The sequence below is a fragment of the Lucilia cuprina genome, chromosome 5, assembly GCF_022045245.1.
Source record: "Lucilia cuprina isolate Lc7/37 chromosome 5, ASM2204524v1, whole genome shotgun sequence".
NCBI classification, from domain to species: Eukaryota; Metazoa; Arthropoda; class Insecta; order Diptera; family Calliphoridae; genus Lucilia; species Lucilia cuprina.
In genome coordinates, this window is record NC_060953.1 from 36,987,690 (window position 1) to 37,114,792 (window position 127,103).

Genomic DNA, 127,103 nt, shown 5'->3' on the forward strand with positions numbered 1-127,103 from the left:
ATCTTTGATAGAAACAAATTGTACTTCGCATGTGATTGATATATTTTTTTGGTTGAAAATAACCACTTGTCTTATTAAGTAGTCACTGTCCATATCGCATGTTTCTTTTTCAATTCATTTTTATTTTTTTATTCCACAACTTAATTAACATTTTAACACTTAAGCATTAAATATTAGAGTTTGTTTCTATTATTTAGTTATTTTTGTTTATATACAAATGTATTGTTGTCTTATTTGAATAAAACATTTGTATGATTTCTTTGTAGTTGTTTAGAAGAAAAAAGAATTGATTCTTTACGGGAGGGAATAATTAACATTTGTGTATAGAAGCAAAGTTAGCTATCCCTACTTTTTATTTAATGGATATTTTTGAATTCGATTTTTAATGGATATATTGTTATTATTAAATATTCTCCCATTTAGTGATGATTGTTATTTTCATTTAAAACTTTTCGTTGCAGAAATTTAAAAAGAATTCTGTTTAATTTGAAATCTTCAAAACACTTTAAATACTTTACCTAAATAGTTTATTGTTTAATTGACTAGTTTTATGAATATTATATATAATAATGAGTTATTGTTTTATATTATTAAGTACATTCATAATTATCATTAGCCGAATAATAAATATATGCACATGTTCTTACGTTTTATATTTTAATCATAATTATTATTTTATATCAATTTTGTTAAAGTTATCTGATCTTATCATTAAGTGTTGCTAATTTATATTTTTTCTGGCTTTCAAGAATATTTGAAAAATTAATGCGGAAACGGTGCATTGAAAATTACATGCTGATATATTCGCTGGTAATTTATAAATATTATAAAAAATTAATAATTAGTAGAGGTGTATGAACGAAAATTGTTTTCAATAAAAATATTCAATAGAGCATTAATTAACAAGAAAGAATGTATATACAATCGGGCAGTGTAGTGGTGCTTAGTACCCTTTCTCATAAAATTCGATCTAATAGTTGCACATGGCCCCATTCGTTTTATCAATAAAGTTATATGTGCAGAATTTCATCCTGCTACTAATGTTTAAAATTAACAAGTAAGGCTGTGTCGAATCTTTGAATCCTTTTGAAAAAGGAAAAAGTACCTAAACGTTTCTTTTTATGGGTTTTTACCTAATTCAGACTGTACATACCTAATTTCATATTTCTAGGTCCAATATTATAGAAAAGTAAAAAAGTATCTTTTAAGAAAACAAAAGAGTACAAAAAAGTTCCGGTTCTCACCAAATTCCAACTCTACATACTTAATTCCATGTTTCGAGGTTCAATATTATAAAAAAATCAAAAAAGTACCCAAAAGTCCCTTTTGATTTGTTCTCCTCTAATCCGTGCTCTTTATTTCATGTTTCTGGGTTCATTATTATAGAAAACTCAAAAAGTACCTTTTAAAAAACGAATAAGTTCTCACCTAATTCCGAATCTACATACTTAACTTCACGTTGCTAGGTTTAATATTATATAATATTCAAAAAGTACCTTTTGAAAAACGACAAAGTACCAAAAAGTTCCCTCTTATTGGTTCTCACCTAATTCAGACTCTACATACTTAATTTCATATTTCGAGGTTCAATATTAGAGAAAATTCAAAAAGTACCTTGTAAATACAAAAAAAGTACCAAAAAGTTCACTTTTTCCGGTTCTCTCTTAATTTCGACTCTACATACTTAATTTCATTTCTAGGTTTAATATTATTGAAAATATAAAAAATACATTTTAAAGAACGAAAAAGTACCAAAAAATCACTTTTAATGTGTTTTTGTCTAATCCGGGCTATACATACTTAATTTAATGTTTCTTAGTTCATTATTATAGAAAACTCAAAAAGTTCCTTTTGTAGAACGAAAAAGTACCAAAAATTTCCCTTTTATGGGTTCCAATTTAAGCAGGCTTCACATACTCGTGCTGCTCTTGATCTGCCTTTTTATAAAAAAGAGCACAATAACAAAATGAATAAAAAATCTAAATTTTTGATGAAATTTTCAGAGATTGTCTCGGATTTTTGCTCATATCTCCGGTATTTATGAATCGATTTAATCGATATCTAAGATCTTCTAAAAACTGATTTCAACAAACACCAGATAGACAGGCAGACAATATATACTTAATGGGGTCGGAAAGTTATACTATAGAAATTAAAAACGGAATGACAGTCTTATATATACCCTTCTCACGAAGGCTATATATAAGTCTGTCATTTTCATTTCACTTAATATCTAAAGAAGACTTTGTATGGAACCTAGAGTAAATGAGGACCGATCATTTAAAAAAATTGTATGATTTAGTTACAAAACTATGTTTTACCGATTTTTTGCAGATACAACTGTCAGCTAAAGTGATTTTGAGCCGAGTAGTATTGTTTAAGATGTAGGATCAATATTTTTTGGTTTAACAAATATCAGCATATACGCATAGTACCCTCCAGACTAAAGTGGTGTAGGGTATAAACAAGTATTTTTCCGAAATCCAGCTAATTCAAATTGGCCAATCGTCCACAAATGAATGTGTTCTTGATTAGAGTCATGTGCTGCGTAAAAATATTCGGATATCGAGAACGAGTTCTATAATTTCAGAGAAACACATTCCATGATAGTATCAATAGAACAGTAAACTATACGCACGTTGCGACGGTGCTGCAGAAAATCAAAAGAGTTGGAAACCCTGTTACCACCGATATATAAATTCGTCCTCTTTTGTACGCGGTCGAGCTCAAAAGTAAACTTCGATCCTACATGAGAATTGTATTCCATTTTTGGTCGGATATAAGTGGTGTAAACAGAAAGAAGATCAGATGGAGTAAAGTATGTCCTGAATTCTTCTTTCGACTTGAAAAATATGTTTAGTCCAAGGGACTTTGCACTTTATTTTAATGCTCTGTTAACACGACTCCATTTAGAGAATTTTATCAAATAATGGTTGAGAGATTTATTCCGCTTCTTTACCCTAATCTCTAGAGGACTTGGCCTATAATAGAATGAATAGAAATTGCAGATATTGCTGTCATCGTCAAAAGAGTAGATAAAGTTGGAAGTTTGACATAGAAGGTCATTTATGAAAATAAATCGATTGAATTTATTACCGACACCTTTTTCGACTATTCCAGACTTGTTCGATTTTAGTTTACTCTTATTTGTTCAGGCGATTGTAAGAAAACCTTACAATTTCATTGCCAGATAATAAACTGACATAGCTTTAGCCTTTTCCGACAAAAAAAGTAGATCTACATTGTACATTTTCAGCGTTAGAGTTATATGTATATCAAGGCTGATCGAATTGACTTAATTTTATACAAATAATATTTGTTTATTTCGTTATTATTTTTTTGATATTTATATTAAAAATCATAAATTATTTTAAAAAAAATCTCCTTGTCAAACACCCACAAATATTTGATGATACAAGTACATACTTTTTATATTAATGATATATTTGACATTATAATTCTGCTCCAATTTAGCACAAAATGTAAATCATTATTTAATTAGCTTATTTAATTAAATTTAAAAATATGAACTTTAATATTGCAAATATTTTAATATTTTAATGGAAATTTTCAAAACAACAAGTACATCAAATTAAAATTTAAAACAATAAATTACTTTGTTAAGTATACAAATTTTAAATTATTTATTATAAAAAAAGTTTAAATGTTTTGAAAATTTATTTCTTAATATAGTGAAAGCATATTTTCTAAAACACCTTTTATTTATTGTTTTCTAATTACTCTAGAATTATATCTATAAAAAACTAAAGTTTTTGTTTAGTTTTAAACTTAATTTTAAAATTAGTTAAATTAAGTGATTAATGATGAATTGAAATATATTAGAAATTAATTATAGTATATTACTATTAATTAGTAATATTTAGCAGTCAAATTGATGATAAATAACCAAAACATTTTGCATTAAAGACAGATTTAAATTACTTTATTGTTTGCGATAAAGTATTAATCAAAATTTAGTTATGGATGGATTCTTTAAGAAATCACAAAAAAATCTTACTTTTTTTGCTATTTTGTCGGACCATATAAAGTAAGCCATTTTTATTTAAAAACAGAGTCCCTAATCTGAGAAATATCTGTGGCAAAAATGAGAAGATACAGACTTTAACTTATATATATATGTATTATGTATTAACTATATATATATATATATATATATATATATATTATATATTATATATATATATATATATATATATATATATATATATATATATATATATATATATATATATATATATAAAATATATATATATATATATATATATATATATATATATATATATATATATATAATATATATATATATATATATATATATATATATATATTATATATATATATTATATATATTATATATATATATATATATATATATATATATATATATATATATATTATATATATATATATATATATATATATATATATATATATATATATATATAAGTGTTAGTTAATTACTTAGTTAGTTAGTTAATTAGTTAGTCCCACTGTACGCGGCGCATTTTATTTCCTCCATATTTAGTTCAGTTTAAAAGGGTTGTATATCAATGTATAATCCACTCGGAGACCCAATACTCCATTGTGAATCCCTTTAATAAAAGACAAGGAGAAAACAGAAAAAAAGGAGAGATGAGAAGAGTGAGATGTTGCTAAAAATGTAACAAAAAAATCCTTAATTGTCTATTAACTGAAAATCCAAAAAGTTCCCCTAATGAAGCCCATAATGTCGCCTAGGTTACACCCTGCTACATCTCCTAGTTCATCGTGCAATCTTTTACCTAGCCATTTCAGTCTCAGACTCTGTAATCTGGGACAGTGGCATAAAATATGCTCTACTGTCTCCAGTTCCTCTTCGTCCTCACACAACCTGCAAAAATCCTGTGTGTTACCGACCCCATTTCCCCTAAAGGCTCCAATTGAGCAGTGTCCAGTTATTACCGCTACTAAAATCCTTGTACTCTTCCTGTCCAATCCTAATAGCATTCTGGTTGCTTTTGGATTTAACTTCGGCCATAGTGTCCTAGAAACCCTACAATCCAGTCTACTGTACCAGGATTGGTTGGTGGTTTTTTTGAAATATTCGGAAATTAGTCTATAGTAATGACAAATGGGGGGTTTTACCGAGTTGACCCTTCTATCGAGCTCCAGATCCGAGACCTGTCGGGCCAATTCATCTGCAATCTCATTGCCCTGTATGTCACAGTGTCCCGGTACCCAACACAGCCTGAGTGTGTATAACCTGACTAAACCTTCCAGGTCCTTTTTGCAGCTATTTACCAAGCTAGAATGCAACGTTTTACACTGCAAAGCTTTAAGAGCTGCCTGACTATCAACGTAAATCTTCCGACCCCTAGTAATGTGTGTCTTAATAATTTCCACGGATTTCCATATAGCCAGGATTTCCGCTTGAAAAACGCTACATTCATCCGGAAGTCTGTAGGACACTCTTATATTGTTGTCTACCAAATAAACCCCGGCACCTGTGCCAGAGTCCATCTTGGATCCGTCAGTGAAAACTGCACACCCCTCAAACAGTACTTCGGATCCTTCCCACTCATTCCTACTAGGAATCACTATTGAAGGTGTTACTCCGAAGTCCAGGGTCGTAACCAAATGATCTGAAATACCCTCCGTACTTCCCTCAATTCCTGTTAGACCTGCCTCGTATAGTATTCTAGTGTGGCCTACCCCGCTTTGGTCTTACTAGAGCTGATTCAAACAGTCTGAATAAGTTCCTAGCTGATACACTCTTAACATATTTCTCAATTGGGAGCAGATTCAGAATAATATCCAATGCCGCTTATTAGTTACTTAGTTAGTTAGTTAGTTAGTTAGTTAGTTAGTTAGTTAGTTAGTTAGTTAGTTAGTTAGTTAGTTAGTTAGTTAGTTAATTAGTTAGTTAGTTAGTTACTTACTTAGTTAGTTAATTAGTTAGTCCCACTGTACGCGGCGCATTTTATTTCCTGCATATTTAATAATATATTTATATGAATCGTAATAAATGTTTTACAGTTCAAAGCATCAAGTACTTCCAAATTGTTTTGATATTTTGATTTTGATAAATATATATTTTTTGCAAATTAATATTTTTGAAAAATTGTAATTAATACTTAAGCAATTAAATTTCATTTTTAAACAGTTTAATGAACTAAACAAAAAATTTTATTTTTTTTTTTATTTGCAGATGCCCCGGTAATTCTGACTTTGCCCCACATGTTGGGAGCATCAAATGAATATACGAAAACTATAAGAGGATTAAATCCGGATGCCAAAAAACATCAGACATTTGTAGATGTACAACATGTAGGTAGAAAATAAGACCACACATACTTATAACGAATCTGCCACAAACACTTGTTCGCATTAATATCAATTAATTTTGAAATTTGAAATTAATAAATGACATTAATTAAATAACAATTTATTTTTTGTTTTTGTTTATTTTGTTGCAGCTTACTGGCGTGCCACTTCAGGGTGGCAAACGTGTTCAGTTTAATATGTTTCTGAAGAGTATTAATCGCATAACGATTACGGAAAATCTAACAACAGTTCTAATGCCCGCCATTTGGGTGGAGGAGGTGAGTAGTGAGTGGGTTGTTTTGTTTTGTTTTGTTTTGTTTAAGCTTTTTTTTTGACAGATGGGATTATTCTACAATAACAAATCGCCTGTTGTTTTTGTATTGTTGTATTTGTTGTAGCGACGAGGCTACCTTATTAAGTGTACACTGCAAATAACATGCAAAAAAATATAACTGCCATATTTCCCTATTTTTATTACTGCAACCATCTGGCAACACATCTTTTGACACTTGCTTTAACCGCACATTCTTACACTTCATCCAAGAAAATGTAGAAGGCCAAATTACAAACAAAAACAACAACGGTGAAAACGAAGAGGACGACGAACAAAATTAGGTACAGAAACGTAACAAAATAACTAGACAAAAAGCTATAAACGAACAAACAAATTGGAATGACAAAAAGTAGAAAATTACAAAAAAGTGGATGGAAGAAAGGTAATACAAAGTGGGGGAATTAAGGAAAACGAGACTGGTTGAACGGGCAGACGTAGAAGATGATAATAGAGCTTCACATACATTGCTGATGATTCGGCTGAAACAGACACAGAACAAATACAATTGATTTTGCGGACAGCGAGCGAATGAAGCCGAAAAAAAACATGATGGAAAAAATGAAAAAACGACCGACCGACGGCAAAAAGAAACCAAACGATGGTCTCGTAAGAGCCGCATTTCAATTGACTCAATGAACACCACCACACATTTTTTTCCCAACTTTTTCTTCACCAGACTTCCTGCCATATCAATCAAACATCAATTCGTCCATTCATTCATGTAATTATAGCAATCATACCATTCCCACTTAATTACAAAAACGTTAATACTTTTTCATAATAAATTTTCCATATGCATTCATATTCTATTCACCTTGTATGTGTATTTATTTTATTCCTTTCTTTTTTTTTGTGCTGAGAATTTCGTTATATATTTTTTTATTATTGAAATAATCGCCGCTGTTGCTTGAAACCTTAATGAGACGACTTCAAAGCGGGATAATGAAGAATTTAATGAATAAATTTCACTTTACACACTCGTTCACTCACTTTGTGGCACTGTATAAACTTTTTTCTTTCTTTTTTTATTTTATTATTTCTTCTTCATACACACAAAATATTAATACTTCTCTCATCCGTATAATTTTTTTCTTTTTTCACGTATTTCGCAAACACACCGTCGTCCGTGGAGGTGTAATTTTCAATTCAATTTTTCACACTTTTTATCATTATTTTGCGTACAAATTCTATAAGATATTGAAAATATAATGCTTTTAGAATATTTTTCATATAATTTTCTTTAGATATTTCGTAAATTTACGTGTTTTTTATTAAAAAAAAGATTGCCTACGATTTCTATGCGACCCGCACTTTTTCATTGCAATCACACAAACCATAAACTAACACACAAACAACGAAATTTTACACTTCAGAGTTGATTGTTTTTTAAGTTAACGACGTTAAAATTGTAATAGATTAATGATTATGGGGAATTTTCAAATTTTGTCATAGTTGTATAGTGTAACGGCGTTGGCATACAAATAATATTAAAAATATATATTATTTCATTTAAATTCCAAAAGCCTTAATTTAATGAAGCTAAGTAGAGAAAAATTGGCCATAAAAAATTCCACTGTTTTAATTTTAATAAAATTAATCATTGGAAAATGTATTTTTGATATTATATGTCTGTTAATTAACAAAAAATTCTTACAAGTTATCACAAATTTTTTTGTATTTCAATACAAACTTGAAATATTTTTTGAAAATTAGTAATAACTTTTAGTTATTGAACCGACATTATTTAATTAGTTGTTACACTCAAAAAAACTATTTAAACAACTAATATATCAATTTATGCATTTGCTTTACTTCATTCACAGTTATTAAAAATTTTCCGCTATAAATTAATGAAAATAGTTGGCAAAAGAATAAACTCATAGTCAGGATTAGTATAGGTAGGTAAAAAAGAGGATAACTAGAAGAGGTACATAGGAATAATTATTTTTATACCCGTCAATTGTTAAAAATAAAACGGCGATTTATTTTACTAAGAAATTTGTTTAGAATACAATCCGAATACTTTGTTTTTGCAAAATTTTGTTTCTAACTTGAAGTCGCGATTTAAGTCGTGGATATATGAGCAGTTTTTATGTCATCAAACAGCTGCATCTTGGGAGAAACCCTCAATAAGAGTTTTATTTTCCTTTGCTAAAAAGTACCTCTATAACTATGTATCCATTGATAAAATTAAAAAAAAATATAAGATTTTTTTAAATTTTTTGAAAAATTTACTTCTTTAAATTTTGAAGACCTTTTAGGGCAGTGTCACACGTTCAATATATATCGTGATATTTGCTGTATGTATTAAAGATGTAGCATGTAATATTGACGGATCGTGTTCCATATCACAGAAAACCCCAATTTTCTGAAATCCAAAATCCGGCAATCCGTTAAAAATTACGGATTTTTTGACACCCATTTTGAAAAGATTGCAGTAATTTTTTCTAATATCTTGTACTGAGATCAAGATATTAATACGAATTTTGGATTTCAGAAAATTCGGGTTTTCTGTGATATGGAACACGATCCGTCAATATTACATGCTACACGTTCAATACATATCATAATACAGCAAATATCACGATATATATTGAACGTGTGACACTGCCCATCCATTTAAATGCGTCGTGATCCAAATAGATCAATATATATTGAACGTGTGCCAGTACCCTTAAAGGGACACAGGATCACGAAATTAAAAACTATCACAACAAGTTTCTCTTCATTAAATTTATAGTTTCTGATGTATATCATCCGTTTCGTTTTTCTTCATTACTTTTATAGTTTCAGGCGTATATCATCCGGTTCATGTCTAATTTTGAGTGTCGGACGGTGTTCGAGATCTAATAGTTTTGTTGATATAAGAATTTTTACATTTACCCCCTTATTTTGTACAATATTTTAGCTTGCGTGGAAAATAATAATTAGCCCCTTAATTTATATAGGATGTACCGCGTCCTTTTTGCCAATATTGTTAGTTCGTCTATTTTTCCTCCAAATGTTCACATGGATTTTAAAGTGCTTAGTGCAAAATTTGAATATTTTACCTTCAATATTTTCCCCAAAAAAAATATTTTTATGTTTAATAATATGGGAGTGACACACTTCTTATTGCTAATCCGCTCATTATTTGTCCTAAAAATTCATGTTGGTACTCTAGGACCTGGTTCACACTGTGAAACTTTTGTTGAAAAACTTTTGATTTTGTGTGTGAGAGAAAGAGATGGTTGATATTTCTTTCTCTTTCTCTCACACACAAAAATCAAAAGTTTCCCAAAAAAATTTTTCTAGTGTGAACCAGGTCTAGCAAGATGTATTATAATTTACAGGTGAAATCAATAAATCAGCTGATTTTTTTGTTCCATTTATTTTCAGTTTTCTAACCGTCAAAGTTTGTTGACTTATATTTAAAATATTTTAAGTTTCCAAACTGTCGAAGTTTTTTTATTTAAATTGAAAATTGTTTTCGTTTAAAGCGAACATTTATAAAAAACAAAATGCATTGTTGCACTCTTTGCAAAAAAACAGTTTGAAAAAGATTATGGCACATTGTTTGGGATGTCAAAGGATTCAGAAAAACGAATATTGTGGAGCCAAATTTGTGGCAAAAACATTTTGGCATTGAAAATGCATTTCCAATAGTCTTCTACATTGTTCTTTAAAAGCAATCAAATTATCCCGAAAATTGCAACTTGTAGATCGCGTATAAGGTTTACTGGACAGACGTTCGTCCTTGAACCAAAAAAAGAGTATGTGCCAAATTTCATCAAATTATCTTTAAAATTGCAACCTGTAGCGTGCGCACAAGGTTTACATGGACACACAGACACACGGACGGACGGACATAGCTAAATCGACTCAGAAAGTGGTAAATATTTTTGGGTGTTACAAACTTCAGCACAAACGCATAATACCCTCCCCACTATAGTGGTGTAGGGTATAATTATTGCCGAGGCTAATACGTTAAAAATATTTGTTTTTCATTTAAATATTGTGATTCTGGCAATGCTGTATGATTACTGCACTATCGTAAAAAATAAGTATTATTTATCGTCACACTGCTATACCGTAACTTTTTTATCTTTAGACACTGTCATATCATTAAGACTCAAACAAATTCTGCAGATAATAGTGTTCATTTTAAATATTGCCTTTATTGGTCGCTAGATGGCGTATAACGGAAATGGAAAAACTTATTGTTTTCTATGAAATTAATTAAAAACACAATTTTGTATCTTTTTTGTTACTTTTTTTTTTAATGAAAATACACTAAATCACATAAAATATTTAATTTTAATTAAAATTAACAATTATAATATAAAAAATATAATATCATTAACAATTTTCTGTTTAAATTATGTTAAATTTTAAACAATATACATATAGATAATAAAATAATAATAATTAATAACATTATAACAAATAATTAATTAATTAAACAATAACAACGAAATGTTTAGTTTATAATAAAATGTCACTGATGAAGCAGTTACAGCCAGTCAGCTTTTTAAGAGGCTGGCATATGCAAAAACAAATAAATGATTATGATTATTTTTAAATGATTCTTTAATTTATTTTAAAGGTGCCTCCACCACAGCAACAGCTTTTCGACGTTGCACCACAAAATAAATTAAACAAATAGCAGCCACACCGATGCCACCAAACAACGCAGCCCACTGCACAACATTCAATGTTTTCAAAGTGTTGATGAGACGTTTCTTGAAAAATGTCACCATTTCCCCATTCAATTCGATGCCCTGCTCGTTGCGGGAAGAGAAATGACAACAAAAATAGAAAACAAGACAATAAATTTAATAATTTTATAGAAAATTTGTTGAATACAAATATTTCAGTTGTAATATTGTTTCGCCAACTAAACTAAACAAAACAAAACAAAACAAAACAACCCACTCACTACTCACCTCCTCCACCCAAATGGCGGGCATTAGAACTGTTGTTAGATTTTCCGTAATCGTTATGCGATTAATACTCTTCAGAAACATATTAAACTGAACACGTTTGCCACCCTGAAGTGGCACGCCAGTAAGCTGCAACAAAATAAACAAAAACAAAAAATAAATTGTTATTTAATTAATGTCATTTATTAATTTCAAATTTCAAAATTAATTGATATTAATGCGAACAAGTGTTTGTGGCAGATTCGTTATAAGTATGTGTGGTCTTATTTTCTACCTACATGTTGTACATCTACAAATGTCTGATGTTTTTTGGCATCCGGATTTAATCCTCTTATAGTTTTCGTATATTCATTTGATGCTCCCAACATGTGGGGCAAAGTCAGAATTACCGGGGCATCTGCAAATAAAAAAAAAAATAAAATTTTTTGTTTAGTTCATTAAACTGTTTAAAAATGAAATTTAATTGCTTAAGTATTAATTACAATTTTTCAAAAATATTAATTTGCAAAAAATATATATTTATCAAAATCAAAATATCAAAACAATTTGGAAGTACTTGATGCTTTGAACTGTAAAACATTTATTACGATTCATATAAATATATTATTAAATATGCAGGAAATAAAATGCGCCGCGTACAGTGGGACTAACTAATTAACTAACTAAGTAAGTAACTAACTAACTAACTAATTAACTAACTAACTAACTAACTAACTAACTAACTAACTAACTAACTAACTAACTAACTAACTAACTAACTAACTAACTAACTAAGTAACTAATAAGCGGCATTGGATATTATTCTGAATCTGCTCCCAATTGAGAAATATGTTAAGAGTGTATCAGCTAGGAACTTATTCAGACTGTTTGAATCAGCTCTAGTAAGACCAAAGCGGGTAGGCCACACTAGAATACTATACGAGGCAGGTCTAACAGGAATTGAGGGAAGTACGGAGGGTATTTCAGATCATTTGGTTACGACCCTGGACTTCGGAGTAACACCTTCAATAGTGATTCCTAGTAGGAATGAGTGGGAAGGATCCGAAGTACTGTTTGAGGGGTGTGCAGTTTTCACTGACGGATCCAAGATGGACTCTGGCACAGGTGCCGGGGTTTATTTGGTAGACAACAATATAAGAGTGTCCTACAGACTTCCGGATGAATGTAGCGTTTTTCAAGCGGAAATCCTGGCTATATGGAAATCCGTGGAAATTATTAAGACACACATTACTAGGGGGTCGGAAGATTTACGTTGATAGTCAGGCAGCTCTTAAAGCTTTGCAGTGTAAAACGTTGCATTCTAGCTTGGTAAATAGCTGCAAAAAGGACCTGGAAGGTTTAGTCAGGTTATACACACTCAGGCTGTGTTGGGTACCGGGACACTGTGACATACAGGGCAATGAGATTGCAGATGAATTGGCCCGACAGGTCTCGGATCTGGAGCTCGATAGAAGGGTCAACTCGGTAAAACCCCCCATTTGTCATTACTATAGACTAATTTCCGAATATTTCAAAAAAACCACCAACCAATCCTGGTACAGTAGACTGGATTGTAGGGTTTCTAGGACACTATGGCCGAAGTTAAATCCAAAAGCAACCAGAATGCTATTAGGATTGGACAGGAAGAGTACAAGGATTTTAGTAGCGGTAATAACTGGACACTGCTCAATTGGAGCCTTTAGGGGAAATGGGGTCGGTAACACACAGGATTTTTGCAGGTTGTGTGAGGACGAAGAGGAACTGGAGACAGTAGAGCATATTTTATGCCACTGTCCCAGATTACAGAGTCTGAGACTGAAATGGCTAGGTAAAAGATTGCACGATGAACTAGAGATGTAGCAGGGTGTAACCTAGGCGACATTATGGGCTTCATTAGGGGAACTTTTTGATTTTCAGTTAATAGACAATTAAGGATTTTTTTGTTACATTTTTAGCAACATCTCACTCTTCTCATCTCTCCTTTTTTTTCTGTTTTCTCCTTGTCTTTTATTAAAGGGATTCACAATGGAGTATTGGGTCTCCGAGTGGATTATACATTGATATACAACCCTTTTAAACTGAACTAAATATGGAGGAAATAAATGCCCGCGTACAGTGGGACTAACTAATTAACTAACTAACTAAGTAATTAACTAACACTATATATATATATATATATATATATATATATATATATATATAATATATATATATATATATATATATATCTATATATATATATATATAATATAATATATATATATATATAATATATATATATATTATATATATATATATATATATATAATATATATATATATAATATATATAATATCATATATATATATATATATATATATTAATATATATATATATATATATATATAATATAATATATATATTAATATATATATATATATATATATATATATATATATATATATAATATTATATATATATATATATATAGTTAATACATATACATATATATATAAGTTAAAGTCTGTATCTTCTCATTTTTGCCACAGATATTTCTCAGATTAGGGACTCTGTTTTTAAATAAAAATGGCTTACTTTATATGGTCCGACAAAATAGCAAAAAAAGTAAGATTTTTTTGTGATTTCTTAAAAGAATCCATCCATAACTAAATTTTGATTAATACTTTATCGCAAACAAAAAAGTAATTTAAATCTGTCTTTAATGCAAAATGTTTTGGTTATTTATCATCAATTTGACTGCTAAATATTACTAATTAATAGTAATATACTATAATTAATTTCTAATATATTTCAATTCATCATTAATCACTTAATTTAACTAATTTTAAAATTAAGTTTAAAACTAAACAAAAACTTTAGTTTTTTATAGATATAATTCTAGAGTAATTAGAAAACAATAAATAAAAGGTGTTTTAGAAAATATGCTTTCACTATATAAGAAATAAATTTCAAACATTTAAACTTTTTTTATAATAAATAATTTAAAATTTGTATACTTAACAAAGTAATTTATTGTTTTAAATTTTAATTTGATGTACATGTTGTTTTGAAAATTTCCATTAAAATATTAAAATATTTGCAATATTAAAGTTCATATTTTAAATTTAATTAAATAAGCTAATTAAATAATGATTTACATTTGTGCTAAATTGGAGCAGAATTATAATGTCAAATATATCATTAATATAAAAAGTATGTACTTGTATCATCAAATATTTGTGGTGTTTGACAAGGAGATTTTTTTTAAAATAATTTATGATTTTTAATATAAATATCAAAAAAAAAATAACGAAATAAACAAATATTATTTGTATAAAATTAAGTCAATTCGATCAGCCTTGATATACATATAACTCTAACGCTGAAAATGTACAATGTAGATCTACTTTTTTGTCGGAAAGGCTAAAGCTATGTCAGTTTATTATCTGCAATGAAATTGTAAGGTTTTCTTACAATCGCCTGAACAAATAAGAGTAAACTAAAATCGAACAAGTCTGGAATAGTCGAAAAAGTGTCGGTAATAAATTCAATCGATTTATTTTCATAAATGACCTTCTATGTCAAACTTCCAACTTTATCTACTCTTTTGACGATGACAGCAATATCTGCAATTTCTATTCATTCTATTATAGGCCAAGTCCTCTAGAGATTAGGGTAAAGAGCGGAATAAATCTCTCAACCATTATTTGATAAAATTCTCTAAATGGAGTCGTGTTAACAGAGCATTAAAATAAAGTGCAAAGTCCCTTGGACAAACATATTTTTCAAGTCGAAAGAAGAATTCAGACATACTTTACTCCATCGATCTTCTTTCTGTTTACACCACTTAATCCGACCAAAATGGAATACAATTCTCATGTAGGATCGAAGTTTACTTTTGAGCTCGACCGCGTACAAAAGAGACGAATTTATATATCGGTGGTAACAGGGTTCCAACTCTTTTGATTTTCTGCAGCACCGTCGCAACGTGCGTATAGTTTACTGTTCTATTGATACTATCATGGAATGTGTTTTCTCTGAAATTATAGAACTCGTTCTCGATATCCGAATATTTTTACGCAGCACATGACTCTAATCAAGAACACATTCATTTGTGGACGATTGGCCAATTGAATTAGCTGGATTTCGGAAAAATACTTGTTTATACCCTACACCACTTTATCTGGAGGGTACTATGCGTATATGCTGATATTGTTAAACCAAAAAATATTGATCCTACATCTTAAACAATACTACTCGGTCAAAATCACTTTAGCTGACAGTTGTATCTGCAAAAAATCGGTAAAACATAGTTTTGTAACTAAATCATACAATTTTTTTAAATGATCGGTCCTCATTTACTCTAGGTTCCATACAAAGTCTTCTTTAGATATTAAGTGAAATGAAAATGACAGACTTATATATAGCCTTCGTGAGAAGGTATATATATAGACTGTCATTCCGTTTTTAATTTCTATAGTATAACTTTCCGACCCCATTAAGTATATATTGTCTGCCTGTCTATCTGGTGTTTGTTGAAATCAGTTTTTAGAAATCTTAGATATCGATTAATCGATTCATAATACCGAGATATGAGCAAAAATCCGAGACAATCTCTGAAAATTTCATCAAAAATTAGATTTTTTATTCATTTTGTTATTGTGCTCTTTTTTATAAAAAGCAGATCAAGAGCAGCACGAGTATGTGAAGCCTGCTTAAATTGGAACCATAAAAGGAAATTTTTGGTACTTTTTCGTTCTACAAAAGGAACTTTTTGAGTTTTCTATAATAATGAACTAAGAAACATTAAATTAAGTATGTATAGCCCGGATTAGACAAAAACACATTAAAAGTGATTTTTTGGTACTTTTTCGTTCTTTAAAATGTATTTTTTATATTTTCAATAATATTAAACCTAGAAATGAAATTAAGTATGTAGAGTCGAAATAAGAGAGAACCGGAAAAAGTGAACTTTGGTACTTTTTTTGTATTTACAAGGTACTTTTTGAATTTTCTCTAATATTGAACCTCGAAATATGAAATTAAGTATGTAGAGTCTGAATTAGGTGAGAACCAATAAGAGGGAACTTTTTGGTACTTTGTCGTTTTTCAAAAGGTACTTTTTGAATATTATATAATATTAAACCTAGCAACGTGAAGTAAGTATGTAGATTCGGAATTAGGTGAGAACTTATTCGTTTTTTAAAAGGTACTTTTTGAGTTTTCTATAATAATGAACCCAGAAACATGAAATAAAGAGCACGGATTAGAGGAGAACAAATCAAAAGGGACTTTTGGGTACTTTTTTGATTTTTTTATAATATTGAACCTCGAACATGGAATTAAGTATGTAGAGTTGGAATTTGGGAGAACCGGAACTTTTTGTACTCTTTTGTTTTCTTAAAAGATACTTTTTTACTTTTCTATAATATTGGACCTAGAAATATGAAATTAGGTATGTACAGTCTGAATTAGGTAAAAACCCATAAAAGAAACGTTTAGGTACTTTTTCCTTTTTCAAAAGATTCAAAGATTCGACACAGCCTTACTTGTTAATTTTAAACATTAGTAGCAGGATGAAATTCTGCACATATAACTTTATTGATAAAACGAATGGGCCATGTGCAACTATTAGATCGAATTTTATGAAAGGGTACTAAGCACCACTACACTGCCCGATTGTATATACATTCTTTCTTGTTAATTAATGCTCTATTGAATATTTTTATTGAAAACAATTTTCGTTCATACACCTCTACTAATTATTAATTTTTTATAATATTTATAAATTACCAGCGAATATATCAGCATGTAATTTTCAATGCACCGTTTCCGCATTAATTTTTCAAATATTCTTGAAAGCCAGAAAAAATATAAATTAGCAACACTTAATGATAAGATCAGATAACTTAACAAAATTGATATAAAATAATAATTATGATTAAAATATAAAACGTAAGAACATGTGCATATATTTATTATTCGGCTAATGATAATTTATGAATGTACTTAATAATATAAAACAATAACTCATTATTATATATAATATTCATAAAACTAGTCAATTAAACAATAAACTATTTAGGTAAAGTATTTAAAGTGTTTTGAAGATTTCAAATTAACAGAATTCTTTTAAATTTCTGCAACAAAAGTTTTAAATGAAAATAACAATCATCACTAATGGGAGAATATTTAATAATAACAATATATCCATTAAAAATCGAATTCAAAAATATCCATTAAAAAAAGTAGGGATAGCTAACTTTGCTTCTATACACAAATGTTAATTATTCCCTCCCGTAAAGAATCAATTCTTTTTTCTTCTAAACAACTACAAAGAAATCATACAAATGTTTTATTCAAATAAGACAACAATACATTTGTATATAAAACAAAATAACTAAATAATAAAAACAAACTCTAATATTTAATGCTTAAGTGTTAAAATGTTAATTAAGTTGTGGAATAAAAAAATAAAAATGAATTGAAAAAGAAACATGCGATATGGACAGTGACTACTTAATAAGACAAGTGGTTATTTTCAACCAAAAAAATATATCAATCACATGCAAGTACAATTTGTTTCTATCAAAGATTCTTCTTTAAATAGTTATAAAACTAATTTCAAATACAAAAAACACATAAATATAATCGTTGATTTATTAGCAACACGTTCCAAATCTTAAAGAATACCAACCACAAGATTTTATACAAATTGGAAATAAAAGAAGAAGAGTGTTGGTTATTTAATTTGAAACATTTAATAAAAACGTAAATAATGAATTCAGACTAAATAATTTAATAATATTGTGATTTTTGAAATACGTTTTTTGAAAGCATATATGTGTATATTACAATTATGTAAAGCCTAGTCTATAGTCAAGTATATAGTCTAGTCCATAGTGTAGTCTATTGTTTAGTAAATAGTATATAGACTAGCCTTTTGTCTAGTTTATAATAGACGGGACTATGGACTTGACTAAATATTAGACTAGTCTATAGACTAGTCTATAGTCGAGTCTATAGTCGAGTCTATAGTCGAGTCTATAGTCGAGTCTATAGTCTAGTCTATAGTCTAGTCTATAGTCTAGTCTATAGTCTAGTCTATAGTCTAGTCTATAGTCTAGTCTATAGTCTAGTCTATAGTCTAGTCTATAGTCTAGTCTATAGTCTAGTCTATAGTCTAGTCTATAGTCTAGTCTATAGTCTAGTCTATAGTCTAGTCTATAGTCTAGTCTATAGTCTAGTCTATAGTCTAGTCTATAGTCTAGTCTATAGTCTAGTCTATAGTCTAGTCTATAGTCTAGTCTATAGTCTAGTCAATAGTCTAGTCTATAGTCTAGTCTATAGTCTAGTCTATAGTCTAGTCTATAGTCTAGTCTAGAGTCTAGTCTATAGTCTAGTCTATAGTCTAGTCTATAGTCTAGTCTATAGTCTAGTCTATAGTCTAGTCTATAGTCTAGTCTAGTCTATAGTCTAGTCTATAGTCTAGTCTATAGTCTAGTCTATAGTCTAGTCTATAGTCTAGTCTATAGTCTAGTCTATAGTCTAATCTATAGTCTAGTCTATAGTCTAGTCTATAGTCTAGTCTATAGTCTAGTCTATAGTCTAGTCTATAGTCTAGTCTATAGTCTAGTCTATAGTCTAATCTATAGTCTAGTCTATAGTCTAGTCTATAGTCTAGTCTATAGTCTAGTCTATAGTCTAGTCTATAGTCTAGTCTATAGTCTAGTCTATAGTCTAGTCTATAGTCTAGTCTATAGTCTAGTCTATAGTCTAGTCTATAGTCTAGTCTATAGTCTAGTCTATAGTCTAGTCTATAGTCTAGTCTATAGTCTAGTCTATAGTCTAGTCTATAGTCTAGTCTATAGTCTAGTCTATAGTCTAGTCTATAGTCTAGTCTATAGTCTAGTCTATAGTCTAGTCTATAGTCTAGTCTATAGTCTACTCTATAGTCTAGTCTAGTCTATAGTCTATATTCTAGTCTATAGTCTAGTCTATATTCTAGTCTATAGTCTAGTCTATATTCTAGTCTATAGTCTAGTCTATAGTCTAGTCTATATTCTAGTCTATAGTCTAGTCTATAGTCAAGTCCATAGTCTAGTCTATACTCTAATCTATAGTCTAGTCTATAGTCTAATCTATAGTCTAGTCTATAGTCTAGTCTATAGTCTAGTCTATAGTCTAGTCTATAGTCTAGTCTATAGTCTAGTCTATAGTCTAGTCTATAGTCTAGTCTATAGTCTAGTCTATAGTCTAATCTATAGTCTAGTCTATAGTCTAATCTATAGTCTAGTCTATAGTCTAGTCTATAGTCTAGTCTATAGTCTAGTCTATAGTCTAGTCTATAGTCTAGTCTATAGTCTAGTCTATAGTCTAGTCTATAGTCTAGTCTATAGTCTAGTCTATAGTCTAGTCTATAGTCTAGTCTATAGTCTAGTCTATAGTCTAGTCTATAGTCTAGTCTATAGTCTAGTCTATATCTAGTCTATAGTCTAGTCTATAGTCTAGTCTATAGTCTAGTCTATAGTCTAGTCTATAGTCTAGTCTATAGTCTAGTCTATAGTCTAGTCTATAGTCTAGTCTATAGTCTAGTCTATAGTCTAGTCTATAGTCTAGTCTATAGTCTAGTCTATAGTCTAGTCTATAGTCTAGTCTATAGTCTAGTCTATAGTCTAGTCTATAGTCTAGTCTATAGTCTAGTCTATAGTCTATCTATAGTCTAGTCTATAGTCTAGTCTATAGTCTAGTCTATAGTCTAGTCTATAGTCTAGTCTATAGTCTAGTCTAAGTTCTAGTCTATAGTCTAGTCTATAGTCTAGTCTATAGTCTAGTCTATAGTCTAGTCTATAGTCTAGTCTATAGTCTAGTCTATAGTCTAGTCTATAGTCTAGTCTATAGTCTAGTCTATATCTAGTCTATAGTCTAGTCTATAGTCTAGTCTATAGTCTAGTCTATAGTCTAGTCTATAGTCTAGTCTATAGTCTAGTCTATAGTCTAGTCTATAGTCTAGTCTATAGTCTAGTCTATAGTCTAGTCTATAGTCTAGTCTATATCTAGTCTATAGTCTAGTCTATAGTCTAGTCTATAGTCTAGTCTATAGTCTAGTCTATAGTCTAGTCTATAGTCTAGTCTATAGTCTAGTCTATAGTCTAGTCTATAGTCTAGTCTATAGTCTAGTCTATAGTCTAGTCTATAGTCTAGTCTATAGTCTAGTCTATAGTCTAGTCTATAGTCTAGTCTATAGTCTAGTCTATAGTCTAGTCTATAGTCTAGTCTATAGTCTAGTCTATAGTCTAGTCTATAGTCTAGTCTATAGTCTAGTCTATAGTCTAGTCTATAGTCTAGTCTATAGTCTAGTCTATAGTCTAGTCTATATCTAGTCTATAGTCTAGTCTATAGTCTAGTCTATAGTCTAGTCTATAGTCTAGTCTATAGTCTAGTCTATAGTCTCTATAGTCTAGTCTATAGTCTAGTCTATAGTCTAGTCTATAGTCTAGTCTATAGTCTAGTCTATAGTCTAGTCTATAGTCTAGTCTATAGTCTAGTCTATAGTCTAGTCTATAGTCTAGTCTATAGTCTAGTCTATAGTCTAGTCTATAGTCTAGTCTAGTCTATAGTCTAGTCTATAGTCTAGTCTATAGTCTAGTCTATAGTCTAGTCTAGTCTATAGTCTAGTCTATAGTCTAGTCTATAGTCTAGTCTATAGTCTAGTCTATAGTCTAGACTATAGACTAGACTATAGACTAGACTATAGACTAGAACTATAGACTAGACTATAGACTAGACTATAGACTAGACTATAGTCTAGTCTATAGTCTAGTCTATAGTCTAGTCTATAGTCTAGTCTAGTCTAGTCTATAGTCTAGTCTATAGTCTAGTCTATAGTCTAGTCTAGTCTAGTCTATAGTCTAGTCTATAGTCTAGTCTATAGTCTAGTCTATAGTCTAGTCTATAGTCTAGTCTATAGTCTAGTCTATAGTCTAGTCTATAGTCTAGTCTATAGTCTAGTCTAGTCTATAGTCTAGTCTATAGTCTAGTCTATAGTCTAGTCTATAGTCTAGTCTATAGTCTAGTCTATAGTCTAGTCTATAGTCTAGTCTATAGTCTAGTCTATAGTCTAGTCTATAGTCTAGTCTATAGTCTAGTCTATAGTCTAGTCTATAGTCTAGTCTATAGTCTAGTCTATAGTCTAGTCTATAGTCTAGTCTATAGTCTAGTCTATAATCTATAGTCTAGTCTATAGTCTAGTCTATAATCTATAGTCTAGTCTATAGTCTAGTCTATAGTCTAGTCTATAGTCTAGTCTATAGTCTAGTCTATAGTCTAGTCTATAGTCTAGTCTATAGTCTAGTCTATAGTCTAGTCTATAGTCTATAGTCTAGTCTATAGTCTATAGTCTAGTCTAGTCTATAGTCTAGTCTATAGTCTAGTCTATAGTCTAGTCTATAGTCTAGTCTATAGTCTAGTCTATAGTCTAGTCTATAGTCTAGTCTATAGTCTAGTCTATAGTCTAGTCTATAGTCTAGTCTATAGTCTAGTCTATAGTCTAGTCTATAGTCTAGTCTATAGTCTAGTCTATAGTCTAGTCTATAGTCTAGTCTATAGCCTAGTCTATAGTCTAGTCTATAGTCTAGTCTATAGTCTAGTCTATAGTCTAGTCTATAGTCTAGTCTATAGTCTAGTCTATAGTCTAGTCTATAGTCTAGTCTATAGTCTAGTCTATAGTCTAGTCTATAGTCTAGTCTATAGTCTAGTCTATAGTCTAGTCTATAGTCTAGTCAATAGTCTAATCTGTAGTCTAGCCTATAGTGTAGTCTAGAACTTTTCTATAGTCTAGTCTATAATCTACAGTCTAGGCTAAATTCGATACTGGGCCATGATGCTTTTACAGAAAACCAGTTTATTGTAAGAAATCGTTTAAAAATCCAGTTAGGAACAAGGATTTCTTCTAAGAAACAAATCGACCATCTCTGACCCAAGAACCTATAAAAATCACCTTATGCTCATATTGGTAATACAAGTCAGCTTGCATGTGAAGAAAATGTAAAAATCAAAATGAGAAGATATACATTGTACACTTAAGATAAGCGTTTTAAAATTAAAATCGAGTAGTGTTAAACTATGACCATTAACTATTTAAAATTGGTTAAGATTTTTGGTTCATTTTTGCGGAACAACTTTTACTTTTTTTTTAATACAAAGACAAAATAATCTTCAGTTTATCATAAATTGAAAATTATTAAAATTCAAGTGAATGATTTGGCAAAAAACGCATGAAAGAAAGAAAAAAGCTAAAGAATATTTATTATAAATATTCATAAGATATAAACAAAACTATAAAATAAAATTTAAGTGTGAATCGTAAAAAAACCTTAACACTTTACAAATTCAAGGTCTTGAACAATTGAGGGGCAGCATCTTTACAAAGTTTTTTTTTCGCATTTTTTGTGGATAATTTAAACAATTTAAATATGTAATTAACGTTACATATTTATTGCGCTATCATTATACGATCTTAAGCCCACGATACCAAAAAATTATGATATTTTAATTAAAATCACCATCGTTAAAAATAGTTTAATTTAATGTCCGCCTTAAGTCGGTATAATTTTTCTCGATTTGAAAAACGAGTCTTTTTTACGAAAATTTATATTCTTATTTTTTAAGAACATTTCTTATTATAAATATTCATACATTATGTATAAATTTCTTAACAAGTGTGTTAAGTTCTTTTTTATTATAAATTATCAACAGTTTTTTTATGTTGAATTCTAATCGTGAAGTTAATTTCATTAGTAGAACTTAATTTATTGTCAAAACTTTAAAAATTTTATATGATCTTGTTAAATGGCAAATTACCATAATCGATAATGAGATGGTAACAACTGTAGAATGCATATCAGAAATTCATATTCAGTTCTTTTTTGATTGAACTACACTGCAAAAAAATAGTTTTTATAAATAATCAATAACTTAATGCAATTTCTTCGTTAAACGGTTACCAAAAATTCCGGGTTTAATTTTTGTTACGGTAACGAAAACAATAAATTATTCAAATTTTTTGTAAAAAATTAATTTAAATACCCAACAGCTTCTGTTGGATTAAAAAAATAATTAAGTTCTGTCCACAGTCATAGTCTAGTCATAGTCTAATCATAGTTTAATCATAGTCTAGTCTATAGTCTAGTCTATAGTCTAGTCTATAGTCTAGTCTATAGTCTAGTCTATAGTCTAGTCTATAGTCTAGTCTACAGTCTAGTCTATAGTCTAGTCTATAGTCTAGTCTATAGTCTAATCTATAGTCTAGTCTATAGTCTAGTCTATAGTCTAGTCTATAGTCTAGTCTATAGTCTAGTCTATAGTCTAGTCTATAGTCTAGTCTATAGTCTAGTCTATAGTCAAGTCTATAGTCTAGTCTATAGTCTAGTCTATAGTCTAGTCTATAGTCTAGTCTATACTCTAGTCTATAGTCTAGTCTATAGTCTAGTCTATAGTCTAGTCTATAGTCTAGTCTATAGTCTAGTCTATAGTCTAGTCTATAGTCTAGTCTATAGTCTAGTCTATAGTCTAGTCTATAGTCTAGTCTATAGTCTAGTCTATAGTCTAGTCTATAGTCTAGTCTATAGTCTAGTCTATAGTCTAGTCTATAGTCTAGTCTATAGTCTAGTCTATAGTCTAGTCTATAGTCTAGTCTATAGTCTAGTCTATAGTCTAGTCTATAGTCTAGTCTATAGTCTAGTCTATAGTCTAGTCTATAGTCTAGTCTATAGTCTAGTCTATAGTCTAGTCTATAGTCTAGTCTATAGTCTAGTCTATAGTCTAGTCTATAGTCTAGTCTATATTCTAAGTCTATAGTCTAGTCTATAGTCTAGTCTATAGTCTAGTCTATAGTCTAGTCTATAGTCTAGTCTATAGTCTAGTCTATAGTCTAGTCTATAGTCTAGTCTATACTCTAGTCTATAGTCTAGTCTATACTCTAGTCTATAGTCTAGTCTATACTCTAGTCTATAGTCTAGTCTATAGTCTAGTCTATAGTCTAGTCTATAGTCTAGTCTATAGTCTAGTCTATAGTCTAGTCTATAGTCTAGTCTATAGTCTAGTCTATAGTCTAGTCTATAGTCTAGTCTATAGTCCTAGTCTATAGTCTAGTCTATAGTCTAGTCTATAGTCTAGTCTATAGTCTAGTCTATAGTCTAGTCTATAGTCTAGTCTATAGTCTATAGTCTATAGTCTAGTCTATAGTCTAGTCTATAGTCTAGTCTATAGTCTAGTCTATAGTCTAGTCTATAGTCTAGTCTATAGTCTAGTCTATAGTCTAGTCTATAGTCTAGTCTATAGTCTAGTCTATAGTCTAGTCTATAGTCTAGTCTATAGTCTAGTCTATAGTCTAGTCTATAGTCTAGTCTATAGTCTAGTCTATAGTCTAGTCTATAGTCTAGTCTATAGTCTAGTCTATAGTCTAGTCTATAGTCTAGTCTATAGTCTAGTCTATAGTCTAGTCTATAGTCTAGTCTATATCTAGTCTATATCTAGTCTATACCTAGTCTATAGTCTAGTCTATAGTCTAGTCTATAGTCTAGTCTATAGTCTAGTCTATAGTCTAGTCTATATCTAGTCTATAGTCTAGTCTATAGTCTAGTCTATAGTCTAGTCTATAGTCTAGTCTATAGTCTAGTCTATAGTCTAGTCTATAGTCTAGTCTATAGTCTAGTCTATAGTCTAGTCTATAGTCTAGTCTATAGTCTAGTCTATAGTCTAGTCTATAGTCTAGTCTATAGTCTAGTCTATAGTCTAGTCTATAGTCTAGTCTATAGTCTAGTCTATAGTCTAGTCTATAGTCTAGTCTATAGTCTAGTCTATAGTCTAGTCTATAGTCTAGTCTATAGTCTAGTCTATAGTCTAGTCCTATAGTCTAGTCTATAGTCTAGTCTAGTCTATTAGTCTAGTCTATAGTCTAGTCTATAGTCTAGTCTATAGTCTAGTCTATAGTCTAGTCTAGTCTATAGTCTAGTCTATAGTCTAGTCTATAGTCTAGTCTATAGTCTAGTCTATAGTCTAGTCTATAGTCTAGTCTAGTCTATAGTCTAGTCTATAGTCTAGTCTAGTCTATAGTCTAGTCTATAGTCTAGTCTATAGTCTAGTCTATAGTCTAGTCTATAGTCTAGTCTATAGTCTTGTCTATAGTCTAGTCTATAGTCTAGTCTATAGTCTAGTCTATAGTCTAGTCTATAGTCTAGTCTATAGTCTAGTCTATAGTCTAGTCTATAGTCTAGTCTATAGTCTAGTCTATAGTCTAGTCTATAGTCTAGTCTATAGACTAGTCTAGTCTATAGTCTAGTCCATAGTCTAGTCTATAGTCTAGTCTATAGTCTAGTCTATAGTCTAGTCTATAGTGTAGTCTATAGTCTAGTCTATAGTCTAGTCTATAGTCTAGTCTATATTCTAGTCTATAGTCTAGTCTATAGTCTATCTAGTCTATAGTCTAGTCTATAGTCTAGTCTATAGTCTAGTCTATAGTCTAGTCTATAGTCTAGTCTATAGTCTAGTCTATATTCTAGTCTATAGTCTAGTCTATAGTCTAGTCTAGTCTATAGTCTAGTCTATAGTCTAGTCTATAGTCTGGTCTATAATCTAGTCTATAGTCTAGTCTATAGACTAGTCTATAGTCTAGTCTATAGTCTAGTCTATAGTCTAGTCTATAGTCTAGTCTATAGTCTAGTCTATAGTCTAGTCTATAGTCTAGTCTATAGTCTAGTCTATAGTCTAGTCTATAGTCTAGTCTATAGTCTAGTCTATAGTCTAGTCTATAGTCTAGTCTATAGTCTAGTCTATAGTCTAGTCTATAGTCTAGTCTATAGTCTAGTCTATAGTCTAGTCTATAGTCTAGTCTATAGTCTAGTCTATAGTCTAGTCTATAGTCTAGTCTATAGTCTAGTCTATAGTCTAGTCTATAGTTAGTCTATAGTCTAGTCTATAGTCTAGCCTATAGTCTGGTATATAGTCTAGTCTATAGTCTGGTCTATAATCTAGTCTAGTCTATAGTCTAGTCTATATTCTAGTCATAGTCTAGTCTATAGTCTAGTCTATAGTCTAGTCTATAGTCTAGTCTATAGTCTAGTCTATAGTCTAGTCTATAGTCTAGTCTATAGTCTAGTCTATAGTCTAGTCTATAGTCTAGTCTATAGTCTAGTCTATAGTCTAGTCTATAGTCTAGTCTATAGTCCTAGTCTATAGTCTAGTCTATAGTCTAGTCTATAGTCTAGTCTATAGTCTAGTCTATAGTCTAGTCTATAGTCTAGTCTATAGTCTAGTCTATAGTCTAGTCTATAGTCTAGTCTATAGTCTAGTCTATAGTCTAGTCTATAGTCTAGTCTATAGTCTAGTCTATAGTCTAGTCTATAGTCTAGTCTATAGTCTAGTCTATAGTCTAGTCTATAGTCTAGTCTATAGTCTAGTCTATAGTCTAGTCTATAGTCTAGTCTAGTCTATAGTCTAGTCTATAGTCTAGTTTATAGTCTAGTCTATATTCTAGTCTATAGTCTAGTCTATAGTCTAGTCTATAGTCTAGTCTATAGTCTAGTCTATAGTCTAGTCTATAGTCTAGTCTATAGTCTAGTCTATAGTCTAGTCTATAGTCTAGTCTATAGTCTAGTCTATAGTCTAGTCTATAGTCTAGTCTATAGTCTAGTCTATAGTCTAGTCTATAGTCTAGTCTATAGTCTAGTCTATAGTTAGTCTATAGTCTAGTCTATAGTCTAGCCTATAGTCTGGTCTATAGTCTAGTCTATAGTCTGGTCTATAATCTAGTCTATAGTCTAGTCTATAGTCTAGTCTATATTCTAGTCATAGTCTAGTCATAGTCTAGTCATAGTCTAGTAATAGTCTAGTGACTAGACTAGACTATAGTCTAGTCATAGTCTAGTCTAGTCATAGCCTAGTCGTAGTCTAGACACAGTCTAGTCATAGTCTATGGTACCAGGTGTGTATATATTTTCCCTCTGTGTAAGAAATAGATTCTGACCTGTTTGGTAAGAACTATTATTTTTGGATATAATAAAAAAAGTACACATTCATAATACCCATCCCGCTATAATGGTGAAGGTTGAGCAAAGCACATTAAACGTTTTCCGCATCTTAAAAGATTTGTTATATTTCCATTAAAAAATTATTATTTCGAAAGTAATTTTAGACGGAATATATGTATAACACCTAATGAACTATATCATACAAATGTATAAAAATTATATTAAAATGGAAATTTTTTCGATTTGAAAAAAAACTTTATGACTTTCTAAAAATTAACTCGTAGTGAACAAAACTGACCTATAAATTTAAATAAATAATATATTTAAAATACTCCTCTCGCTGGCTTATGAACAAGTTTTGATGTTAGTGAACTTTGAATTTATGGACGATTTTACAACCAAATGAATTTATTAACAAAATAACAATTAAAATACAGCAATCAATTCTTGTCAATGTCTTCAAAACCTGCTCCTTGGTTACAAAATCCGAAGAAAACAGTTATTTCTAGATATTACTTCATTAATTTAAGTTAAAATCTTTTTAGCTTAATTTATGGGTAAACGTATTCCAGTGGCTGTCTAAGAAAGCAACAAACACTGTCACAGTTCAAACTGTCAAAGTGTCCAGAGTTACATTGACCTTTTGCTAAATATACCAGAACTTATTAAAGAATCAAAATCAACTTTTCGATTAGTATAACGAGATTCTGGAGGTATAATTAAAAAGCCATAAAGTGTTAAGACATATTTATGTTCCACACGCAAGTGACAGCAAAATGTATCTAATTAAAATTAATATCAACAAAAAACTACTATAGTCTAGTCTATAGTCTAGTCTATAGTCTAGTCTATAGTCTAGTCTATAGTTAGTCTATAGTCTAGTCTATAGTCTAGCCTATAGTCTGGTCTATAGTCTAGTCTATAGTCTGGTCTATAATCTAGTCTATAGTCTAGTCTATAGTCTAGTCTATATTCTAGTCATAGTCTAGTCATAGTCTAGTCATAGTCTAGTAATAGTCTAGTGACTAGACTAGACTATAGTCTAGTCATAGTCTAGTCTAGTCATAGCCTAGTCGTAGTCTAGACACAGTCTAGTCATAGTCTATGGTACCAGGTGTGTATATATTTTCCCTCTGTGTAAGAAATAGATTCTGACCTGTTTGGTAAGAACTATTATTTTTGGATATAATAAAAAAAGTACACATTCATAATACCCATCCCGCTATAATGGTGAAGGTTGAGCAAAGCACATTAAACGTTTTCCGCATCTTAAAAGATTTGTTATATTTCCATTAAAAAATTATTATTTCGAAAGTAATTTTAGACGGAATATATGTATAACACCTAATGAACTATATCATACAAATGTATAAAAATTATATTAAAATGGAAATTTTTCGATTTGAAAAAAAACTTTATGACTTTCTAAAAATTAACTCGTAGTGAACAAAACTGACCTATAAATTTAATAAATAATATATTTAAAATACTCCTCTCGCTGGCTTATGAACAAGTTTTGATGTTAGTGAACTTTGAATTTATGGACGATTTTACAACCAAATGAATTTATTAACAAAATAACAATTAAATACAGCAATCAATTCTTGTCAATGTCTTCAAAACCTGCTCCTTGGTTACAAAATCCGAAGAAAACAGTTATTTCTAGATATTACTTCATTAATTTAAGTTAAAATCTTTTTAGCTTAATTTATGGGTAAACGTATTCCAGTGGCTGTCTAAGAAAGCAACAAACACTGTCACAGTTCAAACTGTCAAAGTGTCCAGAGTTACATTGACCTTTTGCTAAATATACCAGAACTTATTAAAGAATCAAAATCAACTTTTCGATTAGTATTAACGAGATTCTGGAGGTATATTAAAAAGCCATAAAGTGTTAAGACATATTTATGTTCCACACGCAAGTGACAGCAAAATGTATCTAATTAAAATTAATATCAACAAAAAACTACTATCTATCCATTTATCTATCTACTAAATACATTTATGCCAAATGGCAGAATATTTAAATTTTTTTAAGCAAAAAATAATGTTTCAATTTTGAATTTAATACCAGAATCATTGGTCCCAATTATACTAAACATATAGATAGTTAGTTATTCGATACATATTAAACTTGGTTGCCAGACGGGAATATTTAATAAATAGGAGATATTTGTTTTTGTTTCTATTCTCTTTTGTTAGTCGTATAAAAAGTGTAAAACCTGTTAAATTTGATCATAGAAATAAATAAAAAATAAATAAATAAAATTATTTAGATTATTAAAATTTCTTATGAATTTTAATAAAATTTAAAGAATATTTTTCGTTTTTGCTTCGTTTAAACGTTTCTTTCCGGTTTAAAACAAAAACAACACAAAATGTGAAAAAAATTAACATGTCGTCATTATAATATTTTAATTTGAATATAAATGTCTATTAATCTTTTGTTATTACTTCTAATAATATTAATTTACTTAAAAGATTTGTATAGAAAAAGTGCTATTAATTTCATCGCTATTAAAGTTATTATTTTAATTAATAACTTTAAATTTAAAATGTTGTGGAAAGTAAAAGAAAAGTTGTTCGAATTTTAAGGGAAATAGCGAACTGGAGTTGGTTTGCCTATTAGCTATTATATTCTTTTGAAATCAAGCTTTGCGGAAAACAAATATAGTTTTAGAAAGGGACTTTGTTAAAAAACGCAATTAGAGGAATTCTTAATTAAGCTTCAATTCTCCCACTTTTTTCTGTAAAAAGTGTATTATAATACCGCCAAGAGTAATTCAGTACTGTAGACTAGACTATAGACTAGACTAGACTAGACTAGACTAGACTATAGACTAGACTATAGACTAGACTATAGACTAGACTATAGACTAGACTATAGACTAGACTATAGACTAGACTATAGACTAGACTATAGACTAGACTATAGACTATAGACTAGACTATAGACTAGACTATAGACTATAGACTATACCATAGACTAGACTATACACCAGACTATAGACTGAACAGACTAGACTGTAGACTGTAGACTAGACAAGACTAGACTTCAGACAGATTTTAAATTTTCAATAATGTGCTAAAGGTTATAACGTTAGTATATAGCCGATTTTGTATACCCACAGACATAAAATATGTAAATTGGACTATAAATTATTTTTTTTGAAAAGTCCGTTTATGTGTTGTCTAGGTGAAATAAGGAACCGATTCAGTAGGCTTTTGTCCTTGAACTGTATATATTAATTAAGTATAGAAAATCTGTACCGAATCTCAAATATTTTAACTATGTGTTGGATGATATCGTAAAATTATCCTTGGAATAAAAAAATGTATAAAGTTAATTCAACCCATTAAAATCAGACAAAATTTAAATGGATTCATGTTATTGATGATTTTTTTTATGATTTTAATAAAATATATAACATCCAAACTATAGACATTCTATGACGTATAGAATTCCATTAGATAAACAGATCAAATCAATTCAATTCAAATTAACCTTGAAATCAAAACAAAAACATGAATAAATTTATATGAGTTTTTGTTAACAAATTGTTGTGATATGGTTTGATGATACGACTTTGGTCATTGTAGCAACTGGTAATAATGATATATTTCCTTTAGATAAAAGCAGCTTTTGGGTGTTAACAAGGCTATAATCGATAAAACATCAAAACAAATATTTAACTAATAATTTACTTATTTGTTTACATTGAAAAAATAAAAATAACAAATTGAGAAAAAACTTGTTATTTTAAAAATATTCTATAAACATATTAAACAATAAAAAATGCAATATTTAGTTAGTTTTTTTAAATTAAATAGTTAATTTATTTTCTATTAATATCGGCTTATAAATTTGTCTAGGCTAAAGAAAACTAAACTTAATAACTAGAAAATTAGAATTAATCACATACTTAATGGCAGTACTTTTCATAAACCAAAAAAATAAAATTTTAGAAAACAAAATTACAAAAACAAGTAAATTCAACAACAATTTTATAACAAAGAAAACAATTTTAACAAACAAAATCACAATAAGTAAATCATATAATATGTAGCTTAGAATCTGGGTCGTTTTGTGGTTGTGGTCAATTTGGACCCTTCAAAATTATAAGCTACAATAGTTTTAGTTTTATTTAAAGTATTATTTTTAAAGTCCTGATAGAGTGAGGATTGCGAAAAATTTTGCAGTTTTGTAGCTGCAAATGTAGGACGTTTTGTAGTTGTTATGTTGCCTTGTAGTTGTTTAAATTGTTCATTAACTTTAGCAAAGAATGGATGACTGAATGGATCATTTTTGAACTTGTTGTAATCGACATTATTTTGAGATTTTGTTATTAAAGGTTTTCGTGTAGTTGTTGTTGTGGTGGTTAAAGAAGTTTTTTGTAGTGTGGTGGATCGAGGTCTAAGAGTTGTGGTTTTGAGGTTATTAGTAGTGTAGTTAGGACTTGTTACTTGTGGCTTTGTAGTTGTAATTTTGAAGTTTTCTAAACGTTTTGTGGTTTTGGCTGTGGTTGGTTTTGTAGTGGTAGTTTTTGTAGTTCTGAAGGTGGTTGGATTTGTTGTAGTGACTTTCGTTGTAGTTTTTCTTGTGGTTGTGGCAGTGGCAAAAGGTTTTTTGGTGGTACTCTTATTTGTAGTTTTGTCCCATTTTCTCCAGTTTTCTGTGGTTGTTTTGGGTTTTAAGGTTGTGGATTTTTGTTCATTTCTCCAATTCCAAGTGGTTCTCTCGGGTTTAATAGTTGTAGTTCGGGTAGTTTGCTCTTTAACTATGTTCAAATTTGTAGTAGCTTGACTTAATGTATTATTATGGGTATATTTTTGATTTTGCCAGCTCCAAGTGGTGATAGTTCTAGCTGGTTTAGCAGTGGTGGAGCTTATATACTTTTGATTCTGCCAATTCCAGGTTGTTGAAATTTTCGGTACTTTTGAGGTAGATTTCTGATTTTGCCAACTCCAAGTAGTTGCAGTTTTAGGTGATTTTGTAGTCCATGATGTAGTGGTAGGCTTTTTAGCAGTTGTTGTGGTCGTCGTTCTTCTAGTGGTAGTGATAATTGCTGTCTTCTTAGTAGTTGTAGTTCTTGGGGCAGTGGCTTTTTGAGTTATAGTTTTACGTGTAGTTGTTGTACTGGGTTTTGTAGTGCTATAACTATTCCATGAAGTTGTTGGTTTGTTAGTAGTTGTAGCCTTTCTAGTAGTTGTTGTTGCAGGTTTTTTAGTAGTAGTTTTTATGGTACTGTAGCTATTCCATGATGTGGTCGGTTTCATGGTTGTGGTAGAGGGTTTTGCAGCTGTAGTTTTGGGCTTAACAGTGGTGGTAGTTCTAAAGTCATTGCTATTTAAATAGTTTTTGGTAATCTCAGGTTTGTAAGACGGTGTTGTTTGCAAAAATGGATTATTCTGCACAGAGGACTGTGTAGGTTTAACTGTGGTAGACAATATAAGACTGCCGCTAAGGAATGGATTAGTTTTGAAAGAATCCAATTCATTTATTAATTCAACAGGTTTCGTTATAAAATTATTGCTGTTAGAGCTACTAAAGGCTCCGTTGAGGAAAGGATTGTCCTTATAATTCGGTTTTGCTGTTACCTCCAACTGCTGGTTAGTGAAACTAGAAGCTACTACTGCTTTGTGTACCTCACTTCCGCTGGATACTTTAATGTTTTGTAAAAATGGATTATTAGCATAGTTTGGCTTATTATTAGTAGAGAATTTGGAATTTTGGTTGATTGCCGGTTTTCGTGTAGTTTGAACTGGTTGTGTTTTAAAAGCTCCACTCAAAAATGGATTATGGCTATAAGATGTTGCTGCCGCTGATGACTGAATTTTATTGGGTTTATTAGCAAATGTTGTCTTCTTGTCAAATTCTTCTATTTGATTGGGTGTAAAACATGAACGAATCTCTTCCATTTTACGATTGCGACAATGCGGTTTATAAACTGTCCACGCATTAAAACCATCTCCTGAGATTCGGGTGTGTTCCTCATGTATAATTTTTATACATTTAACATCATCTTTTATATCCGAATCTAATAGTTTTTCACAAGGTATATTACACGCTTTACCGCCATATTGATCATGCGAACACCAATAAAGATCGCTAATTTGAAAGAGACCATGATCCAGGGAGCCATCTGCATTAAGGCGACCAACAGCAGCCGTATTAAAAGAAGACTCATGTTGAGCTATACACACCCAAGTGGGTATTTGTTCCATGGGCATTTTATGTTTACTTAAAAGTTCCTGGGCTAATTCACATTTCTTATAAATTTTACCTTTTCCCACGTTCTTTGTTGTCTGTGTGTATGGGGTATCTATGGAGCTGGTACTAGGTATATTGGCTTCTTTGAGTTCTTTTTCGGTAAAACAATCTTTGATGTGACTCATACCCGTGTTACGACAATGTGGTTTGTATACTGTCCAAGCATTAAAGCCATCCCCTGAGATTCTTGTATGTTCCTCATGTATAATTTTAATGCAGCGTACATCATCAGTTATGTCAGAGTCCAGAAGTTTATCGCAAGGTATATTACAAGCTTTACCGCCGTACTGATCGTGAGTGCACCAATATAGATCACTTATTTGAAAGAGACCATGATCTGCCGAACCATCGGTATTAAGACGACCAACTGCAGCAGTATTGTAAGACGATTCATGTTGAGCTATACACACCCATTTGGGTATTTGTTCCATGGGCATACGATGCTTATGATATAATTCCTGAGCTAGCTCACATTTTTTATAAATTTTACCCTTTGGAGCTGGTTTTGAGCCAAATGAAGTTTGAGGAATTAAGGCATTTGTGGTCACTGAAGTCTGAACACTATTTAGTTCTTTTTCGGTAAAACATTCCTTCACATGACTTATAGCGATATTACGACAATGTGGCTTGTATACTGTCCAAGCATTGAAACCATCCCCTGAGATTCTTGTATGTTCCTCATGTATAATTTTAATGCAGCGAACATCATCAGTTATGTCAGAGTCGAGAAGTTTATCGCAGGGTATATTACAAGCTTTACCTCCGTACTGATCGTGAGTGCACCAATAAAGATCACTTATTTGGAAGAGACCATGATCTGCCGAGCCATCAGTATTAAGACGACCAACAGCAGCTGTATTATATGAGGACTCATGTTGGGCTATACACACCCATTTGGGTATTTGTTCCATGGGCATGCGATGTTTGTGATACAATTCCTGAGCTAGCTCACATTTTTTATAAATTTTACCTTTTGGAGCTGGTTTTGAGTCAAATGAAGTTTGAGGAATTAAGGCATTTGTGGTCACTGATGTCTGTACACTATTTAGTTCTTTGTCTGTAAAACATTCCTTCACATGACTTATAGCGATATTACGACAATGTGGCTTGTATACTGTCCAAGCATTGAAACCGTCCCCAGAGATCCTAGTATGCTCCTCATGTATAATTTTAATGCAGCGAACGTCATCAGTGATGTCGGAATCTAGAAGTTTATCACAAGGTATATTGCAAGCTTTACCACCGTACTGATCGTGTGTGCACCAATAAAGATCACTTATTTGGAAGAGACCATGATCAGCTGAACCATCCGTATTTAGACGACCAACTGCAGCAGTATTGTAAGACGATTCATGTTGAGCTATACACACCCATTTGGGTATTTGTTCCATGGGCATACGATGCTTGTGATATAATTCCTGAGCTAACTCACATTTCTTATAAATTTTACCTTTTGGTGCTGGTTTTGAGACAAACGAAGGTTGAGGAATTAAGGCATTTGTGGTCACTGATGTCTGTACACTATTTAGTTCCTTTTCGGTAAAACATTCCTTAACGTGACTTATAGCTATATTATGACAATGAGGTTTGTATACAGTCCAGGCATTAAAACCATCCCCAGAGATTCTTGTATGCTCCTCATGTATAATTTTAATACATCTAACATCGTCAGTTATATCTGAGTCCAACAGTTTGTCACAGGGTATATTACAAGCTTTACCTCCATATTGATCATGAGTGCACCAATATAAATCACTTATTTGGAAGAGACCGTGATCAGCCGAGCCATCCGTATTAAGACGACCTACAGCGGCAGTATTGTAAGACGATTCATGTTGAGCTATACACACCCATTTAGGTATTTGTTCCATGGGCATGCGATGCTTATGATATAATTCCTGAGCTAACTCACATTTTTTATAAATTTTACCTTTTACTGTCGGCTTAGATCCCCCAGAACTTTGAGGCACTAAAGAATTTGTATTATATGAAGGCACTTTACTGGAAACCTTTTTCAGTTCCTGTTCCGTAAAACATTGTTTTATATGATCCATACCTATATTACGACAGTGTGGTTGATATACCGTCCAGGCGTTAAAACCATCACCCGAAATTTTTGTATGTTCCTCATGTATTATCTTAATACATCTAACATCATCTGTAATATCAGAATCTAAGAGTTTATTACAGGGTATATTACAAGCTTTACCACCATATTGTTCGTGTGAACACCAATAAAGATCACTTATTTGAAAGAGACCATGATCGGCAGAACCATCTGTGTTGAGACGACCAACAGCCGCTGTGTTATATGACGATTCATGCTGAGCGATACAAACCCATTTGGGTATTTGTTCTATGGGCATTTGATGTTTTTGATATAATTCCTGAGCCAACTCACATTTAGAATAAATTTTACCTTTACCTTTGGATACCGGTGCATTATAACTTGGAGCGGATGCCATGACTTCAGCTTCGGCCAAAGTTTTGGCATCAAAACATGTTTTAATGTGTTCGACATTTTGATTTAAACAGTGAGGCTTATACACCGTCCAAGCATTGAAACCATCCCCTGATATTCTAGTATGTTCCTCATGTATGGTTTTTATACACGCCACATCATCCCTTAGATCATCGTCCAGTAATTTATCACAAGCTAAATTACAAGCTTTGCCTCCATAAGCACTGTGCTCACACCAATATTTATCACTTATCTGGAAAAGTCCATGATCAGCACTGCCATCTGTGTTTAAGCGTCCTATGGCAGCAGTATTAAATTGAGATTCGTGTTCGGCGATGCACACCCACGTAGCTATATCCTGCAGTGGAAAGTTGTGTTTAGAAAAGAGTTCTTGTGCTAATGAGCAACGTGTATAAATTTTACCCTTATGAGAAACGCCCCTGTGCGCTGATGAAGACGATTGAGGTGGAGCTTTGTATATATCGTTGTATGTTGATGTAGCGTAATGTGTTTTGGATGGTTTTTGTTGAATGACATTTTTCAGGAAAGGATTATTATTATTGAATGTATATTTAGTAGTGCTCTGCACATGATTAGTGGCTAAACCCACTGCTGTTGTGGTTTGTACTCTATGATGCGTTATTTGTGGTGGATTTTTAAAGCACTTGGCTATTTGCTCGACACGTTGATTCTGGCAATAGGGCCTGTAAACAGCCCAGGCATTGAAGCCATCTCCCGATATAGCTGTATGTTCATTGTGTATTGTTTTAATGCAACGTACATCATCAGTTATATCGTTATCCAAAAGTTTACTACAAGATAAACCGCAACCCTTGCCACCACGATCATTGGAACACCAGTAAAGATCACTGATCTGGAAAAGACCATGATCGGCAGAACCATCAGCATTTAAACGTCCTACGGCCGCTGTATTAAAACGAGATTCATGCTCAGCTATACAAACCCAAGTGGGTATTTGTTCCATAGGCATTTTATGTTTTTGATATAGTTCCTGTGCCAATTCACATCGTCCATAAACTTTACCAGTCTTCTTAGCCGAATAATCCTGTATGGCATTGCCCGAAAATTTCGAATTATAGGAGTTGTAACCTTTAGCTGAAGTGAGATATGTCGTTTGAGTACGTTCTCCGGGGAAACAATCTTGTATATATGATGCAGCATTATTTTTACAATACTGCTGATAAGCAATCCAGGCTGTAAAGCCATCACCCGATATGCGTTGATGTTCTTCATAAATGCGTTTGATACATGTAAGATCATCACTTAAATTATCATCTCTTAATTTATGGCAAGGTAGATTACAACCAGCTCCTTTGCCTGGCGGAGAACACCAATAGACATCACTGATTTGGAAAAGGCCATGAGAACCACCCGAGGGACTGGAGGCCTGAGCTGCTGTATTAAAACCACTCGAATGTTGAGCTATACACACCCATTGTGCCACTTCCGTTAGATCAAGACGATGCCGTTGCCTCAACACTTTTGCCAATTCGCAACGTTCGAATACTTTTGATTCCACAAAACGGCACGAGCTCACAATTAGCAATGCCAAAATGTAGAGCCATTGTGTCACAGTTGACATAATTTTTTTTCTTCTTTTTTATTTTATTTATATGTTTCGTTTTATTGAAATTAGTTTAACACATTAACGCTGTTGTATTAATTCTAATTAATTTATTTCTATTGATTTTAAAGGCTTAACTTTTTTTATTTTTTTGTTTGTTTTCTTACAAAGAAACTCACGCGACGCGTTTCTTTGTTTCTTAAAATTCGTTTCTTTCTACCGCTCGTTAGTTCTGTTCAGTTTAACGTCTTCTCAGCAACTGAATGTTTTAAGAAAGTTTACTCATCTCTTGATTGCGTTTCATTTCCGTTTTATACACACCTTGCGAAACCAATACTAACAAACTCAAGTGTATCTTTAATAATCAAACCAGAGTCTCTCTCACACACGCACGCATTTAATTAGTAAATCTTAATATTTTTTTTTGAGTTTCTATTGAAGTTTTGTAGGTTTAAGCTCGCACGCCTTTTGATATTGGGCAGAATGGGTTGAAATACATAAATAAATTCGATGTTGATATAAAACAAACACCTAAGGACAGTGTCAAAACAAAATGTTGATGTTTTTGTTTTTGTTGTTGTAGTTGTTTGGTTTTGTGTTGAAAACTAGTTAATCAACTGACCGCAAGTCAGTAAGTCAATCGTTCATTCATTCATTCATTCATTCATTCATTCATTCATTCGTAATTTGCATTGTGGGATGCCAGATCTTCAGTGTATGTTCTTTTTGACGGCAAATAACAGATTTCAAGTGCCAAACATTTTCTAAGTGTTTAATTATAATTAAATGTCATGAATCTCATTATCAGTTTAATGATCGGTAGGTTTGTTTTGAGAATAAAGGAGGATTGCGTTTTTACTTGTAATTAAAATTATAAATTATTTAGATGAAACGTGAATTTACCGCCTACTTTTTGAAAGGTTTAAATAGCAATAAGTTTAAAAATTTAAAAAATATTCTATTACTAATGTTTGGTGTATAATAGATCACTGATCGCAATTGAAACACCACCAACGTCTTATCCAAGAAGAAATTGGTAACATCTGCCACATTGTACAGCAGTTTAAAAATGTTATAATTAAAACTTAAAATAGTCCAACTTTGGAGCGGAAATGTTTCGGAGTTGCCCTAAAGCTTTGTTTTTGCAAGGTCACCTTACACAAGACTGTTCTGCTGTACTCACTGCCCTTAGAAAATATTACGTATTTAGTTATGATATTGTCTTGACCAAGCAAACCATTATCTGATCTCTAAACTGGGTAATCAAATGGAAATGGGTATCTACATTGAAAACGCCCTATCAGCATACAAGCTGAACTCCTTGGCTTAACGGAATGGAATGGAAATGAATATGCAGCTAATAAATACAGAGCGATACCAGAGATTTGGCTCTCTTTCGAATACTTTTTCAATACTACTCGATGAAGCAATGCAACATATTGGTACATTGATTGGCACTCGGACATAACAGGTAACAAAAGAGCTAAGAGGCCCTATATATTTAATTTCATGTTTCTATGCTCAATATTATAGAAAATTCAAAAAGTATCTTTTGAAAAACGAAAAAGTACCAAAAAATCCCCATTGATGTGTTCTCGTCTAAACCAGGCTCTACACACTTAATTTTATGTTTCTCGTTTCATAATTATAGAAAACTCAAAAACTACCCTTTGAAAAACGAAAAAGTACCAAAATGTTCCTTTTTATGTGTTTTCACTTAATTCCGTATCCACATACTTAATTTCATAATTCTAGGTTCAATATTATAGAAAAATCAAAAAGTACTTTTTAAAAAACAAAAAATGTACAAAAAAGTTCACTTTTTCCGGTTATTGCCTAATTCAGACTCTACATACTTAATTTCATATTTATAGGTTCAATATTATAGAAAATTCAAAAGATAGCTTTTGAAAAATGAAAAAGTACCAAAAAGTTCCATTTTATCGGTTCTCACCTAATTCAGACTCTACATACTTAATTACATATTCAATTTAATAGAACCTTTTGAAAGTACCTTTTAAAAAATGAAAAAGTACCAAAAAGTTTCTTTTATGGCTTTTAACTTAAGCCAGGCTCCACATACTTAATTTAATTTTTCTAGGCAATAACAACACACAACGAAAAAGTACTAAAAAGTCCCCTTTTATGTGTTCTCGCATAATCCGGACTCTACAAACTTAATTTCATGTTTCTAGGTTCAATATTATAGAAAATTCAAAAAGTACCTTTTGTAGAACGAAAAAGTACCAAAAAGTCCCCTTTTATGTGTTCCGATCCAATCCAGGCTCTACATACTTAATTTCATGTTTCTAGCAACACTGGTGCTGCTCTCGCTCTGCTGTTCTCGTCCTGCCTTGTTTTTATAAACAAGCGTACAACGTTTTTTGCAACTTCTGTCTGAGCATAAATAAAAATTCAAAATTTTTGATGAAATTTTCAGAGGTTGTCTCGAATTTTTGTTCATAACTCCATTGTTTATGGACGATCTTTCCGAAAGCATGCTAAAAAATTTTTTGAAGATTTGGATCTCACCGATATCTGAGGTCCTCTAAAGGGTGAAGGGTATAAAAATAGGATGAAAGCAAGATCGTACGTATTCTTAGTGAATGCAAAGGTTAAAAAATTGGACTTAAGAATTCAGACGTGCTTAGAGCACGTGGAGAGAACAATAAAACAGACATACTAGGCTTCCATCGAAATTAAATCAAAATATCTTGCGAACGACGTAAACTCCGAATGCAGTCTAATTGTATTCTTCGGGAACTAACTTAATATAATTTAAGTCCAATATCAATTTAATCACATATCAAACAATAATTATTAGCAAATAATTTTCAAACCATCAATCTGGCAACTCTTTAAAATGCATATTCGCTACCAACAGATGCTTAATATTTAAGTACTAGCTAATTCTAAGGCTACTTAGTACAAGACCTCTCTTTTTCAACTTAAACTACTAAATAAATAATAAATCTTCTTATTTGTTTTTTTTTTTTTCAAATGTCTACTATTTTAGTATATTTCGTCTTTAACATCGTCACCATCATCATCGTCTTTTTAACGTTTGTGTGATTATTAATCGTTTTTTAAAACCGTCATCTACTATAATTGCAAGTTTAAACTCATGCCTTAACGGTGGCTGGCTGGACAGTTCTGTATTTTTTTTTTTTCATTATTTGCTGATAAAAAAGTAATACCCGTGTTGTTTGTTTATTTTCTTTACAAGATTTTACTACTGTTTATTTATAATTTTAGGCGCAAAATTCTACAACAACTAGAAATAAATTATTATGAGTAGTTTAATGGAATGTTAAACAATTATTATTAGTTTTGTTATTGTTTAAGTTTCAGATACGTAGCTACTGTGAACCCTTAAGGGGAAATACTTAAAGAATTTATAAAAAATGCTAAATATCATAAAATACAAAAATAACGGAAATAATACTAAAACTAAAGGGAGCATATTAAATTAATCAGCAATTTTCTAACATTTGTATATTTGTGTTTCCATATAATTATTTTTTTTAAATAATATTTCATATTATACACAAAACATTCGTTAATATAACGAAAAAAGTTTTTCCTTTTTTTCATACTGAAAACTTTTCCTGGGGACGGAAATGTGATGGTGATGAACCATCTGTCCTCTCCTAGCTTTTGGTTTAGTTAAGCTGAGAGAGAGCATATTGTCCACCATCTGGTAATATTGTATTCCCGCGGTCCAAAATACAAATATGAAAATTAAATAATCCAGTAAAGACGGAAAGTGTTAATCTACTCGCGAGTTCCCCGCGGATGAATGTAACCTTGGTGAAGCCTCCACCTTGGTGTCATTGCATAGAGGGGTTATTCTAATACCTCTAATCTGGCCTGGACTAAAAAAAATTGGATACAGTCTACTGCCTGAGATCAAACCAGAGCATCGCATAATCTGGTACTACGGTTGGCCAGTTTCCCGCAGGACTATGACCTGGCTTGTCAGTTAGTTGAAGTTTCTTTGGGATCCACGTAGTGGCTGTGGTTTAAACCGAAATTCGCGGGAAGAGTAAGTTGCGGTTAAAAGACTGATGTAAGGTAAAGACAATATTTTGGAATAAGTTCGGCGCAGTTGCCGAATTAACAGAGGCAACGGAAGTTAAGCAACGGGGCAGCAATGGTCTGAGATTAGATAGCTCGAGTACTTCAGCAAAGTGCTTGTACATGGACCCGCATGTACAAGAATTGTCACCTGAGTTCATCATTGAAAGATTCTGGGGCGATGGTAGACCGTTGTTCAAGTCTACCCAGAGGATGAAAAAGAACACCGTAAGATAGGGCATCATGACAGGTACTTACGTAAAGCACTTTGACATTCTACTAGCGAGTCACGTGTGGCCGTCATCCTCAAATAGTGATCAAAAGACTACTAAGAAGGTAGGTACACATGCTGTGTGCCATTGGCTAAAATATACTTATGAAAAAGAAGAATCGGAATCGGATTATCTCAGAATATCGGAGGCAAAGAGGATCAGAGACTAAACCTAAGAAGTAAAAAGCACCCCGTTTTATATAGTCAAGCTAAGTCATACATCATTTAAGGGTTCTTCGAGTCAAATGTTGCGAAGACGAACACGTCGCGAAATTAACCTTGAAGGCTCTATCAAAAGAATATCCAAAATATGTGGAAGGAGAAGCTAGACGGTGGAAAAAGAAAAGAGACGCTATTTTATGCAAAAGTGGTTAAAAGAAGTCGCCGGGACTGTGTATAGTAAAAAATCTGGTCAACATTAAAATAGTGAACTACGCAATCGCTTTAAAGGTCTCTTCTCACTTGGATGGGATGGCGCTAAACTGGGACTTGCAGGAATTATTTTTAAGAACTTTTTTATTTCGTACTGGTGTTATTTTGCACTCGACTGTGTGTCGTAGTCGTAATAAAGTGCAACGAAGTTCATCATTTATAATTCGCTAATGAATTCCATAAAAATTATTTGTTCTATGAAACTAATCACTCTTTTAAAGAGATAACTTTTAAAATACATAATGTGACCATTAATCCATAACTAATTCCTGCTGCTATTCTTTCCGAAAAGCTCTACAAATTTCACAAGGCTGTGCTTTTAGCGATCACAGTTACAACTGCAATTACGATAAATATTAAGATCTACCTTTGACTTTGAACATCTTCAAGATGCTCATTTAATTATGTTTTTAACTTTTTAACGTAATAAAATGTTTATTAATCAATAAATACAATAAAATTTCTTGTTCCCAAATAATAAACAAATTATACATATTAATAATTTAATTTTAAGTGCAATAACATTGAAGCCATAACAGAAGAATGGCGCCTTATTAAAATTTTATTAATATAAAAGCCAAAAAAATTTCACATTCCTTTTGTAATACATAAACAATGTTGAAATAACACTAGACAACAAAAAATATATACAACCACGTTTATCTAAAAATTATGCAAATGAAAATTCTGATATCTTGTATGAAATTCTGCCGAAATTCTAATTAATGAAGCTCTATTTTGGAAATGTTTTTAAAGAATTATTATTTTGGCGGATCTAGATTTAGTAACTCTGTTACTAAAGTGTGTTTTTGTTGCTTATAAAATAAAGTCATTGATTAATAAAAGCATTTTAAGAAAATTTTTATAAAGTTTTTTTTACGTTTAAATTTTTGAAAATAATTAAAAAAATAAGAACATTAAACTTTAAATTCAAATTGTTCCATTAATTTTATATTGCGCTTAAAATAAATATTGATGTAATAAAATTTTAATACAAAATAAAGATTTGCATAATTAAACTTGGTCCAATGATTATCATTATTATTATTTGTTTTTTGTTTTATTAAGCATTTAATTAATTAAACAAATAATAAAGAAATTACTCATCGTGTATGCTACGATAAAATTGAGATTAGGGTGGCGGATATCATATGAAATCAAAAACTTGCACAAATAAAATTGCAGAGTCTTAATCAGGGATTAATTTATACATCGATCCAATTCCAGAAGAAATGGATGAAATAAGACTTTAAATGCTAGAAAAATTGTCTTTATACTGAGAGACTTTTAGAAGACCTCATTTCATTTAATTATACCCTACACCACTATAGTGGGGAGGGTATTATACGTTTGTGCTGATGTTTGTAACATACAAAAATATTGGTACAATACCCACCTTAAAGTATACCGATCGATTCAGAATCATTTTTTGAGTCGATTAAGACATGTCCGTCCGTCCGTCTGTCCGGCTGGCTGGCTGTCCATGTAAACCTTGTGCGCAAGGTACAGGCCGCAATTTTCAAGATAATTTGATGAAATTTGGACCAAGCATGTTTTTTGGCACAAGGACGAAGCCTATTGAAAATGGTTGAAATCGGTCCATTATTTCACCTAGCCCCCATATAACCGTACCTCCCGATTTGAACTTTTTATGCTATAATTACGTCAAATATTCTGCTATATCTCTAAAAATTGGCACAAATAAGTTTTATATAAGTATAAATGATACTGCAGATTTTCGTAAGGATCGGCCTATATTTGACCCTAGTCCCCATACAAACCCCCCTTCAAAAAATGACTTAAACGTCTAAAATTGACTTGTAACCATTTGTATCGCAATGAAACTCAACAAAACTAACTGTTATTTAGAAATATATCCTTTTCCCAAATTTACCGAGGATCGGCCCATATTTGACCTATATTAGAAATTTTGGTTTTTTATCAATAAATGGCTTAAATATTTTGGAATTATGGTAATATTCAACATAAAAGTTTCTTTACAAAAATAAAAATTTTATAAAAAGTAAAAATTTTAAAAATATACTCATGGTGTAGGGTATTATATGGTCGGCCATGCCCGACTATACTTTCCTACTTGTTTTATTATTGACAATCATAAAATATTTGGAGATTTGTTTAACTAATGGTATATTTGGCTGTTGAAACGCGATATGTGTGGAACCAAATCTTCTCTTTTAGTTTTAGAATCAGCAGTCCAAAATTAAACATAACAGGTTTATATTATGTTTAAGTTATTGAGGAGCAATGCAAATAAAACCTGCTTCAGTCTATAAGATGATTATTTAGGGGTATTCGACCTAAAAGCCAAATCACTTTTGACCATAAGGTGGTCGAAATATGTTTAGAGGATTTTCAACAACCCACAAGCAAATATTCAGCACGATATCAAAGTATCCCTAGGCATGAACGAACGATTCTGTCTTATCGATGTATCGTCTAGTATCGGACTGTCTGTTTTAGCCATAATATCTATAGAACACGACATTGACAAAGGAAATTCGGGGGTTTTCTTCAAAGTCTGCATTATTATTCTCATTAATATTTGAATGTTTCGATACACAGAACAGATTTATCGAGTGTCAGATCTCTCATTTTGTCAAGAGAGATCTGGCATTCGTAGAACAACTTTAAGCTTGCCTAGTCTAATTATAGCAGGGAAAAAAGCCTATCACACCCATTAAAGACTCGGAAATTTAATATATCGTTTGCTATGTGAATCTCTTGTCGTGATGTCACAAGGAAACAATAGTCAATGTTACTGGAAATATTTACCAAATAGGAATAGATTGAATGTACGAAGCCTTCAGTGTTCAGTGCAAATTATTTGATCATAATATGTAGGTTGTCAGAGCATGTTATAGTGTATAAATTTCCTTAATATTGCAATTGCGGAATGATATGTACTTTTGCTCTAGATTCTCCCTATTGCTACAATACATCTATTATTGCGATAACTACCTTAAAAGCTCTCGCTTGTATGTTAAAATTCCATGAAAGTTTATATTTTGGAATCTATTTTTCTCTATCGTGTCGTGAAGGAGACATCTCGTATAAGTTTTGTTTTACCTGATTAATACCAAGAAGACCAAGAATGTCTGCCAACATTATTGAAATAATGTTGTGTATCATGTACTCCCATAAATTTTTGTAATGGTGTAGTTTTGTTAATAGTCTATATTAATTTTTCCTCAACCCGGAACTTGCAACATTAAATGGATGGTTTTCCATATATTTGCACTATTTTTAAATCGGTCCTATTGTATGGCAGTGTTGGTTGGCTAACGTGGTAGTTACTGCACTCGAACTGTCAAAAAGAGTCGAAGCGAACCGGACCACTTCATTCGTCATATATATATGACGAAACTGTAAAAAACAGCTTCTCTTAAAGGCTAGAATATGGCATTTACAGAAAAGATGGAAGGCCGTTTGTTCCGGTTCCCTGTTTTTGTAAGTCGACTTTGTCCGTTGAACGTGAGCTCAAGCCGACTTGCATATCTGCCTATAATACAGTATCTTGTTATTACTGCTTTTAACCTTTAGCTTGGCCCCTTTACATGTGTTTAGGTTATTCCACCTTTTTATCCTTTTGAAGAAAGGAGAGACATATCAGGTATTGATTCTGGCAAGCATATCTTTCTTGCATTATCTTACAAATAGGGAAGGGGTAGTAAGAGTTTAGCGAGAGAAATGCCTCTTCCTATATTGCTGTGTTTCTGCCTGAAAGAGACTTCAGTTGTTGGGAGGTCGGCTTCTTCACCCTCTCACCCTAGCTTCTCTGCAAAAGATACTAGAACAGAGATACAAGCCGATGCAAAACGATCGGCGGCGGCGGCGTAACCATTTTAGGTCGGCGGCGGCGGCTTATTATAGAAAATATTGGCGGCGGCTAAATTGTCGGCTCAATTTAACATTTTCTTCAGATATTGACCTTATAAGAGTTTATTTTATTGAAAAATCTCTGTATAATAGACTGTTATATAGAAACCTGTCTCTATATACGTTTTTTTCTACAGAAAAATGAACATTTATAGTAGTTTTCACAATTTTAATATTAGCACAATATTGTGTGGCAACACCTTTCAATTTGCAATAATAATTTAAAATAGTGGCAACACCGTTCAAATTGGTGAATTTATTTTCCGAAATACATGTGTGATTCCAATCTTTATCAGTGGCTATGATTAAGCCGGCTTAGCTTTTGAGCCGAAAGAAGACGGCGGCGGAGCGCCTTGAAAAATATTACCGCCGGCCAGTCGTCACAGATTTAAGCCGTTTCGGCTTGTATCTCTGTACTAGAACCAACAATGAAGTTCATTTTAGAATCATCTGTAAAGATTCTGGTGGTTTATTCGCTCGGTAGGTTACCTCTACACTACTCGCTCCTAGAAAGAGCTCTGATTTTAAAAACTTTATCGAAGTCTGTTCTTTGGGTAATATAATCGGATGGTTAGTTCAAGAAAAATATAGAAAGACTTTCTATTGGATTATCCTCCATCTATCAACTGATATTTTAGATTTATCATTCATGTGTATAATGTATAGTACCTCGACCCATCTATTAAAATTATCAGCGTCGAAAGAGGAAAGATTCCGTTGAGATTGGCGATTACTAATGTTAAAGCAAAATCAACCAAATGGTAGTCAACTTTTTCTGTGACCCATTGTTATTAGCACCGTGTTTAATGTAGGGTATATAACAATTCACGTAAACCAATATTTATTACATACATTTTGCAACTCTATTCTAAAAAGACAAATATCGATCTTCACCTTTTGTCAATGTAAACAAATCGTTAAATAAAAGATTAATATAAATAGTAGTTTTATTTAACTATATATTTGTTTTAATAAAAGAATAACGCTTTAAGCATTATTCCAAGCTAATCTATCTGTTAGAGGAAATATCTATAAGAAGACATAAATATGTCAAAAAAAATAAAATATGACGTCTGACGTTTAACTGTACGTTAGACTTGATGGCTGTTGCGGCTACTAATGATTTAAGATTAAACTGTGTTAAGTAGTGGAAAACTGAAACCTGATATGTACATATGTATATGCTATATAGTATCTGTTGACTACAAATTTTGAGCGGTGGCGTAACGCTGATAATATAACTCGATATTAATATGAATAGAATTTTTACAGCGGTATTGATTGGAATTATTTGAAATTTATCTTATTCTGAAATAGTTGTGTGGCTGCTGTCATGTATGAAATGTTGTTTGATAAACAAGTTATGATTAGTACAAGTATTAAGGCAAATTTTTTTTATATAAACATATATTTGATATTAATTTTGAATGTTTTTTTAAAAACTAGTAGTAAAATGAGATTTTAATATAATTTTTTTTTGTAGGTTATTTTTTAGTTGTTGTTGTTGTTTTTTTAAAAGAATATTATGTGTTTGTTTGTGCATCTAATGTCAAATGGAAATGATTTATAGACATTTACCAATTAATTAAAAAAAATAAATGACTTCCATTAGTGAATTTTGTTGTTGTTATTTTTGTAAAATAAATTTAAATTAAATTTGTTTAAATAAAACATAAATTATGAATTCTTTTAAAGTGTATGTGTATTTATTTATGTAAATTATTTCCTTTCATTTTATTGACATTTCTTGCACAGTGTTCTGATAGAGTGAAAGTATTGGTTCTGGTGGTTATAAATGATAAACACTTTTCGTAATTATTTTTTATTTCTTAAAAACTAGAAATAAAATTAATTCCTAGCTATGAAATGAATCTAATAAATCAACTATTTTATTGTTTAATTAACAACAGCTAAAATTAAAATTATGGCCACATAAACCAAACAGCATAAATATTAATTTTTTCCTCTTCAACAATCTGTAATTAAGTTCTTTTCGAGTTATTCATACTTCTTCTTAGAAAAACCTCAAAATTCTCTTAATTTACATAATATTTGTTAGTTCTTAAGAACTTTAACATTTTCGATTAATGTATAGGTTCTTTGATTAAATATATACACACACGTTAAAAATTAATAAAATATTATTTATGCAAATAAAATTTAAGAATAAAACGTAAAACTTCTCACTATAATGTTACTCATCGTCTGAGATATCGCCCATGAGATGGCAACATCATTATTTACATATGCAAGAACTTTTAAATGATTTTTTTTTAAATTCAACAAATAAGGAGTGAGATCGAAAAATTCTTAACACACGTTTTTCATTACATTTTTCAACCAAAGTATTATTTGATTTTTTTTTTGATCAAGTTACCTTTGAAAAACATGTCAGTTATTATGTGTAATGTCAATTATATTAATTTTTTTGTTAATCTGATTAAAATGAGTGACCAGAAAAAAGTGCGTACTGAAATTATTAAATATTTTCAACTAAACCCAACTTGGTCTTACAAAAAGTTGGCCAAGCATACAAAGGTTTGCCGTCAAACTGTTTCCAATGTTATTAAACAGTACCGGGAGAACTTGTCAGTTGATAGAAAACCTGGTTCAGGTAGAAGGAATGGTCCACATGATGTTTCTAAAGCCAAAAAAATAGAACGCATTTTCAAAAGAGCTCCCAACACATCCGGTAGGAAAGCAGCTCGGTTAGCTAAGTGCTCGGACTATTTGGTACGAAAAGTTAAAGCTAATGCAGGCTTAAAAACATACAAGGCTCAAAAAGTTCCTGACAGGAACGCTGCTAAAAATTTAGAGGCCAAAAACAGAGCACGGAAATTGAAGTCAAGTTTTATAAAAAAATATTCTTGCTGCACAATGGATGACGAAACGTATGTTCTGGCAGATTTTTCGCAACTTCCAGGTCAAAAGTTTTATGTTGCTGATGCTCGAGGGAATGTTGAAGAAAAGTTTAGGACCCAAAAGCAGACAAAATTTCCCAGAAAGTTCTTGGTATGGCAAGCAATATTCAGTTGCAGCAAAAGAAGCCAATCATTTGTTACAACGGGCTCTATAAGTACCGAAATTTACATCAAGGAATGTTTACAAAAAAGGCTGCTTCCATTCATAAGACTTCATAATGTGTCCACTTATTTTTGGCCTGACTTGGCATCCCGTCACTATAGTAAACAAGCCCTTGAGTGGTACAAGAACAATAATGTGGTATTTGTACCAAGAGAGGCAAATCCTCCAAACTGCCCGGAGCTAAGGCCAGTGGAGAGATATTGGGCTCTTGTTAAAAGAGAATTGAAGAGTACAAAAAAGGTGTCCAAAAGTGTGGTAGATTTTAAACGGAGATGGACTACATGTTCGAGCAAAGTGACAGAAAGCACTACAAAAACGTTAATGGAAGGGTTTCCGAAAAGGGTTCAAAATTTCATCACTAGTGATTAAAACTATAAAAATATTTTTTTTTTGTCAATTGTAATAATAATTTGAATCAAATAAAAAAAAATAAAGCTGTAAGTTTAGTGGTTTCTTTTTTATAAACATATATGTATGTTAAGAATTTTTCGATCTCACTCCTTACTTATAAAAAGAAAAAGAGGTTCTGAAATTAATATTAATGATTAGTTTTAAGACACTTAAGTGTCTAAAATAATAAATAGTTAATCATAGTCTGTAGAATTTTTAAAACAAAGTTTACACAGGCAGACAAAATGGGTTTTTATTTAAACATACATATTAATGTATTTATATTCTACGCCACTATAATTTGAATTGTATTATAAGTTTGTGATGGTGTTTGTAACCTCTAAAATTGCAACCACTTTAAATTCTAGAATCACTTTCTGAGTCAATACGTCCGTCTATCTGTGTGTCCTTGTAAGTCTTGTGCGCACGCAACAGGTCGCAATTTTCATGGATGAAATCGGACCAATATTTTGCCCAGCCCCCATACAACTGTACTCCTCCGAATGGGGTTTTTTTGTTAAATATTCTTGTATGTCAACAAAAATGGCAAAACTTTGCTTGATAAAAGTTTTAATGATACTACCGATTTTCGTAATGATCGTTCCTCATTTGATCTCATCACCTATACCAACTTCCCTTCAGAAAATGACTTTAAGGTCACAATTGTCTTATAAATTTTAATAACACGAAGAAATTCTGCATAAATAACTTTAATGTAGATTTAAATCCCTCCACAAAGATTTATAAGGATAGGCCCACATTTACCCTTACCACCTAAAATTTTAAAAATATTTCGGAATTACTTTTTTCTGAAGCGTTTAAAGGGACCACCAGGGCCCAAATATTCATCTTTGTAGCCTAAATACCAAATTAGTTTAAAACTTTTTAACCGTATAATTCTGCATCCACTTAAAGTAAAACATTCGGCTAAAAATCGATTTAGTCATGCCCCTATATTTCACACATGTATTTTCCCCTAGACCCCATTTAAATAAACTCTCCGAATAGACCTCTGGTGACACCAGTCAGAAAATTATACTCAATTTTCAATACGGCCAATTATCGTACATATCTCTTCAGAAAGTGAATTCAATTAAATTCGCCATGATTCTATGCCCCACAATGGCCAAATTCCAGTATTTATTCGATCATGGACCCATTACAAACATTTTCAATAGACTTGATCCTTTGTTTGTTGTTTACATCTTTAACATACTTACCTAGAAACGTTAGTGAATTAACTTTTTGCGCGCTAAAGACATTTGCGTAATGCAAAATATACTTCCCACTAGATATCAGCATTATAATTAAAATCAGATATAAATGAACAATTTTAAAAAGTTATTTCATCTACTTTTTTGAGATAGCATCTAAGGGCCATTTTAATTCAACAATGCAAAGGGGTCATCAAGCCAAACAATGAGATGTTCGATCTATAGGTTTTGAACGATTTCGGTTCTCGTTTATAAGGGAACAATATATTAATCCCTATATATAATATATAAATATGTAACTGAATGAGATATGTTTATATTAGGGTTTCTAAGTGGAAAAACTTTAGCTGAAATTCTCGAGATTAGTATTATTAAAGAAATATATAAATATGAACCTGAATGCGAATATTATTCTCAATTGTTGATTAGAATTTTATATTTAAGGAATTACTGTATCAGAACCGAATGAATGTTCCAATGTTCCAATTATGGACGTCCTTAAGAAACTACTATTTTTCCAATCATGTTTTAACATCGTTATTTTCCGTCTTTAATCTATAAAATCGATTTTTCACAATAAGACAATTGTTCGTAACTTCATTTTTATAAAATGTGTACTAAATCTGAACAACAATATTGTCATATATAAATATTAATATAATGAGGAAGACTTTTGAAAATGGGCCTTTTATGAAGGCCGTTCTCTAAAGCATTGATAAAACTGGAACATTTGTCCTTTTTTGAATATTAATTTTCAAAAAAAGGAAAATTGTAAATTTATTTCCTTATATAATCGAAATTGTTAACGAGCTATTCTGTAGACTAGTCTATACTGTTATCGGATTTTTTTACTATTTAAAAGATTTTCTGCCTATAGAATAGTAGGTTTTGGTCTATGGTATAGTATAGGCTATAGATCAGAGATACAAGCCGATGCTAAATGATTAGCGGCGGCGACGTAACCATTTTTGGTCGTTGTCGGCGGCTTATTATAGAAAATATTGGCGGCCGCTAAAATGTCGGCTCAATTTAACTTTTTCTTCAGAAAATGACCTACAAGCGTTTATGATATTGAAAGTTCTCTGCATAATAGTCTGTTATATATAAACCTATCTCTATATAAGTTTTTCCTGAAGAAAACAGTCATTATTATAGTACTTTTCACTATTTTTATATTAGCTCATTGTTGTGTGGCAACTCTTTTCACTTTGCTGAAATATATGTGCGATTCTACTTTTTATCAGCGGCTACGTTTAAGTGGCGGTTAAGGTGGCGGCTCGGCTTGCAAAATATTACTGGCGGCGTCTCGGCTTGTATCTCTGATATAGACTAAACTACACAATTTCCATGACTAGTCCAAAGATATGCACTGTTAACTTTAGAAGTGGAGATGGAGTTTAGGCATAGGCCTTCTAGAGTTCTTTTAAGATAGATTTAAAATGGATTCCTCTTTCGTTTTTTTTTTACAGATTGTGAGCTTATTAATACAAAAAGTTATTGATACAATTCTGCAATCAAATCTATGTTCTGAAATGATCGGTCTTAAACCAACCGAAACTTTTTATACCCACAAAAAAAAAAAACAAAATAGGGCGTACTACTGACTACGATATAAAAATTCTTTAACAAGTTTGTTGAGGTTCGGTACATAATTGAGTCCAAATATAAGAACCTCAGTAAATGACTATAGCTCATTGCTGACAGAAAAACTCATATCTTTAAAAGTTGACATTTGTAGAAAGCTTTCTTATTTTCTGAAAACTACTAATAAACTCCGACTTAAGTTTTAAATAAAATGGATTGATTTGGATGTAGGGTTTCATATAGTCAGACATAACTTAATGTTTGCTTAATTTATAACAAAAATATGTTTTTTGTTGACTAGTGTCTTTATAAATATTCAATATCACAAAAATAGCATGTTGGTAACAACAACGTTTTTGTGAAAGGAGATGCTCTTCAGAATAAACAACTGACAACCAGCAAGCCGATATTAACTAAGACAACAAAAACAATTAGACGTTTAAGTCTGACACGTTGACAGCAACTGAATTTCAAATGAAATATAACAATATTTGTTTAACTAATCAACTTGCCCGTATTAGTTAGATTTAAACTTCAGGCTAAAAATATGCAAATTTGAAAATAGAATAATGTTGCTTCTAACTAAAACGGAAATGCGTACTTAAGTAATTTAGTTGTTAAATGACACAACCAACCAAATTAATGAATATTTGGCGGGCTTTTTGCGAATTCGGTGGTCTTTACTTAGATGTGATGCACCTTCCTCTATTGACTGATTATCATCGAATTTGCATGCTGACATCACTTTGCATTCTATTTTTTACGCACAATAAATCATTCACTCACACTTTACTTACTTACCCAGACAGGTTGTCAAGTCCAAGGCACCAGCATAGAGGCAACCATTTTTACGCTTAATAATATTCGTCAATTTATCCACACAAAAACATTCATTATCATGTTCGGGGCCAATGTCATTAACAAAATTCTCGCCAATCGAATAACGATAGCCGGGTATACCTTTGTACATTATCTCCTTTTGATAGAACAATTGAACGGAACGACAGATATCAGCACTAAAGATATACATAGAATCACCTTTCTGACGAAATGGTGGATACATGGAGGCATCAGTGCCATTGATTTGATTGCATTTTGAGGTGCCATTGTTGTCACTGGAATTCAACCAGACTTGTAGATGATGATTGTCATCGAGTTTTTGTATTTCTAAAACTCTCATAGCATCACCTTTGCCAGTGTGCACCTCATAGACATCGTGACCAGTGCCGTTTTTCTGTAAGGAAAATAATTCAATTAATAGAGGTTCTATATGAAATGATTTCTCTTTGTTTCTCTTTACTTACATGATTAAAAAATGAAAAGGCCAAACTGCCATCTTTAAGTTCACGTATAGTCTTGGAACCACCATCTTTGATTTGATTACAAATAGCCTTGGCTAGTCCATGAGGGTTAATACAAAATCTCACACCATCGAATAGATACTCCTTGACTGTGGTGTGTACAAACATAGTTTTGGGATCATTGAAAATGGCCTTTAAATTGGCATTTAAATGTACCAATAGCAGAGCCAAACTGGGATCATTTTCCCCAATTTGCAATACCGACTAAAATTTGTGGTTAGGTTTATAAAATAAAAATATTTTATTTAAAATAATATTAAAAAAAGATACAGGTTTAAAAAAATAATATGTTTTAATTACTAGTTATAAGCGTTAATTTACAAGCATTCATAAGAAACGTTTCATTTTACACAATTTGTATTTAATTTTGTGACTTTATAAGCAAAAACTTAATTAATTATTTAATTATAATGTACATGCTAAATATTTCCAATTATTTAAATACCAATTTACCTTTAATAAAATAGCTTTTAAAATAGAGATAGATATAACTAATTAAGAAAATGTTAATTTTTTTAGCATTAAGGTTTTTGTACAACTTACTTTTGCATCATTAAGTAGTGTATGGAAAATATTTTCTACCCATTTAAAGGGTTCTAAGAATATATACAGAGAAGTATTTAAATTAGTTATTAAGTTAAAGAGCAAAATTGTAATGAAACATGGGAAAATATATCGTAATTTGATAAATACAAATGGTCCTTCCAACCATATGAAATCAACGCTAATGGTTACTGCCGTACATAAAGTTTTGATATCTAACTGTCTATCTATCTATCTATCTATCTATCTATCTATCTATCTATCTATCTATCTATCTATCTATCTATCTATCTATCTATCTATCTATCTATCTATCTATCTATCTATCTATCTATCTATCTATCTATCTATCTATCTATCTATCTATCTATCTATCTATCTATCTATCTATCTATCTATCTATCTATCTATCTATCTATCTATCTATCTATCTATCTATCTATCTATCTATCTATCTATCTATCTATCTATAGGCTACTTTTTGCGCAACGTATAAGTTCCTTACCAATAATACTTGGTCTCATTACAGATTGAGGGAACAATATTATTAAATTTTTTGTTTCACTTTCAAAGTTCACGTGACACATATTCACGGAAAAAGAATGTTTGTTATTAACTCTTTCACATGTACGGGCTACCTGAGTCCCAAAATTTTGTTTTACATTTTTCTCAATTTAGAGTTTTATTTTCAGTTCACGACTACAGTAAATGCTTATTTTCAAAGGAAATTACGTTATTTTTTTAGAATTTGTTGTCACTACATGTCAAAAAGGATAATGCGATATGTATCAAAAACACTTTTTCCATATATATTAAAAATTATCCATATCCATATTATATCCAGCGGTTTACTTTTGTGCGTTAAAGTGTTAAAAGACGGATACACAATAATGTTTATTATTCGTGATAAGTTCGGTGCTGTTACCGAGGCAGAGGAATGTCTGTAGGAATTTATGCCTAGGCCTCTTTTAATACTCTAACCCCCATTATCACAATGTCTGGTTACTTTTTATCTTAAGGTTAAATTGACAGTTTTCATACAAAAAATATTTAAATCGACAGAATAACTTTCGGTTAAACGATAACCGTAGGTGCAATTAAGGGTGCTAAGAGTCGAGACCCATTTCAAAAAGAAACATTTTTGAAATTTTTATACTGAGATCTACTAAAATGAGGTCCATGAGACAACCCTATATACACATATATTGTTATATACTTTCATTCATGTTTGATTGGTTTGATATGATATAGCATGTGAAAGTATTGCTATCAAACATAAAGAAATGAATGCAGGAACCAAGATTAATTTTCCTTTAACGAAAAGAATTCTATGTCATTGGAAAAAATTCCATTAATTGAGAAATTTTGCTCACCATCGCCTAAATTTGCAATAAAAATACACAAGATTGTGATTAGCCGCTTATGTATTACAATTAAATCTGCAATGCCAAATCGAAACTTCCGGAATTTTAGACAGTCTTATGTTTGTCATGCAAAAATCCAGTAGAAACTTTAAAAAAATAACTCATGCGTGAAAATAGACAAAATCGACTACAAAATAACAACATTTATTAACAAATTAGTAATTAAACATAGCAATCAACCAGAAACTAACACTAACTTTAAATAAATATAATTCATGCGAAAATATTTTTGCAAGTTTACTTTTTTCTTTAATATTTTTATTATTATTTAATAATAGCATATTAAGTGTTATAAAATAACCGAATTCATTGTATGAAAAACAACAATAAAAATAAATGTTATAAGTAGTTTAGCAAATAATTTGTTAGCGGTTTTTAACATGCAACACATTTTGGCAATAAATATAATCAAACAGTCAACCCATCCATCTACAAAATAAAAACAATCTTAAAAAAAAATTATAAACAATAAGAAATATATGCAAAGACATGCAAAAACTTGTTGACAAACATGATGATAATTATAGTTTAGAAATATATAGAAAAAATATATATTTTTTTAGTTTAATTTACAGATCAATGGACCAAAAGACCGGTAACAATATAATATTTGTTTAGCATTGTCTGTTTTTTTTTGTGGTTGATCAATAGATATTGGGTTTAGTGTTTATAACATGTAGTAAGTTTAAATAACAGTTAATGTATGTACTTAAAATTAACAAACCCCTCATTTTATATTTGAATATGTATATTATATTCTACAGTATGGGGCAAAACAGAGAGGAGTTTTGGAAAGTGCCGTAGGGGGAAATCTTTTACAAATGTAGTATCTGTAACGATTGGATTTTCAGATGATATTACATTTTTTTAAACGCTTAAAAATACAAAAACTTAAATTAGGGCCACGATATCTCAAAGAATTAATGTGATTTAGGAAACGCATGTAATGCAGGATTTGGCTTACTTAGGTTTCGATTTCTTTTAATTTTTTTGATCTAAGTAATTGAAGAGAAAATGAATTATTGTTTTAAGAAACTTATATTACGGGTTAAACACACACGCAGAGAAAAAACATGGTTCGCCATGGTTAGGACAACTATTCTATGTTGTTTGTAACAATATTTTGTTGTCGTAACCAAACAATTGTTATTTTTATTGAACTTCATCAATAATTTAGTTACTGAAAACATTTATATGTTTATGACAATTATAAATTTGAGAATGATTCTCTGAAAAATAATTATTTTTACAACAAATAAATAATGATAATTATTTAAACATATTGTGTTATTTAGAATCATTTAAACTATCAAATAACCATAAAATTTTAGGATTTTACACGTTTATCCATATAATGTTTAAGATATAAGTAAAATACGTTTACTATTAAAAATATTTTGGTATCGCCAATTTTCTATCAGTTGTATGGTTTATCCGTACTAGATCGGATTAAATAAATCGTTAAACAAACGCAGTGTTAAAATAATTGTGAAAAATAAATAATATCTAAAAATATAATAGGAAACAATAGAAATAAATATGTTAATAAAATAGTACACAAAAAATTAAAAAAAATTATATTGTGTTTATATTGGCATGAAAGTGTGGATATATATTTCTATGGGAATATCAGTGCTTGGAAGTTTTGTATTTGTTTAAAAGAAAATTAACAAATAATTGCATTTTACGCCGAGCACATTAAATTAACCGTATTATGTTTAATATGTAACCATAATATTGTTACATGAAGACATGTGACTACTTGTAACCATAATATGGTTACTTGAAACAATAATATGATTACTGGAAGCCATTATATGACTAAATGAAACCATAATGTGGTTGCTTGAAACTACAATATGATGCTACAACAGCACATTATGATTAATAAAACTATATTATTATGAAATATTTGGACTATATTTAATCATAATAAGATAGATTATTATACTGATAGTGATCATAATATAATATTTCTTGATAGTAAAAATGATCATAATATGTTTTAACTTTAACCATAACTCTATCCATAATATGTTGCTCTTAGATTATGGTTACCACAACTATATTTTTTCTCTGCGTGCAGTAAGGCTATGTTGGGCAGTGGTACGCTGTGTTGTACAGGGTAATGAGTTAGTAGATGCATTGGCCGGACAGGGCTTGGATGTGGAGCTTGAATTTTCCATTTGTTCTTACTAAAGAACATTTTTCGAAAAATTCGAAAATACAGACCCGTGCACATTGAAAATCGGATGTTTGTCTAAATATGAGTGCCGAGCGAATGAAAAGAATGCTGGGCTGAATGGCCATGCTTGCAAGATCTTTTACGAATGAAACAATTGAATTTTCCTTACTTCTCTGGGTAGGTTTTTGAGTTTACTCTGTTCATAACAATCTTACCACAGTGAGTGACTTTAAACTGCAATTTGACTGATTTGATTCATATATCGATCTACAGATTACATCTCTAAGTGAAGTTACCGAATCAACCGAGAAAATTCCATTTGAAACTAGTGTTTTGAAAGTAATGTTTTTATATCTCTGAAGTTAATCAAGGGGGTAGCAATTACACGAGATAAGATAGCTCAAGTATTCGTGCAAAGTGCTTATGGATGGATTGACAAAACCATGTATAAAACTGCCTCCTGCCTGTCCTATGTAAGGCTTACTAAAGGGCGATGATAAGTCGTCATTAACTGCCTATCAGTGATACAAGCCGTTGCAAAATGATCGGCGGCGGCGTAACCATTTTAGGTCGGTGGCGGCGGCTTATTATAGAAAATATCGGCTGCGTCTAAATTGTCGGCTAAATTAAACCTTTCCTTCAGAAAATGGCATTTATAGTGGTTTTCACATTTTTAATAATAGCACAATATTGTGTGGCAACCCTTTGAATTTGCAATAATTTAAAAGAGTGGCAACTCCGTTTAAATTGGTGAATTTATTTTCTGAAATACATGTGTGATTCCAATCTTTATCAGCGGCTACGTTTAAGCCGACTTAGCTTTTGAGCCGAAAGAAAACGGCGTCGGCGCGGCTTGAAAAATATTAATATTTCGGCTTGTATCTCTGCTGTCTATTTCACGGCGGCACATTTTAAACCATTGTTTTTGCATCCCAGAAGTTAATCAACGGTGTAGCAATGGTACTAGATAAGATATCTCAAATATTCGATTTTATACATGGACTCATCTATGCAAGGCTCACTAAAGAGCTAAGTCGTCTTTAACTGACCCCGTAGAAAATAGAGAAAATGTGCCGTAGGGAAATAGGACATTTGGCAAATATTAAACTGTTTACTGAACTTATGATCATTGTTATCTTTGGCATTTCGGCCTTAAACTTTTTTGGTAATCTTTTTTGGACAATGCATATTTTGGATATAAAAAAACGTTATAAACTTTAAATTTTTAAGTTTTCCTATTTGAGAATAATGAACTATGGAGGGTTGCATCAAACCTTTTATAATATATCATATTTATATTGGCAAAATGTTAATTTCACACCAAAGTGTCTTAGTTTAGGTTCTTACAAAGTGTGTCCTGAAGAGTTTGTGTAGTCTATTCTTAAATTTTCAAAACGAATAAATACTCTTAATAGACAAATTCAGAAAATGTTGCTTTTTAGGTAAATGTTGGTGTACGAAATCATATGATCAGATTTAGTAATTAATTTTAGTAAAATATAGGTCCACCACTATATACATTTATTAATATTAATTAGTAAAACCTTTATATTTACGATTTAAAAGCGTTAAATATGTATGTAGTTATGTAAATAAATATATAATATATTGTGGTTATCTTATACTTTTGTTTAGTAAAATGCCAAATAATATTGAAAATTTGCTGGAGAAATATAAATTGTAAAAGATAAAAATTACTTTACGTTTCCCACGAATACGATCCATTAAACGTTTCAATACTCGCACGCCTGGTGTTCTATTCAGGCGTGAATTTATTCTATTGGCAAAACCCTGTAAAATGTCTGTGATTTCTCTTTCGAATACTTGTAAAAATGCCTAGAAAATGGTGTCGAAAAAGAGTACATGTAAAATAAAAATTAACAAAAATTTAATAAATGGTGTTGAAAATAAATATATAAGTGCAAAAAGGGGAAAATGGGCAATTGTAATTTCTATTCACCCTATTTCCCCTCCAAAACTTTTATTCATAATAATATTAAAAATTTATCAATTTCAATCGAAAATTTAATAAATTTAACATGAATTGACTGAAAACACTTATCGTGTAACTTACATTCATATGCATATTCAGAGCCACTATATGATCACTCTCCCTAAACGGAGCCGATGCCTCTGCGTCAAAAGTATACAATTGATCTTGAACAAATGTAATTTTTGAACCATCATGTGAAAAATGTTTCACTTTTTTCGCTCTATATTGTCTAAGTAAAATATATATATTAAAACAATTTCAACAAAAGAAATATATAAATTTTTTTTTAAGACTTACTTGTAAACATAGGGTCCAATTTCTTTAACAATTGGTAAGGCACCCTGTTGTACCTTGTGGGGATTTGTTACATTAAATATATAAACCTTAAAGGTTAATGGTTGTGGTGTTTGTATGAAACGTTTGTACTGTTCGGAACCATCGGCTATTATGACACTCTGTAAAGAAAAAAATTTTTGAGATAATTAATCATATTTTGGAATCAAGATATTTATTTTTATTAAAATTAAACTATTAAAGATGGTTAACAGTTCTCCTACTGATTATGCCCTCAATAATAATATTAAAGTTTCGATGCAAGGCCTAAATAAACATTACAGGCTGCAAGTTTGATGTCGCCGTCATGCAGCCGACTTCAGCGAAACCCTACTAAGGATGTGGTTTGAAATCTGGAAACTAAACATCCAAAAGACCACAGTCGTCAGTCTGTCCACAGTCGTCTAACTGTCGTAAGATATTTGTAGATCAGCTATACAAAGTTCCGAAATCGGCTTACATTAGAATAAAATATGATCTAAGAACTAGAAGTTTTGAATGCTATATTGCTTATCCTACCTATGGATCTGCATATTATCTTGCAACGTAACGAGGTTTCATTCATCAAGAACATATGAACTAATCTATACTATACACAAGGTCCTATGACAAATCTTCACTCCGGAACGACCGAAGTCATATTCGGCCAAAAATTGTCAACCAAGCGACAGCTGTACGAAAGTTTTTTCCCCCGGAAAGAACTATCGACCGCAGTCGAACTGTTACAACAATCTTACACACAGACTCTCATAGAGATTCCAAAGGCAGAGTTACTTCTAGGAGCAATTAAATAGAATCTTTACAGATATCGCTTTTCTGACTGAACTATTTGCTCTGACGCCAGTTACTAGGGTACTATACGGTCTCAATATTCGTGGAAAAATGGGAATTTTTGTCGAGAATCCACTTCTTTCACTAAACTCGTAAACTACCACTTCACTCTTAGTCAGGCAATAGATAAAAGCAATACCAAGGATTGGACCGTTTGACATTACCCTTATTTAGGTCCCTGAGAATAAAGTTTCCCTTCAATGACCACTGTTGTGGCTGTTAAGACAAGGAGAAGGAAGAAACAGTCTTCCATTTTCTCAGTAAATGCCCACACTAGCCGTTAAGAGAAACAATTTTTTTTCATATCCAAATCTTATTAAGATATATGGGTATAATCTGAAATCATGAGAAATCTCTAGATGTTATTATAACATCTAGAGATTTCTCATGACTTCAGACTAAAACACTGTAGTACATAACCGCATTCGATTTACACAGTGTAACCAATTAATTTAATTGGATTCTTATGTATGAAAACATTTCTCTTTCGGAAAAAGTTGAAACAGACATTTTAGAATTTATAATTTAAATAAAAAACACACTTTAATAAATCATAAAAAATCATTTAATTAACTAAATCGTTCGACAAGTAACAAGGTGGAAAAAAGTATGACCTAAAAACTATTCTTTACTCTTAAAATTTTAATATACATATTTACATAAATCAAAAATTTCCATTATAGTTTTATAAAAATGTGTAATATGAATTATTTAAATAAAATAAAATTTTTTTAAATTTCATGCTTGGTGAATTTTCACCAAAGGCGAATCATACAAATAAGGTCACAAAGATCGCTGAACTTTTTCATACACTTATTTGAACTTTTTGTAACCTTTTTTTATAAATGGTGTTTTCTCATTGTGACATTGTAAATTTATTACTCTTTGTATCAATTATAATAAAATATTAATGGATCTTCAGCACTAAATCAATGTTCGAACAAGTAGATTGTTATTAATGTTTGTCGTAACATTTTTTTTCGTACAATTTTACTTTTTATTTAAATCGATATCGAAAGTGTCACAATGAAATTTATTAAATGTGTTTTTAAATTTGTTATCGATTTTTTTATAATAATATATTGTAAATGTAAGATTTATGACATCAGCGGAAACATGTTTTACACATTGTATGGAAAAATTGAAAAAAAAACAATATGTTTTAAAGTATATTGATAGGATATGTATTATACTTACGAATCAATGAACTTAAATGCATTCATGTCCAACGATTATATCACCTTCTTCCATCTTCTTCTCTTTAAAATAAAGAAGTCTTAACAAAAATAATAACCGTCGAATTCTAAGTTTATTCTCCAATCACTATGACAAATAAAAACTTTTCTATATGGCGGAATTCAGAGATTTCTAAGATATATGTAAAGCCTTTAATAAAAGCTATAAGAATAAACCTTAACAGCCCTATCTCACAGAAAAGCTACTGCAAATATGCATATAGACAAGACAAAGGCTTCTCTTGACTTAATGAATCTAATCTAATCAATTATAGATGGACGAACGAGACTCTTCAACAGAATATATAGTTAATACTCATTTCCCAATAATCATCAAAATCAATTAAGGACCAATAAAACTTGTTTACATAGAATTTCTCAGCTGTACTCTCAGTTTTGAGCCAGTAATGAGAATTAAAGTAATTTTCTGAAATGGATCGTATATGCGGAGTAGGGCCAATTATGTACGAAAAGATTTAGGTTCTTATATTATATCTATCTTTTAGACAGTTATGAGGATTAAAGTAAATTTCTGAAGGGAACTTAATGTGATTGATAGACTTAATTATGGGCCTATCGTTATACATTTTTACAAAAAAGATTTAGGTTTGAATCATATTTATGTCGAATTGCACCGCTATAGATGATTATAAAAATATAATAAATATAAAGTAATTTATATATAAAAGAGTAGCGTAACTGACTGACTGATTCATCATCGTACAGTCCAGAATCATGAAATTTTGACAGTAGATGTGTTCTTGGATATATAGATCTACTAAGGAGGGATTTTTGGAAATTTGTACATTTAGGGGTAAAACAGGATTTCTTAATTATCTTACCTAATATTAGTGATACAATAAAAATTTTAAATGCACATGTATCTACTCTTAAAATAAGCAGATGTGTGTCTGGTACTTTTTTAAATTCGTACTTTTAAAGGGTGAAAATGTGTAACAAAGGTGATTTTGGCACCTTTTTTTGGCCCTTTATAACTTTTTAACTAATAAACAAAATACAATTTTTGTAAATATTTTGAATATATCTACAACAATTATTAGACACTGTTTCGTACTTATTTAAAATTTAGCCCTTTTTGTGTGTAAAAAAGGGGAAAACTGTATTTTTGGTACTTTTTTTTAGCACATTAAGAAAACTTTTTCGGTTTATTGAATTATTCCTATTAAATTACGGACTAACTCTGTAATATGTATTGTAATAAAATTTTTATACCTACCATCAAAAAAGATGGGGGGTATATTGATTTTGTCATTCCGTGTGTAACACATCGAAATATTGCTCTAAGACCCCATAAAGTATATATATTCTGGGACCTCGTAAGATTCTAAGACGATCTAGCCATGTCCGTCCGTCTGTCTGTTGTTGGCACGATAGCGTCCACAAAATAAGAGATATTGAGATGAAATTTTCCCAAAATATATTTTATTTATCAGAAATGTTTGGTATTGAAAATGGGCAAAATCGGTCAACGATTTCACATAGCCCCCATACAACTGTACCCCCCGGAATATTGTATAAATAGCTTCAAAAATTCACAAATTCGTTGTTTATGATGCAAATACCTCAAAATTTCGCACAGGTCAGTTTTTTGACGTCTGAAAAATATTTCTGAATTATGGCGGACATAGGACCATAATTGGCCGTACCCCCCATATAAGGTCCCCTTTAGAAAATCACTAAATAGCTGATTACTGGCTTAAAAATGGGAATATATCGATGAAATTCGACACACATAAGTTTCATGCAAGTCAATATCTCTCAACCAAATTTTATGTATATCGGTCCATAATTGACGCTCATTACTCGCTTAAAAATACAAGTATAGCGATGAAATTTGACATAAGTAAGTTTTTTACTAGCCAAAACCTCTCTATGAAATTTTATGTGGATCGGTCCATAATTGACCCTACCCCCCATATAAGGTCCCCTTCAGAAAATGACTTTAACGCTCATTACTGGCTTAAAAATGGGAATATAGCGATGAAATTCGACACACATAAGTTTTATGCAAGCCAATATCTCAAAACCAAATTTTATGTATATCGGTCCATAATTGACCCTACCCCCCATATAACGTCCCCTTCAGAAAATGACTTTAACACTCATTACTGGCTTAAACAAACGAATATAGCGATGAAATTTGATATAAGGAAGTATCTTACCAGCCAAAAATCTTTATGAAATTGTATGTGGATCGGTCCATAATTGACCCTACCCCTCATATAAAGACCCTCCATAAAATTACTATAACGCTCATTACTTGCTTAAAAATACGACTAAAGCGATGAAATTTAACAGAAGTTTATACTAGCCAAAATCTCTTTACCAAATTTCCCAGAAATAAGTTTTATACTAGGCAATATCTCTCTACCAAATTTAATGTGGATCGGTCCATAGTTGACCCTACCCCCCATAAGAAGTCCCCCCATAAATTTTTTTAATGCTCATTACTGGCTTAAAAATCGGACTATAGCAATGAAATTACACAGAAGTAAGATTTATACAAGTCAAAATTTACCAAATTTTATGTGGATCGGTTCACAATTGACCCTTCCCTCCATATAAGGCCCCCTTCAGAAAAGGGGGCCTTATACTAATATAGCGAAGAAATTTGACATAAGTATGTATCTTAGGAACCAAAACCTTTCCATCAAATTTTATGTGGATCGATCTATAATTGACCCTACCCCCCATATAAGGTCCCCTCCATAAAACTACTTTAACGCTCATTACTGCCTTAAAAATACGAGTATAGCGATGAAATTTCACAGAAGTTTTTCACAAGCCAAAATCTCTTTACCAAATTTTATGTGGAACAGGCCTTAATTGACCATAACCCTAACATAAGGTCCCTATCAGAAAATACTTTAAGACCCTTAACTAAGTTTCTTTCGACTTAATTCAGTTTCTTGCCAGTCAAAAACTCTTAACCTAATTTTATGTGGATCGAGCCTTAATTGAGCTATAATGTCCCCATATAATGTCCCCATAAAAAAAACGAGTAAAGCAATGGGCTAAAAAACGAGTAAAGCGATGAAATTCGATATAAAGCTGACCTGTAGGAACTAAGATCGTTCTACAAAATTTTACGGAGATCGGTCTATAATTGACGCTACCCTCATATAAGGCTCCTTCAGGAAATTACTTTAAAGCTCAGTACTGGCTCAGTAGATTTATGAAATTCAACATAAACTAGTTTCGTGTAAGCTAATATCTCTATCTCTTTTATAGGAACCGAAATCACTCTATCAATTTTTATGAGGACCAGTCCCCCATATAAATTCCGCCCCAGAAATGACGCGAAAAATACGAATACCGCAATGCAACTCGACATAAAACAATTTTGATTTAAAATCTCACTACCATATTTTATGACTTTAATGCTCCTTAGTGGCTTCAAAATACAAGTAGATCGATGAAATTTTAAACAAATAAGGAACTGAAATCTTCCTACAGACTTTAATGAGAATTGGTCCTTATATATATAAATACCCCTACTCGCTATAAAAATTAGCACTGTCAATAGTAAAACCCCCATTAATGGACCTCTTTCAAATATTACCCTGATGTTCTCATTAATATCGATATATAATAATAAAATATTCATTTATATAACAGTGATTTGATGGTGGGTATAAAAGATTCGGCATAGCCGAATATAACACTCTTACTTGTTGCATTTCACTAGGGGAAAAAAGTACCAAAAAGGGGGAAAACGGGAAATTTTATTTTATTCAAACTCATTGAGCCAATTTTTTAAAAATTTGAAAAAGTAGTTTATTTACTCACACAAAATATACTGTTGGTATATTATTTTGGAATTTGAGTAGTGCCTATAAAGGACCAAATTGTTTGGTACTTTTTGAAAGCACCATTTTTCTTTGTATTCTTTATTAGTACTTTTCACTAAGGTAAAATTTATTTATACTTATGAGAATTTATTGAGAGAGATTTTTGTATTTTTTCGTTTTTACGATGGTACTTTTTGACATTTTTACGATATTGAACACATATATTAAAAATAAAATTTAAAATGTAGGGACCTTAGTAAATGAGAATCTACTGAAAAGGACTTTTGGTACTTTTTCTTTCTTAAAAATTATATTTTTTGAATTGTATAATATTGAACACAGAAACATACAATTTTTGAATAAATGATAATCTATTAGAGGTATTTTATAATACTTTTTTCAAATAGTATTTTTGAAATTTTCTATAATGTGGAAGCTAAATAAATGAAACTAAAAATACAAACTTCTTTCTGAATGCGAATCTAATCAGGTGATATTGAATGTATAAAAGTGATTATTAAAATTTATGATTTTGTGTTTAATATTATTGTACCCAGATTCTCATTTTGTCGTTTTAAATTAAATGTTTCAAAAAAGTACCATTTTATAAACGAAAAAGTACCAACAATGTTCCCTTTATGGATTTTTATTCAATTAGGGCTGTGTAGCGGGGAGGGTATTATGGGTTTGTGATGTTGTTTGTCCTACACTTAGCTTAAAGTATACTAATCGGCCCAGAATCACTGAGTCCATGTAAACCTTATGCGCACTCTTCAGGTCGCAATTAGCAATATAAATTAATTATGCCCGGCCGTCTGTCTGTATGTAAATATTGTGCTCACGCTATTTAATGAAATTTGGCACATACATTTTGTCCCATGAAAGGGTTACATTTTGACCCACATACAAAGCATATTGAAAATAGTTAAACTCGGTACATTATTTCGCTAGCCCCCATATAACCATACCTCTCTAATAGGTTCCTTGAGCTCACAATAAATTCTTAATAATTCTACTGGTTTTCTTAATGGTCGGTCTTCAGGTCCCATCTGAAGTACTCTTCTGAAAAATTATTTCTAAATTCACTTATAAACAATAATATCTACTTTATTATATAAATTATTAATGTAGAATTTAATAGTTTATTAGTGTTTATAAGTGAATTTTGACCTGTACCCCGTATCCATTATCACGGCACTTGACAAAACGTCAGGAGCAAAATTGTCAGTATTTTGTTCATGTTAATGTATAGTGGTAACAAAATGCCGATTTTATCATGACAACTCACACATAATTTTATTGAAATATTGCTATATTGTATAAAAACAATGAAAATTAAATGCAAAATTTGTAAAAAACACAAATTTGTTTAAAATTTATGTTAAAAATCAATCTTAATTGCACAAAAACAAAATTCTAAACAAATTTTACAAAAAAAAAAATGACGTTTGTTATAAAGACAACATTAAAATTCTAATAAATGTAGTCTGTCCCTGCTAATTTTTTATCATGATAAGAATTTGAAGTTTAGCATAACAAAATATTTGTCTAATATAGACACGGGGTAAACACATTTTCTGAAGGGGAGTTTGTAAGGGAGTCATGGGAATCATGGAATGGAATAATGAACCGATTTCAACCATTTTTAAAAGCCTTTGTCCTTGGAAGAATGTGCCAAACGATGAAATAGTGAAATCTTTTTTTTTTTTTTTGTAAAAAGTTGTGGTAAAATTAGAACCGAACTTAACCCGAATTCCAAAATAGCATTCCAATTGTGAGAGTAAGTAATTCTTGCAATTTTATACAAATTTGTTCACTATGTTTCAATAAAACTAAAATTTCTGTTTTTCACAATTTGGTAAAAAAGTGCTAAACTCCCATATTCTTAAACAATTTAAAATTTTTCCTTTATCGGTCTTGTTGTAAAGAGTAACAGTTTTTCCTTTTTAACCCCTAAATATACAAATCTCAAAAAAAGTATTAATTGTAAAAATTTTATGATTTTAGGTTCAGTGCGATGATGAATCAGCAAGTAGCGCGACTTTGGCATTTAAAAAGTTTAATGTATTTAAGATCATTCGAATAAATCGGCACTTTAGCTGCCATCGAACCCATTGTGCAGTATACTTAAACATAGTCCAACTTACAAAATTCTGTGTTACTTCTTTTACTTGCGTTGGGAGCTGACATTTTTAAAGTAAAAACATTTTAATGTATATTTCTGAAAGTACAACATTAACATGAGTTCTTTGAGGGAAAAACAAAACAAAAATCATTATTTTTCAAGTACAACAAATTATAAGAAGTATTAAAATTTGCCGGTTGTTTATTTTTCTTAATTTGTTTACATTATTAAATTTTTTCTTTGATTTTAATATTCATGTTCTCCACAAAAAAAAAAAAAAAAACAAAATTTGTATTTGTACAAATTATAAATAATAGTTATAAATACAACAACAACACTATAAGTAAATAAACAAACTAAACTAAAACTTACACTTGAATATACCAAAAATAATGGAACGTATATTCAAGGTCATTGAACAATAAATGCGATTTGTGTACGAGACCAGACACAATTTTTGATTCAAACAAAAGACTTTGTAAAACAAAAATCATGCACACAAACATAAATTTATAAATTGTAATTTACAAAAAAAATATTTATAAATAAAATTAAATCAAAAAAATAAAACTATTGACACTGGCCCAAAAATTTTTGCGTTGAATACCAACAAACTAACCGAACAAAACAAACAAACCCTCCAACCATAAGTACATATTCATTCATTCAATTCCAGCGACAGAATTGATTTAAACTGCATAAATAAATTTATTCAAAATCAGTTTGTTTTGGTAAGAAACTGAATAAAAAACATAAAACAAAATTTTAAATTTATTTGTATTCAAAGCGAGCAAATTATTTGCCACTGAAAACTAAATAATAAGTTTAAAGCTACAAGATCAAATTCGATGACGAGTGCTAATGTTGTGCAATATTTTTGCCAAAGTCAATGTTTTAATTTAAATTTTAAAATAATATTTTAGGCATAGAAATGATTTTTCTGGCTTTTGGTTTTTTATAGTTGTTAGAAAAAATATATGTTAAGGCTTTGGTCTGCCACACTATCTATCTATCTATCTATCTATCTATCTATCTATCTATCTATCTATCTATCTATCTATCTATCTATCTATCTATCTATCTATCTATCTATCTATCTATCTATCTATCTATCTATCTATCTATCTATCTATCTATCTATCTATCTATCTATCTATCTATCTATCTATCTATCTATCTATCTATCTATCTATCTATCTATCTATCTATCTATCTATCTATCTATCTATCTATCTATCTATCTATCTATCTATCTAAGAAAAAATATACGTTTATGCAAAAAGAGCATCATAGCCTCTCTATCAAAAAATTTAAAATCCTACTTACAGTGAAGGACATTATAAACGATGACAAACTAGCACTTTAGTTAGAAAATTTTGTTTGGCCGGTTTTGTACGATAAATAATTTTGATTGATTAGATTTGTCATACTAGCTGTTGGTTTTCTTTAGTTGAGGTGTGTGAATGTTTAAATGACAATGCGTGCTCTTTTTGCGTGAGCGATATTTGTTTGCATTTAATAAAAATAAATGAATTTATTTTCGCCTTAATTGTTTTTAAAAATACGTGACTTAAATTTTTAAATTTATAAAAACGTTAAGACATAAATGCCTAACAATAAACATATTAAAACAATTTTTTAAATTCTGTAAAAGAAGTTAAATCGAGCAAATGTTTTAGAAAATTGACGTACCTACAGTTGAGGATTTATGGATATTTAAGCTTCTACTCTAAGACCAAGTACAATTTAGTTTTTGAAACCCTCAAATTTCAGTTTTATTTTGATATCTACTGTATGCAAATAGGATCCCTAAAAAAATCCTGAGATGGATGGATCTGAGAAGAACAATAATCAAATTTTTAATTTTAAAAATACTTTCAAAATTTTTAAATACGGGTAAAAAACAGTTGTTCGTACCTTTAAGTCGCATTTAAAATTTCTCAGCGGATTTAACAGAAGATGAGGCCTTTATAATGACATACTTATATGATTTTTAGTCAGTAACTCAAAATATATTTTAATTATTTTTCTTTTCTAATTAACGAATTTGAAAAAAATAGCATTTATTTGTTGTTGCATATTTTTTTGCTATAAATTGCATATATTTTTTGCATTTTTAACATTTTCATAGCATATTTTGCATGTTTTTACTTATTTCAGTTTTATACGTTCAATATCACGTAATTAAATTCGCATTCAGTATGATGATTGTATTTTTAGTTTCATTCATTTAGCTTTCACATTATAGAAAATTTCGAAAGTACTATTTAAAAAAAATTCCTATAAAATAACTTTAATAGATTATCATTTATTCAAAAATTGTATGTTTCTGTGTTCGATATAAAATGCAATTCAAAAAATATAATTTTAATGAATGAAAAAGTACCAAAAGTCCGTTTCAGTAGATTCTCATTCGCTAAGGCCCCTACATTTTAAATTTTATTTTCAATATCTATGTTCAATATCGTAAAAATATCAAAAAGTACCATCGGAAAAACGAAAAAATACAAAAATCTCTCTCAATAAATTCTCATTTAATAAGGGCCGTATGTTCCGATTAACCATTATAATGAATCTAAAAGATAGCATTTGAAGAATAGAAAAGTACCAAATAGTTCCCACTTAAAGAAAATTATTCACACCATTTATGAGACAAAAAGTACTAAAAAGTTCTCTCTTAAAGAATCTTATTCAATGAGGACCATGTTTGTTTAATAATCATATTTGTCCTCTTTTCGCTTTGAAATATACATTTTCGAGAATTTAGTTCACAAAATATTTCGTGTTTAAATCTATGTATCACAGGTAAAACTCAAACGATTGAAATCTGCATTCATTTGTTCCAGAAAAATAGTGCTTTTAAAATGTACCAATCAATTTACTCGAATTTGGTTTTATATACGCCTTAGTACTCGAATTCCCAAATAATATACCAACAGTTTATTTTGTGTGAGTAAATAAACTACTTTTTCAAATTATAAAAAAAAATTGGCTCAATGTGTTTGAATAAAATTAAATTTCCCGTTTTTCCCCTTTTTGGTACTTTTTTCTCCAGTGAAATGCACCTTAATTTAATAGGAATATGTGCTAAAAAAAGTACCATAAATACAGTTTTCTCTCTTTTACACTCAAAAAGAATCTTATATACCCTCACCATGATGTGTTAAAAACAGTCAGTACGAATTTTATTGCAAAAAATCAAAAAATACCAATTGCAAAACGGTAAGGTACCAAAAAGTCCCCTTTTATGGGTTCTCACTTAATCCAGACTCTACATACTTAATTTCACGTTTCTAGGTTCAATATTATAGAAATTTCAAAGAGTACCTTATGAAGAACGAAAAAGTACTTTAAAGTCCCCTTTTATGGGTTCCCACTTAATCCAGGCTCTACATAATTAATTTCATGTTTCTAGTTTCAATATTATAGAATTTTCAAAAAGTACCTTTTGTAGAATGAAAAAGTACTTAATTACATGTTTCCAGCCAATAACAACACGCTAGTGCTGCTCTCGCTCTGATACTCACGCTCTGCCTTGTTTTTATAAACAAGAGTACAATAACAAAATTTACCGTATGATTGTGTATTTTGTTTTTTGCAATTTCTGTTTGAGCATGAATAAAAAATCTCAGTTTTTCATGAAATTTTCAGAGGTTGTCTTAGATTAAATTTCTGATGAAATTTTCAGAGGTTGTCTCATATTTTTGCTTATATCTCCGTTATTTATGGACCGTTTTTGCTGATTTTAAATACCGATCTTCCCGAAAGCACGTCTAACAGAATTATTGAAGATTCGGATCTCGTTGATATCTGGGGTCCTCTAAAAACTGATTTCAACAAACATACAGACAGACAGACATGGCTTGATCGACTTCGCTATCTATAAGGATCCAGAATATATATACTTTATGGGGTCGGAAAATTTTATTATAGAAATTACAAACGGAATGACAAACTTAGTACGAAACAGGTTTGTCATAATTTTGGGAGATGTTACCGAAATATTTATAAAAATTTTATTATGTTAATTAGTTCAAAAGTTATAAAGGGCCAAAAAGGTACCAAAATCCCCTTTGTTGCACGTTTTTACCCCTTAAAAGTACGAATTTCAATCTGCTAATTTTAAGAAAAATCTCTCCTTAGTGGATCTACATAACCAAAAACACATTTACTATCAAAATTTCATGATTTTAGTTCAGCCGTTTGGGCTGTGCGATGAAGCATCCGTCAGTCAGTAACGCTACTCTTTTATATATATAGATTATGGAACATTTTCTGAAGGAGGGTTTGTTCAATAAGCGCGTATTATTTAAATAATCTGCAATGTCACTAAGGATTCTAGCAAACTCATTTATACCGATATGTTCTTATTTATTATTATATAGGGATTCCCGACCAAGCAAAATCTGAATTTTAGGTGTAGATGAGGATTACGAGATTGATAAAACTGTTTACAACTAATAAAAAATATTTTGCATTTATGCAGTTATTATTACGTATGTATTCTCGCGAACAAACGTTTTATTAAAAAAAAAAAAAACAATTATCATAATTAATTAACAATTAAACCAGTTTTACTTAATCACAAACCATTGCTTCAATTTTTTTGCCTTAAATTTTCTAACAACAACAACTGACACCTCTGCTCAGTTTCGTCAAGTGTAACATACTTAAACTAAACGCTCGTTATGTTTGAAAGTTTAAGAAAGATGACAGTTTTAAGTTGTCACTTTTATTTCACTCATTAGATGGTTTAACTGTGCGTTAAAATTTTTAAAGAAATATTAAAATTATTATTATTATTATTTTGTTGTAGTTGTACAATGTACATATTATACATTTAATGCTGCAAGTCTTTTTAAATTAAAAACACTTTTTATTGTGCGTGCGTTTTTGTTAATTATTTTATTTAATTTCTTGTTATTTTTGGGTGTTTGCTTGCACAATTGACACACGTTTGTTGTTAGTATTTGTACATTCGTTGCATATTAAATAATTTTTTTTAATAAAATTTAAATTAAGCTTACAAATTTATTGTAATTTATTAAAGAAGGTACTAGTTCAAGTAAGTATTTATAGTGATTAACAAATTATTTTCTATTGAACTAAGTATTATTTTGTTGAATTTCAAAGTCACACATAGTAGTACGCGTACTTGAGTTTTTTCTCCCTCAAGCAGTTTAGAGGTTAAAAAATTTCCATGCCGGGTTTTGTGAAAAAAAAACAAAGAAATCCATATATGGATTTGAACTAAATTTGTTGTGATTTATTTATATTCTATTATGAATGTTGGTGTATTCATCATAAATATTATGTCATGATTGCGGATTAACTTGGAACCAAATTTCTATGGTATTACATACTAACATACATTTGTATTTATATTAACCTATTTTGCATTTCAATTATTTGGGCTAGAACTTATTTAACGAGCACTTGACTTACCCCCTTATTCATAAACAGCACTTTATTTTATAAAAGGTTTATAAAACAAAATATCCATACGAAATTTAATTTATAAATCGTTTATAAAATAAAAATTTGTTTATGAATATGGGGGTTAATCTTTAAATGTGCAATTCATATATAGATAGATTATAGATAGATAGATAGATAGATAGATAGATAGATAGATAGATAGATAGATAGATAGATAGATAGATAGATAGATAGATAGATGGATATCCCCCTAAATATACACCATTCAGTATGTATGCAAAAAATGGGGATTGTTTAAAAAATAAAGCATTTGATTTGTTTTTTAACTTTATTTCGGAATATTTTTATTTTTTTTGGCAAAAAAAGAGATTGTTTACAAGTGGGCTTAAAGGGGAATAGGGCAAAATATGGTCCTGTCCTAATAAATGTTGGTTGGGGAAGTTAAGTCTACTTCAATATTATTTATGTAGAATTTATGTAGAATAGGGTATAATAAACACATCTATCAAATCAGCCCATATTTGACCATGAGTCTCATAGAAACACTCAAACAATTGTATGACGAACTAGCCCTGTCTGTCCGTCTGCCTGTTGAAAGCACTATAGAGTCCGAACGGAAAGAGATAGAGCACAAATCTCTCCACCTAGTTTACTGAGAATCGGTCCATAATTGATCCTTCTTCCCATCAGAAAACTAATCTAACTAATTTAAGTGTCCAAGATTGGACACACATTATTGCGTTTATAGGGGTGCATTCCAAAGTCGAATATAACACTTTTACTTGTTTTTTATGTGTTTACTAGAGTATTCAAACGATTAATCGTCGTTCGGTTAATCGATTAATTTTTGACGATTAATCGTTCGAATAAATGAAAATTGTCAAATTTCAAATAACAAATAAACCGAATAATTTCTATCAATTAACCGATTAAGAAAAACTCAATATTTAGCAGTAAAATTACTATGTATTTTCTACAAAATTTAATATTTTTATAATAAATTTTCTTCTTTTCTTAATAAATTTTCTATAATAAAGAAAATTTATTTGATGATTTTGAAAAGAAATCATGGAAATAATTATATCGCTTTTATTTTTTACAACCAGTTTTTTTGGAAACATTGTTGTGTTCTTAGGTATTTCTAATAAATTTTTAGCAACAGTTATAGTTCAACTAGTGTTCAATGGAACGTATGAATTCTAGAACTCGTTGAAAATATTAAAAATAGTAATGTCTTATATAGAAACGCATTTCACATAAACAGGAATAATTTATATTATTTAATAAAAAAACTAATTAAAGAATTGAAGTGAAAGAAGTCAAAATAATATTTTTGTTTATAAACCGTGCAAAAGTTATTTTAAAACATGAAAAATCTATGCGTACAGGAAACTGTGGACCATTAGTATTAACTCTGTGTACTCAGTTTTTCATAATCAGCTCTTATGCTCATGTAAAAGGACTTTAAAGTTTAAAAGACATCCAATTTCAAAAGATGGAATTCCAAATTTATATTAAAATGTTGGTATTAATATCAATTTCAAATGGAGCTGAGTTCCACTGCTTCGAAATAATATAATTTATTTAAAATCATCAAGAAGGAATTGGAAAACATAAAGAAAATTTCTTTTTCGCTTTTTCTCTAAGTGAGACAGGTAAATAATGTAGATAGAAAGTACAGATTCCCAGCTTTCATTTGATACCAATATTAGCATTATAAAATATATATAAATATTTTAAATATTTGTATGTAGACCTTTAAACTTTGAAATCCTTTTATAAGGACATAAAAATAGGAGTATGCAATTCTATAAGTGGAATCTATTTTCACATGCTTATCAACTTTTCCATGTGTGAATGCTTTCTCCAAAATTGTTGTAGGGTGTATATGAAGAAAATTATTGTTAAAAGCAATAATAACATCTAGTTTCCTTTTATTCGAATAACCGATTATTAACCGGCTAACGTAAAACCTCAAATAATCATTTGTCGAATAAACCAAATAAGACAAAAACCCAAATAATTGAATACCCTAGTGTATACATAAAAATGCATCTCTAATAAATAAACTGTAAACTGTTTTTAATAAAATTTAGTTTTTTTGTTTTTGTAAACAGCTGTTTGCTTTTGATTTCATTATTACCACTTTATCGTTTTTTATGCTAAAATCGTATGAATTTTTGCTTATATATTGAAATAAACAATTGGCAACACTAAAATTTCTTACAACATTCGAAAAACATATGAAAAATTGTCGTATGAGTTGTATAGAGATTTTGCATAGAAAATACCAACAACATTGTTATGACTATTGTAGCAGCTGCTGACATACAACGCTACAACATCGATTGTGAATTGAACAAATATTTTGACAAATCATAATAATTGTGGTATTATGTTCTGTCAAAATGAACTCATTACATTTTTAAAACAAACAGTTCAAATGTGTATTGCAAACAAAAATCTTCACTTACCTCTTCGACTTTCTTATGAATCATTGTTGGGAACAGGAACCAGCCGCAATAAAAACCCAACAGTGATACCAAAAGACCAAGGCCAGCCCCCATAAGGGACCAATGAAATACTTTAAACATGATGACTTTTTTCTTTTTTTTTATTTACTATTTCACAGATATCGTTAAAAACAATTTAAAACACTGAATATGTTGTTTGTAAAACACAATTCAATTGTAATGGCGAATATTCCATTGAATTTTAATTCTAATAATTATTCTTTTTATTACACACAAACATTTCTTTTAACACTTTTTTCCCATTATTTTAGCTAGAAAAAATAAGAATTGACACAAATTTAAAACTTTGGAGTTTTTTTATGGTTAACAAAATATATTATTTTGAAATACAACGGACTACCACAAAAATGACGTGAATTTTTCGAAAAAAAACATGAAATATATAAAAACAGCAAAAAAGCAAATATCAAAAATAGCGGCAATGAATTTTTATAAGCAGATGTAAACGAAATAACAAAATTTATTAAAGTCTTCACAAAAAAAAACTTGTTTTTACCAAAAAAAAATATTGACAAGTAACTAAACCGCATAGGGTGTAGTAAACTATTGATGGGTGGTAATAGTAATTTCATTTAAAAAGTGTGCAGAAAAAGTATACTTGGTAAATACTATCAAAAACTTATCACTAACTTTTCACTTATACTACTACAGTATCACTTACAAATAGGGGGCAAAATAAGTCGTTGCAACTCTCGCCTACAGTCTGGCGGTTGTGTAAGTTGTTTTGTTGTAACTAACTGACTAACTAACTAACTAACTAACTAACTAACTAACTAACTAACTAACTAACTAACTAACTAACTAACTAACGAACTAACTAACTAACTAACTAACTAACTAACTAACTAATTAACTAACTAACTACCTAACTAACTAACTAACTAACTAACTAACTAACTAACTAACTAACTAACTAACTAACTAACTAACTAACTAACTAACTAACTAACTAACTAACTAACTAAGTAACTAACTAACTAACTAACTAACTAACTAACTAACTAACTAACTAACCTTTCGAACAGATTTCAAAATTCAGTCCCTGGTCGGCATCTTCTACCTCGTCGATTGGGTTAATATTCCAAAAAGGTAGTTAATTTTGATCTATTCTAGATAAAACGTAAAAATATGTAAATCTTTTAATCACCTTTGTAGTGAACGAAATTACTTTTACCTTTAACCAATAGATACACAAAAATCACTAAAAATGAGAGTGAAAGTAAAATCAAAAAGGTGAGAAAATTTTGTTTACAAAATTTCGGCTTTTTATTGTTGCTGCTGTTTTTTATATATTTCGTTTTATTTGTTGATTTAACATTTTGGCAATTTTTCTGATTTTTTTTTTTGCATATATATTAATTTTTTTTCTTTTTTCTCTTGTTTTTTACGTATTTAGCGGATACAATTTTAAGTTTTAGTTTTAAACCGTTTGACACACAACACTTTAATAATATACTCGTAGTAATCGTAACGAAAGCAAGATACAAATAAATAAAAAACTGGATTGGTTTTGACATTCAATAGCAACAAAATTCAAACTCATAATGTAAAGCAAACGATGGAGGAACAAGGTTAAACTTTTGTTTTTGTGGATTTTATCTTTGATTTTAATAATTTAATAATTATAAGCAAGTTGTTATTAGGTTTATATTAACTTATTACACGAATGGAAAAAAGTTATACACAAATGGTTACATGTTAATCAATTAGAATGCCCGCACTAATGTTCTAATTCTAATATTTTAACATTACATGCACTGACTGTGATCTTTATCATCATCACGTTTGTGACATTATAGACAATAAATCGTGTAATTAATAGCACGCGAATATGAGTGACAGTGTAATTTCAATTTAACAATTTAATTAAAAAATTATTCGATTTCTCATTTAGAGCTCATCATTATTAATCCTTATAATTGCTTATTAGGGATTAAGGGTAAATTTTACCTTTATTTCACTATCACTCTTTATATGTTTGAAATTAAACTTTTGCTTGGATATTATCCTCTGTAATTATTCACGATAACTTTTTATGCCACAATAACAAATATTTTTGATTACAAATACTATTTTTTTTTTGTTTTTTGATATATTTCTATATGACCCAATTGCAGTTGACCATTAGTTTTCGTAGTTTTTAACAAAATACACACAGAGAAAAATTTCCGAGAAAAAAACCGTTTCGTTTTGTTATAACGTGCGTTTCGTTTTAAGCTTCAATTAAGACTAAGAGTTACTGCCAAAGTTCAAAACATACCTCTCGATCATTTAACTTGTTGTCATTACTACCAACACTGTGTTTTGTTGTTGTTGTTATTGTTATTACTGTCAGTTTGTTTCGTTCGCTGTTGTCTGCTTCTTTCTTTTTCTGTTTACATACCTTACCATCCGCAGTACTCTTCTTCTCTTGTTTAACCATTGTATTTCGTTGCTTCTTCTCTGTTTCTTTTCTTTCTTAGCCCCTTTTGTGTGCATTTTAATTTTGGCCCTATAAATGGCCAAAAAAAAATCAAATATCTGTAAAGCGTTTTATAGAAAAAGCTTTTTTTTAGAAATCAGTGTATCTTCTTAATTAAGATCTTTTTTTGCTTTTGATAGAAATCATTTGGTGCAGTGATTGTGAATCATTTTTTATGTAAATAATTTACAATAATATAAGTGTTGACGCTTGTTACTAATAACAATAAGTTGTTAAAAGTAAACACAAATATGGTGTGAAGTCTTTGTCCCATAGTGCAATGTGCGAGTAATGAAAAAGTTCTGTTGATTTTTATAATGATCTATAAGTACCCATGACTTATACCAGTGCATTCCTAGATCTGATATGTCGCACAAAGACACTACTGAGATGGCTCTGTTGATTCGCAATAGCATCTAGGGGACGACTGAAACACGGATTTATTTTTATTGACAAGACTTATTTCAGTCCCTACAAAGACCTTAGGTTAGGTTGATACATACTACATCAAATCCGAAGAAATACGCCTAGGTGTATTTCTTCGCTCGTTATCATTAACAAAAATAGGGAACTGAATAAATTATTATTCAGTGTTTAGAAACTCAGTTTCCTGAACGCAATTCCTAACAATGCTTCAATCAGTGTTAGTCAGGAATAACATTACTTCCAAGATACTTAGATCTAAATTCGACGAATGCCTGGCAGTGGCAAAGAAAATGCTCCAGAGTTTCACTATCCTCTCTACATGCTATTCGTACGAACGATTTTGCATATATGTGCTCGTAATCCTGTGTGTCCACTGAGATTACTTACAATCATACTAATTTCACACACTTTCTCATTTTGAGTAGATTTTTCGTCTTGCTCTCATCAGGGTTATCCCATACGATCTTCGTGGTTCTACCCACTGTTTCATTATTCCAAGAGGTCTTATGGGATTCTCTCACCCATATTTTTAGTTCAGCTTATGTTGCGTTGAATGGTTTTGCGTTTGTTAGGTTAACTGTCTCGAGCTCCCTTCCTTTTAAAGCTATTACATTCGCCCTTTGGTTACAGACTACTCCCGAGTGGGCTGGTACCTATATGCTGTGAACCTCACCTATGGGAGAAAATTCAGTTAAAGCTTTCTTATAATCCAATACGGTCTTAGATTTAGTTCTATCTCCTGATATAGGCTTAATTACCTTCTAGCTGTCGGTAAATATATTAAGATTTGTGGGCGCCATATTTATTCTAATCCAATTCCGTTTTTGCTGGTACTTCTGCTTGGAAGCTTGTGTTATGATTGGATAAACAGTGGTATATTTCTGTTTCAGGGCCTCCAGCCCCACTTTGTCTCTCAATTTAGAGCCATCCATGTAACAACGGATTCCTACTGGTATTTGCTCTAAAGTTCCGTTTGACCAACATATTCTATCTGGGATCATATTATGTGGTGTTCTGTTTAGACCCCATGTCAAATCATTCATGAAAAGTCCGAGGTGTGAAATGTCATGAAAAGTTTATAGTCCCGGCAGACTAGAGGTTTCCCCAAAAATATGTTGAATTTTAACTCCTTAATAATATAACGAAAAAGTAACAAATTGTTAATTTTAATTTTTCGATTAGAGTTTAAATATTTTTTGTACCAAGAAAGTACCAACGTACAGTTTTTTTCCCCGTATATTCGCTAAAGTGGCCACATTAATTTAAATTTTCAAAATTCCGTCTAAGTGGAGACCCATCTCATTTTTAAACCCTAAACCCTTCGTGGGAAGGTTTATGGTTTAGAGTTTAGGGTTTAAGATATGGATGCCAGATATTTTTGGCATCCAAATCTCTAATGTTTATGTCAGAAATGCTTTCGAAAATTTTCGTATTTAAAATCGGAGAAATTTGTAATAACTTTTACAGTTTTTAACCGATTTTTGTGTTTTGTATTTTATTAATGGGTTCAAAATGGGTTCATTATTGATCCAATCCCCTTATTGATCCAATCCCCATAGTAATTATACAAAATTTCGTTCCAAAAGTTTTGTTAAAATGATAAAAATATCAATCATTGAAATTCGGAAAATCTGGTTCATAGTTGAAGCAAGCTTTCATTAAAGTTCCTATTCACATTGATTTTTGGCTTTATTACTGAAACAATCCCCATAGTAATTCTTCATACAAAAGACGGTCCAAAAGTTTTATTAGAATGTTAAAAATATCAATCTCAATCAATTTCGGAAAATCTGGTCCATAGTTGAATAAAGCTTTCATTAAAGATTCTATCCACATTGGTCTTTATTACTTTATTTGTAATTTGTTGCAGAAAATTTCTCATATAATCTTAGAGTTTTGCATATACATCAAATCCGAAGAAATATATATATTGGACCTGTTGTGCGCTCCTTGACAAGTACCTCAGTCTACCAGACTAGAACACTGACCACTAACCTAATCCTAATCTACTTCACTATTAAAAACAAACAAAATCGGTTTGAGAGTTCATTTTTTACTCTCTACCTTTCGCTGTTCCATACGAACCAGTTCAATTGGATATAATAAAAATTTGACAGTGTTTTTATAACATGAATATAAATATGGGTCAGTAAAACATCTAATAAGGTCGTTAACACACTGAACATTTGCACAGTAAATTTAAATAAATTTAAATTCATGAATTATTAAAAAAAATACATTTATTTAATGTGCGGGCGTTGAAAGCGTATTGAACTATTGAGCCACTGGTCTTAATATCAAATCCAGTTAAATGAAAAACAAATTTAGACTAAAAACTGTTTTAAAATGTTAATGTATAATGGATGTTTTGTTTTTTTATTTTTTTACAACAGATTAACTTGTTGGCAGACAAAAAATTTACATTTGTGAGTAATATATGTACATGTGTATGTATACGAAAGCTTAAGGTAATCTTTTGAGTGATGTTAGGAAATGGTTACTTTTTAAGGTAACCATTGTTGATGTGAAAGAAATTATGAAACTTTTTAAGTTGTGAATCATATGAGCACGGTGTAATACTTTCGACTAATAGATTTTTGGTTGAACATTTTTCAAAAATCGAAGTCAAGTTTTTTTGTTCTAACAAAGTCGTTTTAGCTGGTTAGAAAACAGTAGACTTCTAAGTCATATAAAAGTCGACATTAGAAAATTTTACAATTTCTAAAAGTCGAAAAATTTACTTTTAATAAATTGCTAAATGTCGGAAAATCATCTTCTCGTCTCGATAATAGAACCATAATTACAAGAGTATTTATACCCTACACCACTAAAGGGGGGAGGGTATTATGCGTTTGTGCTGATGTTTGTAACACCCAAAAATATTGGTTCTCGACCCACCTTAAAGTATACCAATCGGCTCAGAATCACTTTCTGAGTCGATTTAGCTATGTTCGTCCGTCTGTCTGTCTGTCTGTCTGTCTGTGTGTCCATGTAAACCTTGTGCGCACACTACAGATCGCAATTTTCAAGATAATTTGATGAAATTTGGCATATGCTCTTTTTTTGGTTCAAGGACGAACGCTATTGAAAATGGTTGAAATCGGTCCATTATTTCGCCTAGCCCCCAGACAACCGTACCCCCCGAATAGGGCCTTTAGGCTCATAACTACGTTAAATGTTCTATTATGTCATCAAAAATCCGCAAAACTTATTTTTAAGAACGATAAACAACGTTACTAATTTTTATAGTGATCGGGCCTCATTTGACCCTAGCCCCCATACAAACTCCCCTTGTTTTTTGTCAATTATACGTAAAAATGTTCCACAATACGGTTAAAGAACAAATTAAATGCTTTATTTTTTAAAATATCCACCTATTTAACATACTGACTGGTGTAGGGTATTATATAGTCGGCAATGTCCGACTATACATTCATACTTGATTTTTTTTGGAAATTAAAAATATGAACAATGAGTATGATTCTACTACATAGTGGACAACAATTTTATTAACAACTGAGTTTGTTATTCGATTAATTTGAATCGAATTATTCATGCATCAACAGTAACTTTATGCAAACACTAATCACTAATTTTATAGAGTTTCTGTTACAGTTTATATTTATTTCAAATTTAAATATGTAACATGTGATGTTATACATTCGATTCAATTTAAATTTTATTTAAAGCGAACTAAATTAATACTTTAAATACTAAAAATAAAAAGTTCAGTTTAAGGTCAATATATAAAAACCCCCCAAAAAAAAACAACAACAAAAATTGATATTACATTAAACTGAAAATAAATAAAATTTGCATAACAAATTAATGTGTTGTGATTAATTGTAAAATACTGTTATTAAAAACTAAAGTATTTATGCATATAAAACTATACTCTAGCAGTTAAAAAGTTTTATATTAGACCAGAGTCCGGCAGCCGAAAACAACAGAGAACTCCACAAATTTGTTTACTTCAAAAAATTTTGTTCGGAATATTATCTTTGTGTAAGCCAATGCGCTTGGTAACACATTCCTTCTTATTCGTGGATATGTAGATGTGTAATGGAGTCGACATTCGTTTTCTGAATCGGTCCTGAACACAGTTCATTTATCAATGAATTTTGTTTGAATTTTTCAATATCCGAACTAGTTATAGACAAGCTTTAAAATTTTGGAATTACGGTTGCTATAAATATTATTTCTATCAAATTTCACCAATTATTGAACTACTTATGAGCGTTGAAGTAATTTTCCGAAAATGTCCTTTTATTTAGACAGTTGTCTGTCTAACATTCTTCTTGTACTGTTCAGAAACTCAGTTTCCTGGACGTAATTCCTAAAAAATTTTCAATCAGTGTTAGTGAGGAATGTTATTTCCGGAATAATTAAACTCCCATGATACTTCGGATTTACAAAATATATAAGCGTGATGGTAAGGGTCAACTATTGACGGATCTTCTAAAAATTCTAATTTTGGACAGATGATTCTAGCCTAAACTCCTGCTACTTTAGCGTTGATTCTTGTTCGTAGTTGTAACTGGTTAAGTGGATTTGTAATTGAGTCGACTTTCGTTCTTTGAATCGGTCCCGAACACAGTTTATTTATCGTAGATTTATTTTCAAATTTTTCATCCGTGGAACTAGTTTTAGAGACGCTTTAAAATTTCTGTTCCTATAAAACTTATTTCAGTCCAATTTCACCCATTATTAAACAACTTATGAGCGTTGAAGTAATTTTCAGAAAATGTCCTTTTATTGAACCGTTGTCTGTCTAACATTCTTCTTTTACTGTACAGAAACTCAGTTTCCTGGACGTAATTCCTAAAAATGTTATTTCCGGAATAATATCACTTCCAAGATACTTAGATCTATTAATGCCTGACTGTGGCAAACAAATGTTACACATGCTCTACATTCGTCTGAATCCGCAAGTCCAATGTTGTATAGCTGTGCCCGTAATCATGTGTGTACACTCAGAATACGTATTATCATAGTAATTTCAGATTTCTCGTCTCGATCTCATCTTTGTTGATCTACTGACCATTTCATTATTCCAATTCCTTGTGGGATTCTCTCAACCATATTTTCGTTGCTTCGAGCCGACTAATCCAGATAGGTCTGACACCCCTTTGATATAAGCATTACCTCTAGGAGAGTATTCAATTAAAGCTTTTTCACAATCTAATACGATCTTATATTTATATTTATCGCCTGAAAAATGTAAAGACCTGTGGGTGCCATATTTATTCTAATTCAGTTTAAAACTGTGGTGTATAAGTGTCTATAAAACTCCAGACTCACTATGTCCCCCAAATTAGAGCCATATATGAGCAACGTATTGCTACAGGTATTTGGTCTACTTAATATTCCGCTTAACTAAAACCTTTCAATTTTATTAACGATTCAATGATTCTGACAAATTCTGTATCCTGTATGTGATCAGGTACGTGCGATACATTGATGACGTGTCAGTTCGTCTATGTTAGTTTTAAAGATATTTTAGCAAAAACTTAATTAACATTTATTAAATAAGGAGTTAAGTAAATACTTGCGGCGATCTGTTTTTGAGAAAAAATACCCTGCACCATTTTAGTGGGTATATCGGATTTATGATAATGTTTGTAACATCCAAAATTTTTCGTAATATACCCACCTTTAAGAACACCAATCGGCTTAGAATCTAGTGCGTAAGGTACAAGTCGTAATTTTGAAGATAATTGGATGAAATTTTGCACACACTCTTTTTTGGTCCAAGGACGAATCCTATTGAAAATGGTTGAAATCTGTCCATTATTTCGCCTAGCCCTCATACAACCGTTTCACCCGAATAGGGCCTTTGGACTCAAAATTGAGTTAAATGTTTTGTAATGTCAACAAAAGTCGTTAAAACGTAATTTAAAAAAAAAACTTTTAATCACACTACCGATTTTTGTAATGATCGGGTTTAATTTGACGCTACATCCATACAAACTCCCCTTCAGAGAATGACTTGAAGGTCAAAATTCACTTAAAAACACTAATAACTCTTTTAAATTCTACATAAATAACATTGAACTAGACATAAATTCCACTACTAACATTTATAAGGATATGGCCATATTTTCTCCTACTCCCTTATGAATCCTCTTGTAAAAAAAATATGGTTGGCTATGCCCGACTATAAATTCATAGAGTAGAAGGGGACCATACGCCACTTTTTTTTGAGGCGGCCTAAAATTAAAACCACAATACATATTCTTAATTTTTTCTTGGTTCGGATACTTACCCAGCAAAAACTCGGTAATGGTTAGTACTTTCCTAACCACTTACTTTTCAATGACTACTACTTCCCGTCTGCATTACTTAGAAGTACTTTAGTAATGACTTTCTTCTAATCTGATATAGAAGTACTTTATTTTCGGCTTTGTAATTTTGTTGGCACATTTTATTTAATTGCGTGTTAGAAATTGTGTTTCACAAAAAAGAAAACAAAATTTGTTTTGTATGTGAATACCATTATTTGACGCGCAATAAAATAGCTAACCATTGGTGCAGTGAGTAGAACATTTGACTGACAAACCGAAGTCCCTGGTTCGTATTCTAGCTGGCTCTTTTTATTATTAAAAATAAAACAACTTACTCAACAACTGTTTTGTAAGACAAATTGCGAGTACTTCTTTAACTCCCTATTTGTAAGCGAGCGTAGAAGTACTTGCCTCCAATGACATCACCGTGTTAAAATAATGACTCAAATTGCTAATAAAGAAGTAGTGCAAAGAGGTTTTATTAGCTTTTTAACTCATTACTTTTCAATGTAAGTTTTTCCTGGGTAGATATGTTGGCTTTAGTTTTATTCCTTTCAATTTCTCTTAAGTCATCCTCATGTACATATTTTCTTAACTTTTCTGCACTGACCAAAAACGGCAATACCGCCCCATCCATGGGGTAAATGCGCCAAGGGGATGGGGCAGATTTGTCATTAGTAAAATAAATGAAAAAATTACAAAAATAAAAACTTATTAAAACAAATCAGATATTTATTGTTTATTTCACAAAACTTCCCCTACGGCATTTCTGGGGTTTAGTTTAAATTTTTTTCTGGCTTCAAATTATATTATCGAAAAATTTATTATGTCTTATCGTTCACTATTATTGACATTCTAATACTTACCAATATATATTTTCTATCACAAAAACTAAAAAAGTTAGCACAAAAAGTTCACAGAGTGAAATATTTTCACAGCCTTTTGAAAAACAATTAATCATGTCTGCCTCCCATCATATGTAAAGTTAATGTTTAAAATTTTCAGGGATGATAGATAATCGATAAACGAAAACAAAATTTAATAATGCGATAAAATCGATTACTCGGTTTTCAAGTTATTCGCATTGACAGATGTGCCCTTATGGCGATGATCCCCCTTTTACCCTACTTGATTTTAAAATTTTTTTGTTTTTGTAAGAAACAAAATGCCATAAAATAAGTACTAACGTTTATATTTATTTGTTAATTATTATTATACTCCTTCTAAGTAATGTGTCCAGTATAAAGAAGTCAAGAAAAATAAGTATTTGAGTGAGTACAAGTCATTACCAAGCTATTGCAGGGTTACGTTAAGTTCCTCTTCTAGATCTGAAATTTCCCATATAATATATACATACATTCTTATATGACTTCGTTTACATATGAATAATATATACAAAACACTGATTTATGACCTACAAAAACAAGTGAATGTATGTGAAATAATTGCTTTCGATATCATTTGCATACAAATGCAAAACTTGGCATGCAACATAATAGCAAATTGATTGTATATGACCTAAAGTCAATTCATACAATATTTAGTTCTAACTTAGATTATAAAATAATACTAGCATTTAACTGTCATTGCCCTCTTCTTAGTACTAGATTTTGTTTGTGTGTGTATGTATGTATAGAGAAAGTGGAAAATAATGTAATAATCTTTTTAATAAAATTTTATGTAAAAAATCAGACGAGCAACCTGTTTATAATAACATGCAATATATAATTACTTACTTTTAGAAAACAAAAGAGTGTGACGTTTAAAGTTGACTTATGGTGAATGCTGATTCGACAATTTGACATAACATGTTTCGAATGTGACAATTACCTAGTATTTCACAATACAAATCCTATACGGAATGATTAAGAGGACAAAGCTATTAGAAGAAAGAGCAAAGACACTACATGTTTAATTTTTTTACACCAACAGTGAATATTAAGATCACGTCAGTTGATTCAATTAAGTTGATCGTATATATTATATACATTACTCTTATAGTTCAATTGTTTGCAGGGTTTTGAAATAATAAACTATTTAGACAATTGTATTTCAAATGTAAATTGCCTTTAAATAAACAGGTGAGACTTATGCATTCTTTAAATTGTTCGTTTACTTATTCATAGCTTTACTAAATAGTTCTAAATATATAATGAACTGTCTTGAACTTTGTAAATCTATAAAAAAACAAACGATTTTATACGTGATATCAGTTAACATTTACACACCTACACACAAATGCAACTAATAGTACTTAGAAGAATTTGGTCTAAAAAGTAGTTTGTAAGAAGATGTATTCTAAAGAAAACTGAAAAACTAAGTCTCTGGTAAAATCTGCCGAAGCCAAAATACCTGGGAAATGATTTTTACGAAATTTAGTATCACTGGATTTGATTTATGACTATTTATGCTATATATTCGGGATACAGGGGGACAACTTGTACATATGTATGTTAGCTATGCGAACCCATGTACCGATATTGCCCATTTTCAATACCAAATAGGGATTTCAATGGACAAAATGTTTTTCATATTTTAGTTCTATAGCTTCTCTAGTTTAGGTCCTCTCATGTCTAAAACAAACATAGCTACTTTTTCATAGAATTTAATTAGGATTCAGAATATATTTCAAAGTGTTACAGACAGAATGACAAAACTAATCCAATACTCCATTCCTTTTTAGATGGTAACTATAAAAAATTAATAACTGTTTTCTTGTGGAAGTACAGAAGTCATTGTGAGATCATTAGAGTCGAAACTCCTGAAGCTAAAGATTTTAGATTAGGACAGAAGTTTGTTTTTCCAACATATGGATCCAATATTTTGAAAGTTAAGAAATGACAAAACATTGGTCTTAAATCCACATTTAGGTCAATAGCTTGGTATCTTTAGTAAAGTGTGAATGGTCATAGTAAAATATTTTTAAATTTTGATAATGAGTATTGCAGAAAATGTAATTTTTTCATACATTACTTGGTAATGAGGGGTAGTATTTATTGATTTATTTAATGGGATTTGTAGCCAGTATGTCTAATAAGAAATTAGTTAATGGTTCTAACCTTGGTCGATGGTTTAGAATAACATTACAACTTACTTTTCTATGACTAATATAAACCGTCTGCATTACTCTCAAGTAAATAATGACTTACATATTATTATATAAGTAAGAAGTTATTCTTATGTTTTAGAATGGAAAGTATTATTTGTATGTGAAAATCATAAGTTGACGAACGTTAAAGTAATTGAGAAATACTTAGTGTTGAGAGTATGATATCGAACAAACGAACAGTTTCGTATTTTGTGTCGTTGTTGTTTTTTTTTTTAAGAAAATAAAACAACATTAAAGCTTTCTTCTTGTAATGACTTATTTTAGTAGTTATTGTATCCCGTAGAGATACTCTTAAGTCGTAAGATTTATTGATTCCAGAAAGGTCCTCTATAACTAAGATAAGTGAAGATCTCAATTATAATTAGCTAATTTCCGAAATGTGGAACTGTTATCTTCTCGTTACGACAACATCTACAGTCCTCATATTGAAGATCCCATCTTTTGATATGGTGGTCAGTAACACAGCTCCTAACTACTGTTGTATGATAACTACCAAAGTTTAACAGTAACATTAACCAAAGGCAGGCACGGATCCACGGGAGAGAAGGTAAATTACATCCCCCAAACCGAAAAATTTTCATATCAAACATAAAAATGAGGAAAAAAGAAAATAAATAAAAAAAAAAAAAAATAAAAATGAAACCACGCCCCCTGGATCCGTGGCTGACCTATTATATACAAGTTATTGTATATTGTTAATGTGGCAATATGGTTTCTGTGTTTTACCTAGTTCCTTTATGCTAAGTCACTCTAATAGGGATATGCATTGTGAGAATGAAAATACTTATTCCTGAGTTAGCAGATATTAGAATATTTTCGAATTACCATCGTTAATAAATACATATTCAAATAGTTTCTACTATGTATGAGTTAATGTGGAAGCGTGTATATTGTCCCAGCAGTTCGACGGGACAGTCCTGAACTGACCACTTAACCTACCACTTGTGGTGGCCTCTAGCCACCTGACTACCCAAGTGACCAACCATTTTGTCAATCGTCACTCTACACCCTACCCAAAAAAAAAAAAAAAATCATAAAATGGTAATCTCCAAATGGGTTCTTAGAAGTCAGTCACATTACTAGCTATTTAACTCGTACTACTTTTCTTGCTATAAAACTAGGACATGGACGTGTTCTAGGATAGTAACGATTTACTTTTTTGTTTTTGATGTATGGCCCAAAACATGTGAATTTGAGCAAAAAGTAGTAAGATATTAATGAAATAAAGGTTAAAAATTTCAAGTGTCTACTCTCTAGAATACTATGACACATCAATGTGACGAAAGATATAAATTTGAATGAAGCAGGTGGTGGCATATTAGTAGAAAGTAATAATCATTTCCACAAAAGATGGGTTAAAATAACTACTTTCGGAAGTACAAAGAAAAAAAGACCAACCTTTAAGAGTATAATCTCTAGGTTACTTGAGGACAGTAAAGAGACGACTACTGTCTCCGCTCCCGCTTACAAAGAGGACACTAAAGTGACGACTGTCTTCATTCTCGATTACAAAGGGTACATTCGTGACGAATGACCCAAAACATACGAATTACGATCATCCAGGTGGTTAACTATTAGTGGAAATTACAATCTTTTTCGTATGCATTGACTCTTTGTCGAACTGCTGGGGTACTATCGTTTGATTGTACATATATACATATTTAGTAAACTTAGCATGTTTCAGGTATCAGACATTAGATAATTTGAATTATATGTACATTGTAAACATTAAAATGTTCGTTCTATTCTTTGTATTTTTTTTTGTTTTCGCTTTATTTTCCATTTTTGTTTAACTTTTGATATGTATACACCGACACTTACTTACAGTCACACAAACTTAATAGCATTTTACATACATTTGTATGTATGTGCATTGTTTATACAAATATAGAATATTTTGATAGGGGCAAATGTAGTACAAGGACATGCTTAAATGCATTTTGATTTTGATACAAAAAAAAAATAAAAAAAATAAAACTTAAAACTCATATATAAACACATGTGAATCCATTTATATTTTGTAAATTTTAAACAGTCATGTGCAAATAATTGCATATATTAATTTAATTAATATGCAATTAAGTCGATAGACAGTGGAACGAAAACATGAAGTGACTGACGAAGGATTTTCTATAATAAATTTTTTTTTTTAAATTATAGTTTTGAAAATACAGTTTAATGAACTGTTTAGGCTTCTTAACATCCGCAACTTTAAAGAAAATAAAGTAATTTAATACATCAGCATTAACATACATTACTATATATTAAAAAAAGGACTTTTTCCACCATTACACTCAAAACCACAAATTGCGTATTTATGTGACCCCTTGGGCTGTGCCCTTATTGTTATAACGCTGTGCTGCTGCAAAAGTTCACTTTGTAGCGGTTATAGTTCCTTTGTAAATTCCTTTGTACCGTCGAATGCACTGGATACTTTGTTATTTCCATGATAAGGTTTATAGTTGAAGACGCACACACACTATTTTGAAACTAAAAACATGTCAATGCATAATTATGTTGATACTTTTGTTGTTGTTTATGAGTTGTATTCAGTGTCGCCATTTTGTTTTTTTTTATATTCACAAAATTATTATGTTTTTTCTCACATAAATCCGGCCAATTTTGTAAATCTTTTGAGATTAGTTATCTGTAATTGAAGCAGTTCAGATATAGAGAGAGTGTTGTAAACTTTTACACATTTTAGTTTATCTTGTTGAAGAGCTAAAACTAGTGTTGCATCACTTCTCAATGAATACAACATACTGTCTGTATTACCAAAATACAGTCTTGTAATGACTTACAAATAATTATACTTACATTAACATTTTAGTTTAGTTTTATTTTTTACATGTATATTTTGTGTAGAAACTAGTTTTCGTCGAGCATAGCCGACCATATGATACCCTACACCAGTCAGTATGTCAAAAATGGGGATTATTTAAGAAATAATGCATTTGATTTGTTTTTTAACTTTATTCCAGAATATTTTTTACATGAGGGTTCAAAGGGGAGTAGGGGAAAAATGGGGCTAAGCTCAAATGAGGTCCGATCAATACAAAAATCAGTAATGTAATTAAAAGTTATATAAAACTAAGCTGTGACTTAATAGAATATTTAACTAAATTATGAACCCAAAGGTCCTTTTCGGGGGGTCCTTTTTATGGGGGCTAGGCGAAATAATGGACCGATTTTACCCATAATGGCCCGATTACCCATTAATACGCTTCCTCATTGGGCTGAAAGAAGAATGTGTGCCAAATTTCATCCAATTATTTTGAAAATGGCGACCTGTACCTTGCACATAAGGTTTACATGGACAGCCAGCTAGACTTACGGACGGACGGACATAGCTTAATCAATTCAGAAAACGATTCTAAGCCGATTGGTATACTTTTGGGTGGGTATAAGACCAATATTTTTGTATGTTACAATCATCATCACTAAAGTGGTGTAGGGTATAACTACTTACTTAACATTATGCTGGTAAGTACTTTTTTAACTCCTTATTTGTAAGCAAGTGTGATAGGTAATTGTCAAAAATGTCAGCACCGTTTTAAAATAATGTTTTAAAATTTTGATTTCTATGTAAAGTTTAACAATGTAATCCATTAAATGGTGATGAAAGTTTTTGCTGTGGAATAGGGAGTAAAATTTGCTTGAGTTTAAATTAGGCTATGAGGCTATTAGACTTTTAAGTCGATCACAGTATTAGGAACATTGCTCGACATTCTTCATATTAAAATGTAAGTACCATACTAAGCTGACTTTACACCCGAGTTATAAGCTCTTATCTTTAGGCAAATTGGGTAAAACTGGTTACATGACAAGTCATTATTTTATATTGAGCATACAAACACCAGACAAGTCCGATCGCCAAACGGAAACAGAAATTGATAAAATAAAAGAAATTGGTTTTAGAAGAAATCTCTTTTTACACAAACGGATCTAAACAGATAGACAAAACGGCTTGTGGACCGTAATTAATTTCCCGAAAACCTCATTTTCATATAAGCTTCCAGGCGGAAGTCTATGCTGCTGTAAGAGAGCCACAACTGTAGAGTAAATAAGTTGTAAGATCTATATTCATCATATGGTAGCAGATCACTTGATATAAACTAGAGAATCCCATGTGGCCACATGGAATATTTGAACTGTAATCAGGAATACAAACAGTTTTCGCAGAATGAAAAGTTTCCGAATGATTGTACGTATTCCTGATGGACACTATCACATAGGTTTACAGTAAAAAAATAAAGCAAATGTACACATCTGGAGATCTGAAGATCAACTATGAAAAACATTGACAAATATTAAAACCTTAAAAACAATGGAATATTCTAAGGAATCGCGACCAGAAGGGATCATGTATATGTTTCCTATTTGTTTTATTGACATTTCCACAGGTATATATTAACTTTAAATCATAGGTGGCAACTCTTACATAAAACACACATACTAAAATGTATAAATTATTATACATTTTTATTATCCTTTGTCTTGTATGTATTATTAGTATCCTTGTACATACAAATAGAGTAAGGAGACTGATTGTGATAAAGAAAATCAAAATGATGATAAAACCAAAACTTTATGGTCTTAATGGCTACACAACAAAAGACATTGACTAGAAGAAGAAAAAAAAGAAGACAAAACGCCAACAACAAACGAGCCTCAAGCTGATTGTGAACCGAATAAGTCAAGGCCATTCATCAGCAGCATAAATAGCAAATGCAGCAGCAGTAAAACCAAGCTACAGCAGCAGCATCAGCTAAAGTGATTGCTAAAGCAAATACTGGGTACATTGTTTAACGTTTATTGACCTTTTTTCTTAACTCGGTAAACAATTTTATTTTTTTTTTTCATTATTATTATTATTTTCATTATTTTGCTTTACAGTTTAACTAAAACCATACTCAAGGATAACAAATACTATAACTACTACAACTACAAATACTATGAAATATAAGATGAGATACTTTTTATATACATACATATTTATGTGTGTGCTCTTGGTTAAATATTAAGAGCAAAATGCAAGGGAAGAACTGAAAATATATTTACATTATAAACTTATAAATTATTTTTCATGCACTACTCATCTACTTATTTTGAAGATTAAAAATATTTTAAGCAAATAATGGAAAACAATATTCAAGTGATTTTAAGAGCTGATATAGAAAGGGTGTGGTTTTAAGTTAATTGAATGTGAGTTGATTACTGCCTCTAAATAAAAGCTCTTTGGGGAATAAGTGTACTTGTTTAAAAAAAGGGGGTTAAAATCGAAGGTCACTGGGTTGTATTTGATTGTATTTTAGTGATTTCCAATCAAAAGGAAGTACTTAACACATTTTCTTAAAAGTATATTATATATTTTCTTATATGAGAAAAAATCTTTAATTTTTACTTACTGCTAAAAGAAAACTATTAAGTAGTCTCTGTCTTATGCTGTGCTGAATCGCAAATACACTTCACTATTCCCCCGGCGGCATATTACTTTGATGAAAGATCCCATTTTGGTTTTATTGCAATCCCGGGTAAAGAGGTGCTACCAGTACCTCTAGTCTGCCGGGACTGTTGGAATATTCCTGCCAGTTGCCTGCAGGACTACGTCCTGGTTGATCAGTTAAACCTAATTATTAAAGCACGGTAAATTTTCCTTAGAATGAATAGGTCGAAGGTTAGTATGATGGTAGGTGTTCTTGGTGAATACTACACATTGCTTTACTGTCACTAAATTAGACGAATATACATCTTATGAAGGTCGTTAGATGTTCTGGAGAAAACTGTGACAATTTTTACAACTTCAAAAACATTAAATGGAAAATTCTAAGGAACCACGTCCAGAAGGGATAACGTATAATGTGGTACTACGGATGGTCACTTACTCGCAGGACTATTTCCTAGCCGGTAAGTTAGATGACTTTTGTTCGGGATACACGTAGTAGCGTAGAAGTACGTTAAAGTCTATATTTTTAGGATAAGTTCGGTGCTATTGTCGATGACATCCGAAACCAAAAAGAGGAGTGATAAGCTTTGGAAATGAATTGGTATTAAGTGTATATGATACTGGATGAATGAACGGGTATACGGTCTTCCTAGCCCGTATACATGGAATAAGTTTGTCAGATGTTATTCTCTATGACTGTGTCGAATAAATGAGAAGTGAGCTAGGTTGAAAGATGATAGCTGAAAGGTTCCTTATGCAAGTTATACAGGTAGAGAAAACTCTGTTCATAAGATCAAAGTTTTCGGTCTGTCGGTTACGTCTTTAGGTATGGTTGCCGACTCAACAGAGACCATCCCATATGCATGGTTGTAAACAGAAGTGATAATTTTGTATCACGGAAATTAAGAAACGGAGCACCATTGTCAGAGATTGAATAGCTCAAGTAGTTGAGCAAAGTTGTTGAGCTGGTATACAGGGCCGTGAATTCCATATACCTTAATTGCAACCCGCGTGTAAAAAGCCCAATGGGGCGGTGGTGAGAATGTACCAAAGTTTCTAAAGTTTCAAAAAGTACTAAAAACTCTTTCCAACAGATTTTTATTCACGTAGAACTCTGAATGTTTTATTTCAGATTTTGAAGAAAGAAGACTTCTTTTATAGCTTCTCCCTTACCTTTTGTTTTTAGCTCAAAATTATAAAAAAATCAAAACATAAAACGAATAAGTCATAAAAAGTGGCATTTTATAGATTTATAGATTTGTGACTAAATAATTAAATAATACGTATACGCCTCGTGTCCAACATTATTATGAAAAACTAAAAATCAACTTTAAAATTTGTAACAGAAATTTCCAAAATACTTTGAATAATACCAAAAATATATTTTTTTTTCAATTTCTTTTTTACGCAGGTTCTGTTTAAATATTAGAGATTTTTTTGCCCTCTTTTTTATTTCTATACTACTGTGCAGCTTGCAACAACTGTAATGAAAACCTTTAGTTTTAGTTCTCTTATGGATACGATTTTTTTTATCGTCGTCTAGTTTTGAATTAAAAATGTTTTACTTAGTAAATAATTTCTTTATTTCACATTTTTCAGTAGGAAGCTAATGTCATCATAATCTTAAATTTTTATGACTCTAATATTTTTTTTGAAATATTTTTAATATTTCAAAATAAAAAGTCCAATACAATACAGTGACTTCTAAATGTTTTAAAAATTTCAACTAAATATGTTACCTCTTTACTTGCCGTCCAATTAAAATGAAAGAAAGAACCTGACATAAAAATCTCTGTAAAATGGATATTCACACACACACAATCCTTAACTTAAATACTCATAAATATTTTAGCAATCAAAGTAACCCAATAGTTCTGTGACTCTTTGATGAACTAGGTTTGAATATATGTATAATACTGAGCTAACTATTTTTACATCATATTAGAGAACTACTAAAACTACAGGGTTTGTAAGTGTGCAAAGAAACAATGTCTTAGTATATGTAAGAGTTTAGTTTTATATTCAGAACATGAAAGTAGATAAATGTAAATTTTTACATATTTCTATACGTTCATTTACAATTGTCTAGTATTTAACTCAATGCAACACAATTCCTTGGATATTTTGACTTCTTTTTAAACTATTTTTTATTTTGTGTTCTATTAACAATTTTAGTTATTTTTCAGCAGTTTGAATGCCTGAACGGTTGGTTGGCTGGCAGCCTGTAAGTTCTTTTCTTTTGTGTTTAAATGACTAAATAAAACATAGCCCTCAAAGGGACAACCAACTTGCAGTTGTTACAAAAAAAGATAAATGAACTGAATGAATAAAAAATTTATATTTGTATGCTTTGTTGTCTGTGAAGACGCATTGTTGAATAGAAAATGTATGTCAAATATTGCTTAAAGTACAAGATTTATTTCAAATTACAAGTGTGTAGATTTAAATTCTTCTTTTAGTTTTTTGTTTACAAAATTTTGTCTTTTAGAAAAGGGAAATAAACTCAGTTGTAGATTGTTGATGAGCTTGTAAAAATAGCTTACAGTATTCCTTTTGAAGTAGTTAAAAAGGCTGTAAATGTGCCAGATTTGTTGTGGGAACACAATGACAAATTTTGTTGTATGTAGCTCATTAATGTGTCATAAAAAGTGAAGGGGCGTAGGATTGTGGAATAAGTGAAATGTTATTCATACGCAGCAGTATAAGAAGGCATAGTAGTATTGACCTAACTAACTAACTAACTAACTAACTAACTAACTAACTAACTAACTAACTAACTAACTAACTAACTAACTAACTAACTAACTAAATAACTAAATAACTAAATAACTAAATAACTAAATAACTAAATAACTAAATAACTAAATAACTAAATAACTAAATAACTAAATAACTAAATAACTAAATAACTAAATAACTAAATAACTAAATAACTAAATTACTAAATAACTAAGTAACTAACTATTCTGAGTCGACACACTGAATTACGACCACATCCAGAAAATTTGACGTGCAGATTCAGATGAATGTCGAACATGTGGAAAATAAATTTTTGCTCTATCGACAGCACTTAAAGGGGGTCAAAGTTGGACTTTTCGGCCATACATATTATAGAAAATTAAAAAACTACCTTTTGTAGAGCGAAAAAGTGCAAAAATATCCATTGTTTTGTTCTCGTCTAGTCCAGGATCTACATACTTAATTTAATGTTTCTGGGTTTATTATTATAGTAAACTCAAAAAGTACTTTTTGATAAACGATAAAAGTACCAAAGAGTTCCCTTTTATATGATCTCACCTAATTCTAAATCTACACACTTAATTTCATGTTCCTAGGTTCAATATTAGAGAAAATTCAAAAAGTACCTTTTGAAAAACGAAAAAGTACCAAAAAGTTCCCTTTTATGGGTTCTAACTTAAGCCAGGCTCCACATACTTAATTTCATATACATATCGAGCCAATAAAAACACACTAGTGCCGCTCTCGATCTGCTACTCTTGCTCTGCTGCTCTCGCTCTGCCTTGTATTTATATTATTTTTTATTTTGTTTTTTGCAATTTCTGTTTGAGCATGAATATGGACCGATTTTGCTGATTTTAAAAAGCGATTTTCTTGAAAGCATGTCTAACAGAATTATTAAAGATTCGGATCTCGCCGATATCTGGGGTCCTCTAGAAACTGGTTTCAAAAGACAGACAGACAGACGGACAAACGGACGGAAGGACAGACGGACATTGCTTAATCGACATGAAAATAATAATTTTTTATAGTTCTCTGTTTAAAGGGAAGAATTTCTCTTTACAAAAATGCCGAAATATATATTAAAACACCGATTCTAGGAAAAATAAAAATCATAATGATAAAATTCGATTCGTTTTCTATCACGGTGCGTATGAGTTTTGAGTGTTGTTTTAAAAATATACATACGTCTAGGTGTACCTCTAAATATGTATGTACAATGTACATTGCTTACTTTGTAAATGTAATTTCAAAATAAAAATAATAAATAAAAGATAAATAGCATTTTTGTGGCCACCGGTAGGTTAGTGGTTAGTGTTTTAGTCTGGTAGACCGGGGGTGGTGGGTTCGATTCCCACCCGTGGCACTGGTTAAGGAGCGCACAACAGGCCCAATAGAAGCCTGAGTGTATTTCTTCGGATATATCGGTATACATCCTCCTTTCAAACTAACTAACTAAATAACATTTTTAATATGTTCACCCACTGTGCAACGCATCCATGACGCATAGTGTTTTCTGAATAAACGGTTTCACTACAACTCTAAAGAACAAACAAATTTGTTTTCCACATTTTTTTTGTGGGTTTTCTGTAACACTTGAATAAATATTGTCATGAAATGTAATTTGTATCACAAACAGACGAACTTATAAACAAAAACACAAAAATCTCAAGGATTTTTCAGGGTTTTTCTGTTTTAATTCAATGCGCTGTGAAAGCGCTTTTATACTAAGCCAATGTTGTTATATTTTAATTAAAACTACATTAAGGATTAACAAATGCACATGAATGTACAATATATTTGCTAAAAGAAAATTTATAATTAAATAAAAATAACAAACATTGAGAATATCAATTAAAACATAATAGAAAAAGTTGTAAAAATCTAAGAAAAAATCTAAAATAAGAAATATCTGTACTTAGAATATATGTACTCTTTAAGATTTAAATATATAAACAAAAATATATTTTTTTAATTTTTGAATTGGAAAACATGATTGGGTAATAAATTTTTGAAAAAGTTAACTTAAACAGAAAAAAATGGTTATGCCCATAGTAAGAGAAAATACCCACAAGTAAAATACGTTAAATAAACAAATATGTACATACTTGTACTATGTATGCAAATATACATATATATTTACTCATTGGACTTATTGCTTCGAAATATAGTAAATATAAATCGTTTGCTGCTGCCACTGTGGCATAGTAATGCAATGATGCGAACATTGAAACAAAGTAAACAATTTCAAAACAACCAAACCATCCAGTCAACCCTACAAGCACACAATACACCACCCAGCCACCTACTAATGCCAACAAAATGCAAAACCTTTGCTTTTTTTAATTCTTGTTACTGGGGAAAGAGGTGTGTGTGTTACTTTTTTTTCTGTAATTTTGTACACGTATTTAAAATTGCAATTAATATTGTAGCGCAGGAGTGTTGATGCAGTAGTATTCACATACATACAAACATACATTTATTCCAAATGTATAAAATGTTCATCATCAATTGCTGCAGTTAACTCTAGGACAACGAAGCAAAACAAAAGTGTTGAAAAAAATCTTTGTAACACACAAAAAAACAACAGAAAAGTAATAATAAAAACAAAAAAATAAAAAAAGAGACCCACTGTAAGTGGAAAAAGAACACACACAAAATAGAAAAGGATAAATTTCAAGTTAACATCACGTGTTGTTGTGAGTAATGAAATGTAACCACAATAATCCTTATACTATATGTTTGTGTGTTTGCATATGTGTATGCGTGAGAAATGTTGATGATGAGAGAGAAAATTTATTTAGAGAGTGTGAACAGAGAGGGAGAAAATATTTGTTAAAGCAAATTTTTACCACTATATGCGATGTAGTATTTTTTTCTAAGGTTACCAGACTTTTTTATTGGGGTTCTATAAATCGACTTTCGAATAATCGAACAATCGACCTTTTGTCAAAAAAGTCGAAAAGTCAAAATCGACTATTTTGTTCCAAAAAAGTCGATAACTCTACTATCGTCTGTGAAAAAAGTCGAAAAGTCGACTTTGGAAATAAAAGTCGAAAAAAGTCAAAAAGTCGAAAACTCGGAAAAAGTAGAAAAGTCGGAAAATTTCGAAAAGTCGGAAAATAGTCGAAAAGTCGGAAAAAGTCGAAAACAGTCAAAAATAGTCAAACAGTCGAAAATTTTTGAAAATCGAAAAAAGTCAAAAATCGTCGACAAATCTGAAATGTTCGGAAAAGTCCAAAATAGTCAAAAAGTCTGTTAATGTCTAAAAGTCGAAAATAGGCGAAAAAAGTCGAAAATAGTCCAAAAAAGTCGAAAAGTCGTAAAAAGTGGAAAAGTAAAAAAGTCGATTATTTACAAAATATTAAAAGTTGAAAAGTCTAAAAGTCGACTTTTAACTAACTGAGAGTAGTCAGTACATAATGGAGTTTTCTATTTATTGGCCTTTTCTATGGACCTGTGTATTGACAAGTTTTTGAACTAGTCTAATGCATTGTATTCTAAGTATTCTCTAAGCTAATCTATGAACTAGACTGGTCAATTAGCTGAACTATTGAATATATTGTGGATTCTGCGGATTCCAATAATAAAGAGATCATTGGTACCTTAATCACATTCAGAACTAATCCATAATACTTTTTGTATATCGAATTAGATGTAAACCACCAGCCTAAAACTTGGGCTACTTCAACTGTATGCATCCAAAATCCATTCGACACAGTGAAGTAGTGTTAGCTGAGCAGTTGTGTTGGGTGTCATAAGGACTCTGACTACATGCAGGACATTCGTTGGGGACGTAGGCATTAAGCCTGATGTTCCATCCCGATCTTAGTTGTGCCATAACTACTCTTGTTTTCAAAACTGCACAATCTACAAATATCTGCATATGTGTACGATGTGGGGGGGCAAAGTTGGGATGACTGTTTCGATGACATCCCAGGAGATACTATTGAATCAACATAATATTGTGTTCCTTGAATGGGAGGACCTTCATTTCCTCGTGCAGATGATGTTAATAAGTAATTTGTGGGCAGATCGTTACATTCCATAGGCCGGAATTTTTGGCAGTATTGAATGTTTCTTCAATGGGTATGTCTGAGCGATAGTGACCACACTGGAGTAGCATAATTAACCACTAACTGACCGGTCATTTTATATGTGGCTAAAAAGTAGGATGAGAGTTGGATGCTGTCCAATAGGAATCGTTTGGAAAGCCCAAAATTTGCACTTATATTCTCCATTTCTTACAAAAGTCACTGCAGTTTTAAAACAACCAACATTTCTCTATTCAACTTTACAAGTATCGCCTAAGGTAATCCTTTTACAGATAATAAAATTGGACATTTTGGCCTAAGAATTTAATACATCGTCAAAATCTGGCAATACGTAGTATGTCTGTTTTTCCCCCGAAGCACTAACAAAATGAGTATCCCAGATGGTGAGTAAAAGAGAAATCCTAACTGTGAGAGTTCCAGGAAAATGTAAACAAACATCAAATACTAAGAAATAAAATACCATTAACAAATACAAACAACAGCCAACAACAACTAAATTCTATAGATTCACAGTACACATAACGGTAAATTCCGAATAAAATACAAAACAAAAAAAAGTTTTTCTACTCTTCCTTTTTTGTCCAGTCTTTCTTTCTATACCTACTGATTTTTTGCATAAAAATGCAATTTTAGTCTATGAAAAAATACCGAAGTGTTAAGACCGTTTACGGTTGAAAACCGACCAAAACTGACGGTGGAAAAAATAAATGAAAAAAAAAAACAGTTAACAAAATAAAAATTTAGTGCAACTATCAGTGGAAAATATTAAGTGTATGTGTATGATTGTGCATGTCCTTTTTCTATCAACATATAGTATGTGTATATTAAATACATGTTGAAGAAAATTATAAGAAAAAAAAGAAAATTTTTGACTAGAAAAGAAAATTATAATAAAAGTTAAATGAAAGTGAAGATATAATCGTTAATGCGAAATATTTACATAAATTTTTTGTTAAAAGACTTGTTTTGAAAGAAGACGTTTTGGAGTTTTCTTTTTGTTTTAAAGTTAAACATAAATTTTGTAAAAATTGGAGGAAATCCTAATTACAGACAAACCCTACAAAAGGAAACCATGTCAACGTTACCCTTTCTCCTTAGTGTAGCCGACGAGCTAGACAACCTTAACTCACAAAATTATATGGATGATTTTGGTTTGGGTTTCCATCCACATAGACAATATTATCGCACGCCAACCATACAGCTTTCTTTGCCAGCCAGCACCGAATGGATGGAACAGGAGCAGGGACGTCATCATTCACGCTATCGTTCCACCTATCGCTACTATGGAGAACCACAAAATAATCTACAATCCCCAGCTGAAGGTGATGAAGAGGACAATGAAGATCGTGATAATCCAAAACATGATAATGACAGTGGTTTGGCCAGTGCAGCAGCTCAAAAATATGTTTCTGCTTTAAATTCGAATCATGAAAAGGATGATATTATTGACAATTCCTTACAATTGTATAACATATCGAAGAAGTGCAGCAAAGATTATTATCGCCATGCTGAGCCGAGCACTTCGTCAGCCACAGCTTTATCGACATCAGCATCAACATCTACATCAAAACCGCCACCCCTACCACCGAGGAGTTCCACAGCAGCAACTGCCTCCAAAGCCAAAGAAACAAAGCCCAACATGAGCTATCGTTTGCACAGCAAATGCCTCGAAGGCAATAATTCTTCTTCCGAGGAGAGTTTGCAAAAAGTCACCTCATCCATTGAATTTCTTACATGTTTTCTTCTAAAGAAAACGCGTGCCAGCAAAAGTCCCTCCGGAGCTGAGGGCAAAAAATCTTAGGATAGTCAAATCAAAAGACGCAGTAATGTTTTTTAATTCTTTAAGAATTTAAGGAAAGCATAAAAAGTTTTTAAATCAAAATTCTAAAATTTAAGTGCATAGAAAAATCAACAACAACAACAATTTTAGTAAGTAGTATAAATGTTAACAACAATATTTTATAATAATTATTTTTTTAATAAAATACCAATAAAATAGTGAAAAAAAAAATAAAATTTGTATCTGTGTGTGATTTTTTTTTTTATAAAAAATAAATTATAAAATAGCTTTCCAAACCCCCAAAAAAACTACTCAATTTATAGTTATTGCAATGTTAATACTCTAAATGAAAGTAAATATTAAACATTTTTAAAATATATTACAAAAACTTTAATATTAAGCACTGTTATTAACTATTAATAACCTTCTCCCATTAAGATAAAAAGATTTTTTATAAATTTTGTTAATGAACAAGAAACACTAAAAAACTTTTTAAATTATTATTTATTTTCCCTTTTTTATTATAAGTTTTTTTTTATAAATATATTGTTAAGTATATATTGAAAATTATTTATGTATAAGATAAAAAAAAAACAAACATACAAACAACTAACAATGAAAATATTTTATCCTTTTTACTACCACTGCCTTGGCACGCATCCTTAATGCAAAGTGCAAGCAAAATGAAATGAAATTTTAAAAAGTTTTCTTTTTTTTTTGTTCAACTTTTAGTTTTTATTTTAAATACTTTTACCCTTATAACCCTGCAAAACATATACTAGGTTACTAAATAATGTATATGTGTGTGCATGTGTAGCATAACAGGATATCAAATATTTAAATTTATGGAAATTGAAGGATTTTAATTTGTTATGTTTATGAAACGATGTTTAAAATAAGAATATTTATGTTTTAATGAAAATACAATGTACATTTATAGAACTTGGTGCGTATATAAGGGATGTCTCACCTATTCAACTGTTCATATCAATATTGATCGTGCAAAATTTTTGGACCAAAGCAGTTTCTCAGATAAATAAACTTTAGTATTTTATTAATGCAAGAAATGACACGCCCTCTATAGATAATTTGCCCAATTTTTCTTCAGCTGTTCATATTGATGTCGAAGTTGATCGTGCAAAATTTGTGGACAATAGCTGGTATAATTTCCCAGTTAAACATACTTTAGTATTTGATTAATATAAGAAATGCCATTCCCACTATAGATAGTTTGCTATTTCGATGTCAAAGTTGATGTCCTAAAATTTCAGAACTATAGACGTTATAGTTTCCCACATAAACAAACATTAGTATTTGATCCACACCCACTATAAATATTTCACCCGCTTTTCCTTCAACTGTTCATATCAATTTTTTCCGTTCCGGAAACATCGGATAAACATATTTTAGTCTTTGATGCCACGCCCACTGATACCTAGGCCTATCACTTTTACCCTACAAAATTTTAAAATTCTATTGGAGTTTTTTACTTGCCAGTTTCAATAAAACAAATTTATGTTGAATATCAACAAATTTATTGGTCAACTTTTACCTAAAAGTATAACAATTCTGAGGCACCGTTTGCCGCTATGTGACTCTTACTTATATGGCTCTTGACGGCTCAAGAGCCGTCTTTCCTCCATCACTTTCCTCAACTACTTAAACTATCTCTTCTGTGACCATCGCAGTCCTGCAACTTTCTATTCGGAATTCTTCAGATCATATCTCAAGGATTCCTCAACAACTTTTGTATGCTGCTAGGCATAGATCGCAGTACGATTTCCTTCAGTAGATAAAACTGGGGTTTTAATCACAAGGACAGTATAGACTTGTTGCAGGTGACACACTGTGTTACGTCAGATACGAAGGGTATATGTCCTAATCATACATACTATGGCAAATAAGGGAATATTATCAATAGACATAGGGTTGGGAAAATTTTCATATATTGGAGCAATCCGATCTTTATAAGAACAATGATATATCATTACCACATTTAAAAGAATTTCTAGTCTATGGAATTTTATTTTTGTTTTGGTAAACAGCTTTTTGTTTGTAATTTCTGTGTTAGCACTTTAACGTTTTTTATAGAAAATCGATTGAATTTTTTATTTATATGCTGAAATAAACAATTGACAACACTGATTTTTCTTACGACATTCGAAAAACATATGAAAAATTGTCGTAAGAGTTGTATAAAGCTTTTGCATAGAAAATACCAACAACATTGTTATGACTATTGTAGCAGGTGCTGACATACAACGCTACAACATCGATTGTGAATTTAACAATAGTTAATAGTCTAAAATTGCTTCTAAGCTAACTGATACTTTTTGGGGTTTACAAACAGTAGCACATACATAGCCTTCCCATTATAGGGGTTTAAGGAATAAACATTTTAACAACTTAACCCTGAATACTATAAGGAAAGATGTAAGGCCTTATAATTAGCATGAACATTACATTAATGAGATTAATTTCATAAATTTCAAAGAAATTATATGTATATCACTCCAAGTGCTTTTAAATTATCGAAAAAGCATAAATACAATTTCCCTAATGATAACCAAAAAAAAAAAACTTTGGGTAAAAGTATATTTATTTGTAATTCTAAAAGTATTATCCTTAAGTTTTTTTATTATTATATGGAAAAAATTTTGTAAAATTTTTTGTTTTGTAGGAATCAGATAAACCAAAGATAAACAACAACATAAAACCAAACTTTTTGTACAATTTTTTTATACCAAATGAAATGATAAAAAATAAAATATAAAGTTTTTATACCAATATTATTAAATACATATATAAATATATAACCAAATCAAATAATCTTAAAAAAACAAAATAGTATAAAAATGCTTAAAAAGTTTTAGTCTACTAATCCATAAAACAAAATGAACAAACAATTTAAAAGCAACAAGGTTTAATAACAAACATTTTTAACTAAATAGAAAAATATTCTTATTAAAGCAAATAAACAAAAAAATATATAAATAGAAAATAATATTTATAAAACAACGCGAAAAAAGCAATAATTGCAAATTGTCAACATGAAAAGGATACATTTTAACTTATGTACTATGTGTGTTTGTGTGTGTATTTTCTGACCATTGAAGCAATAACAAATATTAAAGCAAAAACAAACACAAGCACAACACTTAAACAAAAATATATACACTCTTAAACACATTTTCATATTTGTATACAAATGAAAAAAAGCACTTACTTTTACTTAAAGTTAGTAGTAGTAACTAAAATACACTCTACCAAAAACATATACTTTCACACACACTTACATAAAAAAATGAAAGCAAATATCGTCCCCTCCCCTTTTTTGTAAAAGGACATACTCTAAACTATGTAGTAGATACAAAGGATTAACCTTGTACTATTTTATTTGCAAATTTTATTTCTTGCTTTCGTTGTTTTCTTTTTTTTTCAATTCATTATTTACATTCATTTTTGTAGAAACCAACAGATAAACAAACAAATGAACTGAGATTTACAGACAAAAATCCATTGAACAACTGACTACTGACTGTGTGTGTGTGCGAGTGAGTGAGCCAAGGAACAAATGTTTGAAGGAATGTATGAGTGAATGATGGATGAAGCGATGAAACGAAAATCTAAAATCAACAAGAGTCTGTCAGAGTTTTAAAGGAATGATGTATATAATCGAAAGCGATCTTTCTGATACTGGGCTTTCTGCTGAATGATCCCAAATTTTAATGCACTTCAAATCGACCTCCGGTTATCGTTTAACCAGTAAATATACTGCCAGTTAAAATATGTTTTGTATAAAAACTATAAATCGTCTCAGATGTGATTTTAAGTAGAGTTGTATACTTTCGCATAAAATATCACAGAACGACATAGGTCCATGTAAAACTAGTTCATAACGAAAAAAAAAATAGAATAAAACTACAGCATTCCGCAGGTTATTTACAAATTTCGTTTCATGTGTACTCATCCGACGTTCGCTTACAATGTCGGTAGAGTTGGACCCATCGTATGGCCTAGGCCATCGCTGTGTAAATGTAAGTTAGAATTGAATACAGACCTTGGATTAGTCGCATCTACATTGTCTTTGGTCTCAGTTGGTAGATGTAAGTGGAGAGAGAGAGAAGAAACAAAGGAATTGATGAAGAGAGATCTAAAGATTCCCTAATTGTGAGACAACAATACTATAGCTACCAAGCATGAGCACTGTTTCAACTAACGGTGATGAGCCTTGGAATAACAGATATTAATAATCTGTTAATTGTATTGAACAAAACTGGACTGTTTCCAGTTCAATTAGCAATATTATTGTCATATATAGTTCTGTGCTTCACGTCTTTTGACCCATACAAGGGTAATGTTCAAATGAAGATGTGAAATACATACCAATTACACATTTATTGACAGCTTCTCTATCGGTATAAACTCTTATATCTCTATTAGTAACCCGAAAGTACTTTAGCTAATTCAAGCTGATATTTGAAATTGTAGTCCCAAACTCTTTAATGAAGATGCCACCAGCTACTTCTTTCATTACCTTCGATTCATTTTTATAAATGCGAACATAACTATTTAACGGATGGAGCGATTATTGAGACTTTGTAGAGATATAATATTGAAAATGTCTCAAAAGAGAGAGAGAAAGTGAGGGAGATAGCGGTTATACAAAATTTTGGAGTGACGTGTCATAATATCCATAGACCTTATGACACACCTGACACAAGTGACATAATGTCCATGGACATTTTGATACTTTTAAAACAGAAATGTTTTGGAAAATTTGTTTAGAATTTAAGAAAGAGTCTATGTTGCATTTTGGATTCCTTTAAAAAAGGGCGGAAGGGTTTCAAGCTCTAGGGAATTTCGAATACCGGCTTCGCTAAAATTATCGAAATAGATTCTTTGAAATCCTTGGACTTTCTGTCGCATTGCTCTTGGATATTTTGACACTTTTCAAATTGTCATTATGACCATGGACATTATGATTCAATTTAGTGTGTCATAAAGTCTATGGACATTATGACACACCGACCATTTTGGGGAGCTATTAGATTAATAATAGTTCCATTTGTTGGTTATACTCAATCTGGCTGCAGAGCACATTACCGTTTGTTTGGCTAGAAGATCGATTCGAAGCCTTTTGAGCATAGCAAACAACTCTTTTAGGGAATTGTTTTTAGAGCACCGATAATGAGAAGAAAAAAAGATCTCATTTTCAAGATGTTATTTGTTTGAATCCAACATACTAACAGCCTTAAATAGCCAATGAAAGTTTTTTCGTTTTTATACCCCAGCATGTATCAATGACATTTTTACAAATAGACAAATCCGTGATAACTTTTGCTGTTTTTTATAAATCAAGGTAACTTTGGGATTTTTAGTTTCCGGAGAACAATAAAAGTACGATTTTGTCTGGATATGCACTTTGAAACATTTTACGATTTATGATCTAATGATCTTTAGAGTTAGTTTTAAGCTTTGAGACAAAGTTAACAGGTGATCGTAAGTAACCGATGTCGCTACAACATCAATGAGGGACCGTTCGACGGGGCTTTAGTGAAATTTATATTCGCTCTCTACTATACGTGATCGTTAGCTCAAAATAAACTTTCAAGATGCGCTTCAAATGAAAGAGTTGTGTAACATTAACACTGTATAGAGTTCAACTGTTGGCAGAAAAGCATACATTAATTTATCTATCGACAATGTGTTTATGGCCCTGATCGCATGTATACTTACACGTGTATAAAAAATGGTAAAAAACTTTCTGCCGATGTAGGCCAGAGGAGCTCAATATTGCCATTACATAGCACGCGTGATAGAGTAATAAAATTCTGCTGACGCTAATTGATATTGATTAAACTATAGGTTTAATTCTTCTTCTTTTTATAATGAGCAATATCAGTTGTTTGCTCTCAACTTGAAAAACAAAATCAAATCAGTTGCTGATCTACAAAAAATTTTGTAACACCCAAAAATATTGGTCCTAGACCCACCTTAAAGTATACCAATCGCCTCAGAATCACTTTCTGAGTCGATTTAGCTATGACCGTCTGCCCGTTCGTCCGTCTGTCTGTCTGTCTATCTGTGTGTCCATGTAAACCTTGTGCGCACGCTACAGGTCACAATTTTCAAGATAATTTGATGAAATTTGGCACATACTCTTTTTTTGGTTCAAGGACCAAAATCAGCAAAAATTAGTTTTATAGAACAATAAATGACAATACTAATTTTGACAGCCCCCATACAGAATCCCCTTCAGAAAATGAATTGAAGGTCAAAATTAACTTATAATTACTTATAAAACAATTAAAATCTACATAAATGACTTTGTAGTAGACGCAAATTCATCTACCAAAATTTATAAGGAAAGGCCCATATTTAGGCCCATCAAAATTACTTAAAAGTAATTAGAGAAAAAGTTGTTGAACTGGTTTAAAGAGATCTTATCTATAACAATTAATTAAGGGCGATCTCTGAGAAAGCTTGATATAAATAGAGATGAATTATTACGTCACCAAGTGATTATTTGGATGTAAGTTGCAACATGTCAAACTTTCTCACTTCTAAAATATCAAAATGCCAATATTTTACTTTTTTCAAGTTGTTGAATGGAATGTTATTGAAAGAAGACTTGCTGAAGAGCGATCCCTACGAAATAAATATTGTTGGTCATTAAGAAAATTGTTTGGATATTAATATTTAATCTTAATTTAATATTTTATTATTTTAGAAAGTTGAGAACAAAGTTTCCGAAAAACTTTTTTTGGATCTTTAAATACTAAATTTCCGTTAACATACGAATAATTTTTCCATATAACAACTCGACTATTTGTGTCTTAGATAAAAAAGTCTGATCGTAATTTGTCATTTTACACAGGTTGCATACAATGGAAAGATCATGATCGTCTATTATTCTCCATCAAAACGATTAATTTGTTAATGATCACATTCCTTAAAAACTCTGCAACAGCTTTACAGAGTAAGTAGTTGTTAACAAATCCGAAATGAAAACCAAATATAAACGTATTATAAATGACCATGGAAAAAAATCTTCAAAATGCAAAAACTGGAAGAGTTCATCAGAGAAAAGTTTGTCTTTTTTTACGTTTTCCAATATCAAATAACCAAGAACCCAGTAAGCACAACCACAATATAGCAATGAAGTGTATACTGATACTCAATTAGAAATTAGAGGTCAAGTAGAGAACTGAATAGTAAAAGAAAATAATATTCTAAAAATAAAAAAAATCATAAAAAATATTTATTATAAACAATATATACACATATACAGACATGCATAGCAAAACATTAATATTACATTAACTAACTACTTAAAACAAGTAGTTTGTTTAACATTTAAAAAAAAGTGATTTAAAAATTTTATAAAAAAATTAAATAAATTAATAGCAACTAAGTAAATATATACATAAAAATATAAAATAAAATACTGTTGTTATAACAAAAAGAACAAATCCAATTAACATTTTAACCACTGCATTCCAAAGCAGTTACAGTTTTTATATAAAGAAAATAGAAAATTAAAAAAATATATATATAAAACAAAATGAATTAAAACACTGTTAATTACTATTACATTTTTAAATGAAAATTTTTAATGAAATTAAAATAGTCGTATTAACAACAACAATAATATAAGAAAATACTTTTAAACTAATACTATACACGTACTTAAGAGTTCATAGACAGGCTGGATTAAAAGAAATAATAAAAAATAAAATAATATTGATTTTTGTTTAGATATTTTTATATTGTTTAAAAAGTTTTGATAACAAATTTAGATAATTTTTATATTTGATGTAAACAATTTTCTTTAAAGTGTTTAACTTCAAACGATGTTTGAAGATGATAAATTACTAATAAGAATGTTATATACCCAACAACAATTGCTGTTAAATTATAAGTTACAACCATATTTTGATACAAGTTTATTTGAACAAAGTGTAAAAATTTTATACTTTTTTGAAGAAATAGAATCAAAATATTATCAAACAAGTAGGAATATATAGTCGGGGCCTACATCAATAAAAAGTATGTACAAATTATGGAATATTTTTAATAAAAAATTTCATCAAATTCCCAGCAAAATCTTTACATAACCGGTAAGTAAGCAAGTAATATAGGAGAAAAGTGTAAGTAGTTACTTTTTGGGTGAATAACTACTTATTTTTGTTTGACGATGACCACAAAATAACTGGTTACAAATCTGCTTACCCGACTTTTCCGGATTTAAAACTGGTTTTACAGTTATTTTTCATGTTTGCCATTCTATTCTCTTACTCAGTGCCCCATTAAAAAATAGTTTTAGTTTTCACACATATGTAAATATCAACACTTCTTGAAAAAAACTTCCAAAATCGACTACGGTTAGAAACACTAACTACTTCCTTATTAGACATACGCTATAGACTACAAATTCCATTCAAAAAAAAATTAATTAATTTTATTGATAATGAGAACTCATTACCAAGTAATGTATGAAATAACTACATATCCTACAATACTCCCCAGCAAAAACTTAAGGTAAATTACTTACCTAACAACCTACCTTTCAATGACTACTAGATATCGCCTGGATTACATTTATAAAGAGGCTACGCCAAATTATAAAATGAGGGTCATCAAGGCTAGTATAGAACTTGGTTTTGCATAATTATGAACTTATTCGGCCTTATTCGGCGGGTTCAGTTTTATTGAATTAATGGTTCGATGTTAACCATTATCAATAGGCTTCGTCTACGGTACCATAGAAGGTCATGTGCCAAATTTTATTGAATTATCTCCTGTATTTTGATTACAAAGTTTACAAGCCCTATTCGGGGGTTTAGTTGTATGGGGACTAGGTGTAATACTGGACCGATCTTAACCAGAAAGTTATTGCCGATTGGTATAGTTTAAGGTGGGTATATGACCAATATTATTGTGCGTTACAAACATCTGCACAAACCCAAGAGTAGAGTATAATTATCCTTAAGTTTCGCCGGGTCACGTTACCTTGATGAAAGATCCCATTAAGGTGTGAATGCAATGCTTTGAAAAAGAGGTGCTACATGTCTGTAAGGGCTATAAACTGGTGATGATCAAATGATCCCTTGGGCTATATTTAAAATGATTTAACTTGGAGTCGAACTAGAGAATGAATTAATCTGGGAACACTGCAATCGGTACTGCACCCAGGAGTTTGCCTTATTTCTTTGGTGGCGCACGTGATGATTGTGGTTTAAACCACTATCACCTAGCATTATATAACTAATGCTAGGTGAAATCAATTATTGGGGAGTGAGTGTGTCGGATGTTGTTGCTTTTGAATTTACTTTTCTTATCCATGTATGTTCAGGACTCTGTTCATACCAGTCTGTCAGGACTATAATGTGATACCACTGAATTTTAATTTCTTAACCAGGTATGTTTAGGGAAAATTCTGTTCATACCAGAGCTTATTTGATGGATTCGTGTTTCGATTTACAGTATTCGTCTCTAGATGCTGTTACCGACTCAACAGAGACAATTCCATCTGAGTGGTTGTAAACGGAAGTGATGTTTTTGCATTTTGGAAGTTAAGCAATGATTAGATAGTTGGAAAGTTACCCACACAAAAATTACAAATAGGATTATAATAATTTATAATAAATCTGAATCGATTATACTATATCAGTATGTATGAATGATTGTCCGCCGTCGTTTCTTAGTCCATACAGGTTAAACCTGCAATCAAAGTACAGGTCATAATTTCGTTCTATTATTTCACTTGGTTGGACACTATAGACTACGCTCTTACACTTGAATTCCATATATTTCTGAAATTTCATTCAAATCTGGATAACAGTTAAAAAATGTGTATATTAGTATATAAAATTCAGCTTCCTGTTAGGAGGTCTACAAGTAATACTTCGTTGTCTAAATAAATATTTTCTCGATAATTTTGATGTTGGTTATAATAACAATTAATAATTCAATATTATTCTAAAATTTTTATTCTCTTATTTTAGATTCTATAAACATTTCCGTGTATATATGTATTAGTTTAATTAACACTTTATTACTAAACATAATAAATTATCCTTAAATTATTAAATATAGTAAAAGTATTTAATAAATAACTAAATGCACTTTAAAAGATCAAAAAAAATACCAAATACTATATATTTCAGTAAAACAAAACGAAAAGCATTATTAAAATTTAAACTGAAGTTATCGTAATGATTACATTATTGAGTTTTAATTTAATTTTTACTATTTTCATATTTTATTTGTAAAAAAAACGAATTGAAAAACTTAAAAAACCTAAATATTGTCTTCAAAATAAAGGTAAATGTTTTTAATTTAAAAATTTTATAGTTTTATTTTGTTAATTATAGGGTGAGTATAAAAATATTATAAGAACAATTCCAGCAAAATCTCGGTAATGGGTTGTACTTCCATAACCACTTACTTTTCAATGACTATTATTTACCGTCTTCATTACTTAAAAGTACTCTAGTAATGACTTACTAGAGTACATTCGTTTAAACAGAAAATATTTTTAGTTCCATGCTATAACATTTTAAAACAAAACTTTAATAAAACTTCCCATCTATAATGACTTCTTGACGTCCCTATTTGTAATGTCTTCTTGAAGTCCTTATTTCTAATGACTTTTTGAAGTCTCTATTTATAATGAATTCTTGAAGTCCCTATTAGTAATGACTTTTTAAAGTCCCTAATTGTAATGACTTCTATAAGTCCCTATTTGTAAGCGAGCGTAGAAATACTTGCCTCCAATGACATCACCGCGGTGAAATAAAAGTGGTAACAGATTTTGCATGTTTTTGTTAAACCTCTTACAGTTTTCGAGAAAAACAAACTTTTATGTTTTCACTCATAATGTCGGCTTTTAGTATGAAATAAAAGTGATGCAGTATCTCTTATAGTTTTTAAGATAATTGAAGTTTTGCGTTTTCTCTATAGTTTTTGAGAAAACGGACTTAGATGTCTTTGGTGTTTTGCTGTAGACAAGACTCTAGTTTGGACCAAAGACAAGACTCTAGTCTGGACTATAGACAAGACTCTAGTCTGGACTATAGACAAGACTCTAGTCTGGACTATAGACAAGACTCTAGTCTGGACTATAGACAAGACTATAGTCTGGACTATAGACAAGACTATAGTCTGGACTATAGACAAGACTATAGTCTGGACTATAGACAAGACTATAGTCTGGACTATAGACAAGACTATAGTCTGGACTATAGACAAGACTATAGTCTGGACTATAGACAAGACTATAGTCTGGACTATAGACAAGACTATAGTCTGGACTATAGACAAAACTATAGTCTGGACTATAGACAAGAATATAGTCTGGGCTATAGACAATATTATAATCAGGACTATAGACAAACTATAGTCTGGACTATAGACAAGACTATATCGGGTTTTGATGGGAAAGATTTTACGGAAGCTGCATTTCTAATATTAAAGATTTTTATATTTCCTATTGCGCTTTTGAAAGGCATTTTAAATGATACTACTACTCCAACAACAATTTATACCTTTCCGTAACAAGAGTTTTCAAAATGGACTCAAATGACCCATTACAAGTTAGTGTTAAAATATCAATCTGAAAAAAAACCAGTCTTTATCGATCGATCGTTCGCTAACTTAGTCCTGCGAGCAATTAATCCCTTGTCAAATCATTCCAATAAAATAAAATGGATTGCAATCCATTTAATCGTAGCGGACTGGCATTTAATTTCAACATTAGTAATTTTTTTAATTCATTTCGTTGGCTACAACTGTTAGTGACACATCCATTATAGAGACATGCAGATTAAGAAAGAGACTTGTAAGAAGATATTTCAGTCCGCGCGTAACCGGTAATGTTACATACCAATACCATTTACGTCTAAACAGGATACGATTAGACATGTATCTAAATATATACGGTCGGAAATTACACAGGTGTAAATTTTGACATTAACGAAGTTGAAAATCAGCCTCCGTTCAAATGTTGCAGGTATAAAATACATAAAATTAAAAAATGTAACAATTTTATAACACAGAAACAAGCAATTTTTAGCACGTGACACCTCTGTTTATTTTGTGATGCAGTCTTCAATTCGCATGCCTATAAAAAGCCTTGACAAATTTTGGATTACATTAAAAAACTATTTTTATAATCACATAATTGAAAGACCTTTATTTTAATATATTCCTTGAAAAAATGTTTAAAAAATATCATCCAAACTATTTGTTTATATCGTTTTTTCAAATTTATTTTTGTGACTGAAACAACACATTTAGTATGTGGGTCTAGGACATTTTTCTAAACTACGAAGGAAAACACATACAATCACATTGTCATGTATGTCATCAACAAAACGAATTCTTTAGATTATTAATCTAATGATATTGAGAAAAATTTTGTGATAAATAAACTTTAGAAAGAACCACTCAGACTGCTTGTATTTTAAGTGTTTTTTCTCTTTACTTTAATGGTCTTAAAAATATTTAGTTCAATGAAATTTACAAGGAACAATAAGAAAACAAAAACATTGAAAAGTACGAATATAAATAGAGTGTGTGTGTTTATTAAACTCATTAGACTTTTAGCACGTTCATAATAATGTAGATATTTTTATTTAAAAAATATTATTATTTACCTTTACTTACATATAAGCACATTCATAAAAATTCACTAACATGAACTGCAATATGTATCCATATTAGGGGGGCTTCGATTATGGGAATATACATAGGTACATACTTAGAGCATTTATATAATATTATAGTGAATAACTTTTTATAAGTGTAAATACATACTATACTATATATCCTTTGTCACATAGATCTGTTCATAAAATAAAGGTCCTTATCCATTTTGTTAGGTATTTCGGACTACCAAATATGTCTCTATGTGCTGTTGCCATCTTAGTAGTGTGGTTATGAGGGTTAAGGAATGTACTGGAATAGGTCATTGGATGATGGGGATTGCATTTTAAATAATGCAATCTTTCGTGGCATCATAAGACTGGTCACCTTACGGTGGGATTTGTCTCCCCTCCTATTGACTTTAGACCAACATCCTTTGCAACATAGATCAGTTCATAAATGAGGGATTCTAATCCATTTTGTTGGGTATTTCGAAATAACGAATATGTTTTTAGTTGCTGTTGCGAAACAACAGCGCCATCTCAGTAGTGTTGTTGCGCGTCTTAAAGAGGATAAGGAATGCACTGGAATGGGATTTTAAACAATGCAATCTTTCATCGTAAGGGTGGTTACCTTCCAGTATATCCGGAAGATTGATTTCGCCTGATATTGGGATTTGTCTTCCCTTCTATTGACTTTAGACAAGTGATTGATATTTCCTTGTCTGGATGTGCATTAGACTTGAGCCTATTTTGCCTGTATTTCCGCAACGGGGCTACTATGGCAAAAGATTAGATAGCTCGAGTTCTACAGTAAAGTGCTTGTACATGGACCGGCTCATTCATGTACAAAAATTGCCACCTGAGTTCTGAGCGTGGTAAACCCTTCTCAAGTCTACCCAGTGAATGAAAAAAACCACCGTGAAATAAGCCGTTAAGGCAGGTGTTCATGTAAACTGACAATTCATCCGTCCGTCTGTCTGTGTATCCTTGTAAAGGTTGAGCGCTTGCTACAGGTCGCAATTTTAAAGATAATTTGATGAAATTTGGCACATACTCTTTAAACAAAGGCCATTTTTTAGTCGATTATTTCGCCTGGCCCCCATAAAACCATACCCCGTGAATAGGGCTCTGGCTTATATTTACGTACGTAGGTCAACAAAAAAATTTTAGTTTTATTAAAGTCTGAATAACACCGCAGATTTCTCTAATGATCGGGCCTCATTTGACTCTAGCTCAAAATGACTTGAAGGTCAAAATTCTGTTGTAAACACAAATATCCTTTTAAGGTAAAAAACTAGTTAAATGTTTATTATTTTAAAAATAATCCACATTTATAACATACTCACTGGTGTAAGTTATCATTTAAAACAAAGGAAATTGTAAAAATTGATTTCAATATTTTTCCCTTACAAATAGCGCCAATCTAATAATATACGGCCCAGCCAAAAGGCTTTTTTGTCTTAATGACCGCCAAAACATACTTGACAGGAATGTTAATACGTATATATATGTATATATTTGAGTATGTGTATGTAAATATTGTGTCCTTAACTTCACAACATGTGTGGTGCAAGAAATTCAATGACAAAGGATACATTTTTATGGTATGTGTATGGTTTTTGCCATTATTTTTCATTTTTTCCATACAGATTTAATTTATACAAGTAAAAACTGTAAAGGAATAATATGTTTTTTTCAAGTATTTATACTTGTTAATATGATGTAGTGAAACTACACCTGAGCCGCTAAAAGAGTAATTATGTGCTGGTTTTGGTTAATTACTTACTTTGTCGGGAATAAAATAATTACCTCCAGGAAACTGCGCTTTTGAATATCGGACAACAAAAAAGAAAAGCACAATAGGCCCGATAATCTCCTGCTGTACATCACCTTTCATAAATGTGTGTATCTTTATAATTAAATGTGATGAGTAAAATATTAACGTTATACCAAGTCCTTGGTTTGTCAACAACAACAAATACTTTTTACTAGGGACAAGTGTTTACTACGTTTAAATACTCATATCCTGCAAGAAGTACTGCGATATGTTTGAATGTATATAATACTTATTTATGTACATATATGCATGTAACTTTATGTGTATAAAGGATACACTATACATGTATATACATATGTATGTGTAATAAATGAAGCTCATATGTCAACAGCACAGGGATATAAATACACTTAAAATCACACACATCTTCAAACAATAGTAACTAAAAAAAATTTAAAATAACTTTAGTTATTTTTATGAAAACATTTAAACATTTCAGATCCCAGGAAAAGTATAAAGTAATCATAACAATAGGGCTTTCAAAATAGATGTCTTTTCTGTGGTTCTCTCCTAGGACATTACAAAGTAAATGTTATTTATATGTTTAGAATCGTATTTAAGCAGTCCTTGCTTTATATAAAGCTGATCGCAAATAATTTAGGAAAATATATTGGAACAAATGCCATTGATACGTGGATGGGTTTTAAAGGGGGTTAAGGTGGGAGAATTAGATTTAAGCGGATAATCTTCCATGGAAAAAAATCGGCACAAAAGAGCGAATGTATTTAATGCAAAGGGAACGAATCAACGAAAACTTAATTTGAAAAAAAGGGCAATGAAGAACAAAGAGAATAAGGACAATAAGTCCCTCAGTATAAGTTGGTCTGTGTTTGGTATAATTCGCTCGAATTATGAGTGGAATATAGTCACAAATGTACAATGTTCAGACAAATGTCGAGTGGACAGTAAAAAGCCTAAGAATTTGTTTGTCATTGTCATGCTTTTGTCGAAATTAGATCAAATACCATGGGATTGATACTGTTTAAAACATTTTAGTGAACTACATCCAGAAAATTCAATAAATTGTGATTGAATTAAAGTCTTTCTGAAAAACATATATTGGAAAATTTGAGTCAAGTGTCCCAACTCAAAGTATACCAATCAGAATCACTTTCTAAGTCGATTGACTTATGTCCGTTTGTCGGACCTTCTGTCTGTGTATGTAAAGCTTGTGTGCAAGGTACAGATCAAAATTTTCAAGATCATTTAATGAAATTTGACACATTCTCTTCTTTTGACCCAAAGACGAACGCTATTGAAAATAGTTGTCCGTTATTTCGCCATGACCCCATACAGCCGTAGCCCCCGTATAGGGCTTTTGGGCTCAGAATTATGTATATCAGTATATCAACAAAAATCATGCAAGTTTAAAGGAGAGCCCACTCTCTCCTTTAGAAATTGAACATGACTCGAAGGTAAAAGTTTACCTATAAACAATTTGAAATCCCCCTATCAAAATTTATAAGGATGCCCATATTTACCCTTACCCCCATATGAGCCCTCATGTAGAAAATCTTTTTTTATACCCTACACCACTTTAATGGACAGGGCATATTGGGTTTGTGTTGATGCTTGTAACGCACAATGGTCCAATTGGTCCTATATCCACCTTAAAGTACACCAATCGGTTTATGAGTCGATTTAGCTATGTCCATCCGTCCGTTTGGCCATTTGGCTGGCTGCCCATGTAAACCATGGTCGCAATTTTCAAGATAATTGAACCAAGGACGAAGCATATTAAAAATGAATAAAATCGGTCTATTATTTCACCTAGCCCGCCGAAAATGGCTTCTGAGCTCATAATTATGTTAAATATCCATGTATATCGATAAAAAGCGACACAACTAAGTTTTATAAAAGCCTTGATGACCTTGTCAAATTTCATAAAGATCGGGATTCATTTGACCCTAGCTCTTATACAAAGTCACCTTCAGAAAAAATTTCCTTATAAACACAAATATCGCAATGAAATTCAGCACAAATAAATATTATATAAATGTATTCAAAAGACTTTATCGAGCTTGGTCCATATTTGCCCCTAGCCCCCATATAAAGCCTCTTTCAGAAAATTAGATTTTCATCCATAAATGGCATAAATGTATCGGAACAATGAATTATTATAAAAAATAAATCACATTTAATATTTATAACTGGTGTAGGGTATCGATCACACCCGACTATACTATCATACTTGTTTTTTTTTTTTGTAAAAAATATTTTTTTTTGTAAAAAATATGTAAAAGAATTCTAGAATTAAGGTAAAAAACGATTTGAATGCTCTATTATTTAAAAAATAATCCACATGGTCGGTCATGGCCGACTATACTTTCATAATTGTTTTTGTTAGGAAATCCCTAATACATATTAAAATATTATAACATTCACAAGCTGCATTTCATTGTATCCATACATACATAAATAAATTATACTAAGTATGTATGTATCTATGTTTGTATAATTTGTTGGTGTTCGTAAAGAATGGCCTATTATTAGGTCTGGATATTTTGTATATTTTTAATAACAATGTTATGGCAAACATGCTATATGTTTCTTTTTGGCTTTAAACTCCAAAAAAAAAAAGGATTATAAATAGAACTTATTTAGGTATTGAGTTTACGTACTAGGCATCACACCATATAGTAAAATACATATTTACCCGGTAGTTTTTAAGCAGATAAATGTAAACTTTAATATTTTCTAGCGTTATTTTTTAAGTCGTGGTTATGAATTTTTACCATAAAGGCTGCAAAATGTATCTACGTAGAGTATGGTTATGTACAAGAGTTATGTCTTAATAATACAATAAATCAAATAAAATTTTACAATATTTTGTTACCAGATCTGCAAGAAACTTACAGATCTGATGTATTACATATATAAATATATAACACATACTAGAGGTATATATAGAACTGGTAGCACATATTCTATGTATACTACATACGTATGTATGTATATTTCTTTATAGTAACCGTTTGGGTTATTTGTTGTTTTTAGTTGATTTTTTTTTTATATTTAAGTAGTAGTTTTATTTTAGAATTCAATATGTCTGCATTGCAGCAATTGTAACTTCAAATAACATTAAGGAATATTTGTTGTAATGAAATATGAATATATATATTCGTTTGTTCAAATAACAAAAGAAAGGATATTTTTTAAAAGTTATGAAATTAAAAATGAATACAATTATTACTAAACACTCAACGTAAAATACTAATGAGTTACTGACCTTTCGTTGAATGCGGTGCTATTTTTAAATAAAGCTTTCTATTAAATCAGTAGCAAATGTCATTTGTTTATAGGTCATATAAAACTTAGATAATATAGCTCACATAAACTTTATCCTTGTATTTTGAAATTAAGTTTTTCTAATGTCTTTCACTTGCTTAAGAACTTACTTCTTAAAGACTACTAAATACCGTCTGCATTACACAGAAGTAGTTTAGTAACTACTTGCTTGATTGTGTCTATACGCATTTCGTTTTTAGCCTTAAGAGATTGTTTTCGAAATTTATTCTTTTTTAAATACATACGAAAACAAGTAAGAAATTATAGTCGGGCGAGGCCGACCATAAAATACCCTACACCTGTTACAAAGAGTAAAATGTGAATTCGTTATCATAATAAAACATTTAAGTTGAAATATATCCCTTGTCTGAGATTTACTTAAACCATTTATTGTTGAATAAAAATGTGCACATTTAAGTTAAATTTGGAAGGGGCCTTTTTATAGGGGCTACGGTCAAATGAGGCCCTATAATTATAGAGTTCATGAGGGTCATCAAGACTAGTATAAACCTTAATTTTACAGCTTTTTGTTGACATAATTATGAACTTTAAAGCCCCTATACTTTAGGGCCAATATTATTGTGCGTTACAAACATCAAACGCAATATACCTTCCCCACTAAAGTTATGTAGGGTATAACAAGTAGGAAAGTATAGTCGGGCATATTTATATGTATGCTGAATTTCATCGTGATACTAGTATTTATAAGTGAGTTGTTGACCTTCAAGTCATTTTCTGAAGAGGACTTTATATGGGGGCTAGGTTCAAATAAAGTCCATAATTACAAAATTTTTGCCGATTTCTGTAGAGATACTACAATATCAAACAAACAGCGTTATAAACATCAGCACAAGCGTATAATACCCTCCCCAATATGGTGGTGTAGGGTATAAAAATATTTGGTAAAATAAAACAAGTAAAAATAAAACAAGTAAGAGTGCTATATTCGGCTGTGCCGAATCTTATATACCCTTCACCATAGTGTATTTTAAACATAATTGATCTTACAGTCTTGTTAATAAAAACATTAAAAAAATTTGAGTCGATTTAAGCCGAATGTTTCGGCGGCGGCTCAAGCAACTAAATATAGTTCGGCGGCGGCTAAGCTCCGACTAGAAGCCGGTCGACTTCGACCTCTGATTCATTGCTGGTAAACATTGACGAGACGTAGATTTTGTTTTTGTTTATCGTAAAAAAATTGTTTTCAAAAGCACTTGGGAAAAATTTGTGTTAGTTTTAAATTTCAAACTTACATTATTCGCATAAAAATTATTGTACAATAACTCACAATCTACTCTCATATAATTAAAAACGTTTTAAATACTTTTTTTCTATTCATTAAAAAATATATTTGCAATACAAAAGGGAATATTATTTTATTTTAACAAAAAATGCAAATCATATTTTTTTGCTGTGTTTTTTTTTGTATGTTTGGATTCCAAACAAAACAAAAAAATACACAGCTGAATAAAACCAAATACATCTAAATCACACATGTAAATCTTTTTCTATATTCAGTGTTGTTGTTGCTTTTATAACAATTTTTTGATGAAATTTTCAGAGGTTGTCTCGGATTTTTGTTCATATCTCCGTTATTTACCGACCGATTTTGCTGATTTTAAATAGCGATCTTCTCGAAAGCATGTCTAATAGAATTATTGAAGATTCGGATTTCGCCGATATCTGGGGTCCTCTAAAAACTGATTTCAACAGACAGACAGACGGACAGACAGACGGACATGGCTTAATCGACTCCGCTATATATAAGGATCCAGAATATATATACTTTATAGGGTCGGAAAATTATATTATAGAAATTACAAACGGAATGACAAACTTATATATACCCTTCTCACGAAGGTGAAGGGTATAAAAATATACAAAAAATTTTAATTAAAACAAAATAGTCTTAATAAACATTAATAGCAAGATCAAAATAACGCGTGGTGTGTAACTTGTAAAGCGCAAAAAATTTGGAAAGCGTAAAACGCGTTCCAGTCTTAACGCGTTGTGTGTACTTCCACTTTAAAAGAACGATAAAAATTACAATTAGTTGATAGATATTTATCGGTTCTCACCTAATCCGGGCCCTATATGCAAAATTTAATGTCTCTAGGTTCAATATTAAAGGAAATTCAAAAAGTACTTTTTGAAAAACGAAAAAGTACCAAAAAGTTCCCTTTTATGGGTTCTCACCTAATTCTGACTCTACATAATTAATTTCATGTTTCTATGTTCAATATTATAGAAAATTCAAAAAGTACCTTTTGTAGAATGAAAAAGTATTGTTCTTGCCTAATCCGGGCTCTACATACTTAATTTCATGGTTCTAGGTTCAATATTATAGAAAATTCAAAAAGTACCTTTTGAAAAACGAAAAAGTACCAAAAAATCCCCTTTTATGGGTTCTCACCTAATCCGGGCTCTACATATTTAATTTCATGGTTCTAGGTTCAATATTATAGAAAATTCAAAAAGTACCTTTTGAAAAACGAAAAAGTACCAAAAAATCCCCTTTTATGAGTTCTCACCTAACCCGGGCTCTACATACTTAATTTCATGGTTCTAGGTTCAATATTATAGAAAATTCAAAAAGTACCTTTTGAAAAACGAAAAAGTACCAAAAAATCTTCTTTTATGGGTTCTCACCTAATACGGGCTCTACATACTTAATTTCATGGTTCTAGGTTCAATATTATAGAAAATTCAAAAAGTACCTTTTGAAAAACGAAAAAGTACCAAAAAATCCCCTTTTATGGGTTCTAACTTAAGCCAGACTCCACATACTTAATTTCATGTTTCTAGCCAATAACAAAACATTAGTGCTGCTCTCGCTCTGCTACTCTTGCTCTGCTGCTCTTGCTCTGCTTTGCTTTTATAAACAAATTACAATAACAATATTTACCGTATTGTTATGTATTTTGTTTTTGTTTTTTGAAGTTTCTGTCTAAGCATGAATAAAAAATCTAAATTTTATATGAAATTTTCAGAGGTTGTCTCGGTTTTTTGCTCATATCTCCGTTATTTATGGACCGATTTTGCTGATTTGAAATAGCGTTCTTGCCGGTCGTATGTCTGATAGAATTATGGAAGATTCGGATCTCGCAGATATCTGGGGTCTTCTAAAAACTGATTTCAACAAACATACAGACAGACGGACAGACAGACAGACAGACGGACATGGCTTAATCATCTCCGCTACCTATAAGGATCCAGAATATATATACTTTATAGGGTCGGAAAATTATATTATAGAAATTACAAACGGAATGACAAACTTATATATACCCTTCTCACGAAGGTGAAGGGTATAACAAGTAAAATCGATTCAGAATGTGATTCGATGTCGATTGTTATACTTTAAGGTAGGACCGATATTTTAAGGCATTACAAAGATCAGCTCAAACGCAGAAATTTGTAACCGATTATGGCTAGGTTTACTATGGAAATAAAATTAAAATTCAAAGACCCGGTTGTATGGGTTCTAGGGGAAAACAATGGATCAACTTCAACTATTTTCAAAAGGCTTCGGCCAATAAAGAAATATGTTACAAGATTTATAGTAAAGGACAAACATGTTTTAATCGACAAAGAAAGTGATTTTAAGGGCGGGTTTTTCAGATAAAGATAATCTTCATTCTTTGTTTAAACCTAGTTCATTACATGTTTTGTGTTTTTCACTAAACAGTAACGTAACTTTTTATCTTAGTTTAACTGAGTGTTATTGGCCAAATAAACTTATGTTATAAGTGAGAAATCACAATTATTAAAAACAATAAAACAATGATTTCAGAAAAACAAAAACTTAATATTTTAAGTTAATTGCAATTTTCTAATTTGTTTTGTTTTATTTATTGTTGTTTTAAATGTTTATTTAAAGTTTTTCATTTTACAAAAGTATTATTGAAAAAAACAGATGTTCATTGTTTATATTTTTGAGTGAAAAGTTGGTAGTACTGACAAAGTTAACTGAACTTAAATCCATAACTGAAAAACACAATCATCGGTCCGCCTAAATTTGTTCCGAGTTTAATATAACAGCAAGTTAAACCTAGTTTAACTGAGTAGTAAGAAACCCGCCCTAAGACGATCGGTATACTTGAGATAAAACGACAGAAAGAATATTATTTACTTTCAAACATTGGCTGTTATTTTAAATGTTGAACCTAATAGACTTGTTGCTGTGAAAAATTTTCAAACTTTTTAAGTTATATTTAAAAGCTTTGCAATAATATTTTGCATATTTTTAGGCGTGACTGAAATTACAGTAAAACCCTTTTATAGAGTTTATAAATAAATGTAAATTACAATATGTTAATAATTTTAAAGTTTTTTATATAGTCATCTAATAAAAGAAACCAAACTAAATTATTTTTTATCCTACAAAAATTTATGACATTAGAGATTAAATAATATGTATACATAATTTATTAATCTTCGAACAACAAAATATTTTCGAAAATCTTTGGCAATTAAATTACATTTTCCTCCATTTTCCAAAATACCTCTAATAAAAAGAAAACACATTACTAAGAACATAAAGTATATTTACAAGAAAATTACAAAATACCTAAACGATTTTATTAACAAAATAAAGAAAATTATGAGAAATAACATGAAAGAATCATGAAAATATGAAAACTATATAATGATGACATGCCACATAAACTAATAAACTAGAGGGGAAAACCAATAAAATTTGACAGTTCGGCACGACTACGGCGACAATATGGAAACAATTTGATAGACAAACATGGATCTTCGGATTACGAGTGAGTGTGTATTAAAATGGATGGAAGGGGTTTTTATGCGGAAGATAATATTGAAGTATGTGTCAGATATATAATTAAATTGTTGTTTGAATACTTAATAAGATACACAAATTTACACTGTTTCCAAGTAAATGACATTTTTGAAAAAAAAAATCAAATTTGGAAACTCGAAATGCAAGGATTTAATAAGAGTGGATCTAACTAATTAACTAACTAACTATCCAACTAACAAACTTACTAACTAACTTACTAACTATCCAACTAACTAACTTACTAACTATCCAACTAACTAACTTAATAACTATCCAACTGACTAACTTACTAACTAAAGAACTCAAGAACTTACTAACTAACTAACTAACTAACTAACTAACTAACTAACTAACTAACTAAGAGCGGGTTTTATTGATAGAGATAATCTTCATTCTTTGGTTAAACCGGGTTTTATATGTTTCGTGTTTTTCAGTTATCAGTTACTTATTATCTTAGTTTAACTGAGTGTAATTGGCCAATTAAACTCAAGTTATAAGTGAGAAAACATAATTAACAAAAACAATAAAACAATGATTTCGGAAGAACAAAAACTTGATATTTAAAGTAAATTGCAATTTTCTGATTTGTTTTGTTTTATTTATTATAGTGTTAAATGTTTATTTAACATTTTTCCAAAATTTTTACATTTTACAAAAGTATTGTTTTGCAAAAAACAGCTGTTCATTGTTTATGTTTTTGAGTGAAAAGTTGGTAATACTAACAAAGTTAAATGAACTTCAAACTAAACTGAGAAACACAATCATCGGTTAAAGTCCGCCTAAATTTGTTCCAAGTTTAATCTAACAGCAAGTTAAGCCTAGTTTAACTAAGGAGTAAGAAACCCGCCCTAACTGACTTACTAACTAACTAACTAACCTTTCTTCCTCATGGCTGTTAAATGATCTGATCGCCCTAACTGACTTACTAACTAACTAACCTTTCTTCCTCAAGGCTGCTAAATGATCTGATCATATGGAAAATGCTTAGGGGTGACTTTCAAGTTATATTACGTCAAGTTAAACTAGATAGTAGGGTTGTCATGCAAATAAATATATCGATTGATCGAGGAAAATTTTTCGTTTTTCTTCGAACAAATAAATAATTTCCAATTTAGAATGAAGAATAATTCGAATAATTTTTGTCGAATAATCGAATATTCGAATAAAATTATAATGGGTGCTAGGTTATCGCAGACAGATATTGCCCGTTTTCTATGCCATGCAAAAAATATTTGTTCAAAATTTCAACTCTCTAGCTCGTCCTATGATGTTTTCAACAGACAGGCGGATCGTTTTAGAATCTAATAACGACCCAATATTTGGAGGTGTTACAACGGAATGACAAAGACAATACCCCTCTATATTTTTTGATGGGGGTTGTAAGACATGATTGAACTAGTTTACTGAATTAACTTAATATTTTTAAAATTTTTCGGAAACTGTGTTCAACACCTTTAGATTTATTTTTTTGAAGTTTGTGATAAAATAAAAAATTCTAAGAAAAATAAATAAAACGAATATGTTAAGATTAAATGAGCAAGGAAAGCAAGAGAAAATCAAATATCATGAAAAAT

General features: G+C 30.7%; 5 protein-coding genes across 7 annotated transcripts in view; 2 read left to right on the forward strand and 3 right to left on the reverse strand.

The window, feature by feature from the left end:
- The window catches only part of LOC111683586 (transcription initiation factor TFIID subunit 4), a 24,410-nt gene extending 16,418 nt beyond the window's left edge, over positions 1 to 7,992 (reverse strand). For both annotated transcript variants that reach the window (XM_046951184.1, XM_046951176.1), the window contains exon 1: positions 7,473 to 7,992. The gene's annotated coding sequence lies outside the window, so the exon portion shown is untranslated. The remainder of the gene's footprint in view (positions 1 to 7,472) is intronic.
- Positions 6,214 to 8,187, forward strand: LOC124420231 (sensory neuron membrane protein 2-like). Its single transcript, XM_046952454.1, has 3 exons — positions 6,214 to 6,327; positions 6,477 to 6,602; positions 8,182 to 8,187. Exons 1-3 carry the CDS (start codon positions 6,238 to 6,240, stop codon positions 8,185 to 8,187), a joined length of 222 nt encoding a protein of 73 aa, XP_046808410.1. The 5' UTR covers positions 6,214 to 6,237.
- A 2,870-nt stretch (positions 8,188 to 11,057) lies between these two features.
- LOC111687188 (sensory neuron membrane protein 2) lies at positions 11,058 to 78,858 on the reverse strand. Its single transcript, XM_046951867.1, has 10 exons — positions 78,598 to 78,858; positions 76,588 to 76,898; positions 60,636 to 60,793; positions 60,420 to 60,567; positions 60,044 to 60,181; positions 54,137 to 54,397; positions 53,634 to 54,066; positions 11,859 to 11,977; positions 11,584 to 11,709; positions 11,058 to 11,418 (listed from the first exon to the last, which is right to left on the reverse strand). Exons 2-10 carry the CDS (start codon positions 76,705 to 76,707, stop codon positions 11,233 to 11,235), a joined length of 1,689 nt encoding a protein of 562 aa, XP_046807823.1. The 5' UTR covers positions 76,708 to 76,898; positions 78,598 to 78,858; the 3' UTR covers positions 11,058 to 11,232.
- Positions 31,388 to 38,481, reverse strand: LOC111689938. Of its 2 annotated transcripts, XM_046951866.1 has the most exons (2): positions 36,722 to 36,972; positions 31,388 to 36,656 (listed from the first exon to the last, which is right to left on the reverse strand). In XM_046951866.1, the coding sequence occupies exons 1-2, from the start codon at positions 36,833 to 36,835 to the stop codon at positions 31,635 to 31,637; spliced, it is 5,136 nt and encodes a 1,711-aa protein (XP_046807822.1). In that variant the 5' UTR covers positions 36,836 to 36,972; the 3' UTR covers positions 31,388 to 31,634. The 2 variants fall into 2 exon arrangements, with proteins under 2 accessions (XP_046807822.1, XP_023308169.2); XM_023452401.2 differs by having other exon boundaries at positions 31,388 to 38,481.
- Positions 78,859 to 101,754: 22,896 nt separating the features above from the next.
- LOC111687189 lies at positions 101,755 to 103,069 on the forward strand. The gene has a single exon (XM_023449613.2). The coding sequence runs from the start codon at positions 102,240 to 102,242 to the stop codon at positions 102,966 to 102,968; it is 729 nt and encodes a 242-aa protein (XP_023305381.2). The 5' UTR covers positions 101,755 to 102,239; the 3' UTR covers positions 102,969 to 103,069.
- The last annotated feature ends 24,034 nt before the right edge of the window (positions 103,070 to 127,103 follow it).

Coding starts and splice junctions, on each gene's coding strand:
- LOC124420231 (XM_046952454.1), top strand. CDS start 6,238: ATGTTGGGAGCATCAAATGAATATACGAAAACTATAAGAGGATTAAAT. Junction 6,328..6,476: donor CATTTGTAGATGTACAACAT/GTAGGTAGAAAA, acceptor ATTTTGTTGCAG/CTTACTGGCGTGCCACTTCA.
- LOC111689938 (XM_023452401.2), bottom strand. CDS start 37,901: ATGTCAACTGTGACACAATGGCTCTACATTTTGGCATTGCTAATTGTG.
- LOC111687188 (XM_046951867.1), bottom strand. CDS start 76,707: ATGTTTAAAGTATTTCATTGGTCCCTTATGGGGGCTGGCCTTGGTCTT. Junction 60,794..76,587: donor TTCATAAGAAAGTCGAAGAG/GTAAGTGAAGAT, acceptor TTTTCTTTACAG/AGTGTCATAATAGCCGATGG. Junction 54,398..60,043: donor GTATTCGTGGGAAACGTAAA/GTAATTTTTATC, acceptor CACAAATTTTAG/TCGGTATTGCAAATTGGGGA.
- LOC111687189 (XM_023449613.2), top strand. CDS start 102,240: ATGTCAACGTTACCCTTTCTCCTTAGTGTAGCCGACGAGCTAGACAAC.